Source organism: Anopheles moucheti, chromosome 2 (genome assembly GCF_943734755.1).
Source record: "Anopheles moucheti chromosome 2, idAnoMoucSN_F20_07, whole genome shotgun sequence".
Classification (NCBI taxonomy): Eukaryota; Metazoa; Arthropoda; class Insecta; order Diptera; family Culicidae; genus Anopheles; species Anopheles moucheti.
In genome coordinates, this window is record NC_069140.1 from 80,532,089 (window position 1) to 80,672,735 (window position 140,647).

Consider the following 140,647-nt stretch of genomic DNA (forward strand, 5'->3'; position numbering starts at 1 on the left):
ACAGCAATTTTGCTCGAAAACCACCGAAAAACTGCTTCAAAAACTACCAGTTTTCGAATGTTTAGTACCAGGAGCGCATACCACAGAAGACGTAGCACCTAGTACAGCAATTTTGCTTGAAAACAACCGAAACACTGCTTCAAAAACTACCAGTTTTCGAATGTTTAATACCAGGAGAGCATACCACGGAAGAGGTAGCACCTAGTACAGCAATTTTGCTTGAAAACAACCGAAACACTGCTTCAAAAACTACCAGTTTTCGAATGTTTAGTACCAGGAGAGCATACCACGGAAGAGGTAGCACCTAGTACAGCAATTTTGCTTGAAAACCACCGAAAAACTGCTTCAAAAACTACCAGTTTTCGAATGTTTAGTACCAGGAGAGCATACCACGGAAGAGGTAGCACCTAGTACAGCAATTTTGCTTGAAAACCACCGAAAAACTGCTTCAAAAACTACCAGTTTTCGAATGTTTAGTACCAGGAGCGCATACCACGGAAGAGGTAGCACCTAGTACAGCAATTTTGCTCGAAAACCACCGAAACACTGCTTCAAAAACTACCAGTTTTCGAATGTTTAGTACCAGGAGAGCATACCACAGAAGAGGTAGCACCTAGTACAGCAATTTTGCTTGAAAACCACCGAAAAACTGCTTCAAAAACTACCAGTTTTCGAATGTTTAGTACCCGGAGAGCATACCACGGAAGAGGTAGCACCTAGTACAGCAATTTTGCTTGAAAACAACCGAAAAACTGCTTCAAAAACTACCAGTTTTCGAATGTTTAATACCAGGAGAGCATACCACGGAAGAGGTAGCACCTAGTACAGCAATTTTGCTTGAAAACCACCGAAAAACTGCTTCAAAAACTACCAGTTTTCGAATGTTTAGTACCAGGAGAGCATACCACGGAAGAGGTAGCACCTAGTACAGCAATTTCGCTTGAAAACCACCGAAAAACTGCTTCAAAACTACCAGTTTTCGAATGTTTAGTACCAGGAGCGTAAAGCACGGAAGAGGTAGCACCTAGTACAGCAATTTTGCTTGAAAACCACCGAAAAACTGCTTCAAAAACTACCAGTTTTCGAATGTTTAGTACCAGGAGAGCATACCACGGAAGAGGTAGCACCTAGTACAGCAATTTTGCTTGAAAACAACCGAAACACTGCTTCAAAAACTACCAGTTTTCGAATGTTTAATACCAGGAGAGCATACCACGGAAGAGGTAGCACCTAGTACAGCAATTTTGCTTGAAAACAACCGAAACACTGCTTCAAAAACTACCAGTTTTCGAATGTTTAGTACCAGGAGAGCATACCACGGAAGAGGTAGCACCTAGTACAGCAATTTTGCTTGAAAACCACCGAAAAACTGCTTCAAAAACTACCAGTTTTCGAATGTTTAGTACCAGGAGAGCATACCACGGAAGAGGTAGCACCTAGTACAGCAATTTTGCTTGAAAACCACCGAAAAACTGCTTCAAAAACTACCAGTTTTCGAATGTTTAGTACCAGGAGCGCATACCACGGAAGAGGTAGCACCTAGTACAGCAATTTTGCTCGAAAACCACCGAAACACTGCTTCAAAAACTACCAGTTTTCGAATGTTTAGTACCAGGAGAGCATACCACAGAAGAGGTAGCACCTAGTACAGCAATTTTGCTTGAAAACCACCGAAAAACTGCTTCAAAAACTACCAGTTTTCGAATGTTTAGTACCCGGAGAGCATACCACGGAAGAGGTAGCACCTAGTACAGCAATTTTGCTTGAAAACAACCGAAAAACTGCTTCAAAAACTACCAGTTTTCGAATGTTTAATACCAGGAGAGCATACCACGGAAGAGGTAGCACCTAGTACAGCAATTTTGCTTGAAAACCACCGAAAAACTGCTTCAAAAACTACCAGTTTTCGAATGTTTAGTACCAGGAGAGCATACCACGGAAGAGGTAGCACCTAGTACAGCAATTTTGCTTGAAAACCACCGAAAAACTGCTTCAAAAACTACCAGTTTTCGAATGTTTAGTACCAGGAGAGCATACCACGGAAGAGGTAGCACCTAGTACAGCAATTTTGCTTGAAAACAACCGAAACACTGCTTCAAAAACTACCAGTTTTCGAATGTTTAGTACCAGGAGAGCATACCACGGAAGAGGTAGCACCTAGTACAGCAATTTTGCTCGAAAACCACCGAAAAACTGCTTCAAAAACTACCAGTTTTCGAATGTTTAGTACCAGGAGAGCATACCACAGAAGAGGTAGCACCTAGTACAGCAATTTTGCTCGAAAACCACCGAAAAACTGCTTCAAAAACTACCAGTTTTCGAATGTTTAGTACCAGGAGAGCATACCACAGAAGAGGTAGCACCTAGTACAGCAATTTTGCTTGAAAACCATCGAAAAACTGCTTCAAAAACTACCAGTTTTCGAATGTTTAGTACCAGGAGAGCATACCACGGAAGAGGTAGCACCTAGTACAGCAATTTTGCTTGAAAACAACCGAAACACTGCTTCAAAAACTACCAGTTTTCGAATGTTTAATACCAGGAGAGCATACCACGGAGGAGGTAGCACCTAGTACAGCAATTTTGCTTGAAAACCACCGAAAAACTGCTTCAAAAACTACCAGTTTTCGAATGTTTAGTACCAGGAGAGCATACCACGGAAGAGGTAGCACCTAGTACAGCAATTTTGCTTGAAAACCATCGAAAAACTGCTTCAAAAACTACCAGTTTTCGAATGTTTAGTACCAGGAGAGCATACCACGGAAGAGGTAGCACCTAGTACAGCAATTTTGCTCGAAAACCACCGAAAAACTGCTTCAAAAACTACCAGTTTTCGAATGTTTAATACCAGGAGAGCATACCACGGAAGAGGTAGCACCTAGTACAGCAATTTTGCTTGAAAACAACCGAAACACTGCTTCAAAAACTACCAGTTTTTGAATGTTTAGTACCAGGAGAGCATACCACGGAAGAGGTAGCACCTAGTACAGCAATTTTGCTTGAAAACCACCGAAAAACTGCTTCAAAAACTACCAGTTTTCGAATGTTTAGTACCAGGAGAGCATACCACGGAAGAGGTAGCACCTAGTACAGCAATTTTGCTTGAAAACCACCGAAAAACAGCTTCAAAAACTACCAGTTTTCGAATGTTTAGTACCAGGAGAGCATACCACGGAAGAGGTAGCACCTAGTACAGCAATTTCGCTTGAAAACCACCGAAAAACTGCTTCAAAAACTACCAGTTTTCGAATGTTTAGTACCAGGAGAGCATACCACGGAAGAGGTAGCACCTAGTACAGCAATTTTGCTTGAAAACAACCGAAACACTGCTTCAAAAACTACCAGTTTTCGAATGTTTAATACCAGGAGAGCATACCACGGAAGAGGTAGCACCTAGTACAGCAATTTTGCTCGAAAACCACCGAAAAACTGCTTCAAAAACTACCAGTTTTCGAATGTTTAGTACCAGGAGAGCATACCACGGAAGAGGTAGCACCTAGTACAGCAATTTTGCTCGAAAACCACCGAAAAACTGCTTCAAAAACTACCAGTTTTCGAATGTTTAGTACCAGGAGAGCATACCACGGAAGAGGTAGCACCTAGTACAGCAATTTTGCTTGAAAACAACCGAAACACTGCTTCAAAAACTACCAGTTTTCGAATGTTTAGTACCAGGAGCGCATACCACGGAAGAGGTAGCACCTAGTACAGCAATTTTGCTTGAAAACAACCGAAACACTGCTTCAAAAACTACCAGTTTTCGAATGTTTAGTACCAGGAGAGCATACCACGGAAGAGGTAGCACCTAGTACAGCAATTTCGCTTGAAAACCACCGAAAAACTGCTTCAAAAACTACCAGTTTTTGAATGTTTAGTACCAGGAGAGCATACCACGGAAGAGGTAGCACCTAGTACAGCAATTTTGCTTGAAAACCACCGAAAAACTGCTTCAAAAACTACCAGTTTTCGAATGTTTAGTACCAGGAGAGCATACCACGGAAGAGGTAGCACCTAGTACAGCAATTTTGCTCGAAAACCACCGAAAAACTGCTTCAAAAACTACCAGTTTTCGAATGTTTAGTACCAGGAGAGCATACCACGGAAGAGGTAGCACCTAGTACAGCAATTTTGCTTGAAAACCACCGAAAAACTGCTTCAAAAACTACCAGTTTTTGAATGTTTAGTACCAGGAGAGCATACCACGGAAGAGGTAGCACCTAGTACAGCAATTTCGCTCGAAAACCACCGAAAAACTGCTTCAAAAACTACCAGTTTTCGAATGTTTAGTACCAGGAGAGCATACCACGGAAGAGGTAGCACCTAGTACAGCAATTTTGCTCGAAAACCACCGAAAAACTGCTTCAAAAACTACCAGTTTTCGAATGTTTAGTACCAGGAGAGCATACCACGGAAGAGGTAGCACCTAGTACAGCAATTTTGCTCCAAAACCATCGAAAAACTGCTTAAAAAACTACCAGTTTTCGAATGTTTAGTACCAGGAGAGCATACCACGGAAGAGGTAGCACCTAGTACAGCAATTTCGCTTGAAAACCACCGAAAAACTGCTTCAAAACTACCAGTTTTCGAATGTTTAGTACCAGGAGCGTAAAGCACGGAAGAGGTAGCACCTAGTACAGCAATTTTGCTCGAAAACCACCGAAAAACTGCTTCAAAAACTACCAGTTTTCGAATGTTTAGTACCAGGAGCGCATACCACAGAAGAGGTAGCACCTAGTACAGCAATTTTGCTTGAAAACCATCGAAAAACTGCTTCAAAAACTACCAGTTTTCGAATGTTTAGTACCAGGAGAGCATACCACGGAAGAGGTAGCACCTAGTACAGCAATTTTGCTTGAAAACAACCGAAACACTGCTTCAAAAACTACCAGTTTTCGAATGTTTAATACCAGGAGAGCATACCACGGAAGAGGTAGCACCTAGTACAGCAATTTTGCTTGAAAACAACCGAAACACTGCTTCAAAAACTACCAGTTTTTGAATGTTTAGTACCAGGAGAGCATACCTCGGAAGAGGTAGCACCTAGTACAGCAATTTTGCTTGAAAACCACCGAAAAACTGCTTCAAAAACTACCAGTTTTCGAATGTTTAGTACCAGGAGAGCATACCACGGAAGAGGTAGCACCTAGTACAGCAATTTTGCTTGAAAACCACCGAAAAACTGCTTCAAAAACTACCAGTTTTCGAATTTTAGTACCAGGAGAGCATACCACGGAAGAGGTAGCACCTAGTACAGCAATTTTGCTCGAAAACCACCGAAACACTGCTTCAAAAACTACCAGTTTTCGAATGTTTAATACCAGGAGAGCATACCACAGAAGAGGTAGCACCTAGTACAGCAATTTTGCTTGAAAACCACCGAAAAACTGCTTCAAAAACTACCAGTTTTCGAATGTTTAGTACCCGGAGAGCATACCACGGAAGAGGTAGCACCTAGTACAGCAATTTTGCTTGAAAACAACCGAAAAACTGCTTCAAAAACTACCAGTTTTCGAATGTTTAATACCAGGAGAGCATACCACGGAAGAGGTAGCACCTAGTACAGCAATTTTGCTTGAAAACCACCGAAAAACTGCTTCAAAAACTACCAGTTTTCGAATGTTTAGTACCAGGAGAGCATACCACGGAAGAGGTAGCACCTAGTACAGCAATTTTGCTTGAAAACCACCGAAAAAACTGCTTCAAAAACTACCAGTTTTCGAATGTTTAGTACCAGGAGAGCATACCACGGAAGAGGTAGCACCTAGTACAGCAATTTTGCTTGAAAACAACCGAAACACTGCTTCAAAAACTACCAGTTTTCGAATGTTTAGTACCAGGAGAGCATACCACGGAAGAGGTAGCACCTAGTACAGCAATTTTGCTCGAAAACCACCGAAAAACTGCTTCAAAAACTACCAGTTTTCGAATGTTTAATACCAGGAGAGCATACCACGGAAGAGGTAGCACCTAGTACAGCAATTTTGCTTGAAAACAACCGAAACACTGCTTCAAAAACTACCAGTTTTTGAATGTTTAGTACCAGGAGAGCATACCACGGAAGAGGTAGCACCTAGTACAGCAATTTTGCTTGAAAACCACCGAAAAACTGCTTCAAAAACTACCAGTTTTCGAATGTTTAGTACCAGGAGAGCATACCACGGAAGAGGTAGCACCTAGTACAGCAATTTTGCTTGAAAACCACCGAAAAACAGCTTCAAAAACTACCAGTTTTCGAATGTTTAGTACCAGGAGAGCATACCACGGAAGAGGTAGCACCTAGTACAGCAATTTTGCTTGAAAACCACCGAAAAACTGCTTCAAAAACTACCAGTTTTCGAATGTTTAGTACCAGGAGAGCATACCACGGAAGAGGTAGCACCTAGTACAGCAATTTTGCTTGAAAACAACCGAAACACTGCTTCAAAAACTACCAGTTTTCGAATGTTTAATACCAGGAGAGCATACCACGGAAGAGGTAGCACCTAGTACAGCAATTTTGCTTGAAAACAACCGAAACACTGCTTCAAAAACTACCAGTTTTTGAATGTTTAGTACCAGGAGAGCATACCACGGAAGAGGTAGCACCTAGTACAGCAATTTTGCTTGAAAACCACCGAAAAACTGCTTCAAAAACTACCAGTTTTCGAATGTTTAGTACCAGGAGCGCATACCACGGAAGAGGTAGCACCTAGTACAGCAATTTCGCTCGAAAACCATCGAAAAACTGCTCCAAAAACTACCAGTTTTCGAATGTTTAGTACCAGGAGAGCATACCACGGAAGAGGTAGCACCTAGTACAGCAATTTTGCTCGAAAACCACCGAAAAACTGCTTCAAAAACTACCAGTTTTCGAATGTTTAGTACCAGGAGAGCATACCACGGAAGAGGTAGCACCTAGTACAGCAATTTTGCTCGAGAACCACCGAAAAAATGCTTCAAAAACTACCAGTTTTCGAATGTTTAGTACCAGGAGAGCATACCACGGAAGAGGTAACACCTAGTACAGCAATTTCGCTCGAAAACTACCGAAACACTGCTTCAAAAACTACCAGTTTTCGAATGTTTAGTACCAGGAGAGCATACCACGGAAGAGGTAGCACCTAGTACAGCAATTTCGCTCGAAAACCATCGAAAAACTGCTTCAAAAACTACCAGTTTTCGAATGTTTAGTACCAGGAGAGCATACCACGGAAGAGGTAGCACCTAGTACAGCAATTTCGCTCGAAAACCATCGAAAAACTGCTTCAAAAACTACCAGTTTTCGAATGCTTAGTACCAGGAGAGCATACCACGGAAGAGGTAGCACCTAGTACAGCAATTTTGCTTGAAAACAACCGAAACACTGCTTCAAAAACTACCAGTTTTTGAATGTTTAGTACCAGGAGAGCATACCACGGAAGAGGTAGCACCTAGTACAGCAATTTCGCTCGAAAACCATCGAAAAACTGCTTCAAAAACTACCAGTTTTCGAATGTTTAATACCAGGAGAGCATACCACGGAAGAGGTAGCACCTAGTACAGCAATTTTGCTTGAAAACAACCGAAACACTGCTTCAAAAACTACCAGTTTTCGAATGTTTAATACCAGGAGAGCATACCACGGAAGAGGTAGCACCTAGTACAGCAATTTTGCTTGAAAACAACCGAAACACTGCTTCAAAAACTACCAGTTTTTGAATGTTTAGTACCAGGAGAGCATACCTCGGAAGAGGTAGCACCTAGTACAGCAATTTCGCTCGAAAACCATCGAAAAACTGCTTCAAAAACTACCAGTTTTCGAATGTTTAATACCAGGAGAGCATACCACGGAAGAGGTAGCACCTAGTACAGCAATTTTGCTCGAAAACCACCGAAAAACTGCTTCAAAAACTACCAGTTTTCGAATGTTTAGTACCAGGAGAGCATACCACGGAAGAGGTAGCACCTAGTACAGCAATTTTGCTCCAAAACCATCGAAAAACTGCTTAAAAAACTACCAGTTTTCGAATGTTTAGTACCAGGAGAGCATACCACGGAAGAGGTAGCACCTAGTACAGCAATTTCGCTTGAAAACCACCGAAAAACTGCTTCAAAACTACCAGTTTTCGAATGTTTAGTACCAGGAGCGTAAAGCACGGAAGAGGTAGCACCTAGTACAGCAATTTTGCTCGAAAACCACCGAAAAACTGCTTCAAAAACTACCAGTTTTCGAATGTTTAGTACCAGGAGCGCATACCACAGAAGAGGTAGCACCTAGTACAGCAATTTTGCTTGAAAACCATCGAAAAACTGCTTCAAAAACTACCAGTTTTCGAATGTTTAGTACCAGGAGAGCATACCACGGAAGAGGTAGCACCTAGTACAGCAATTTTGCTTGAAAACAACCGAAACACTGCTTCAAAAACTACCAGTTTTCGAATGTTTAATACCAGGAGAGCATACCACGGAAGAGGTAGCACCTAGTACAGCAATTTTGCTTGAAAACAACCGAAACACTGCTTCAAAAACTACCAGTTTTTGAATGTTTAGTACCAGGAGAGCATACCTCGGAAGAGGTAGCACCTAGTACAGCAATTTTGCTTGAAAACCACCGAAAAACTGCTTCAAAAACTACCAGTTTTCGAATGTTTAGTACCAGGAGAGCATACCACGGAAGAGGTAGCACCTAGTACAGCAATTTTGCTTGAAAACCACCGAAAAACTGCTTCAAAAACTACCAGTTTTCGAATGCTTAGTACCAGGAGAGCATACCACGGAAGAGGTAGCACCTAGTACAGCAATTTCGCTCGAAAACTACCGAAACACTGCTTCAAAAACTACCAGTTTTCGAATGTTTAGTACCAGGAGAGCATACCACGGAAGAGGTAGCACCTAGTACAGCAATTTTGCTTGAAAACAACCGAAACACTGCTTCAAAAACTACCAGTTTTCGAATGTTTAATACCAGGAGAGCATACCACGGAAGAGGTAGCACCTAGTACAGCAATTTTGCTTGAAAACAACCGAAACACTGCTTCAAAAACTACCAGTTTTCGAATGTTTAATACCAGGAGAGCATACCACGGAAGAGGTAGCACCTAGTACAGCAATTTTGCTTGAAAACAACCGAAACACTGCTTCAAAAACTACCAGTTTTTGAATGTTTAGTACCAGGAGAGCATACCACGGAAGAGGTAGCACCTAGTACAGCAATTTCGCTCGAAAACCATCGAAAAACTGCTTCAAAAACTACCAGTTTTCGAATGTTTAGTACCAGGAGAGCATACCACGGAAGAGGTAGCACCTAGTACAGCAATTTCGCTCGAAAACCATCGAAAAACTGCTTCAAAAACTACCAGTTTTCGAATGTTTAGTACCAGGAGAGCATACCACGGAAGAGGTAGCACCTAGTACAGCAATTTCGCTCGAAAACCATCGAAAAACTGCTTCAAAAACTACCAGTTTTCGAATGTTTAGTACCAGGAGAGCATACCACGGAAGAGGTAGCACCTAGTACAGCAATTTTGCTCGAGAACCACCGAAAAAATGCTTCAAAAACTACCAGTTTTCGAATGTTTAGTACCAGGAGAGCATACCACGGAAGAGGTAACACCTAGTACAGCAATTTCGCTCGAAAACTACCGAAACACTGCTTCAAAAACTACCAGTTTTCGAATGTTTAGTACCAGGAGAGCATACCACGGAAGAGGTAGCACCTAGTACAGCAATTTTGCTTGAAAACCACCGAAAAACTGCTTCAAAAACTACCAGTTTTCGAATGTTTAGTACCAGGAGAGCATACCACGGAAGAGGTAGCACCTAGTACAGCAATTTTGCTCGAAAACCACCGAAAAACTGCTTCAAAAACTACCAGTTTTCGAATGTTTAGTACCAGGAGAGCATACCACGGAAGAGGTAGCACCTAGTACAGCAATTTTGCTTGAAAACCACCGAAAAACTGCTTCAAAAACTACCAGTTTTTGAATGTTTAGTACCAGGAGAGCATACCACGGAAGAGGTAGCACCTAGTACAGCAATTTCGCTCGAAAACCACCGAAAAACTGCTTCAAAAACTACCAGTTTTCGAATGTTTAGTACCAGGAGAGCATACCACGGAAGAGGTAGCACCTAGTACAGCAATTTTGCTCGAAAACCACCGAAAAACTGCTTCAAAAACTACCAGTTTTCGAATGTTTAGTACCAGGAGAGCATACCACGGAAGAGGTAGCACCTAGTACAGCAATTTTGCTCCAAAACCATCGAAAAACTGCTTCAAAAACTACCAGTTTTCGAATGTTTAGTACCAGGAGAGCATACCACGGAAGAGGTAGCACCTAGTACAGCAATTTCGCTTGAAAACCACCGAAAAACTGCTTCAAAACTACCAGTTTTCGAATGTTTAGTACCAGGAGCGTAAAGCACGGAAGAGGTAGCACCTAGTACAGCAATTTTGCTCGAAAACCACCGAAAAACTGCTTCAAAAACTACCAGTTTTCGAATGTTTAGTACCAGGAGCGCATACCACAGAAGAGGTAGCACCTAGTACAGCAATTTTGCTTGAAAACCATCGAAAAACTGCTTCAAAAACTACCAGTTTTCGAATGTTTAGTACCAGGAGAGCATACCACGGAAGAGGTAGCACCTAGTACAGCAATTTTGCTTGAAAACAACCGAAACACTGCTTCAAAAACTACCAGTTTTCGAATGTTTAATACCAGGAGAGCATACCACGGAAGAGGTAGCACCTAGTACAGCAATTTTGCTTGAAAACAACCGAAACACTGCTTCAAAAACTACCAGTTTTTGAATGTTTAGTACCAGGAGAGCATACCTCGGAAGAGGTAGCACCTAGTACAGCAATTTTGCTTGAAAACCACCGAAAAACTGCTTCAAAAACTACCAGTTTTCGAATGTTTAGTACCAGGAGAGCATACCACGGAAGAGGTAGCACCTAGTACAGCAATTTTGCTTGAAAACCACCGAAAAACTGCTTCAAAAACTACCAGTTTTCGAATTTTAGTACCAGGAGAGCATACCACGGAAGAGGTAGCACCTAGTACAGCAATTTTGCTCGAAAACCACCGAAACACTGCTTCAAAAACTACCAGTTTTCGAATGTTTAGTACCAGGAGAGCATACCACAGAAGAGGTAGCACCTAGTACAGCAATTTTGCTTGAAAACCACCGAAAAACTGCTTCAAAAACTACCAGTTTTCGATTGTTTAGTACCCGGAGAGCATACCACGGAAGAGGTAGCACCTAGTACAGCAATTTTGCTTGAAAACAACCGAAAAACTGCTTCAAAAACTACCAGTTTTCGAATGTTTAATACCAGGAGAGCATACCACGGAAGAGGTAGCACCTAGTACAGCAATTTTGCTTGAAAACCACCGAAAAACTGCTTCAAAAACTACCAGTTTTCGAATGTTTAGTACCAGGAGAGCATACCACGGAAGAGGTAGCACCTAGTACAGCAATTTTGCTTGAAAACCACCGAAAAACTGCTTCAAAAACTACCAGTTTTCGAATGTTTAGTACCAGGAGAGCATACCACGGAAGAGGTAGCACCTAGTACAGCAATTTTGCTTGAAAACAACCGAAACACTGCTTCAAAAACTACCAGTTTTCGAATGTTTAGTACCAGGAGAGCATACCACGGAAGAGGTAGCACCTAGTACAGCAATTTTGCTCGAAAACCACCGAAAAACTGCTTCAAAAACTACCAGTTTTCGAATGTTTAATACCAGGAGAGCATACCACGGAAGAGGTAGCACCTAGTACAGCAATTTTGCTTGAAAACAACCGAAACACTGCTTCAAAAACTACCAGTTTTTGAATGTTTAGTACCAGGAGAGCATACCACGGAAGAGGTAGCACCTAGTACAGCAATTTTGCTTGAAAACCACCGAAAAACTGCTTCAAAAACTACCAGTTTTCGAATGTTTAGTACCAGGAGAGCATACCACGGAAGAGGTAGCACCTAGTACAGCAATTTTGCTTGAAAACCACCGAAAAACAGCTTCAAAAACTACCAGTTTTCGAATGTTTAGTACCAGGAGAGCATACCACGGAAGAGGTAGCACCTAGTACAGCAATTTTGCTTGAAAACCACCGAAAAACTGCTTCAAAAACTACCAGTTTTCGAATGTTTAGTACCAGGAGAGCATACCACGGAAGAGGTAGCACCTAGTACAGCAATTTTGCTTGAAAACAACCGAAACACTGCTTCAAAAACTACCAGTTTTCGAATGTTTAATACCAGGAGAGCATACCACGGAAGAGGTAGCACCTAGTACAGCAATTTTGCTTGAAAACAACCGAAACACTGCTTCAAAAACTACCAGTTTTTGAATGTTTAGTACCAGGAGAGCATACCACGGAAGAGGTAGCACCTAGTACAGCAATTTTGCTTGAAAACCACCGAAAAACTGCTTCAAAAACTACCAGTTTTCGAATGTTTAGTACCAGGAGCGCATACCACGGAAGAGGTAGCACCTAGTACAGCAATTTCGCTCGAAAACCATCGAAAAACTGCTTCAAAAACTACCAGTTTTCGAATGTTTAGTACCAGGAGAGCATACCACGGAAGAGGTAGCACCTAGTACAGCAATTTTGCTCGAAAACCACCGAAAAACTGCTTCAAAAACTACCAGTTTTCGAATGTTTAGTACCAGGAGAGCATACCACGGAAGAGGTAGCACCTAGTACAGCAATTTTGCTCGAGAACCACCGAAAAAATGCTTCAAAAACTACCAGTTTTCGAATGTTTAGTACCAGGAGAGCATACCACGGAAGAGGTAACACCTAGTACAGCAATTTCGCTCGAAAACTACCGAAACACTGCTTCAAAAACTACCAGTTTTCGAATGTTTAGTACCAGGAGAGCATACCACGGAAGAGGTAGCACCTAGTACAGCAATTTCGCTCGAAAACCATCGAAAAACTGCTTCAAAAACTACCAGTTTTCGAATGTTTAGTACCAGGAGAGCATACCACGGAAGAGGTAGCACCTAGTACAGCAATTTCGCTCGAAAACCATCGAAAAACTGCTTCAAAAACTACCAGTTTTCGAATGCTTAGTACCAGGAGAGCATACCACGGAGAGCATACCACGGAGCAACTAGTACACCAATTTTGCTCGAAAACGACCGAGAAACTGCTTCAAAAACTGCCAGTTTCCGCACGTATAGTATCAGGAGAGCATCCACGGAATAGGTTGCACCTGTTGAGCACGTGTTGGATGTGTTGCGTAACGAGCTAGACCTGACGATGGCCCTTGCCGGTTGCAAACCCCTCGCAGACATCACCAAGGACTATGTGGTCCACGAGAATAACTACAGTAATCTTTAAATCGTAGGAGAGAATATACTGGAAGGAATATTACTTCAATAGAATGGTAGTATTGGAGGGTGTTTTAGTCAAAACTAGACTGTGAATGTTCGAATGCTAATCTGATGTAAGCGCGTACAATTTAACCAAAACCCAAACCTCTTCTTTTTTGTTTATTTTACTATTTTTATTTCGATTTTTGTGTGTGTTTTGTTTTGTCTGGTAATAATTTGAGTAGTTCTGAAAATCTGTATAGGTCTACATTATTTTGCGATTTTGAGTGGTTGTTTTGAGTTGTTTGTGATAGCAATGTTTTCGTATGCTTGTGTTAGTTAGTTGATTTTGGCTTTCCTTGTTTCTGATTCATTTTGTTTCATTAGTTAGCTTACTTAGGTGTCTAATATTATATTTAAATTTAAAGAGTATATGCTTATTAGTGAAGTATTACGTTTGCATCTTTGCGTTCTTGCGTTTTTGTTTTTCTTTTGTTTTCTTTTCCTTTCTTTTCCAATTTGCAATTACTAGTGCTACCAGAAGGGTTCGATTCGGTTCAGGTGTTTGTACGAATCGTTTCATTTCTTTTTCAACCCTCACTACCCTCATTTTTTCGTTCCTCCTTGACGTTGGAATTAGTACTTCACGTTCCGATCTAAGCATTTCCTGTTTGACAATATCAAGCAAGCAATTATCAATCACTACATATAAAGGGTAATTTTACTGAAATTTGTTACTTTCTTTATCGTTTTTTTTTCTCTCTCTGTATCTGTGTCTCGTTAGTGAACAGTGATTGTTCGCGTATGGGTTTTTTTTCATTTAATTTGCTCTTCGTTTTGTTTTCTTCATTCGATTTTGGGGTGTTGATCTTATGCAAATCGAATGCAACGCTTTGAATAATCAGCTTACCAATTTCTTAAACATAGTTTCACACACCTTTTCCATAAGTGATTACATTGATTACATGTTTTGCGAGCTTATCATAGGGATTATACTACAGAGCTTGTAATTTTGTTGTTGTTGTTGTGATGTTTTCAAAGAATTACTTGTGTGTTTGTGAGACGTTTCGTCTCATGGTTATTCGGTTACGTTTGCATGATGCTTGTTGAATAAAAGCGCAAAAGAATGATAGCAATTGGTGATTGATTTGTTTCGTGCACGAAACGCTCAATGCCAAAGCAAAACCAAAAAAACATAACCCGCACCCTAACTGTGATTCAATTGCCAAACAGTGTAAATAAATGCATTGGTTTTGTTCTCACCCTACTAGCTACTACATCCGATAAATATTATTATACGTTACGAAAGCAGTTATTTCGTACCGATGCCTCTATTATTTGGTTTGTACAACAATTGTTGCATAATTTTGATTAATTTTTCTTTTGTCTGCGTTTGAATTTGTTCTGCTTGCGTAAAGAGATTGGTATAATAGCTGTCGACGTACATTGATACAAAAAGGGGCATATTTATATTAATGTAGAACGTATTACAAAAAAGCTTCAAACACAAATTATGGCACTTGACTTAGAGGCTTAATACACACTGCATTACACACAGTAACAGCACAACAAAACAATACCGGAAACACAATGTTACGGCTAATTTTGAACAATGGTGGAAGAAAATGACTAGAAGCTGATTTCAATTTTCATTGTTCAGTAAACTGATGGTGAAATGGGTTTCGTAAAAAAAAACAATATACAACACATTTCGCTCAAACCAATGTATCAATCAATCTCATTCGTTTGCGTGTGTGTTTTTTCCCTCCTCCGTTTGCGAAAACATTTATGCACCTGTACCTTGTGTTGATTATAATTTACTCACTACCACTAATTTGGTTTAATTTTCCTTAATCGATTTATCATTTCGTTATGCTTGTTTTTTTTCTTGGGGGTGGTTTAGGGGTTTTGAGAGAGAGAGGGTGGAATAGTAATGACTAAGTGGCTATTTTTGTTTTCATTAACTGCATTATTTACGTTCACACTGATACTGGTTTAGTAGTTTTATAAGTTGAGGAAAACACGACATGTAAGTTGGTAAGTTACAACTTTTCTTGACCCTTCTGTTCTGTGTTTTTTGTTGTTGTTGCTTATTTTTGCCTTTAAAAAACTTCCCCCGCAAAAAAAAATGTCTGCCCGTTCCCGTTCACATTCACACCAAACCTCGCCACGCGATCTCTTTTTGTCGTACCATAGTGAAATGTGTCTGGCTGCCATCGCAGTTAGATTGCATTTGCGGGAAAATAATCGTTAAATGGCTATTTAGGTGGTTTCGTGTTACTTCTCGCTTCTTTACACAGACTGTTCATTAACGGCGTAAAAGCGTACCAACGAAAGTATATTAATTTTCTTTGAAAAACCATAGTTGCATTTTCATGCCGGGGTGACATTTTACATAAACACACCGATACACGCAGACGATAGGATGGCATAGGGCCAATACTTTACAGAATTCTACCGGGTGACTGTCAGGTAAACCGTCAGGTCATTAGCCATAAAACTGCTCAAAAAAGCGAGTTCGTCTCCAAACACTGCTAGATTACCTCTGGATATAAAAAAGTTTTTAATTACTTGAGACATTTAAAAAAACCCTACTCACTTCATTTGAAAGTTTGCAAACAGGCTTAGGAAAAAAAACCCAATAAGTCTTCCGCAATAGATTGAGCAAACATTGGCGCCGATTGGTGTGGGTTTCGTGAATGTTAACATAACAATCCCGAAAGCGACCGGTTTCGATGACCGGCAGAGGCGCGTCCAATTTGTTTAAAACCTAGCTACCAGTTGGATTTAGTTTTGGTGTGTGTGTGTTTTTGCTCATTATGCAAGCTTTACGAAGCTTTCACTAAAAACAAACAATAATCCAAAGCTTATCTCCGTTTCTATGCACGCAAAAAGTGGGCGAAAGCGGTACAGTGTGAACATATACACTAAACTAAAGTTTTAGAGGTTCTCCCCGGCAATTATTACTACAACACTCGCATGAAAACGCTCTTACCATCCCCCGGTAGATACACCGTTTTTAGTACGCTTGAAATGAACAAACAAATTCGTTGGCAGCCTTCACCGGACAATGGTTTCCTGTTAGTACAAACGTTATTTTTGCGGACAAATGTCGCGCGTCCTCATCATTTTGCGCTTACTCATTTCTTCCTATCAGATGCTATACGCACAGTGCTCAGACTCTTAATACATTACAAATTACTCTGTAGCCTAAACTCTATTTTCCCTGGACAGTACTGATGGAACAACATGTGTTGGCATGTATTGCTGCATCTCACGTATTGCGGTGAAGTATTAAAAACGGGCTATGAGTTTTAAACGTGCGTATCGAGTAAAGTCTTTTACCTTTACCTTTACGAAAGTGTTCATCAATTAAAGCTTCCCCGGATCTTCTGGTCAGCATTGTTTACCATAGATTATAGGTATGTTTTTTTTTTTCTATTAAAAAAGTGCACTAACTTATAGGAGCGCTTTGTATAAAAAAAAACATTCGGAAGAAATCTTTCCAAACATTCAAATAAAACGTTTAGTTCATATTGACTTGTATACTAAGAAATTACTGGTGGACAATTACTGGTACACAGTAAGGCTGAACGTATTACATACTCTGCTGTAACTGTAGTCAAATTGAACGATTTGGATAATAATCTATCGCATATAGTTGATTTTGCCATTACTTCACAATGTCACACACAGCTGACCAGGGTATAGTCTAGATAAGGGATTAAATACTAGTTTGCTATATTTATATATAGTCGTAAAAGTGTTAGACTCACACAGCTTCTCTGCTCTCGTTTGGTGACTAAAAAAGTGTGCGCAACTGTTGCATTACGTAACGCTAACTTATTGAAATGGTGCTTTCCATTATTTGGTTCGCTTGCCTAACTCAATACATATTAATATCAATGCGAAGTAAAATCGGTTTTTTTGTTTGTTATAAAATATTAGTCATATCACTAAAAAAAATATGCACAATAAACGTAAGAACCACTGCAGTCATGTTGCTTTCTGCAGCATCAGCAACGAACGGGTATAATGGTGATCATGCTGAAACCATCGACCTGAATGCATGGAACAAACGACACACAGCTGCTACTGCGAGACAAGAAATTATGTTCAAGAAGCGTTGTCAGCGCGTTGACATTTGTCTCAACCATGGTAAAATTGTTTTGCTGAAACACACTAACAAATAATGCGCTAAATTCGTGCATAGTGGCCATCGTCCTGCACGCAACCACACACCGTCGTTCATCCGGTGTGCTCGATGCAAAATCACCCGCTTACATATTGATGGCAGCATCATACTCTAGGTTTTGGGTTGGTTACAACACACATACACCATCAGCTACATCCATCGTATTTTCCTTTTGCTCAACAACTACCGGTTGATGAATGGGTTGCAGAGTGCTGCTGAGCACGGCGGAACTTAATGGCTTACAGATTACACTGCCATAGTATCGTAGGCTGTGAGTCCTGTGCTACCGGAGGCTGCTGTTTGTTTGGTGTACTTGGGTTTGACTTCGTTTCTGTTGTCGTTGCCGACGCGTGGCGGGAATGAAAAATGGGAAACAAATTTATATTAGTACATATTGAATGCCTGCAAAATAATTTACTGCAAAAGGGAAGTTAAGATTTTTTGTCACTTCATTCGTTTTCTTTGTGTACAAACTTACAATGTGCTCAGGGAACGATCCCATTTTACGTGATCGATATTTTTTCATAATGCTGTGTTTTTTATCGTATATAAAACAGCATTTTTGTATAAAATTAATCACCTTTCGCTAGTACTATTCACTTGTGTGCGTTATGTAAAAGGCTTCTTGTTCCTTTGCGCATATGTAATCTTTTAAATAATCACAACAAAACACTAATTAATACACAAACAATTATTTGAAAAAAAAAGGTTTTTGTAGACACTGTACACACAAGTGTGTCATTCATTAAAGTAAAACAGTTTATATTTACACAAAGACGAAAATAAAAAAGGAACACAAACACACACGTATAGACGAACACACGAAACACGATAATAATTGCTTCGAGGCAAACGATTTGAAAAAACAAATAATAAATAAAAAGATTGATGCAATAATTATCTGCCTTTTGCTCTAGTTTTTTCCGTCTAATACTTACGCAATTAGTGACAAATGAAGGACCTCTAAAAATGAATGCCTAATGCATAACCTGTTCATCAATCTGTACATTACTAATTACATTACTAATAGAACAGGCTAAAAAACGAAATTAATAACCGCATCGCCATGCACTGTAAAAGCACAAAACAAACCAAATATCCACATCCCATTATGAATATCATTACAACTAATATTCTAACTACACATAAACACACACACACGCACCTGTCCCATTTCCCAAAACATAAAACACATAATTACCTTTTCAATAATTTCTCTGTTTCGTCACCGTTAATAGCATCGTTGGATTTCGATGAAGCTGTTTTGATTCAATAACATTTCGTGTTTACAAAGAGACGAATACATTTGGACGTGGACAGAAAACAAAAAAAGAAAGGAAGAAAAATCATAAAATATGAAGAGATTTGAAAAAAAACCCATAAGTATAAGTATTTGTTAAAGTTTGACAGTATATAAATATATGACAATGAAAGGCACCAGCAGATGCTTGCTGCGATATGATGTGACTAAATGCCATATATAATGGTTAGGGTGTGACTGAGGATCATTATCAAATAAAACTTTTTTCAAAAAAAATCAGCATAGGAGTTATCACACAATAAAGCTTATCTTCTAAAAAAAAACACACACACACATTGTTATGCAGTATTGCTACACATGAAACGCAAATGCATGCAAGAAAAACGGGGGATGCAATTAAAACGATAATCACTAATCGGAGGAATGTTAACACTGATATTAGATAAACATGAAGAGATGATAAAATGACTGTTTAACGCCTGCAAATTATAACGTATGTTGCGTATTAAAATTCATCAGATAAATATTTGTTTGTAAATATAGCTTTTTTTAAAGCAATACGGCCTGGCCGTTTTTCTTAGATAAAAAAATGTAAGCCTTTTTCTTTAATTTTAATAACTATCGTGGCATATTTTCAGTACGATTAAATAATGATTTTGCTCGAACGTGCAGTGAGCCATAACACGTTAAAATAATTACTTTAAGCAACTTGGGCAGTTGCTGAATCTAGGAACTTCAGTAAAAACTCTAGCGAAATGAAAAAAACTCACTTCAGCTTCAGTACCTTTTTGATTTTGATTGATTTGAGCAATTGATTTTTCAGTACCTTTTTGATTTGATCAATTGATTTTTAAATGATTTTTTTTTTATTTCTAAAAGATTGATACGCAAAACAAAAAAATGTCAGAAGGTGAATATGATTGCGTAGCGACATGATGATGTTCGGTTGATTCGTAACAGGACGAACGATCATGAGTTACTATTAGATTGTTTGCTAGGTATGGTGGTGAGGTAAATGACGACAGATGCAAACCATGGGTGAGCACAACATGTTATGAGCGATCGATCGACATCATGAAGGGAATATGCATTATACTGAACTGGTGAAATAGTATTGCAGGCACACCAACTAACACGCCGGCAACTCACCCTCAGATGGTTCTGCCAATAGTGTCACCAATAATGAAGGATTGCATATCGATATCACATAGCGTTACAAATCGATTGGAATTGTGAGTTCAATGGTCATTTTTGTAGCGGAAAACCGGGCCAAAAAAGATATAGAAAAGTTAAAACAGAGCTAGCGTTAGACGGGAGCGATTATTGAGCGGATTGCTAACGGTAGGAGAAGATTTGTGTTGTGGCAGCTGGTACATTCTTTAACGCACACTCGTTTCGTCGTTGATATTTTAAAAACCATTCTTCTGGCTCCTAGACATTCACTGCTCCCTTCGCTACTTACCTCCATAGTTCCCACGCGGACCATTGTCGCGGTCACATTCGGCTTCGGATATTTCATTGCTCTCCTTGGAATCGTTAAAGGACGAGTTGCTCGTATCGTGGTTGCGCGGTGGCGGTGGTGGCGGTTCCGGCGAACCAACGCTGCGGCGGCCTACCGAGCCTCGCGAACCATAATGTTCGTACGGTGTGCCATAGTTGCCACCGTACTGCGAACCGTACTGATCATCTTCCGGTGCACAATTGGCCGGATCGTCGTACTCAGGTCCCGGGCCACAGTACAGCGAACCGCCCTGCGAGTTGATGCGTGTGTAACGTCGCTAAAACGAGGCAAAACAAATCAAGCATTAACATTTCTGCGTGAAGGGGAAAGAGTTTACACCGCACTTACATATTGATCTTCCTCAGCACAGTTGGCCGGATCGTCATATTCCGGAGCCGGTGTGTAGATGCTGCTCTGGCCTCCTTGGCTATTTTTGCGTGCATAGCGATTCTGTCGTGGCTAAAAACGTTAGGAACTGATTATTCTCGCACGGGGACCGGGGCGTATCGATTGGAACCCCCACAGGCTATACATTACCATTGATTGCGAACCGGATCGTGAGTGTACGTGGCTGGGAACCTGCATTGCCATGCTGGATCCCATTGTGCCCATATGTCCGGGACCGCCCATACCATTCTGATGCGGGAAGGTTTGGAAGTTCATTGCCTTCGTCGGGTCCATCTCCTCCCGGAAGCCAAGCAGATGGAACGTTGCGTACGGACAAATCTCATCCTCCATGCCTAGTGTAACGCAATAACGACAAACAAACGAACCGTTAATTCACATGTAACGCTCAGTAACGCGTTTCACTAAAAATATGGTGGTTAGTATCACAATGCATCCCAACTATACTGTCTTACAATATATCGTTAGTATCTGGTAAAATCACACAATAGACCAATAGTTTTGTACGCCTTACCCTTGTCTTTATTACGCCCGGTAGGAGGTTAGTGGATTGTTTACGAACGGTGAGAAATTTATGTGTTCAAATATTATTTGTTTTCCAATCGGTTAGACGTGTTTACACAGTGAACATTTAGGAAAGAGATAGAAAGATAGGTTTAAAACGTGTAATCTAATACGTATTTGTAAAGTCATAGTGTTTGCAAGCAAGCAATGTTAAAATACAGGAGGAAAACAATAGAAAAATGTAAACCAATCGAACTAAATGCCAATGTTACACCTACAAAAACCAATCATTCAAGTGTGTCAGGGTGATGGGTACATGAATAAAAACACCAGAAGGATCATAGAAAACTTTACCATAACACGCCGGTGGATGGTTGAAACGTCTTGGCAATGGTGGTGGAGCCTTCTTCAGTTCTTCGTACAACGGACGTCGCGGGTCCCAAGTGGTATGGTTCGATTTTATGGAAGGATTATGGCCTAATTTGACACAATACAAATTATATTCAAATTTATGAACGATGAAAACTTATAATTGCGAAATGTTAAATAATACGTTGATGGATGTCCGAAACAAAAAAAAGTACCAGTAGTAATAGATAACACTATAATGCAACCACAACTTAATCGTATAGGGTAACAACATATAAAAAGCAACTGGATCGAATGACACGGAGAAGTCATTTTTTCTAGAATTCGATAATAACCATTTAAATAAAACACATTCTCAGCACATGTATCATGAATCATGGTTTAAAGTATAATAAATACGAAGTATATCAATGCAGCAATTAAACAAAGTTGACGATTCACGATGAAAGCAATAACAAATAGAAAAACTTGCCAAGGTACTTATAAACCATCGACAGTGGGAATGGTGAAAAAGTCGCAACAAGCGTCACACCTAAACATATAATAAAATGGCAATAATCTACGCGAGACTGTTTAATTACATTTCGCACTTTACCATACTTACAATTACGATGATGATAACGTTTCGTTTGAGCAGGTTTAGAATGCAAGGCAGCAATGAAATTACCATAACCTAACCTCAACCAAACCGCGCCCCAAAGTACAAGTTTACCTACAGCGGTTATACTCACTTATTACTGTTCCACGCTTGACGCGATCACAGGTATTGTAGTTGGAGCCCGGTACCGGTGGTAGCTTACGGTTCGGCGGTGCAATGTAACCCAGCTCGTCGCGTATATCCGGTCGCCTCTTGTCCAGTGTAGCTGCTCCCGCCGGTCCCATCGACTGATTGTACACGACATCGTCTTGATGATGAAGTAAAATAATACACGTTATTCAACGATAATTGTACCCATCTAAACATCTACGCAAGGGTTAAATTCTGTCACTTTTGTGCGGTTGGGCAGGCAAAGGTGCATGTAACAGCGTCCCTTTAATCCCAACACTTTGCCAAACGGCAGAAACACATCCAACGACACAAACAATAATGGCTATGAAACCTACAGTATACATCCTTCGGTCCGCATCGGGGATCATCGTCTCGGCGTCGGGAGATTGCTACGCAAATGACTAGTACACCTACCGCCACCACGATCACGGTTGCGATCAGTGGTACCATAACGTTCAGGTCTATCCAGTGCGGTATCCACGGCGGGTACATGGTACCAGGCTGAACCGAGCCGAAGCTTGGCGCAACCGTGCCTGCGTCGATGCATTATTGTTTGTTTCGTTGGTGTTTACAATTGGGTGTATTGTTTGCGCAATAGAACAACGACATTCACAAATAACACAAGTGGCGCATCCAGCAATGGTTCCCGTTAAGGAAAATCCATTTCAAAGTATTAAACGTGATATAGTGACATTCCCAATTGCAAGTGCAGTGACAGAATCGCCCGAAATAGATAATTTAGATAACGAGGCAATGCAATGCAGAGAAAAAGGAGAAAGAGAAAAGAGAGAGAAAAAAAAGAGAGATGGTCTAAAATCAGTATACCTTTGCTAGTGTTGCCTTTGCTACGCAGTATACATATAACAATAATCGCAATTATAATAACAAGTAAAGCGGCTACGACTGGCACTACTAAGTTCAAATTGGAAAGGATGATACGGATCGTGTCCTCAGCCGTTAGCTCGGGTATATCGCGTGTGGGTGCGATTGTCCCTGAAACAACCAATCAGAAAGAGAAGAAGAAAGAGAGATTGAGGGGATACATTAATAGTTAGTTTTTCTTCTGATTTACAAAAAAAACACAACTTGGATTTGACGGGCAAAACTGAACACAATTGGCTTTTGCTTATGAAACGGTTTTACACATCATATCAATCACACTACACAGACGTTCGAAAAAAATGAAATGGAATAATTCGGGAAGAAAACAATGGTCATCTGGTCGTCATTCGACGATTGTGTGTACATCAATTTCCATCAATCTTTGCTGAGTCGAATCAAAGTTTCCAAATTTTTTAAACATATTAAGGACATTAAATGAGCGTGCCTCGGATCGGAAAGGCTACAGTTTACTTCGCCATTTTGGGGCACGTGTTGTGTTTCCGGGTTAAAGAAAACTAGTAACATGACATACATGTAACAACGGTAACAAATAATTATTAAGTTATAGTAACATTGTCTAACGTAATACTAGCAACAACTACAACGGGGCTAATAGAGATAAAAACATTCAAGGAAACATGGCAAGCTGTATGGAACGTGTGCATAGAACTGGAAATATAACGAGTAAATCGTGCCTATTCGTAACATACATAGCATCATCTATCGGAATAGTAATTGGATAAAAAAGTGTTAAAAACTACAACAAAAAACCATTGAAATGTGACTTATGCACACAATGTTTTCTAGGCTGCTATAAGATTAGATGAGGATGATGGTAGCAAATGGAATAAATAAAAACGAAAACTATCAAATAATATAGTTCGAAACATCCTCTCTTACTGTTCGTATTACTTTTTCCGTTTCAAATAGACATAATAAGAATGTCGTGAGGTAGGTACTCGCGTAATTTTGTTTATGGGTAAAGTTACTTCAGTTTTCTCAGCTAGCGTTGAGGAAATTATATTCAGAAATTAATAGGAATGTTACTTAAACGAAATTTGTGTAAAGTCCAATGCGGAAACGTGTGTTTGTGTGTGTCCTGATATTATGTATCCTGTTCTATATTATTTTCAAATTCTGAAATACTCACAATGATGTTAGTGTAAAGACTTCTTTCTGGGTATTTTTAAATATAAATTGATGCGCTTATCCGTGTAGTGTTTTCGAATGTTCAAATATGTTTCTTATACACCTCATATTGTGCAAAATTGATTCGCGCAATATGTTCTATTACCAAGAGTATCTATTTCAACTGTTGTTTCTAAGCTTTAGGTAATAATGCAATCATAAAACAACTAGTGTAATGGGTATGTTTGTAAAATGGATTATCTCTCTTGAGGACAAAACAGAAAACTATCTTGGCTTGCTCCAGTTGCTTTCTGATGGTTGTTTCAGAGATATTTCATATAAATGACGATTAAAATTAATTAAATCTAAAATACAATGGTTGAGAAAACAAAACTTAAACAATGGTTAATGTAAGTTGAAACAAAACAATTAAAATTTAATTTGCCTGCACTGTCCGGCCTTAAACGACCAGGTATGAATACGTTATACACTTAATATATTTCTAGCCATTTTAACAAAACAAAAGAGAATGAAAACCAAAATTATTTAAAAGCAATATTAACTTCTGCAAATTATAAAACGACACAATACCAAAAGAAAACAAAACAAAAATAAGAAAATAATCATTTTGATGTGTTCATCAAATTTATTACACAAACGGTTGAATCGAAGTGATACCGAATCGTGAAATGTGATGTATTTGATAGTCAAATACTGTATTTATGTTTGTTTAATGAAAATTGTATGACCGATCTGATAAGCATACCTCAAAATTATAAAATAATAATCCTATTACAAAGTTAATTACCGTCACATAACAAAGCATTATTTTTGTAACGAAAAAGTCTTACCTCCCGACATGGTAAGGGTAGCGAATTCATATTCGGCAACAGTAAATCCGGCATTGTTGTGCGCCGTGACGCGAAGATTGTACCAGGTGGCAGGTTCAAGATCCAACACTACGAAGTTTCCACCCGGCTTAACGTTGTTCGAAATCTGGTTCCAATCAATTTGATCCCTAAAACGAACATATGCGTTCATATATAAAGTGAAAATAAACTAAATATATCAATTCTGCGTACGTACTTCTTTTTGTGCTCAACTACAAAATGAGACATTCGACATCCACCATCCTTCCACGCGGGAAGATGCAACGTGATCGAGTTCGATGAAACTTCGATGAATCGTGACTTTTCCGGCAGGAGTGGTTTCGAACCTTTTGTACGCGTGTTCAAAATATCGGACGGTTCTCCTGCACCAATAGTGTTGTAAGCCGTTGCGTACACCTGATAACGTGATCCACAGTACAGTTTTTCAATTGTGTATTTCGGTGCCTCCAGCGCAACATCGATTGTTTCCCATTCGCCGAACTCGGGTTTGTAATGCAGCGTGTAACCCTGCAGAGGTGCGGTATCCGATTCATGTGGCTTCAACTTAACCGACAGCGAATCCGTGGTTGTTGCCGTAAGCGTAAGCTGTGGCGATTGCGGAGGGGCCAGTACAATCAGCCGATGTGTAATCGAATCTTTGGCGATCGAATTTTCCGCGGTACAGGTATAGTCACCTGCATCCTGACGAATAACGTCCTTGATGAACAATGATCCTTCGGGCAGCTGACGGATGCGTTCGTTCGGTACAAACTCTACACCCTTAATCTTCCAGGTAATGTCCGGCGTTGGAGAGCCCACAGCCAAACACGGTAGTTTAGCATCCTCCTTGAACGTGGCCGTAAACTTATCATCGAACGAAGCGATCTTGGCGGGCACCTTATCGCTCGGCATGGCGGACAGTGTTTTGGAGGATTGACCCTCGCCGATAGTAGTGGAAGCCGTCACCCAGAATTCGTACTTTTGATTTTTCTCCAATCCCGATGCTTCATAGTTTATTTGGAACGATGGCACCTTGTAGCTTTTCGGTTCTTGCTCTCCACTCTTGATGTACACGGTGTACTGCAAAATCAAACCGTTGGGTTGTGCCGGTGGTTGCCAAGAAACAAGAATTGATCCTTCGGACATTACCAGAGCCTTTACAGCGGTCGGTGCTTCCGGGACGTCCTGTTCCGTTTGACAGTGGATCGGCGCACTGCGCACGCCATCACCACCAGAGGTCGTTGCCAGCACTTGCATCGTGTAGTTGGTGTATTTTTTCAAACCATGCAAAACCGTATCACTGGAAGCCGTCTTCTTGTAATCCTTGTTCTTATCGTTATTCCACAGATCGCTGGGTGCGTACACCACCTTGTAACCCTTGATGACACCGTTCGCCGATTCCAAAGGTGGGCTTACCCAAGACACACGGATCGTCTGCGAGGTCAGCGTTGTGCACATCGTATCGCTTGGTGGCTGATCTGGTGTACCTTCCGCCGTGTATTGCTTCTCTTCGTCACTCATCGGACCAGCACCAACCTTGTTGAACGCTTGGATTACAATCGAATACTGCGTATAGGTCTTCAGGTTATTGATCTCCAGGCTGTGTTCCTTGCCTTCTCCACCCTCGGGCGAATAGTTCACGGTTTCGTATACGTACAGAGTGTTCAGGGAGGCCTGTTTGTATCCTACATAGTATCCCAAAATGTCCCCATTCCATTCGGCGCGAGCCGGAGCTTTCCAGCTGACGCGCAGTGTTGCCTGGTTAATGGCTTCCACTTTGATTGCCTGTGGTTTACCGGATGGAGCCTCTTCAGCCGTTATGATCGTTACCACATCCGAAGGATCCGACACGCCGATATCGTTCTCCGCTACGATGCGAATATTGTACGTTGTGGCGGGGCTTAGCTTCTGCACCTGAGCCTCATTCGTGTCTCCGGGCACAATCACTCGATCGATATCATTTTCCCACGATCCCCGCGATCGTTTGAACTCAATAATGTAACGCTTCAGCGGAGAGTTACCATCGTACGGTTTGGCCCAGCTCAACTGCACAGTTCGGCCCGATTTGTCCAACACCTTCAGCGCGTACGGCATCTCTGGTGGTTCCTGAATGATCATGTTGATGCTCGTATCATCGCTACCGAACGCATTCGTCGCCATGCAGGTGAACAGTGCCGAGTCGCTTCGTTCCGTGCGCTTGATGGAAAGGCTTGAGGTAACACCGTTGGGCAGAATTTCCTCACGAATCGTGTACCGATTGTCCGACTTCGGGTCCAGGCGAATGTTGTTCATGTTCCACAGGATGCCAATCGGTTTCTCACCCTTTGCTTCACACTGCAGCACGGACGGTTCACCACGGCGGGCTGTTTGATTGCGCAGCTTCTCTACGAATTCTGGTGGCGCTTGTACGGTGATCAGCGTGACCGCACTCAAACCGGATCCGATTCCGTTAATGGCTTCGCACAAATAATATCCTTCGTTCGATTTCTGGATGTTTTGAATGAACAGTGATCCTTCTTCCACACGAATGCTTGAATCATTCGACCGTAGATCCTTATATTCGCCGGGAGTGTCTCCTGCAATGAAATGGGATCTGTTAACACACTGTTTGTTTCGCTGGACACTACCGCCTGCATACATACCCACTGCCTTCTTCCAGGTGACCTGTGGCTTAGGGAAACCATCCGCTTTACATTCTACCTTGGCGTTCGAACCCTGTGCAAAGGCCTTATCAGTTGGTTCAAGAATCCATCTTGGAGGTACTGTTGTACAGTAAACAGATCAGCAAACGATACCGGTTTGAAGATAAACAAAACATAGTTAGAAGACATTCCATTTTTCATCCCACATTTATTAGTTTGGTCCACAGGGATCATTCATGATGTGAATTTTGTTTCACCACTTGTTTTTCCTTGCAAAAGCGCTTACACAAAGAGATTCAAATGCTGTTTAAAGGCTACTGAGCCATAAAGGCATTCAAAAACATGAAACAAAATTACTTCGGACGTGCGAATATATGTGCGTGCGACATATATCGACATCATAAATGAATCAACCAAACCAATAACATTGTGGGTCGCAATAACTGTAAGAAAGCAATAATTGGGACAACTTAAAATTGGGAGGGAAAATTAAGGATATGCATGCACTACGCGGTGCTATTGCGAATGAGTACTCCCTTATCTTACAGGCGTAATATAACGGAGACACATTCGAAATGCACTCTTTTCTACAACCAAAAAATGGGAACTGGGATGTGGAACAGATGGAGGGTAAAAGGATAGCCCCATGATCGCCCTAACAACAGACAGTAGACAGCGAAGAGAAGTGCTTTCTGTGAAGGATAGGAGTAGGAATTTGTTGGGATCTGTTGAAGGGATGTCGAAAGCACTTGTTGCAGCAAAGAAAGAAGAACAACGATGGGGTTTGAGTGAAATCTCTAACGTTGCGTTATAGTGTTGGGTGAATCAGATTTAGATTCATGAATCGAAAAGAATTTTTGAACTGAATGAAAGAATCTGAATTTCTGTTTCAAATATCCATTCATTCTCAAAAATCGTTGAATTCTTTAAGAATCATGAATCATCCAAGATTCATGACTCTTCTACGAGACATGAATCCCTTAAAGAATCATGAATTATCCAAGATTCATGACTCTTCAAACACGCACGAATCCTTTAAAAATCACTAATCAAGCAAGATTCAGGACTTGGAACGAAAGTGGAACGAATCCTTAAAGATTCATGATTCCTCAGGTTCAAATGTCAAAAATGGTCTTCAACTGCCATTTCATTTAAGGCTTTAAGGAACTTTAGCCGCCACTGCTCTGAGGATTAATTATTCTTTTGGGAGCCGATCTCTGATTTGAATAACTCCTCACTTCTCCTTCATATAAATGATTCGTCTCAAAAGATTCATTGAACATAACACTATTAAGTTATGTTTTCGTACAGCTGTTGCTGATAGTTAGAATACCTTCATACCGACGAAGATCATCAAAGTACCAGAATACTGTAATTTATTTTAGTACTGAAAAGTAGACACCAGGGAACGGACGAAACAGGACACCTAATACATGATACCGCCGCCATTAACGCCATCATCAGTAGAGTAAAACATCCCACTAACCCTTTACGATCAGTTCGACAGTAGCTATCGTCGCAGATGCCTCATTCATGGCCTGACAGGTGTAATTTCCCGCATGGGCACCACGTACCGCCTCGATGCTCAGCGTACTGCCACGTTTTCGCGTCTCAATCCGCACACCCGGGATGTGCTTCGAATGGAGATTCACTTCACCATTGTACAACCACACAAAATCGACGGGGAGATCACCATGCACCACGGTACAGATGAGCTGAAAGAACTCGTCGACAAACGTCGGATTGTCGCCCGTATTTATGAGCGATATTTTAGGTGGAACTAAAAACAGGGAGAGAGGACAACATACAACAACGAGAGGTTAGAGAGCCATCAACATCTGAATACCGTTCACGATCAGTTGCTCCGTATGTTCGGCAACACCGGCAGCATTGGTGGCACGGCAGGTGTAGTTGCCAGCGTGACTTCCCGTGATTCCTTCAATGCTTAGCGCTTTGGCACGCTTCCCGAACGCCATCGCTGTTATGCCGTGCAGACTGTCAATCGTGCTAATCGCATGCCCATCGTACAGCCAATCAATCATCATGGGAAAATCGCCCGATATTACACTGCACTGGATCGATGCCGATTCGCCATAGTTCATTGGATCAGCTCCAAAGCTGAATGGTAGTATTTTGGGTGGAACTTTTACCAAGCGAAGGAGTAATTTAAAAGGATGCAATGGAGGAAGAAACGAAAGGTTGGAAAACCTATGTCAGTAACCGAAAGTCTACAAACCATTAACAATAAGCTCTGCCGTGTGGTATGCCGAGCTGGCCCTATTGGTAGCTCTGCAAGTGTAGTTGCCAGCATATCGTTCATCGACACCGTCTATCGCAAGGGCCTTAGTACGCTTGCCAAAGTCGGCTATATTTACACTATCGCTAAAGGATGCTTTCGCGATGGAGGCATTGTTAAACAACCATTCTATCATTATTGGCATATCTCCAGAGATGACACTACACTGGACGGATGCGGAATCACCGTAGTTGAGTGCGTCTTCACCGAACACAAACGGAGCTATCTTTGGAGGGGCTTTTTGAAAGAAAAGAACACCGCATCATACAGCATTAACTACCAGCGAAAAAGCAAGGACTTGGACAGGAGGATCTTAAACCATAACATTACAAAAGCAGAATGAAGCACAACTCTTCCACCAAGGATTTCCTAACCGTTAACGTTCAGTATCGCTGAAAAGGTTGCCACCTCGGCCTGATTTGTTGCACGACACGTGTAGTTGCCGACATGCCGCTCGTTAACACCGTCAATTGAGAGCGCTTTAGCTTTCTTGCCGAAATCTGCCTGATTAATGTTGTAGAACGGATCCAACTGATCCACAGCGACCTCATTGAGATACCACTCGATTTTGATTGGAAAGTCGCCGGACGTTATGCTACAGTAGATCAATGCCGAATCGCCATAATTCAAGGGTTCATCACCGAACGTAAAAGGAGCTATTTTTGGAGGAACTGAAATGTGCCAAATGTTTGGGACCATATCAACATTTTTAATGAAAATTGAATGAAGATCAGTGCGCCTCTACAAGAGAACATTAATTGGAATTATTAGACAACTGTATTCGTTAGCTGTGGCGTATTGAAGACAATTCAAGACACTTGAGAATATTAAAAACGTTTGAATGGTACAGGAGTTGAAGCCTTGGAGAGGTTAATGAAAGCAACAAATAAAAAGTATAGTTACGAATAACTAAATTCTATGCAAACCATTAACTAGCAACTCCGTCGTAAAAGACACTGTATCCGCTCTGTTTTGTGCCTCACACGTATAGTTGCCCGCGTGTCGTCCATGCACGGAATCAATGTTCAGCACACTCAGTCGCTTGCCAATGCTCGTGATCGTGACGGTATGGTCGTCTATTAAATACCCATTGAAATACCACCTAATCGAGAGTGGAAAGTCACCCGACAGCACATTACACTGGACCGATCCCGAATCTCCAGAGTTCATCGTCTCGTCGCCGAAACTGAAGGGAACTATTTTGGGCGGAACTGAGGCGTGGATTGTGGATGGAAAATCAAAGACATAAGGATGAAATTGATGCGTTTACCATTAACCACCAGCGAGGCACTAAAATGGACTACGTCCGCAAGGTTTGACGCCTCGCAGGTATAGTTTCCCGCGTGCCGTGCCACCACAGAGTCTATCGTCAACACCTTCGCTCTTTTGCCAATATTCGTGATGGTAGTGGCAAGATCCTCAATTACAGCACCATTGAAATACCATTTAATACCGATCGGCAAATCACCCGAAGGTACGTTACACTGAACCGAACCAGAGTCGCCCTCGTTCATGGGATCATCACCGAAACTGAAGGGGAATATCTTGGGCGGAACTATCTCCAGAAGTTGCGGAGCCGAAGACACGAGACCCAAGCGATCAGGTGTGAAGGTGCAGAGAAAGAGAGTGGGAAAAATGCTTGATATGTAGTTGCATCATCATCTTCATCACAAACCATTTATTATCAGCTGAGTGCTTTGCTCGACCGTGCCAGCCTGATTCCGGGCACGGCAGGTGTAGTTGCCGGCATGATGATCCCGGATCGATTCGATCGTTAGTGTACTGACACGGCGACCAGAGTGCACTATCGACATGCCGTAATCGTTCGATCTCGACACGAGTTCACCATCGTGCAGCCATTCGATGACGATCGGCAAATCACCAACCGTCGCCGCACACTGCACCGTGACGAAGCTGTCGATGTAGGATGGGTCCTCGCCGAAGGAGAACGGAAATATTTTCGGAAGAACTAACACCGCAACATGACGGAGTAGGGAATGATATAAATGTGTTTAATATCAATGGAATAAATGCATGCATTAATAGGACACAGTAATTGGAAAGAGTAAAACCTCAGCAAGACACATGCATATCTTATGCGGTTAGCACTAATCCTTAAAAGCAAACCTTCACCGTACCCTTAACGAACAGCTCAGCAGACTGGTTGCGACTACCGGCAACATTCTTTGCAGTGCAAGTGTACACCCCCGAATGATCCGCTCCGACAGAGGGTATACTTAGCGAACTAGAGCGTTTACCGATCGAAGTGATCTCAATGTTGGAACTAATACGGATGGGTTTGCCGTTAAACAGCCAGGTGATCTCGATCGGTAGATCGCCCTTAGACGCATGACAGGTAACCTGAACGCTTTCTTCCGAATCGACATGATCCTCGAAGTGGAATGGATTAATTACCGGCAGAGCTTCACGAGGTAGCCCAAACATCGAGCAGGAATTGGTTTTTTGGAGAGGAAAAACAACGAACAATCTGTTAATTTCTAAGAATTCCATAAAGACAAACCGTTTATGATCAACTCCGCATTTGAGGACGATTCACCGGCTTTGTTCTTAACGCGACACTCGTAAAACCCGCGGTGCTGTGGCTCGATCGCATTAATGCTTAGAGAGCTCAGCTTTTCCGAAAGCTTCACCACCACAATGCCCTCGTTTTCCGACGATATTGGAACGTTATTTAAATACCAACGGATTTCGAGTGGCGAATCGCCCTTCACTACCATACAATTGACCGCAACGCTGTCGCCAGTGTTGAGGATCTCTTCACCGAAACTAAACTGCATGATCGTGGGAACCACTACAAAGGACAATAGTGTTTATAGGTGGGAAAATAGGGAAGATATAAGCAATATAGATAGATAACGACCCCAAAAGAAAGATATACCATTAATAACTAATTCGGCAGATTGAGATGCTTCTCCGGCACGATTTTTTACCCGACACTCGTAGGTGCCTCTGTTGAAGTACCCTATCGGATCGATACTAAGCGAGCTTAGTCGCTCCGAAACGCGTCCTATTATCACACCGTTCTCATTGGTAGGCAGCTGATTGCCGTTCATGTACCAGCGAATCTCCAATGGAGCATCACCCTTAAAAACCATACATTGGACGGCAGTGCTTTCCCCAGAATTCAGTGGTTCCTCTCCAAAGGAAAACGGTGTTATTGAAGGTGGAACTGAGTGACGATGGATGAAAAATAACAGGAAGGAAAACATTTAACAACAAACAATCCACTAAAGCCAACCTAATACTTTCAGCTGCGAGATGTGACGCACTTCGCCCGCCTTATTGCGCGCCAAACAGGTGTAGTTTCCGGCGTGCTGTGAACCGACAGACTCGATCGTCAGCATACTGACGCGATGGCCACTCTTCGTTATGATAACACCATTATCGTCGCCCGTGTACAACGGCTGCCCATTAAATGACCAAACAATTTCAATCGGCATATCACCCTTGGTCACCGCACAGCTAACAGTGGTCATCGCGGAGGTGTCAAATGGTTCATCACCAAACTCGAATGGCATGATGTATGGGACCACTTTTAAAGAAACCAGATGTTCGAATTGTGTAGAAGAATTTTAAAAGGATTCCAGGAGGGAGTGCGTGATGAGGTGAAAGTATATCAGTTAACTACGGTATCAACCTATTACGACCAGCTCGGAACTATGTTCGACCGTTCCGGCTGCATTGCGGGCGGCACACGTATAGTTCCCAGCGTGCCACGGATTGACGGATTCGATCGACAGTAGACTGCTGCGTTGACCACTTCTGGTAATGGAAATACTGTCACCAGACAACATCACCTGCTTGTTGAACGTCCAGCTAATGTTGATCGGTAGATCACCTTTGGTGACAGTGCAGCTGATCGTTACTGCGCTGTAGATATCGAACGGTTCCTCACCAAACTCGAACGGGTGTATGATGGGCAGAACTTGTAGGGAGTGGAGTACATCAAAAGCATATGTTTTGTGGAGTAGGAGTACAGTAACGAGTATTAAGAGCACTATTTATCAATAAGCAATATAAACTAACCCATCACATTTAGGATGGATGAGTACTCGGCAGTACCAGCCTTATTGCTAGCTACACAACTATAGTTTCCTGCATGTCGTGGCTGGACCGATTCGATGGACAGCATGCTGATTCTATGTCCACTGTTTGTGATCAACACGCCATCACCACTATGAATTTGACGATCGTTGAAGAGCCACGCAATCGTTATAGGAAGATCACCCTTCGTTACGGCGCAACTGACCGTAGTAGCGCTGTAGATGTCGAACGGTTCCTCACCAAATTCAAACGGCAATATAATTGGCAACACTGGTGAGAGATACATGGACATCTAGCTCTTACTCTTGACACTTATCCCTAAAGGTAGTGGAATGGTTTGGTTTGTGGTGTGGAAGGAATCTTGGGAAATATTCTAAAAGTACGTCGTCTTGCGTTTATACTCCCACGCTCATACCCATAACCATCAGCTCAGCTGAATGATGCGAAGATCCAGCAGGATTTTTAGCGATACAGGTGTAGTTACCGGCATGCCGTGGCTGTACCGATTCTATCGATAGCATGCTAACTCGCTGTCCACCCGGTGTGATCAGCACACCATCGTTGGTATGCAAACGGTACGAGTTGAAATACCAACTAATTTCTATCGGCGAATCACCCTTCGTTACCGCACAAGTTACGGTGGTGGTGGAGTAGATATCGAACGGATCCTCACCAAAGTCGAATGGCATGATGATGGGAATGACTAGGATATGTTTATACAAAGGAGCGACATTGAAATACAAGCGAAAATAAAACAACTTCAACAAAGCAAGGCAGGTTATAATAGCTCCCAAAAAACCCAACTAACCCATAACCTTCAGTTCTGACGAATGTTGCGCCTCACCGGCACGATTTTTCGCAATGCAGGTGTAGTTTCCGGCGTGACGTGGTTGTACGGATTCGATCGATAGGAAACTTATTTTCTGCCCATTACTTGTTATAAGCACCCCATCACTGGTACGCAACCGGTAGTCATTGAACAGCCAGATGATCTCAATCGGAGAGTCACCTTTGGTGACTGCACACGATACGGTGGTGGTACTGTAGATATCGAACGGTTCGTCCCCAAACTCGAACGGCATAATTATTGGCGTGACTTCACAAAAAGAGAACAGAAAACCAATCGAATGCAGAAGAAGAGGAGTAACATTGATGGGAGAGCTTTAACGGGAAAGGGTGAGGGCAAAGAATTGGGTTTAAAAACAATGTTCAAACGTTGAGCTGTCGTTCTCTCCTACCAATCACTTTCAGCTCCGACGTGTGCTCCACAAAACCAGCCTTATTTCGGGCAACGCAGGTATAGTTTCCAGAATGGCGTGCTTGTACCGATTCGATGTACAGCAAACTCATCTTCTGTCCACTTTTTGTGATCGTTATACCGTCGTTGGAGAATATTTTGCTACCGTTAAACATCCAGTTGATCTCGATCGGTGTGTCACCCTTCGCCACGGCACAGCTAACCGTCGTGGTGCTGTGTATGTCCGATGGTTCGTCACCGAACTCGAACGGCAGAAGAATCGGGGGCACTTTAAAATGTATAACAGCGTATAACACAGAATAGAAATGGGATATAAAGGGATCTTGTGGCAGTTCGAACGGAATAAAGAGGAAGATTTACAAATTGCAAACAAAAAACGATCCCATTACCGATCACTTTTAGTTCCGACGTGTGCTCCACCAATCCGGCCCTGTTTCTAGCGATGCACGTATAATTTCCCGCATGGCGCGGTTGAACGGACTCTATCGAGAGAATGCTAATCTTCTGGCCACTCTTTGATATTAATATACCGTCATTTGAGAATATCATGTCACCGTTGAACATCCAATTGATTTCGATTGGTGTGTCGCCTTTCGCAACGGCACAACTGACGGTGGTTGTACTAGCCATATCGGAAGGTTCGTCACCAAACTCGAACGGAAGCAGAATTGGAGATACTTTGGAGGAGAGGAATTGGAACAACAACAAACATATTACACTACACGAAAGCAGATCGATTACCAATCACTTTTAACTCTGAGGTATGTTCAGCGAACCCAGCACGATTTCTAGCCACGCAGGTGTAGTTACCAGCATGACGTGCCTGAACCGACTCTATGGACAGAAAACTGATCTTTTGGCCACTCTTCGTGATCAGAATACCGTCGGATGTGAACAGTTTGCTACCGTTAAACATCCAGTTGATTTCTATCGGTGGATCTCCCTTTGCCACGGCACAGCTAACCGTCGTAGTACTCTGAACATCCACAGGCTCTTCTCCAAAATCGAATGGAAGTAATATCGGTGGAACTTATATGAAAAAGGGAAGATTAGAGTAATACGTCATTGGCTGAACTAGTCACATAATTTATAAAAACGAACGAAGGTAGAATTGATGATACTTGGGATAAGGATATGAACAATAATAAACGTATGATATTGCAGGAGAGCACTTAATTTACCAATAACTTTAAGTTCTGAAGTATGCTCGGCGAACCCGGCACGATTCTTAGCGACACAGGTATAGTTTCCGGCGTGACGCGCCTGAACGGATTCTATCGAAAGAAAGCTAATCTTCTGGCCACTCTTCGTGATCAGAATACCGTCAGATGTGAACAGTTTGCTGCCGTTAAACATCCAGTTGATTTCTATCGGTGGATCTCCCTTTGCTACGGCGCAGTTAACAGACGTCGTACTCTGGACATCCGCAGGCTCTTCTCCAAAATCGAACGGCAACAGTATGGGCGGAACTTGTGAGAAGTAATACGAGGAATGTTAGGGAAGTTTCTGAGGGATCATAGACTTTGGGACAGGGTATAGACATAAATTCCACAACACTATGCACATCGCCCCATAATTACCAATGACTTTTAATTCAGACGTGTGCTCTACTGCACCAGCTCGATTCGTAGCGAGACACGTATAGTTCCCGGCGTGTCTCGGCTGTACGGTTTCTATCGATAGCATACTGATCTTTTGGCCACTCTTCGTAATAGATACCTCATTGCTCGCTGCAATCTTACGCCCCTCGAATAGCCACTCTATTTCTAGCGGTGTATCACCCTTCGCAACCGCGCAACTAACCATCGTAGTGCTCAATACATCTGCCGGCTCATCGCCGAATTCGAACGGAAGCAACACTGGGAGAACTTTGACGGGAATTGATGGAGAAACAGATTGAAGCGGGGGTTTCAAAATGGATTGCAATGGTAAAGGTATACTCAAAGAAATCCTAACCTATAACCTTGAGCTCCGAGCTGTGCTCAACGAATCCAGCCTTGTTGCGTGCGACACAGGTATACCTTCCTGCGTGTCTCGGTTGCACGGAATCGATATATAGAATGCTCATTTTGGGACCCGACTTTGTAACCGTTATACCATCGCCAGACTCAACAGTATCACCATTAAACATCCAATTGATTTCGATCGGTACATCACCCTTGATCACCGCGCAGCTCACAGTGGACGTGGTGAGCATATCGAACGGTTCGTCTCCAAACTCGAACGGCATTATGAGGGGTTTAACTGATGATAAGCAAGGAGTAAGGAAATAGGGGAAATACGACTAACAGAAGAAGCGTAATCGAAGATTCGAAACTCCCATCACTATTTACCTATCACCTTTAGCTCGGATGTGTGATTCGCGTGTCCAGCTATATTTTTCGCAACACACGTATAATTTCCCGCATGATACGATTGGACGGATTCGATCGTTAGCATGCTTATGCGCTGACCACTCTTCGACACGAGTATACCCGACTCGCCCAACAACACGTCCTGCCCGTCGAACAACCAGCTGAAGCTGAGCGGCGTGTCACCCTTCGTAACAGCGCACTGCACAGTGGCCATGCTCGACTCATCGAGAGCCTCCTCACCGAACTCAAACGGCAAAATTACCGGCAGAACTTGACGCACCCAATCAGCGACCCAATCGAAACAATTAGTTGAGATGGAAGGAAGCATTTTTAGGAAAGGGTTTTATGGCAAAGAAAACAGGCAAATTATCGAAAACAAAACGCTAACAAACCCATCACTTGCAACAGCGACGTATGCTGCACCTCTCCGGCTCTGTTGGCCGCGTGACACGTATAGTTACCGGCATGCCGCGAGTGAACCGATTCGATCGTTAACATGCTCGCCTTATGCCCACTTTTCATTATCAGCACACCATCGTTCGTTGCGATGCGACGTCCGTTGTACAACCAACTGATGTCGATCGGTGTGTCCCCTTTAGTGACGATGCAACTTACAGACGCCGTGCTTCCGGTATCGAAAGGTTCGTCGCCAAACTCAAACGGGAGTATGATGGGCAGTGCTGATCGTGTTCCACACACGGACAACAAAGAGGACAACGAGTGGGAATAGAAGGAAAGGGGGAAAAAATGCGTGTATCTACATGAGGCACATCTCTTTACTTATCACCCGAAGCTCCGACGTATGTTCGGCTGTCCCTGCCTGATTACGGGCACTGCACGTGTAGTTGCCGGCCTGCTTTGAAAGCACCGATTCAATGGAGAGTATTGAAATTTTGTTGCCACTACGATTGATCAACACAGCATCGCTGGAGGACAGTCGACGTCCGTTGAACATCCAGCTTATATCGATCGGTGCGTCACCTTTCGTTACGATGCAACTAACCGACACCGTACTGCCAGTGTCATACGCTTCGTCACCAAACTCGAACGGGAAAATGATCGGAACAACTTTTGCGCAGCGAAAACACCGAAAGGAGGGAGCGAAAACAAATCGGGGAAAAATCATTGACGGAGGGAAAATAACAACGGAGCTTACCCATCACCTGTAACTCTGCCGTGTGCCTAGTGCTACCGGCCCGGTTAGAGGCGTGACACGTGTAGTTGCCCGCGTGCCGGGAGTCTACTGTGTCGATCGAAAGAATCGATATCCTTGGACCACTGTTCGTAATCATCACAGCATCGTTCGCTGCCAAACGTCGACCATTAAACGACCAGCCGATATCGATCGGTACGTCTCCTTTCGTTATGATACAGCTCACGGACGCTGTGCTGCCCGTATCGAACGCTTCTTCGCCAAATTCAAATGGCAGTATCAAGGGTATCACTATTATTTTCTCGCAACAAAAAGGCAAAGACGACAGAGGATGGGGGGGGAACAAAAAGAAAACGAAGGAATTAAGTTTCGGACGACTGCGCCGACTCTTACCCATAACCTGTAACTCTGCCGTATGCTGAACACTGCCGGCAGTGTTCCTCGCCGAGCACGTGTAATTGCCAGCGTGCCGTGAATGTACCGACTCTATCGAAAGCATGCTAATTTTGCCACCGCCTTTAGTAATCAGAATTCCCTCGTCTAGCGTAATACGTCGACCATTGAACATCCAGCTAATGTCGATTGGTGTATCGCCTTTCGTTACGATGCAACTCACCGATGCGGTGCTACCACTATCAAACGCTTCTTCGCCGAACTCGAACGGCAGTATGATCGGAACCACTATTTGTGCAACCATTTTAACGGTGAACGATAAAAGCAAGGAGGGAAAACAGGGACAGGGAAAAACAATCAGCGAAATGAATCACTTCCTACCGATCACTTTCAACTCCGAACTATGCTCCACACTACCAGCTGCATTGCTCGCACGGCAGGTATAGTTACCCGCGTGCCGCGAACGAATAGACTCAATGTAGAGCGTGCTCATTTTTTGGCCCAATTTCGAGACGGTTATGCCATCGTTACTCGATATGCGTCTACCGTTAAACATCCACCCGATATCGATCGGGACATCGCCTTTCGTTACGACGCACTGGACCGAAACCGTGCTGGACGAATCGAACGGTTCATCGCCAAACTCAAAGGGCATAATTTGTGGTACAGCTGTGATGATGATTTTGTTAAGAGAAATTATATTTTTAGAACACTAACAACATGCTATCTATCTTCCAATAAATCCTACATTGTGACCCGAAGGATACCTGATGAAGGGGAGAGGAATTAATTGTGCAATGTTACATCCTACATTATTATTACCGATAACTTTCAATTCCGACGCATGTTGTGACTCTCCAGCCTTATTTCGCGCGACACACGTATAGTTTCCGGCGTGGCGTGATTGAACCGACTCGATTGAGAGCATACTAATCTTTTCACCACTCTTCATGATGGTAATACCATCGTTCGTCGTTACCCGTTCGCCGTTAAAGAGCCACTCGATCATGATCGGCGTATCACCCTTAGATACAACACAATTTATCGACACCGTATTCATCATGTCGACCGGTTCCTCGCCAAAATCGAACGGAAACACCGACGGTCCGACTTGCAAAATACAACACACAACGTTAGGCCCCGGGATATTAGGGTACGGGATGCAAGGAGGAACGCTAACAATTATGCTTTAGATAAATATAATCTCATTTGCTATTAACCATTTACTTCCAGCGCAGCCGTTTGATGCACCTGGCCGGCACGGTTTTGTGCAACGCAGGTGTAGTTACCACTGTGCTGATCGCGCACGGTCTCGATCGTGAGCACACTCATCCGTTGGTTTGTTCGGCTAACTGTGATACCATCTTCGGACGCGATGCGCCGGTCGTTAAACTTCCAGAAGATATCAATCGGAAAGTCGCCCTTATTTACCGTGCACGATGATGTTACCATATCGTTCAAAAAGATGATATCGCTCCCGAACTCGATCGGAAGCATGTGGGGAAGGACTGGTTTGTTTTTTTGTTTTGGAAAAAGGATCATAGAAACAGAATCAAAACGCGAGCATTATTATCAAACCGTTCACAAAAAGTGATGCCGAGTGGATGGCGTGGCCGGCCGGATTTTCCGCAATGCAGCTGTAATTTCCCGTGTGACGATCACGCACGGATTCGATCGTGAGGAAACTGGTGCGCTGCGTTTGCCGCGAGATCAGCACACCATTGTTCGTGGTCAGATGGTTGCCGTTGAACTGCCAACGTATATCAACCGGAGAATCGCCCTTGCTAACCGTGCACGACACCGACACCGTGTCGAGGGAGAAAATTTCTTCACCTCCAAAATCAAACGGTACTATCTGTGGAAGAACTACATCGCGTTGCTGCATTACTGCTTACGGAAGGCGACTGGTAGGAGGTTAAGGTATACGCGACAAGCGTGAAAGGAAAGCAAGAGTTCGCAAGGTTGCACACACCGTTCACCAACAGCTGCGTCACATGCTCCATGCTACCAGCATGATTCATCGCAATACAGCTGTAGTTGCCGCTGTGCCGATCCCGTACCGACTCGATGCTGAGCGTGCTCAGCCGCGGGCTCGGTCTGCTGATCAGTATTCCATCATTGGAGTAAATTTTATGCCCATTCAGCAGCCAAACAATATCGATCGGTAGATCGCCTTTGTTGACGGTGCATGTGGCCGATACCATATCCATGGCGAATACCGCATCCTCGCCGAAATCGAAGGGAACTATCTGAGGAGAGACTGGCAAAACCTTCGCTGTGCTTTTAAATCCGTCTCAGGAAATCCCTTACCGTTTTGAATAAAATACTAAGTTAACTATTTCTTCTAAAAAAGGCAGAAAAAATCAATCGTGATAAGGTGAATATTGGAAAAAAGCAAAAACAACTAGGAATCTAATGCTTCGTACTAAGCTCATTCACCATTTACAAAAAGTACAGCCGTATACTCCATCATTCCTGCTTGGTTCTTAGCGAGGCAAGTATAATTTCCACTGTGCCGGTCGCGAACTGAGTCAATACTCAATGTGCTAATACGCGTACTTGTTCGACTGATCAGTACCCCGTCGTTTGTGTACAGCTTTCTCGCTTTCCCTGCACTCGGAAACGTTGGTGTGAACTCCCATACGATCTCAATCGGCATATCACCCTTGTTTACGGTGCACATAGTGGATACCATATCAAACTGGTTTATCTGCTCCTCGCCAAAACCAAAGGGAACTATTTGCGGGAGAACTGTGTGTGCGAGCGTATCATAAAGGTAAAGGTAATTTCACCCTTCTATGCCTTTCATCTCCAACATATGACCAACGAATAATATTAGTTACTCGTAACAAATCGGACACATTCACAGACACCTCGCAGTGTTGCTTATTTAACGTACATTCAACATTTATAGTCTTGTTATTTACGCAAATCAAAGTTATGAAACATGGTAATGACTGTAACCGTCCACATTAGTTGCAATAAAGTTACAACCAACCATGAAACTTCACTGCCCTTACCATTTTCACACACTTCGTACAGTCGCAAGTAATAATGAATCGTTCAACTTACCCATAACTTGAACTTCCAGCGTACCACGCGCAGTATATCCTTCCGAATTCTTCGCCACACAGGTGTACGTCGCTTGGTCCGAGTTTCGTTCGACATTTTCGATGATTAACGTACCGTTCGGGAACACTTTCTGCTTGCGGTTGATCGGTAGTTGCCGGTTATCTACAATAATAAAACAGCGTTGATTAAAATGTATCTGATTAAATGCTAATAAAAGTTAAACTTGTTATAAAGTACCTCGTTCCCAAACAATCGATTCGATCGGATATCCCGCTACCGGGCAGGTAACAATCAACGTTTCGCCAGCCACTATCGCTTTCTTTTCCATCGTCCGGACGTACGGTAGCCCATACACATTTAGCTTCGCAGAGTGTTCAGCAACGCCGACCTTACTGCTCGCCATACACTTGTACAACCCACCATCGTTCGAATGGATCGACGTAATATTCAAGTGCGACACAACGTCACCATTCACCGTCACGTACTGTCCGACCTGATAGCGTTCGCTGTTCGTTATTTTCTTTCCATCCAATTCCCAGCTGATTTCGGGCGTTGGGTTACCACCGGCGACACACTTCAAAAACACCGACGGTCCTGGATGACGTGTTTCCTCGGGGAATGCTTCACGAATTATCGGTGGATCAACTGCAAAAAAGAAGAATTTTAGAAAAATGTTAGCGAAAATACGTTACTAAATACCTCTTCATTCGTTCTACTTACAACGTCCTCCAAGCTTTAGCTCTGCACTAGCCTGTGCACTTTCCTGGTCGTTGCGAATGAAACACTGGTACATGCCCTTGTCCTCCTTCTTCACGGACTCAATACGCAGCACCGCGTCGCTGTGCCCGAGTGATTTGCCATCCTTCATCCAGGAAACGGTTTTGATCGGATTGCCCGAAAACTTGCAGGTAAACACAGCCGGACGGCCAAAGTCCACCGTTTGCGTGCGTGGTTCAATCTTTGCCGCTAGCGGTGCCGTCACCGTCAGAACAGTTTCCACACTTTCGCCGCCAACCGAGTTGTTTACCACGCACAGGTACTTGCCCGAGTCGTCTACTACCGCATCCTTGATGATGAGCGTACCGGACACTTGCTTCACCCGATCGTCCAACACAACGGCCTTCTTCTGCTGTGTTCCTTCGATGTATTTGTACCATCTGAAAAATTAAGCAAATATTTGCACCACGTCAGCAAGTTGTGATTAACGCGTTGCTCAGCTTTTTTCCATAGTCCAGTTTAAAAACAAAAGTTTAACAAACTTAATTCAAAAATTTATTTTATACAAAACAGAACAAAGGGAAATTCGAAAGCGTGAACAAAACGAGTTGAAACGAGGTAAAAACTAAATAAAAATTTACATTCAATGAATAGCACACAAGAAAGTTTAACACAAAAGCTCAAATGACTATGGAATATAGCTTGTGATATGTGGGACTTTAGTCTATGTAACAAATTTTGGATTTGAGATTGAACGATCAAGGTTTTGCTCTCCTATATTGTATATTTTAAAAGCAAAATAATTACCTGTAAGAGAATGAAAGTAAGATCACAAGGGTGAGACGAAGTCTTAGAACCAATTTAGTCACATCACACGATCTCAATGTTGGAATTATTATTATTTTTTTTTTGTTTCGTTAGAACGGCCTGACCATATCGACTTATTTTACCAAGTAGCCGGATAGTCAGTCCTTGCTACGGGGGATTGGTCCGGATGGGATGTTGGTCCGGTCCGTTCGTGTGAAGACCGGCTCCGCTACCATCATGCCACCGGGCCGCTCCCGGAATTAATTTGTAATGAGTATCTTTTTTTTTAAATCACATTAAAATAAGCTTTCAATTCATAATAATTTCATAGTGATCTTACTTTCATTACTCCATACTTACCAATATTCTCCTAAAAAAATCATTTATTTTCAGTCAGTGCAATAATTCTTCGTTTTCAACCAGTGTCGTACAGCTGATCGACACCCACTGTCTCAAAGTGGTCTATAGCATTAGCTTACCTAAAGCTAGGCATTGGAAACGATTGACCCAAGCAGAGGATGGCAAAATCTTGTCCCATTTTCACCTTCATCTCTTGCAATAGTCCTCCGGATATTTTCGGAGGAACGCTCCCAATCGGTTCTGGACAGATGTGTCACATCGAGGAAATTAATAAACGGATATCTTTAGATCTATCGAACGTATAACCCTAAAACCTTATCGTTGGGATATTCAGTATACCTGCTAGACGGGTTTTTTTTTTATAAAATGACCATACCTAAAATTGGGCGTCGGGTAAGATTGTCCGAGGCAAAGTATAGCAAAATCATCTTCAGCTTTAACAACCAAATCTTGCAAGTGATGGCCAGCTATCTTCGGTGCAACACTTCCAACAGGCTCTAAGCGATGAGAATGCATGTTACCCCTTTTTGTCAGTGAGAGTTGCTAGCAAGTCCAGCGTAACAAAACAAATTGCCTTCCGCGCACTAACTGATAAGTCACGATCGTAAAGGTTCTTCATTACCTAAACACCGGTACTGGAAAGGATTGTGCTAAGCACAGCAGTGCAAAGTTCGTATTCTTTTCTACGATCATCTCCTGAAGCCGTCCACCGGATATTTTGGGTCCCACACTGCCTACCGGTTCTAAAAGATTAAAATACGAATAGCTCTCATGATCCATTGCTAACTGACCCGTGTTTGCTGTTCCTCCAACAAAAGACGCGATAACCGGGCTGAATGTGGAATAATGGTAGCGTAGTACGGTGTTAAAAGCATAAGTCGCTCCAGTTGCAAACCAAACAGTTAACAAACAGAAAAGAAACCACGGTGTTACTCAAACCAAACGATCGCCAACATCAAAAAATACGCAGTAACGGAGATGTTAAGAAAGCATACACCTGGTGCTCGGGGTTCTTCAAACTATCTCTCAAAACAAACGACATTTGATGCGCCTGCCCGGTTAACCACGTCAACGGAAAACGTAAACAACGCACAACGCAATCAAAATCAAAGCACTTGTCAGCAATCACCTGAAGGCCGGCGTTGGAAAGGCTTGCCCCAGACAGAGTATTGCAAAATCCTGCGCACTTGTTACACGCATTTCCTGAAGGCGGTCTCCGGAAATTTTCGGTGCAACACTGCCGACAGGTTCTGCGGGGAAAGAAAGAAGAGAGTGTAAGAAGATGGAGTCGAGTAGGTAACCCAAAAAACAAAAACAAGGAAGTAACGTATGCTGATAACAACAAAAACAAAAGATAACTTAGGAAAGCGATTGTTACAGCTATGCTTATCTACATAGAGGTGTTGCAAATCGACGAGCATGAGCACACGATTCGCAGCTATGATAAATTTCATTCGGGGAATTTGGATTCGGTTTTAACATAGAGGACCATATTCCAATGTCGCCATTCACGTTTACTCACTTCAATTCAAACCGTCTTGAAGTGCGCGTGTGCTACCGAAACGAACAGAGTGATCGCGATAAGCATTGCTGATTGTGTGATCCTGTGTGTTGTGTACCTCACGCACGCTTACCTCATTATCGGAACCGGAAACGCCTGGGCCTGACAGAGCAACGCAAAGCTGCTGTTGGCCGATTTGTCGAAAATGCTTCCCTTTGATTCCGACGAGAACGTTGGCGGTTTGGAACCGACGGGTTCTGCGGTCGATGGGAGCCGGTGGGAAAAATTTAATAAACAGTATATAAACGACAAGGTAAGCAATCGGCGCGTAAAATGCGTAGTTTTGATGTTGGCGATATGTGTTGCGTGATGTATGGTTATCAATTCGGTGCGGTTTTAATTTTGACTCGTATGAACGGATGATGGAGCAGGTGGAACGAATATCCTGTACCTCGACAACAACGTTACTACTAAACACTAACCTAGTAATCGGCACGGGGTAAGCTTGTGCTTGACACAACAGAGCAAAGCTTGTGTTTCTGAACCGCCGAAAGATGCTTCCCATCGAATCAGACGAAAATGTGGGAGCCTTTGAGCCGATCGGTTCTAAACAGATACGGTAAATAGACATAAATAAGTTAATCTGATGCTTCATTTAGAGTACGCATCTTAATTCTTCAACTGCCTAAATGTTGGAACATAAGGAAACAAAGAATAAATTATTATTCTACCTTGTCACCGGTACCGGGTATGCCTGTGCTTGGCAAAACAATGCCACAATTGAGTCGCTCGGTTTAACAAACATGCTAATCTTGGAGTCAGTTGAAAACGTTGGTGGTTTGGATCCGATGGGCTCTATACAAAACACCGGAAATTGGGAGAAATAAATGTAATTGATGCAACGCAGAATTTGGATAACTCTGACGCACATGTACAATATTGCCTGAACGTTGAGGAGACTAATTGCCCTAACCAGAGGCGGGTGAACCAGTACGTAAATCAAGCAGTACTCAAGGAGGGCGGTCCTGTAGCATGATGGTAACGGTGCCGGTCTTCACACGAACGGACCGGACCAAAATCCCATCAGGATCAAATCCCACGGAACAAGGACTGACTATCCGGCTACGTCTAGTAAGTTAAGTCTAGTAAGCCAGAAATAGCTGGTCGCCTATAATAAGGTCGTTACGCCAAGAAAAGAGATAATTTCAAGGTTACCCAACGATCTTGGACCAAGTGACGACAGGTAAAGTCCCCGGCGTAAAGTTCTAGAAGCTTGGGGAGCTTAAGGTCTTCAACGAGCTTCATCTATCCCTGGCCCTGATGTAGAACAGCGTAGTAGAACATACCTCGTAATGGGGACCGGATATGCTTGAGCTTGACAAAACAGAGCCAAAGTCCTATTGCTGGCTTCTACAAAGGAACTGCTTCGAGCGGTGGTGGAAAAGGACGGTGCCTTCAATCCGATAGGTTCTGAGGTTTCATGTTAAATAGAACTAAATTGTAATCTATCACATCTTAAATTTAAACTACTTTCTCCACAAATTGCCCGACATGCTGTACATTAGAGATACCTAAGTGATCGACCGCCTACCTCGTAATTGGAACTGGAAAAGCCTGAGCTTGACAGAATAAAGCAAAGGTAGTATTGCTAGGGTACTTGAACGATCCACTCAAGAGTGCTGTTGCAAAAGATGGCGCCTTCAGTCCGATAGGTTCTAACGAATGTTAATACAAACATTGGAATAGTAATGAAATAGCCACCTACAAATACGTTTTGCCCTGAATGTTGGTGAGGATGCCCGATTATGCGAGTTACCTTGTGATCGGCACGGGAAACGCCTGAGCCTGACAAAACAGAGCAATTGTGGAATTGCTCGGCAGCTTGAACGTACTACTTAGGGATGCGGAAGAAAATGTAGGAGCCTTCAATCCGATGGGCTCTGCAGAATCATATTGATGTACATAATTAATTTACCTCTTAAAAACCATTTCTTCAAATATTAAATAACTGCCTGAAAGCTATTCGGTACTTAGGGTTACCTTGTTACTGGGACAGGAAATGCTTGGGCCTGACAGAGTAGCGCCAAACTTGCACTGCTGGGTTCAACAAACGAACTCGTCCTTGATGCAGATGAGAAACTGGGAGCCTTCGAACCAATCGGTTCTGGGCAAAACGAAAACCAATCTTACTTTCGTGTGGACAGCAAGAAGACTCTTGTTAATTCTAAGCTAAAACAAATTGCCTGAGGAGGAAGACGGCGGTTTTACCTGGTGATCGGAACAGGAAACCCTTGGGCCTGACACAAAAGTGTGATCGTAGAATTGGCAGGCTTTTTAAACGAGCTTGTTCCGGAATCGGACGGGAATGTGGGCGCTTTTGACCCAATCGGTTCTTAAACGGAGAAAAACAATACGTGGTTAACCGTCAAAAACCTAAATCAATCCGTAACGAACTGCCTGACATGTGTTGGAATGAGCGATTACCTTGTGATCGGAACCGGATATGCTTGTGCCTGACAGAACAGCGCCACACTCGTATTGCTCGGTTTCATAAAAGTGAAGGTTTTCGAATCAAACGAAAACGTCGGTGCCTTCGAACCGATCGGTTCTAAAGAGGTAATAGAATATAGCATGATCTTGTTAACCCCACCTGATGCATGTGCAATCAAAACCAAAAGTGCCCGAATGAGAGGAATTCTGATGGGATTACTACCTGGTCACCGGTACTGGATACGCCTGTGCCTGACAGAACAGTGCCAGGTTTGAGTTGCTTGGCTTAACGAAATAAAGTTTCTTATAGTCAAAACTGAACGTTGGTGGCTTTGAGCCGATCGGTTCTGCAAGAAAAAAATGTGTAACCAAGCTAACGGTGAACTATCTTAATCTGACGTTGCCGCAATCACCATGTTGGGATAGGACCACAGAGTCGTAACAGACGACGTACCTGCTTATTGGTACTGGAAATGCTTGCGCTTGGCAAAATAATGCTAGGCTCGTGCTGCTCGGTTTGTTATACGTAATGCTGCGAGCGTCGGAAGGGAATGTTGGCGCTTTGGAACCAATTGGCTCTGCAAAACAACGAATATAAGAACTACTTAACGATCTTTATCAAACAATCCTGAACATTGACATTTAGGCTACCCTGAGATAGAATTCCGAATGGAATGTTATGCTTTTCTTTTTAACGACAAACTGCTTAGTAAAGGTTAGTCTTTAACAACATTTTAATGTCGCATAAATTAAGCAGCTCAGTACTTAATCACCAAGATTGGAAGATCTCCAGAAGACTTGCAGGACCTTCAATATCCCGCGGTAGAAAGAATAAAAATAATTGTTTGACATGCAATAAAATTACAGCATGAATGTACATTGCATACTTTTAGGCGCTATGTACCTCTTTCCCAAACTATGGAAGTATTTTACTGTTTAGGGAAGGTAATGGGAGTTAATCCGAGAAATCTTCCAAAAGCTGGAATACCATACCATAAAACTGCAATAATTACTTCAACACATACCTAGTAATGGGAACAGGAAATGCTTGTGCCTGACAAAAAAGGGCCAAACTATGATTGCTCATCTTCGTATACGATCTACTGTTCTCGTCGGAAGCAAATGTCGGTGCTTTCGATCCAATAGGCTCTAGAAATGGTGTGTGCAATGATGTTTGGAAATTGTTATACAACGAAATTTACCGATACACCGGGACGGGAAATGCCTGTGCGTTGCATAGTAGGGTGAGCCACTCTCCAGCCTCAACGCGAGATACGAACAAGGCCGCATCGTTACTAAAGGAAGGTGCCTTAAATCCGACGGGCTCTGGGGTTTTTTTTAGTGTTGCAAAAGAAATATAGCAAACCCGACACAATCATTCAACTGATCATCAACATGAAGTTTACTATGCCAGATAAGAAATGGGTACCCTTGTTTAGATACTACCCTGGTTAAGATAACTTTAAGAACTTGAAACAGAGGATTACCTATAGATCGGTACCGGAAAAGCTTGGGCATTGCATAGCAGCGTAACGAGCGTCCCAATTTCCCACGATAGTGCAAACTGCGATGCGTCGTTATTGAAGCTGGGAGGCTTAAATCCCACCGGTTCTACATTGTTCGAAGATTACAAATGCAATTGAACAAAACCAAATGAACTTCTTCAAACTGCCTAAATTATCAAGGTACCCTGCATAGTGCCTACCTAAACACTGGGACAGGATACGCCTGGGCTTGACACAGCAGCGCAACAGTCTGATTTAGTAAGCTGTCCACGTAGTTCATAGAATGAGTAGCAAACGACGGTCCCTTGCTGCCAATCGGTTCTACGTGGGCGAACATTGGAAACAGATGTATGTTGTAATCGAACCCGAATAGTCAACTTATTGCAACCAGAAACATTGGGATAGGATATACTGCACTTACTTGAAGATCGGTACCGGATATGCTTGAGCTTGACATAATAAACCCACACTCGAAGTCACGCTGACATCCAAGAATGTCATAATGTTCGATCCAAACGAAGGAGCCTTGCTACCAATTGGTTCTAGGGAAGAATTCAAACAATGCACCTCAACCATTACGATTCTTGATCAAATCACGCCTCTATTTTGCCTTTATGTTTTGCGGATAAGGAACCCAACCACGAAGTTGATGAGAGATCTATAACTTACTTGAAAATAGGGACGGGAAATGCTTGCGCCTGACAGAGCAAAGCCACCGTTCCATTTACAGAATTTCTTACAAATGCCATCGCATCGGTCGAAAAGGAAGGCGATTTACTTCCAATTGGCTCTAAGTTACAAAAAATGAAAGAATATTATTGGAGTGGCTCTCAAGCAGACGAATACCTCCAATCGTTTAGATTAAATTTATAGGCGCTTTTGTCTACCTGAATACGGGGGTCGGGTAACCCTGCGCCTGACATAGCAACGCGACGCTGCTGTTCATCCGTGCCATCATGATCGTGATCACGGTGGTAGCAAACGAAGGAGCTTTACTCCCGATGGGTTCTATAAAAACGAATCAACATGGATACACCTCTTTTTTAGGAACAAAAAAATACCTGAACACTGGAACTGGGAAGGCCTGTGCCTGACACAACAATGCCATCGTGGCGTTAGAAGCAGCTCTTACAACAGCGATCGCCTCCGACGAAAGCGACGGAGCTTTACTCCCGATTGGTTCTGTTAGAGATCGGATCGAGGGAAGATAAAAGGTCCCATCAATCACACTTGCCCTAGCCGTATGGCGCAAAAGTCCTAAATGTTGGAATACGATCATCTCACGTCACGTGTCTAACTACCTGAACACCGGAACTGGGAATGCTTGGGCTTGGCAGGTTAACGCGGTACTGCTATTCCGAGCCGTTTTGACCGCAACCGTAACAGCATCATTGGAGAACGAAGGCGATTTACTACCGATTGGTTCTAAACATTAGAAATGAAGATGTATCACTTTAGTTCAACTAATTCTAACTAACCGAGAGCACGGCGCAAAACAACAAATCGCACACTATTGTAATCCTAACCTGAATGAAGCTACCGGGTACGCCTGAGCAGGGCAGAAAAACACTACGCTCGTGTTCATTCGACGTTCCATCCAAATTTTCTTACTATCCACCGACAGTACCGGAGGTTTAGCACCGATTGGTTCTAATGAAACGAAAGGTTTAACCAACATTAACCAATCCGCTTGCAGATTGTTACTAATTGGACAACGAATCAAAACAAATTGTCGGAAGATCTCCAAGGTACAAGTGATCTCTATACGATTGCGCTTCAATATCTCTGTGTTTCTCACCTAAAATTAGGAGCTGGGAAGCCTTGGGCTAGACAAAGCAGTGCCAGATCACTGTTCGGATCGGCGAAAATTGGTTTCTGTGTCAGTGAGGGAGTTTTGGGTGCGGTACTAGAGACCGGTTCTGAAAGTGTCAGAAATAAACAAAAAACAAAAACGAGTAACTTTACTGCTTTCGAGATTCGAGAACTACCACAACATCGTCTAAACCTATTCACAAGCTGTTAGAATGTTGGCATAAGAATATCTTCCCATTCTTGGAGGGTTCTAAAATGATATCTTCTCTCATCACCTAAATACCGGAACCGGAAATGACTGGGCCGGACAGAGCATCGTCACATTTGCATCTCTTTGGACGAGCAGCTTCCGACTCTCATCGCCGGATGTTAGTCTGGGTGCGACGCTGCCCACCGGTTCTGTGGCGAACGCGAAAAGCCATAAGCACAATCAAGAATAACATTGAATTTGAATGTTATTTGTTTGTGGGGATTCTGGGCTAAATTTTGGGATATTGGTTTATCGGAACAAGTTCGGGCTTACCGAAAGGCAGGTACCGGATACGATTGTGCCGGACAGAGCAATGTGAGGTTGGCAGTGGAGCGTTCCATCTGTACACGCATCGCATCGCCGGATGTTAGCCGAGGTGCCACACTGCCAATAGGTTCTATAGGAGAAAGGCACAAAATATGTTACCACGAACCTCTTTCCCTAGTCAAAAGGACTGAATGTTATCAATATCTTGCCAATTCTTCCTGAGATGTACCCATTGTCTCACCTAATTTCCTAACATAATTTGACCTTTGGGGAGGGAACTTAACACCCCGATGTGCAATGCTACACCTGACAATGCTTCCAGCTCAGATGGAAAACGACACTTCATCAGCAGCTCACCTAAATGCAGGCACCGGAAAGGACTGTGCCGGACATAGCAGTGTTATGTTGTGCGCTACTCTGATGTCAACATTTCGGCTTTTGTCACCGGTGGTCAGTCGTGGCGCAACGCTCGCCAGTGGTTCTGGGGTGGCAAAGTGATACACAAGAAACCGGATTAATGTCATCCGTCGAGAAGTCGAGCTGACATTCGGACATTCGCTCCGACATCTGTTCTGTTACCGTGCGCTGAATGCTTTGGAGAAAAACGCACCCTGCGCAGACACCACGAAAGCTAGCTAAAACTAAAGGAAAACATTACCTAAAAACGGCTATCGGGTAGCCCTGAGCTGAGCAAAGTAAGGCGATCGTATTACCACGCCTTACCTCTGCCGTCACGATCTTGGAAGTGGAGTCTAGCTTGGGAGACACCCTACCAAGTGGTTCTAAAAGGAGGGAAGGAAAGAGAAGATTGAAATAATTGTGCCACGCACGTACTGAATTGAACGGAGCTGTTCTGTGACCCCGCTGTCTAGAAGCTATACGCACGATTATCTCACTCGTCCAGCATTCGTCGGCGCAGTTTGTCGGCGTGTCTAGTGTTAGTTAATATTAATTGTGCTAAACTCAAAGCACCTATTAGTGCAGAATACAAAAAAAAACGAAACATGAACCATGTGTGGCAGATGCAGCGAGCCAAGTGATCATCGTGTTGGTGAAAAACGCTCTACACTCTTGGACAGTAACGGAAATTAATTCTCCTCTTTTTACGTGACACCATGCACCCGAGGGGGGGAGACCATGACTAGAAGCGCGGTTAGTAGCACAAAATGTCATATAACCATTTCCACTTTTTCCAACGCGTACATTCTGGGCCCTACAGGGTGTCTTTTGACACAACACACAAACCTGTTAAAAACACGAGCGATCTGATTTGAGACACCTATCTCTCTTCCATTCATTTTTAGTTTGAGTACACATAATACATTCTATATCTCAATCAATCGTCAAACGGGCAAAAGTGCCCGGACCAGCGAAAACACTATTCTTTCTTCTACACGCAACACAGGGTACCCTATCCCAACATTCAGGCAATTTGTTTTGATTTATTAGTGTTATTACGATGGTAACAAAATAAGCTAGCCTTTTTCTCATTTTTATAGCGCTTATTTTGCTACCCAGTGTGATCATCGACGTCATAAAAGTAAACTAAAACACGCATCAAATTAACGATGGAGACACTTTTGCTCAGCTTTCAATTATTGTCAGTTCCGGGAGTGCTGTTTTTTTTTTTGCTATTTTTGCAATTAAAGTGTGTAATTGAAAGCATATCTGAGGAATCGATATAATCTTTTCGTGATAAAATCTATCCTTTCGTGTCATTAAGTGGAATTAATTACATAAATTATGGCAAACCCTGCGATGGGTGAATCTGATTCAGATTTTTAAATCTTAATGAATTATAGACATTCTATTCTTAATGAATCTGAATTTTTATTCCAAAGATTCATGAATCCTCTGAGATTCTGAGAACACTCAAAGTATTATGAGTACTCTTTGGTTCATTAATCATTAAGATTGATGAATCTTCTGAGATTAATAAATCCACATAGATTTCTGAGTTATCAAAGATTGATAAATATGTGAGGATTCATGAATCTTTTGAGAATCGACTCTTGATTTGACGCATTGACGACTATTGATTGACGCATTTGAATGACTATTCTCAAAAGGCTCATTAAGCTTAACACTACAAACATTAGCGATATTTTCAATATACTTTCTTGACTTTATTTTTACTTAGAATTGAAAAGATTATTCTGAGTATGAAGGAACGGGAGCAGATGGGAATTTGTAACAGTCCTGTCGTGTGACGATCGGAACTATTATCGGAACTATACCATTCGGCCTCCCCATTTTAGCTTGGATATGAGCCCTATACTAACACTGTAAATCTACAGATATATGTTTCAAAGGATTCTCTATCTCTACATTGACTCTAACTCCATTTACTTAGTGGAAATAAATCAAATAAATTTAAATGTTTTCAAGCATGAATGAATAAAAAAAAGTTACTCTTCTTAATGTATTTGGAACTGAATTCTCTGTTCTTGTAATGAATTAATATGTACACTTATTCATCTCTACTTGAGCTGAATCAAATAGCAAAGCTTAGGAGCGATCGTATCGGCTACTGATTTAATTGAAAGCTGAAACAACACTTCATCGTTAATGAGCGCAAAATTCCATAAACCATACGCGAAAGAGAGAAAACTGCTTGCGTTACTGATGTGTTGATCTCTTTTTTGTTTTAACAACGAATAAAAAAAACGAATAATTCACAGCATGAACAAACCGTGAGGAAACAAAATGTGACAAACACTCACATGAACATGAACGTTATTAGTTGTGGCACGGATTTAGTAACAAATGTTGGCGATCCCGAAAGCATTAACGCTATCCGGAACACTCCGATAAAAGGACACACCCCGCACGGTTCGATGGAATTTGGTTTTCATTACTTTTATGACGGATGAACTATTAGCAAGTGATTGGAAGCATGATGATATAGCGCGTGATCGAATGAGGTGTGAGAAACCAACGTCACCAAATTTCAAAGGCGAACGCGCAAAGTGACGGGTGAAACGGCTGGCGGTGGAAACGAACGCGATCACGTTTCCAAACACTTACGACATAATGCAGCATCACTTCGGGGATAATGTAAAGCATCACTCACCGCAGAATTAAAATGCTATTTGGGGAAAAATTAAATGCTATTTGGGGGAAAAATTTACTTTCATAATTTCACAGTAATTTAATTACAGCAGACAATCATTATGATTTGCTGATAAAAAAACGGTCTAAAGCACATCAACACTATTGACGATCTACAGAGATCGTAATACACAAAAGGGCACGTATCAATTAATGATCATACATTAGAAAACATTTTGATGCAAAAGATACTGGCTGAAGGTATCCGAATTCATCCTTCCACACAATTAAAAAGCACACAAAAAACCTTCATTAACAACTCCATTTCGTTGTCCCGGTACGTGAGTAAACTTTAAACCTCTTTCACACTGCTGCTGCCGCTGGTAATGAAGTTTGAAATTTGTGCCGTCAATACTGAAGCTGAGTCTGCTCCCATCTCCCGGAGGATCTTGCCCAAGTGCAAATGCTAGCGTATCGAGATATCGCATATCCCTCGTAGGATTAAATTACTGCAAGCGGTGTGGTGATGTGGTGAGTGATCAATTTGGCTTAAGAGGCCGATCAGATAGCCGATCAGCCATGCTGTGCGCGCGGGTGGGTGAGTGATAAAATGCATACCAATGATGGTGCCATCATACACTGGATGAAGCATATTGTGTTTAATGTATCCGCACCATTCCGGTCCGAACAGGAGCAACGAAACTAGCCGTCATATTTAGCAGTGCGATGGTGAGCGAGCGAGAATGCTTTATATTATTCCGGACATCCAAAACGAGGCACAACACAACCGGCAAAGGCCAACATTCAACTCGACATTTCAAATGATCGTGCGTTGCATTTTAACAAAAAACCTTTGTGTGGAAGATTTCCAGATATATGACAACGCTTAGCCAAACTCCTTTGCCGGTGCTGGAGCGCAATCGTTTGGTGGTGTGCGATGGCCGAAGTGATGCTGGACTGCATGTAACCGACGCTCCGTGAGGTTCTGCGTGGTCTGGCCTCAAATTACCTGTGATCACCAATCGCCCCTTGGTGGCCGACAGACGTGTCTCCCCGGTGAGACGATGCTTCGTACGGCACTGGTAGCTCTTGTAGCCATCCTCGGGTCCAACTTCACGGATGTGTAGCTCACCGGAGGGTAGCACCATGTATTTACCATCTGCCACGGAGGTTGAGGAGATGTGTTGAGGAGATGGGGAAGATAAAGAAGAAATTGGTTAGAAAATGTACATCAAGATACCGCATCTTCACTACGAGCATGCATATCAATTCCAAACCCCAAAACTATGCAACGGCGGCGCACTCGTTCCACGGACAAGCGAGTTGAGACATTCGGTTCGTTTTGTAGCGATATTTATCTTGCTCGTCCCCATTTTCACACCCATGCTACAGGTTTCGGGTTATGATTTTTCTAGGAAATTAACCTGCAGGGGACAACAACAACACCACATTCCTTCCATTCCATCGCACCACCACTCGTTAGTGTGAAAACTGCTTGTGTTCTAATAAAGATAAGATGTGTGGAGAAGATAATTTATGCTACAAAACGAACCATGCATGCTGTACACGCCACCATCCATTTCTTGCTCGTCAAAAGAGGAAGCAACATTAAACGCAACCCACATAAACGGGGTGTGACCCCCGGTGTTTAGTGCGGGTGGAACAAACCGTACGTTTGCTCCCTATTTTGGACGATCTTCCGCAAACCGCCACTCGACACTGACGGTGCGCCGCCAAAAACATGTTGGGCAATGGAATTTGTACGCCCCGACATCCCCTCCTGCTAAAGCCGGAGCACGAAAGGGCAATCGTGAAGAGTTTCTTTTTTTTCCCCCGTTCCGTCTAAAGCGTTTCCGCATCCGAACAACTGAACCGACGACACATTGCAACGCAACAGAAGCATTACGACATCACGCACGCACGACATCTCTATTTCAGTTGGCTGGTCGTCTTGGTGGGGTTGTGGCGAGACGATGGTCAAGCAACTCCACAACAACCAACAGCCATAGCTCTAACATCGCGTGAGTAAACATTAGCATCACATTATGGCTGGAATTTGTCGTTACCATCACCAGCAAAAGCAAGAACACCACACAAACCAGCATGCTTCTTCTTCCACCGGCTGGCACTGCTAGAACGTTTTGTTTCTGTTGCTGGTATGCAAATGAATCGTCGGCAGAGTTAGATCAAATCTTACACGCGCGGGTGTTCGCCGACGGTGGGAAACGGGAAATGAGTTGTTCTTTTCCACTTCGATGCAGCAGTTTATTTGTTTGTTTTTATTGAAAAAATAATTGAAAAGTACAATGCATTTCTTTATGAGGTGGGACTTAGCAAATATTCTTAAAACTTTAAGAAGTTTCACGAATTTTATTCAATTAATTATTATCGAACTTCAAAAACTGTATTGAAACCCTTTGGAACAAATATCTTTAGAGCATATAGACATTACTCAAGCAAGAACTGATTCTAATCTTAAGTTCACAGGCTGAATTCTTCAGATAATCCCAGTATCTCTGGAAAACTAGAAGCGTTTAAACCTTCAAATATAAAAAAAAAACATACAAAGAAACTCCAAATAAAGATCAGGACATAAAATTGATATTGCCCAAAAGAGGAGTTCCAAAGTTCCTAAAATGAGAGGTAATGCTAAATCGAAATTAACCCTGATCATGTTGAAGCTCCATTGGAAGTTAAAGAATGTAAATAAAATACAAAAAATGTATTGTAATTATTGTTGTACATACTGAATCTTTTGTAAATAGTCTTTTAATTCAATAGCTGATCTCCAAAAGAGTAATGGAACTGGAAATATTCAAAAATTTCTTGGAGATTGATGGATTCCCAGAGATCTTCAAGGTTTTATCAATTAACCAAGGATTTATGCATAATCACAAGATAATTTCACGTTTCTTCAACATCTAACCAAGTTTTTAAATCTTAGATATCTCTTTAAAGACAAACATTTCAACAGAATTGGCCTTCACAATCGAAAGCCAGCAGTACTTTAGTTATTCATTTTTTATACAACATCTTCAATTTCTGAAAACACACATACGTATGACAATCTGGAGATTCATGGATCTTCAACATATAGATTCTTAGCAACACTGGCGTTAGGTCAAAGATTTAAAGCGTAAAGTGTCCTTAAAACTGCATCCAAATGGAAAAGAATTGACTCATCACTGACTCATCCGGTGTACCGATACGAATCTTTCCTTTCTCGGAGTGTAAAGGTTATTGGGCGATACAAGAAAAAAAAAGTCTCACACGCATACACAATGCAAACCTATTCTTTCTCCCAATTTTGATTCGTATCGACACTATTGCCCCACTAACTCCGATGGAAACAAATAGGACTGTTTTCTTAATTTCCAAAAATAGACATGCCCAAACAACATGCCGTTTGCGCAGCGCATTATGCTACCAGCGGAGAATGGAACACGTGAAGTTAAAAATAATCGTAACATAATTGCACGGCAAACAGGCAGGTCGGTCGCGTGATCGTATTTTGGACGAACAGTTTTATTTGTTACACAGCTTTTGTAATTATGCTATATTGTATCCGGATCCATTGAAATTCATTTATATGCTTTATGGTTTTCGTTCCTTTAATGTTAGGAAAATAGAAATCAAACATGAAGTTTTATGTAACCTTTTTTAAAAGCATTATCAATTTTAAAATTCAAAACCGTTAATGATAAAACAATGAAAAATAAATTAAATAAAACACGCTTGCATGAAACAAGTAAATATATGAAAGCGCGAAACATTTCTGTAAACATCATCATCGTCATTTAATCTTCGCCCGTTAACAGCAGCTGTTGGGACTTATTTACCTTTTTTTGCTCACGTTTGTCCACACAATCCAAAGAAAAACCGACAAGCGGAACTACGTTCGGTTTTAGCAACAACCCGACCTGGTTCATTGAACCACCCAGTAGCACCCCCCCGACACGTGAAAAGGGGGGGCAGCACAGGAAAATCCGCGTGGCCAGCAGACCAAAAGCACGTGCTTTTACGAGCGTGCCGTAACCTTTCCGGTTGCGCGCCACAGACCAACCTCACCAGCCAGTCAGACAACAAATGGTTTCGCGCTTCCGATCCCATTTGGCTCCGGCTGTGAACGTAGAATCGAACCGGCAACCCGGTTCTGAGCATGTGCCGCACACGCGGTTGGAAAAGTGAACCGTCAGTAGTAAAAAGGCGGCCACGATTCACACCAACGTACAAAAGCTTGCAAGCTTCCACCCCGGTCCAGGACCACACGACCTGTTGCGTGCCGAAGGCGGCCCCGGTTAATCGGGTGACGGTGGATTTCGCAACGATGAGTGCAAAAACCCAGCACCATGGCAACCGAAAGCGTGGTGAGTGCCGTAGTGACAACACCCCGAACACCGTGCTGCCCCGAACCGTCCTTTGTCCCGGCCCCTGGACCGCGGGGTGAAGGACGGGCGCAGGGCAAGGGCACATTTTCCGAATCGATTACTTCTGTGCTACTATGGCAACACTCAGGGGGGTGGAGGTGGCGCATGCGCACCCCAGTTCGGCAATGTTTTGGGCGCGAAAACTGTCCCAAGGACCTCCCTCACTAGCAAATGGGTGAATCTCTTCACCCCATAAACGTAAACCGCCTGGGAAACTGGGACACGGTTGTCATGAATGAGATTGTATGTATACAATATTCGAGCTATATACGCGTGTGGGTGTGTTTGTGTTGGTTTGAATGGGTTATCAACAACAACAAAGATGGAAGTACTGAGATGTTCCCTCTAATACAAAATGAAGCCAACTATTGACAACTATTTTAACAATATTTAGGATTTTTGCTTTTATATAGTACCTGGTCCAGTTTTCGGTAATGTACCTATAGATCTGCAGCTAACGTCAAATTATATAAAAAAGTGTAATAAAATGGCACCTAACGACTACCTATGTCCTAAAATCGTCAAAATTGACTTATTTAACTACAGTGAAGCACTCGATTATCCTTGCTCGAGGGGGGACTCGACGATTACCTCTAATAATCGGATAACACACACAGTCCTGCGTTCGGAGATTGGTCCGGATGGGATTTTGGACCGGTCGTGTCGTGTCGAAAACCGGCGCCGCTACCAATACACCACCGCCTCAAATTAAATGGCACCCGGATAATCGGCGTACCATTACTCGTGACACGCTCTCAAAGCGGACCACTATAATATAGGAAAAATCCGCGTATCTCAAATTTCCGATTATGTCGAATACGGGTGCAATTTCGTTTATACTTCAAAGTCACAGAGTCGACTTCCTTCTCTGCACTTAATTTATTTCGCAAATTATGCGACTTTTTGGAAAAAAAAATCATAAGTTAAAAAGAACTATTTTATAAGACAAAAAAGGTTATTTCCACCAAATATTCACCTTTCTGCTTAGATTCTGTGCTATAAACCTGCTCAACTGTCAAATATCCAAAAACAGCTTATTTCCAAATCTGCGTATAAAAGGAACCGCGTAACCTGAGGACTGTCTGTACATTTAATCAACAAATTCAACAAAATAAGAGTTGAAAAGTGTTTAAACCTATTTTTTCCAATTATTTACTTTAATTGAAACGTTTTGCAATGATTATTTCTCATTGAAGGTAATAAAATCAAAAACAGTGTTTGAATTTTTAAAAATGTTTCTTAAAAAGCGCCGTTAAAGGACTTCAGTAAAATAATCAGTATGCCGAAAATTGCTACGATGGTTTATGAACCCAAATAACATCACTTGTGCTCAGAAAGATAAGTGTTTTTATTTTATTTTGTGTTTGCCCAAAACAACTAAGCACCAAACTGCCGAAAACTAGACTTATTTTTTAATTTCTAAATGTCTTGTAAAAAACATGAAACAATTAAAAAGACAACATGTTGACCACTTTTATGAGTAACCTAAACATTTACATTCATTGTCACCAAAACAAAAAACCGTATCCCCAATGGGATTTTGATCACAAAGAACTCAAATTTGAAATTCAAACACAACGTCCAATTTGCGCACAAAGGCAAACATTTTTCAAATCTCTCAAAGCGCTATTTGCCAATTGCAAACGGTAACGGTCGTTTTACGGTCAGAAATAAAACATAAAAAACATTATGCCACGCTTCATCATAACCCGACAATCACCCGGGACGGGGGGGAAGGGTCACAAACACTAGCGCCGGGAACACGGAACGTACATAAATTATAAGCGCTTTCGCTTCTGTTTCTGTTCTGTGCACACGAATTCGCATCCTCGCGTCATTCGGGCATGATGGACAAAAATAAAACAAAAACCCGCACACAAAAAAAACAACCTCACATTATCATTTCCATCTCGCGCTGTTACCCTCAGCCACTAAAGGGATGGGGTGACAGTGAGTCAGTTTTAATTCAACAAAAAGCAACACATGTCTGCCAAATGTTCACCAAACGCAAAGCTAACGCGACCAAACGGACAAAACCACACTGGAGTAGTTTCAACGTTGGCGTTCGATAAAATTTCAGGATTTTTTGTTTCTTGTTTTCTTACTCCCAACTCCCAACGGTCAATCGTGCCGAGCGTTGCCGCTGCTTGGTTTGCTTTTTTTCGCGGTGGGTAGCGACTTGTTTACATCAAGCATAACGCAGCTGCAACGATTGGATAGATTGAATAAACGGGGCCATCAGTGGGAAGATCGCCTTTCCGAATCGCACGCAGTCGAACGAACGAACGGACGAAGTATTCAAGATCACCTTCGATCTTACGAATTCGACTACGAAACAGGCACGAAACTTTCATCACAACATTATGCTCTGCGCGCGGCACGGTGACGCTGAAAGACGATGATGATGATGGGTGAAGGGAAAAAACCATTGCAAACACCTGCCATAATGCGAAACCGAAGATGCTTAAGTTTACTTCCTCGTAAAATGAGGTGCATAACCACCTGTTTACTTTTTAAACATAAACTCACACAGTAATGATTTCATTTTTACTCTCCAGAAATTCACCAGAACGAACTGGAAAATGTTTTGCTAGCTTAAATGAATTTCAAATGGATCGCGAACTTACGAGCTATCTTACAATCTAGCGGGAAGGAGGATCGCCAGGAAATGGTAGGCCGTGAGGCCCATGGAATCTTCGGAAAAGGAGCAGGAAGAAGGAAAACAAAAAAGTGCCAATTAAGAAAAAATAAAAAAAAACATTGTAAAAACTAATAAAATGAAAATAAAAGGATAAAAAACAAATTAAACGATAAAAAACATAGAAAAATTCAAATATATTTAAAAACTCTTTAAAAAAAACTTCCTAATCGGCTCTTTTGCATGAAATGTTTTACCCTCGAAGTACCAGAAAAATCTCAAACCGAGAGTAAAATGGAGAACCAAATTGTCAAAGCTGGTAGGATTGTTGGCACCGTTGCGCTATTACGCGGTGGAAGTGCAATAAACGTTCAATTACAAACAAAAAATTACCATATGATTCGTCCTTCTTGAAACTAGTGCCATCCGTTGCTGCCCATTCGACTATCTCTACATGGTCGGCCACAAATGACGGTATCTGGCACTTGAACAGCGCAGTATTACCGCGAATCACAAACTCATCGTACACCTGTGCCTCATAATACTGATTTACCACTGGAAGTAAGCAACAAATTGAGATATCAAGATCAATCGAACTGGAGCGGAAGATCAACTCCACCTTGAATAGCTCATCAAAGGGAGTTGCTCACTCACTAGTGAGTGAGTGAGTCGTCAAATCAAACGTCGCAGATGAGCCAGAAAGAGCTACCAGCTCATCACCTTGAAAGCATATGCTCACCTCAACTCACCGAAATAAGCTACCCATCATAATACACCTACGCAAATTAATTACTAAACCTCAAACACACTGAGAAACGCAAAAAAGGGGTCTAACTAAACTCAACACAACCTACAAGTACATCACTTCAAGAATTAGACGGATGGGATAAGGATTGAACCGCTACAAAGCAACTGATTCTAGACACACATTCATATTCTCTCATACCGGTAGATTCATTTAGCTCAATTTCGTCACCATCATCAGCCAACCAGCCGGTGACGCTAATAAAGTCCGACACAAATGATGGTATCAAACATTTTAAAATGCCCGCATTACCGTTCAGGACGTACTCGTCGATGACTCGGGTATTGTAGAATTGATGGATCACTGAACGAAAGACGAAATAAAATAAGGAAAAAGAAAACGATGATATTCCACAATAAAAATTTGACTCAGTCCTTCTTCAAGATTCTTGAATAACATCTTCAATAATAATATATCATTATCGTTATTCTTGAAGATATAGACTTGCTACGACCGTAAAAGCAGAGGACCACAGGGAGAATGTCGGGACATTCCGGGATCTTTGGAGGACAGACAAGATCTTACGAACCCTCAAAGGTTCTCCAAGATGGAGAAACCCTCAAACTTGAAAACATTAAATTACCAAAATCACCATCAGTGATGGGAAGATACTCTTCACCATCGTCCGTCAGCCAAGCGTCAACGAACACGAAATCGGAAATAAACGATGGAATCAAACACTTCAAGATGGCTGCATTACCGTTCAGCACAAACTCATCCGTTAGGCGCGTTTGATAGTACTGATGTACCACTACAGAACGAATGAGAATGAAAATATTTTAAGAAATGAACATTTCACCTCAAAAGAAACTAAAGAAAGCTTGACAAATAAAATGTTAATCTGTTGCTCAATAAGCTCAATAGCTGACTCATGGGCCCATAAAACATTGTACTGCAGTTTGAAGAATCCTCTCGATCGCCTATCTACTGTTAACATAGGACGCATGTCAAATGGGGGGAACTATGCGCGTGAAGGGAGGGGATTATCAGTGAATGGTTCACGGTCAATGTAGACACAAGTAACCACCAACCCATCGTCGATTCATCCGCATCGATCATGACAGTTTGATCGTCAATGTCCCACGATTCGATTGTGATGAAATCCTGCAGAAAGGACGGTACCAGACACTTCAGGATGGCCGCATTGCCGTTCAACACGAACTCATCGTTCACGCGGATCTGATAGTGCTGATGCACAACTGAACGAATAAAAGGGAAATAAAAATTAACTGCTAGTTTGTGAAACCAGATAAGAACGAAATCAGTACAAATTTCGGTTAGGAGATATTCAAACTTTACGAGCCATCAATTCCAGAACGGAACATAACAACCAAAACGAGCTTGGACAAAGAATCAAAACGGGGTAAGGAGCGTGCAAACTATGCCGTATAGAAGCCTTTTAGCTGTGTGTAATTCAACTACCATAATCTCCACTTTCGCCCGGATAGTATTCGTTCCCATCGGAATCCGACCACAGATCTACGGCGACAAAATCGGACACGAACGAAGGAATCTCGCACTTCATAATGGCCGAGTTACCCCGAATGACGTACTCGTTATCCGCTTCCGCTTCGTAGCTTTGAATTACAACTATCGAGTTTAGGGGAGGATGGAAAAAAAACAGAAAAGGATGCTAAGAGGTTAAACAAGACAGCAATATATCTTGGAAAGCAAGTGAAACTGGTAACAAAAAAAGCCATAACACATGTTCATGTCTGGGGAATTGTGGTACGGATAGGGAATATGCATGGATAAACCTTGAGCGGAAAGTTGCAAGAAACATGAAAGAGTTGCCAATTTGCTAACCCAATTGTTCGCTATTAGTTGCCCGGCTGTACTCTTCACCGGAATCGTCGATCCACGCATCGATCGCGACAAAGTCACCAATGAACGAAGGGATTTTACACTTCAGAATAGCAGAATTGCCCCGTATAATGTACTCATTCTCAGCCTCAGTCACGTAGTACTGGTTTACAACTATGCAACAGAAGAAACAGAGTGCAGGACGGATGGATATTATTCTTGTCTAACTTAATTGTTTGAAGATTAGCTCTGCAGACTGAGAAAATTGAAGAATTCCTGAGGATTTGGACAACTCAATAAATATGTCACGAGAACTAAAAGAACAACAAAAAAAGGATAAAAAGAGAAGGGTTAACGGATAGACTTGGATATTCTACTCAATTCCATAATAAATTTTATAAACAACCGTAGTCCTGCTCTCCCGTATGATACTCGTTGCCATCATTATCGATCCAAGCCTCAACGAACACGAAATCCCCAATAAACGAAGGTACTTTGCATTTCAGGATGGCGGAATTGCCCCGAATGGCGTAATCGGTTTCACCGTCTGTCTGATAGAATTGATTTACAACTAGCACACGAACGGAATAACTCATTAGAACATAGTTTTACAACATAAATTTTGAATTTTAATAAAAAATAAATAATGTCCGAGATGATCGAGAAGCTTAGATTTGTATTGGGAATGGAGAGGAACAGACGGCCAGGATCTTAATCCTATCAATAACAATCACCGGTGCTATCGTCATCTTCATAATAGTGGTACTCATTTCCATCACTATCGAGCCAAGTTTCGACGTACACGAAGTCCGCAATGAACGAAGGTATTTTACACTTCACAATGGCCGAATTGCCCCGAATGATGTACTCATCCTCGGACCCTGTTTGATAATACTGGTTGATCACTGGAACCGGATGCATGGGGAGGGCGATTCATGCAAGCAGACATAATAAACAATAAAATATAATCACCAAACATAAAAAAATGTTTGCAAAAGAAACATTTCATTTAATTGCAAACCGACAAAAGTGGTTAAAAAATGTGACACGGGATTGATAAGGATGAACGACTTTTGGGTTGGGGAAAGGGAGTTATGAGGTATACGAGGCAGTATCTCGGCTACTCCTAACCGTAGTTCTCCGATTGGACAAGTTCGTTGCCATCTTCATCGATCCACGACTCGACGCGGACAAAATCGGACACAAACGACGGTATGGAGCACTTGAGAATGGCGGAGTTCCCTCGTATGACGTACTCGGTAAGTATTTCCGGCTGGTAGTGTTGATTGATGACTAAACAGATGGGACATAACGATAAGGTTACAACACATGATTTACGCACAAAAACATAATAACAATTAATAAACAAATTCAAACATAAAATTTGATAAACCACAAACGACCGTGTAGTGCTTCTGTCAATAGTGATAGGTGATAGGAAGTGGAGCATTTGGGATGTTCGGGACGGTTTTTAGAGAGTCGTAAACAAAAGAACTCGTAACGCTACCATAGTCTTCGGATGGAACTAGCTCATTATTATCCTCATCTATCCACGCTTCGACACGGACGAAATCTGACACGAACGAAGGTATCGAACATTTCAGGATGGCACTATTGCCACGGATGACATACTCCATCAGTATATCCGCACCGTAGTGTTGGTTGATGACTGTGAAACAGATGCACCCGAGAGCAGCCCATGGAAGTCATTAACATATGATATACTGAGCACACAACCGAACAAAAATTCATTGAATTAAAAACCTATAAAGGGATAGGATTGAGAAGGTGGACGAAAACGACTCTTTGACGACCACGAACAGTACCGGTATCGAAGCTGGAAGCATTATACAGACTACCGTCGCCACCAATCCACGATTCCACCTTTACGAAATCCGTCACGAAGCTGGGAATGTTACACTTCAACACCGCCGTATTGCCCTTAATAACGTATTCTGACACGACCTCCGCCTCGTAGTACTGATTCACAACTACACAAAAGGAGTTAGAAAACAAAATTTAATCCACAACAATCAAACGAAACGCAAGAACTCAAAACGAATTCATCAAAACTGGGAACTGTTCCACAATGATCAAATCAAGAACTGGTTAGGGGCTTTAGGAAGGAAGATCTCAACATGTTCAGACATTGAAGACGCTACATGACACGAACCAACTTCAAGGTCCTGCAAATCGGAAGATTGTGATCGATTGTCAATGTGTTGATAGACGTTGCCGGCATCATCGTTCCACGAGACTACACCGACAAAATCCGCCACGAACGATGGTATGGAGCACTTCAGGATAGCCGAATTGCCGCGTATAACGTACGCATTATTCACCTCCGAGTCGTAGTACTGCTGGACCACTGGACATGGGAGTCATAACACCAAGTTCTTAGTCGCAAAACTCATAAACATTTAGTAAGGGAAACTATAACTTTCAAGATGATGAATGTGTTTTTCTGACGGGAAAGGAAGTTCCAGGATTGCTGACATAATTAGCATGTCGGGACGGGACCCACCCTCATCGGTGGCATTAGCATAGAAGCTATCGTTGGTGTCTGTGTGCCATGAAACGATCTTAACGAAATCGGCCACATACGACGGTATTTGACACTTCATCAGAACAGCGTTGCCGCGGATTGCATACTCCTTGTTTACATCCACATCGTAGTACTGAGCAATCACTGATAAGGGGAGCAAGATGGTTAAAGGGGTCAGATTGTACAGCGAGAGAGTGTTTAACTAGGAACTGATTTAACATGTTCATTTGATTAAGAACTATTTTCATTTAATGGAAATTCGAACATCAAACTGATTTTTGCAAGAAACTATTTGTGGAGATAAATCAATATGCATAATTTTTCAGTGCAGTTGGAGGGATAAGGTAACAGGGAAGGGACCAAAGCAACAGGATGTAATGTACAGGAGTTTGAAGGGTTAATCCTATCCAACTTGACACAATCTCGATCCCGTAAGAACCGAGAGCTTCCAATCCTAACCGTAGGAATCTGCTGAATAGACATGTGTTTCTTCCTGTTCGTCGCCACTGGTCCATGAAACGACATCCACAAAATCGGCCACAAACGAGGGTATCAGACACTTGAAGATGGCGGAATTGCCCAGAATCACATGCTCCTTGTTGACGTCGACTTCGTAGTACTGGGAGACGACTATTGAACCGGTCAGAGCAAACAACATCACACGGTGAACGAGGTGAAGATTTACCAAAGGAAGTAACGTTAACCGAGGGACAATCAAGACAACAACTCCTTCCCCACAAGAATCAACCGAGAGAAGACTCCTTTTCTACCACACAACGATGGAACATTGGAACATCCTTTCGAGCTGTAAATTGATGCTGAAAATTTTTAAATAAATATGGAAATGGGGCTTATGTACGAAACATCTGACAAGTTATCCATTTTTTCTTCTGCTCCATGTTTTCCGTTGATGGCCGGCATGCTGGAGGCAGGGGTGGCGACGCGGCAGTTTGCTGCTGTTAATCCGTTTGTTATTCTTATCATCACGTACAGAGCGCGCATCATCACATCACCCTTGCGTTGCGGAAGTGATCCCTTTCAACTAATATTTGCTTTACAAAGGATCCAAGTAGTCGTAGTAGTCACACTTCAAGGCAAATTTGCACCGATTTTCACTCGATTTTCTAATCGATCAATATGCACACATTTTTCGCACATTTTTGTTTTGCTTTTATCCAGACACAAGCCACACAAGAGGAATACTTGTATAATTTCCAAATAATTTCTTCTTTTTTTTGCTCTTACACTTCAAACGATTCGCTCTTTCATTCTCGCTTAATAGACACAATTCATATGATGCACTTGGGTGCACTTCAACTGCGGCATCCTTTCACATGCAATCATTAAAAAACTTTTCCACTTTTTTGTTTGCCACTCCTTCCGCAACATGCACAACACATTCTTATGCGTATTCTAGCGCTCTTTCTCCTTTCGTCGGTTTTCTTTCATTACCCCACCATCACTGCACGAATGGGATTTTTCGTCGTGCACTTTGCTTTACATTCTTTTGCCACTTCAACCTTTCGTCGGTTGTTTTCTCTTCACACACATTTCATGTGACGCCCGACGAACGGCATACACTGAAGCTCGAACGCATATAATGATTTGCTTCACACTCGTTCTAATATGGTATGGAAAAACACATGGCATTTCGACGATTCAGAGCATCTAGATTCCACGGGACGGAAAGCACCGCAGAAGAAGATCCGGATTATCCTTACTGCATCCTCACCCACACACACACGGTTCTTTGTGTGAGTATTTTGAACTCCTTTGCAAGGCAAACGGGAATAGGCCCGTATGCTGGTGCCTATGCTACCTGCAACATGCTGTACTATCCCAGCAGATGTTTCGTACTTTGCCCACATTTCCTACATTCGGTGAGGCTCCGTAACAGCAGCCTCTAAAACTTACCGGCACGAACGTTGACATCGCGTGAAATAACCGATCCGAACTGGTTCTTGGCCATGCATGCGTACACCTGGGCGTGCACCTCCTGCCGGTAATCTTCGGCCCGGAATGGTGGGAACACCAGATTTCCGTTCGGCAGTATCTGCCGCAGTCCGGGTACATCACCGACGGCCGTACCATCGCTGCGGATCCAGATCATTTCCGGTGGCGGATTGCCGGTTGCGCTGCACTCAACTACGGCGCCGGTCGAGTTGGAAAAATCGATGCGGTTGGTCGGTTCCTTCAGGAAGACGGGACCCTTCGAGTCGTCCACCTTGCCAGCGCCCAGCACTCCTGCACGCGAGAAAAGCGAAACATTTATTAGAGTAATACACATTCTTTGAAGCACCATCGGACATTTTCCCATCGTGCAATTGCTTCGGTAGCACCTTCTCAACAATCTACAAACCCTTGGCATTCTCTTAACCCGGGGTTCACAAATCCCAATCAAAGCAAGCAACACAACAGAACGCATCGTTGGTGCAAAACCGCACGTTACTCACCATTGAGACAATTGAAGCCACTTAATAAGCAGAGCAACGCGGTCGCGATTGCCACGGTACGCGATGTCTCGCGAACCAGCATCACCATCTTCGCTGGGTTTTTTATTTTTTTTCGCGACTGGAACGGCTTGCTTTCGGATAGAGGATATTAATCACACCGAGTGAAAAACGTAATCCTTTTCACACGCGCGCACGCACACAGTCACACACCCGCACGGAAAACAATGGCACACTATGATTTCACGGATATTCGCGACGGAAAAATTGCACTACACCAGTGATGCGATGGCTTGCTGGACCACCCTGGAGCTCCAGAGCCTTGGTGGGTGGAGGCTCCTTGCACGCCGCTCTCGACGAAGGATACGCCTGTACAAGGAAACGAGAGTTGACGCATGGAAAATAAAATCGATTAGTTGGAGTTTGCTGTACCACCACAGGGCACTACAGGATGTTGAATTTTTCACAATCGCAAAGCTTTCGGACATGACTTTTATCAACGAACGGATGAATTTTCCACCTTCCAGTACGTTTTACCGCTGGCACTGTGTAAAAGGGAGCGAAGGAAACGCAAAAATTTTCACGCACGCCACTTAAAGGACGGGCAAATGGAGACGGAAAAAAGGAAGCTCATTTCCCGTGTCGAAAAGGATGCGTCCCAGACGGATTTTGCGGCGCTGATTGTGAAATTCCTATCACGCTCACTGTTGCTTACCCTTGGCTATGCAAATCCGATGCTATTGTGCAGTGTTTCACAGTGAAAATTCGATTTCTTTCCACAAGACAATCCGCTCGGTTGATATTACAAACCACTTCCTCGCCCGAACCAAATGCTATGTTTTGTGTGTCTGCCTGTGTTAAGCCGCGGACAGACGTAGTGAGGAGAAGCAAAAAAACACAGACATTTGACAGTTCAAATGCATCACGGTAGCGCAATTCTGTCATTTTTGTACTGCGCGTGGCCATCTTGAAACGTGATTTTGACATTTTGGTTACGGGTATTTTGAACGCTATTTTAGAGGGACAACTTGCGATTGGTGGGAAACGAATAATTTTCGTACAATTAACTATTAAAGCTCTTCATTTTCCACCAAACTGCAAACATGTTGCTATTTTTTTTGATAAAATCTTGATCATTCGTTGGCTGCGTACGCTTGAACAAGGCTGAACCATCAACCCATTCTCCAATTGCCTGTTTGACAGTTTCAGTGTGTTTGAACATCCCGAAGAAAAATAAACATTTCTCAGCGCCATTCGCAACGCGTATCAATTTCTCTGATGCCCCATAAGGTAGTTTTATTGCGTTACACCCCTCGTTAACTCCCGATAATGTGTTTCGTTCCTTCTTTTACCTCGTAGTAAAGCATGAACATACCGCTCAAGGTTGTGGTGCGTCTGTGGTCTGACCAGTCGGCGGAGAATAAAACGTGCAACCGTGCCAGCGATGACCAGCAGGATGAGGATGAGAACCATCTCAAAAGTGCCGGAGGGCGTACGTTCCGCTTTTCGCACGTATACCGCGCACCGATCAGCAACCAGCTGCTGTACTTTGAGTCCGTCGCTGGTCTCATGGAATCCGTGCTGGAAGGGTACGACTTCTCCATCGTCACGTACGGTGCCAAGGGCACGGGCAAAACGTACACCCTGTACGGCGGTCCAAATGGCAACGCGGGAACACACGAAGACGACGGCATTGTGTTATGCTTTGTGCGGGATCTCTTTTGTCGCCTGAATGCACACCCGGAGCGTATGTTTTCGATCAGCATTGCGTGGAGTGAAATCACCGCCAGTGGTGATGTGATCGATGTGCTGGAGAATGCCGCCATGGTGCAGTGTTTCTCGGTGGAAGACACGTACGCACTGCTCGGGCTAGGACTGCACCGACGCAATGGAGAAAATCACAGTATTCTTAGCTTAGTTCTGGAGCAGCAATGGACGTCCGTTGGGGGGATGAACCAGCACCGCCAGTCCACCATCAGCTTTTGTGATTTGCGTGGTTCCGAGCGGGAAATGGTAGAAAAGGAACTACTTCCACTCGATACAGGTTTGCGCAAGCTTGAAGACATCGTTGTTAGACGCAGCGAACAGTACAATGAGTCAGTGTTGACTGCTTTTTTGAAGGATTCTTTCGGTGGCCGGGCCCAAACCCTGCTGCTACTGTGTGTGGCATCATCCGCACTGGAAGCGGACAGTATTGTGCATGATCTGGAGTTTGGCGAACGGGCGGAAGAAATTGTGAACCACGTTGTGATGAACACCTTTTCGGATAATAACGTTCCGATCGTGGCGTTAAACGAACACGATCCACTCGGCGGTCCGAACAACAACATCGACGGGCTGTACTTTGCCTCCCAGCAGTGGGCCAAACTGCTGAAGAATGCGGAATGTCTGTTTACGAAGCTTTTCAGCACGTGCGAGCTCAACCAAACGGAACGGAGTCAGATCGAAGAATGGTTGTATCTGAAGGCGGAATGTGATGATTGCTTTAGCTCGACCGACATTAGCCTTGCGACCGGTGCCCAGCCCGTCCGCGCGTGTCTCGGACCGATCGAGGAGATCGATGAAGCCGAAGACAATACGGTGCACGGTAGCAGTAAGGATCCGTACCACTCGGACAATGAGAGTGATTCCGACATCTGTACGCATCTAACGGACGTTAGTGATCGTATCCAGAGTTACATCAAAACGTTCCAAGCTAAAACGAACAATCTGATCATGGAAAAGTATCAAGACTTTTTTCAAACGCATCCCGCCGGAGTTGATGCACTGGAATCGGGTGATCACGAGCGAAAAGTGCAACCGTCCGATGGGGGAGGTAATTTTCACAATCCCGCTAGAAGGAAATCAATCTTTGACGGTGAAACGGTAAGCAGCACCGAGCTGGCACTAATGTTGCCGCTGAAAAGTGGATCCGTGCCCGTGGCACCGACCGTGCTGGACAAAAAGCTGGAAACGCTGAACAGTAATCTTCGCATTTGCCAAACCAGCATCGAATCGTTGCATGCACAGATCGAAGAAATACGCCGCACGATCGCGCTCAAGCAGAAGTACATAACGGATCTGATCGAGAACAGTGAGACGCGCTCGGTGGCCAAATCACGCTTTAGCAAGAAAAAGCATAAGCTTGAGGCGGAATACGAAAAGGCGAAAAAGCAACTCCGCAAGGCTGTCGTGAACGGTACGAACAAAGAGGAAATCAATCGACTGAAAATGCAAACATCACAGCTTGAGCAGCGGTTAAAAGATCTGGAATCGATCGGTTTCATTGCCGGTGAGTCGGGACACAAGAAGAAAAAGCTGCAACAATCCATCAAGGACTCGCAGAAGCAGCTCGACGTACTGCAGCGCATGCTGAAGAAAGAGCTCGACCGGAAAGAATCGCTCGAAAAGGAGCTCGAAACGACTCAGAAAGAGTCGCGTGCAGGGCGAACGAACAACAACAGCGGCTTGCAAGAGCTGACCGAGAGCAAGAGCAAAATTCGCAACATGAACGATCGCATCTCGCACATCGAGCACGTGCTGAAGGAAAAGTCGAGCAATTTGAAGAAGTACGTTAACAAAAAGAGCGCCGAAAAGGAATCACTTCGCTGCGAGATACGCAACCTGCGACGGACGCGTGACCATCTGGTCGAGCAACGGTGTCAGTTGGATCGGAAGATACGTGAAGACAAGATGCCATCGTTCGACGAGGAGCGCAAGCTGGTCGAGTGTGACGAAGCGATCGAGGCGATCGATGCTGCGATCGAGATGAAGAACGAGCTAATCTGTGGACGGAAGAGCATCGATACGGATGAAAGTTTGCAGCGCGAGAAGGGCGAACAGATGCTGATGGCGCGGTTGAACAAGCTGTCGCTTGACGAGATGCGCACACTGCTGTACAAATATTTCCAGAAGGTGGTCGATCTGAAGGAAGCGAGCCGGAAGCTGGAGCTGCAGTTCATTTCGCTCGAGCGCGAAAAAGACGCCTGGGAGTGGCAGGAAAAGATCCTCACCAACACCATCCGCCAGACGCGGTTGGAGAAGGAGCGATCGATCGTGGCACTGCAGAAGCAGCACGAAACGAAGCTGAATCTAATGCTGCGCCATTTCGCCGCCGATACGTCCGCATCGATCTCGAGCACCATACCGGACAGTGTGCTTCCGCCGTACCACACGCAGACGGAATTTGTGCTAGGGTCGGGCTCGGCACGGTACCATCACCATCACGTGCAGTACGAGTCGGACGGTGGTACAAGCAGCGAACCCCAACTGCTCGCCGGACACAGCGCTTCCAAACAGTTGGCACACTACAAGCCGAACGCACTTCCCGTTTCGGGCCCATCCGGCGTACTGGGCCACACCGCAAATTCCGCCCTTACGCAGCATCATCGTAGCAGTGGTGCAGGGACGGTACAAACACCACTGGTGGCGATCGCCGAGAAGGAGCATCGGCCGAAGAGTAAACTGTTCTCGAAGTTGCAGGTCCTGTCCCGCTACCACGGTAGCGATAAGCGGAAAATCTTCCAATCCGACATTCCGCAACAGAATCTCAAACAGCTCCAGGGCGCATCGAGACCCTCGCTTACGAAGGTGACGCGCGAAAAGAACAAAATCATCATCCAGAGTGATGGGGGCAACAAATAGAGCAGCTCACTAGTAGATCATAAAGTAGTAATATCGAATCTCAATCTCAGCTCTCTGCTGTTCGTGCATTGTAAGATGTGTAGAGGCAGCCAACGTGTGGTTCACGTTTTTCGTTTTTGGATGTTCTGTGTAGATGTGAATGTTGATGATAGTGCTAGCATTAGAATTGCAGTTACTGAGGTGTATTATAAGCTATTGCAATATATTCACACAAGATTTCTTCCTGCATGCCGTTCATCCACACATTGAGATGCATTTAATTGTATGTGGTTCTGTGGTTAATAAAGTCAGTGAAAACGTATACGGTTTTGGTGTGTGATGTGCCTACGCCTGGTCTGATCTAAACTAAAAATCCGAAGCGTCAAAGGTCAGCAACGACAACAACATTGCAACATTGATGTTGTCACGAGAATGACACCCAAAGTTCCAGCAGGTAAGTAATCGACTTGGACAGACCACTGTTTTAGGCCCAAATTGAGATGTACTGAAAGCGGTAATTCGTTCACCCGGATTTTGGTTTGGCCGACGCCGGTTGGTTCAACCGTAAACGATTTAGAGGACTTCTGTAGCATGCAAAGACCACGAAGCGGTTGTAGCGTCTGATAAGTAAGTAGTAATTATTCGATAAGTTCTTGTCACGGAGCTTTACTGAGTAAGTTCGTGATGTACATATTACTGGAGGACTTTAGAATCACGGTGGATCTGTGGACTGCGTAGCTTTCACGCTTCCACTGGTTGCTGCTCCGCCACATTTTCCCCTTTTCTGCTTATCGTGAGTTTTGATGTGTGTTTGGAATGCGTACGATTGAATGAACTGTTTCAAACACACGGAGCATTTATACGGCTTTTCCCCGGTATGCGTCATGACATGATTCTTCAAAGTTTCCGCCTTACCAAACGTTCGTTCGCAGTACGTACACTTGAATTCCTTAATGCCACGGTGTACAAGTTTAATGTGCCTCGCAAAATTGCCTACAACGAAACAAAAAAACATGATGAAAATGGATTCTCTAGTAGCGTTAGTATTTTACCAGTTTTGTAAGCACCTGAAGTTAAAAACTTTTGTCCGCAATAGTTGCAGGTATGGACTTTCTCCTTCGTGTGATAGTTCATATGCATTTTCAGTTCGTCGGAAGTGGTTTTTTTCAACCCACAGTAAGAACATTCGAAATTCTTGATACCCTGATGTCGCATCATGTGCACCTTCAGCTTGTACGAGGTAGGATAGCTTTTGTTGCATTTCTCACAGTGAAACGGCATACCGCCCGTGTGAATGTATGAATGTTTCTGCGGAAATAAGGAATCTTTCGTAAGCCACCGGCAAATCTTATCTTTGTCCACCTTTACACATTGCTACCTACCTTCAATGCTCCCTGAGAAGAAAATGTTTTACCACACATTTCGCAGATGCATTTCTTCGGCACGGGCCTAACATAGTCCGGATCGTGCTTCCTCTTGTGGCTCTTAAAACCCTTGCCAGTGGTAAACGATAGGTTGCAACCTTCATAATCACACCGAAAGTTACCATGATCAAGCTTCAAGTGTTTTTCCGCATTGTGCCTTTTTAGGTTCCTCCAGTCGGTAAAATCTTTTCCACAAATCTTACACAACGCGGGCTTCAAACCTTGGTGCACCCGTATGTGACCGTCCAATCGATTCTGGGACCGAAACCTTTGGTCGCACAAATGGCATTTTAAATCGATACGTTTAATAGGCGGTCGTTTATCTTTGCTATCTTCATTTTTGGTATCGTCTTCCGAGGAAATGGTTTGATCGACGGCCTCAAAGGTTTCACCTTTCACCACAATGCTATCATCTTCCGGCGTAATACTGTTTAAGGTGATTATTTCTACAACTCGGGTTTCCTCTAGCAGCGCGTTGTCAGCAGATGCATCGTATTTATTATCTTCTTCATAAACAGCTTGATCGTATATTTCGTCGCTGTTATTCGTGCATTCCTGTAGCGTTTCTTTACGATCCTACAAAGAGCAACACATTTGAAAGCTGCATCTTTTTGGAATTTAAACCCACCATTTCACGTTACCTGCGTAAGCTTCTCGTAACCTGCCAAACAGAGTGTTCGAAAATTATCAAAATCGAACAGCTTCTGATTGCATCCGTTACAAATATTTAGTGATTGAATATCGTTTAATTGGGAAACCTGTGGAGGATACGAAACTTTCATGAAGATTTGCGACGGTAAACACTACTTTCATAGCCATGACAGCATACCTCTAATGATGTTAGCTTATAGAATATTGTCGAAACATCCAACAGCTTTTTAATTTGCGTTACGCTATGCACTTCTTCACAAATAACGCAAGTAAATTGCATTTTCGCTAGTTAATAAAACTTTCCATATGAATTCACCTATATTTGTTTACACTTTGCTGCTGGTTGGAACAGTTTTGACATTTATGATATGAAAACATTGATACAGTGCGTAACATGACATTAAGCGAAGCAAGCATTTTAATTTTGAACTGGTCTAAAACCAAAATCGCACAGTGGGTAAAATTAAGAACCAATAAGACATAAAAGTTTCCATTTGAAAAAAATCCTTCAAACCAGACAATGATACTTTTATCTTCAAAAACTGGTTTAGTGTTCGATTAATATAATTAGTTTTACCAACGAACTCTAAATCAAATTTAAGTTAGAAAAACACATAAATCATTCATGTTCACGTGAAGTGTAAACTTTTTGACTTCGTTTATTCCTTTATTGTTCTTCTTTTTTGTGTTGTTTTTTTTTTGTTTTGGTTCAGATTGCTTATGAACTAGAATTAATATGCATTACTCCGTGTACGCTAATTACGATTATAGCTGCAGATCGTCACCGGATAGTTCAGTCCCGTAAATCCATTCCGGGATTTACAATATTCCAATACCGTCCGTTTGGTGACCCGCCTCGTCTTCCGCCGTCCCACCTTATGCCGTCGGGCCCAGTTGGAGCCGTTTGTCCTTCAGTGCGATCGAATCGCGCAGTATAATGGCAATCAACGGTACGCTGCCCATCACCATACAAACCCCCATGCAGTAGAAGCAGATTTCATACCCACCGGATAGGTCGCGCAGTAAACCTGTATAGCAGTGTGATTGAGTTGTTATATATGATGTGTGAAGATATTGAAGGTGAAATGGGTTATAAACATTTGGGTGGCGGACATTTGGTACCGTGGACGACAAGCGAACGAGCAAACGACCGAACGAAGCGGAGCGAAGACGAAAAGATCGAGAAAGAAAGAGAAAGAGAGAGAGAAGAAAGCAAGAAAAAAAGAAAGAAAGACAGTGCAAGAAATATGTTAGTAACGGTGAGAAGTTTGGCTCACACCAAGCCCGGGTTGATGGCTGGTTTTTTGGAAGGCGACGGAATCGATAATTCTGGTTTCCGTCGGTTAAAAACCTGCTAGTGGTGGCACCGAGATTGCACCAATACTTTGGAACATCCGAACCAAGCCATAGCTGGAGCTAATACGTTCCGTCCCGAACAGGTCGGCCAGTAGTACCGGAACCAGTAGGTACCAGCTGCCCAAACACAGTCCGTAGCATCCAGAGCTGATCACAATCACAAACCAAGCGTTACTGCTCGTCGGAATGGTAAGTACAGCCGTTCCAGCACCTAGAATGCTGTTGGTCGAAGAGAAAATATCCAGAGTTATATTGCTGCCGATCAGGGATACGACCGCTACCAACACTCACCAGACAATGTAAGCCTTCTTCCGATCGAACAGATCCAAATCCGACAGCCAGCCCAAGGCAAGGCGTCCGATCAAGTCTAAGGCCGCACTGACAGCAACCAAATATCCTGCCTCCGATTTGGTGTAACCTGTTAAACGAGTGAAGGTGATCTTAGACCAGGCCTCTGATACCTTTTGCAGTAGAGAAGTCCAATACTTACCAGCAGAAATTACGTACGCTGGCAGATAGTAAAGCATGTACGGACATCCAACCGACATTAAAGCTACCGAGAGGCACATTAGTATGAACGTGATGTCCTGGAGGAGCGTAATGTCCAGATATCTGCGAATAATACCATGAAGAATCAGACTGAAGCCACTACTCCATCACAAGTACACCAAAACTGTACTTACTGACTAATCTTTTCCAGACACGTTGCGTTGTATGCCGTGTATGGATCCTCGTCAAAGATCTCGTCCAGATCGCCGACCGGTGTGGGAATGATCATGCTCTTGCTCAATCCCCGATTGTTGTTCTGGGCCAGTCCCTTCGTCGGTACCATCGCGCACATGTTGTTCGAGCTCATTACCGTTGGTATAGCGCCGGTAGCAATCGTTTTCGCTGGAACAACAACTCCTACCGCTTCCTGCGTGGTATTCACCGACTTGTCCAGGTCGTTCGGTGCCAGCAGCAGTGGTCCCAACAGTGGTGCATCACCGCACGCGCCACCTTCGGCCATACCCAGCGTGGTCTGCGATCCGATCGGTTCGGGCAGCTGCGGTGGGCGTGGTTGCGTGTCCTGTCGATGGTGAAGGTGCTGCTGCTTGTAGCGCATACTGTTCCGCTTCGAGTCATAGCCACTGGCGCGGTTCTTATAGACGCAGGTCGAATCGGTGCTCAGATCCTCGACCGAGTGCAGAATACTGCAGCTACGGATCGACGAAATGGGCTTAAGAAAGATTGCACTCGTGAGGATATCTTTCAGTTCGTCTTCACTTTCTTGGAGCGTTTTTTCCGTTATGTTGACTAGAAAATGGTAGGGGGTGCATACATAGTAGGCAAAAAATGTAAGGTTATCCGCTCTTGCAAGGCACACACAAACACACAGAGAGAGAGAAACACACAGAAACAAAGGGGGCTAAACGGTAGGTAGGGTGGTAACTGGTAACGAGTTCGAAACACCGGACTACTACTTGTGGCCATTCGCCGCACCTTATGTGACGAATCGTCTGGTTTAGGTTCTTGCTATATGAAGGTATTTGACGATTTACACACAACTCACACACTCACACACACTAATCAGCTAGAGGCCACAAGACGTGTTCGTGTTTCTAGTGTTATTCGGGCCGTTACCCATTCGTCCTGGTTCTCATTCACACTATCCTTAATTAGGGGCCAGAATATGACGATATGAGATTGAAAAAAAAGACAAATCCAGCAGGCAGAAGGCTCTCTTCTTCCTACAGCATTCCTGTACCGGTTCCTATCAACTTAAGGCGCAATAATCATACACACTTAATAATTACCGAAAAGTTAAGCTGGATCACCAAAAAACACCACACCACGTGCTAATATATAATACTTGCTGATAGAGAACCTTCCTAGTCTGTTAATTTAAGGAGTACAGTAGAGGTCGTAAGATATTCTTGGTATAGAATTATCGTCCATGGTCCATTTGCCCCCTCTTTACGACAGTCTGTTTCCACCCCATGACAGTCACCATGACACACTCGCTAGTGTTAGTACTCACTGTCCATGAATGTTCCACCAAAAAATCACTCCAAACACCACTCGTTCTGCTCGCAAATAATACGCTTGTGAGGAGTTTAGCTATTGCCAAAATCATTCATAAGTAAACTATAATGTTGAAACATATTACAATTTGAAAAAATAAACTGCACGCTTGTTGGCTTGAAACATCTCATACATTTAAGACCGGTAGTGTAAGACCATGCTAGGATGATGTTTTGCAAATTTTAGTACCGAATTTAATGCTTCCGAAACAAAACCCAAACCGAGCGCAACAAATTGCGTCATTAGTGGGAAAAGGTGTAACGTTTTCTTCACGCAAACAACGCTGATACTGTTTCAAGCCTTGGGAGAGTGTTTTCTTTTTTGTATAAATCCTGCAATCAATAAACTTATACTGAGAGAACAACTGAGAAGTAAAAGTACATAACAATGGCAAAACAAGATGATACAACACAAGTGATAGTTTAAGAATAATCTATTACAACAATGAGAAAAATACACAGTAGTAACAAAATGTGATAACGCAAGAGTGAAAGTAAAACGATCGTAATGTTCGGTACGGTTTTAGTATGTGTGTTATTGCATACTAGGCCACCGAAAAGGAGAAGAAGAAAAAGAAACAAAGTTATTCATTCATTGGTTTGAATATTGGTCGGTTACCGACGATCTAGACGGCGTGCTTTTGCAGTGCAGGGCTTTCTGCTTCAACTGCACGTGCATCAGTGTGCTAGTAGCACGGCCAAAATGTATTTTTGAAATAGCACATTGTAGATTGAACGGTTTTAAATGTTAACTAAACTCGACTTCTATGTAATAACTAATTTATACAAGAGTTTCTCCTACCCACGTTGGACATTAATTGCATTCCATTATAGAATTTGATCAATATTGTAGTTTAAGCATCGAAATAAATTATGACCATTATCCATTACGAACCATTCCCATTGTGCAACAACTGTTAAAACAAAAATTCGAGCGTGAAAAAAAAAAGCGCCTGCAAGCACATCGTGAAGATCGTCGGTAATGATGCTGAAGCGGGCCCAGTTTTGTGCATGATCGGACCGGATCCCGACACATGCACACACACGCCCACACCTCCGTCCCCCATACCTTGCTGTAACCGTGAGGTTTTTTTTTTTGCTTGTTTTGCTACGCCATTTTTGTTTTTGCTCACTATGTAACGGCACAGTTACGGAATCATAACAGCACCCGTGGCCATTGCAAATTGGCCACGCACGTTGAACACGTTGACACGTTACATCACCCCCGAAAAAGCACCAGGACGATGCTAAGCCATGCCGTTACTATATTACCCGTTACTATCTGTTCTGATTTTTTGTTTTTATTTGAACATTTGTGTATTTTTTTTCCTCTGGTTTTGGTACTGAACATCTCAACGTATCGGATTGCGGTTTTCTTTTTTTGTTTTGCACGGATTTCTTTGTTTTCTTTTTGTTTTAGGGTATTCTTGAGGGATTTATGGAGCTACGCTTAACAAAGTACAGATGAGAGATACTTTATCTGCAAAAAATCTAGAAAAAATTAGAAGCGATTTTATGTGCTGTTCATCAATATAACCCATGTATAGCAGGTGAGGTGAATTGGTTTCTGTTGGCTAGGTTCTATTTCAGATTGGCAACAAGAAAGTTTTTTTTTTACTTTGAAGATCGTGTGGGTGTGGTGATTGTGTGTGATTGTAAGGGTTTGTGTGTAAGTGTTTGTTTCTATAATCGCAACCAAAAGAACAAAACAAAAGTAATACAGATGTGCAGATTGCTGCCCGCATAGCTTGATTTTTAAACCCCCACAGAATGGTTTTTGATGTTGAAACAACAAAAGAAGATGTTAAGTAAGTGTAATGCCAGTGCTTATCGGCACTACTCAGACGAAAGATCATGGGTTTAAGCTAAAATTATAAGAAAACAGTATGCATTATTTTGATTCAACAAAAGAAAAAACGATAACACGCCAGTGGATTGTGGGTGAACATCTCTGCTTGAAACTTCCCGGTGAATAGCCCTAGAAATAGCCCATGCATGTTTGTCGGACCTTCAGTAACCACCGGAACAAACAGAAAAAAAAAACTTGGCCGAAACAGTGGACAGTGAATTTTAAAAAAGCGCTCCTCAGTGAAGATAAACCTTAACCTGCTCAACTCTATTGCCGCACAACACTGTTACGCGTTGGTAAACTGATCATGCTGGATGAGATTTCGTCGGCGACAATGGAAAGTGTTCAGTAGCTATATAGAAGCAATGCGTTTGATTTGAGCACATGCTACCCTACTGGTGAGTATCGCGATCCTATCGGTCAAGATCCTTGAAAGACCTTTCCTACTCTGTGTCTTCCGTTGGTTGGTCCTAAGGTCTCTCTGTCTCTCTTTTTTTTCTACAGAGTCTCCAGAGCAAGGTGAAATAGGCTAAGCCAGTCCATTCTATACAGCCCCCGAGTCACAGCTCACAACTAGACAGAAACTTTACGAAGCGACAGAGAAGAAAACAAACGATGATTGGTAGAAGAAGTTTTGCGAACAGAAGGCTACAAAGATCTACGGTCCATCTAAACATCTGCTCTATAGGCTCTGAACAGGCTGTAGAACATCTTACGAAAACTATAAAACAGAAACAGAAGAAACAGATGTCTGCAGTATGATGTTAGCATAACGAATGTACCTTCTGCATATCGGAACTGATCGTCATACAACGCGCACAGTCTATAACCCTGTACAAGAGCACACACGTTACAGGCAGGCGTTAGCGCTGTCACTCTACCGTACATTGCAACTTTTGGAACTCTCCCCATGCAATGGATGGCAATGGAAGGTAGACAAACAGCCACCAAACACCCTAAACTTGCTGCACGTCTCGTGTCGGACGGTGTCTCGCAAATGAGAGTTTTCTCTTGTTTTAAACTTATTTTGAGTGTGGCAGGAAGGAAAGAATTTTAATTCAAGAAAACAAACTGATAACATTTTTTCTTTTGCAGTAAAGCATGAAACTGCACGCGAGAATCCAGGTTGTATGCGGCGAACTTACCGAACTTGTTGCTCTCGCTCGTAACGCTGTTGTTGCGGTTTTGATCGTCCAGAAACAGATCCTCCAAGCAGCGTTTGCTCAGGTGATCTTCCGACGAGCTAAGATGGCCAAGGTTTTCGCGGAAATCGCTACGGGACGAGAATTGGGTACCCTCCTTCGATGGTTCAAGATCTGGCTTCTTCTCGAGCGGTCTGTAGAGTGCGCCCGATACACATACGTGCAGCATACAGCCTCCTATCATGGGAAGAATGCAAGATCTGGTTAGAGCTGAAGAATGTCAGAATAGCGCAAGGGGAACTCTTACCCAGTATGAGCAAGGTACCGTGAAATCCGAACAGATGTATCAAACGTTCGATAAGCATCGGGAACACGAAACTTCCAGCCGCCGTACCGGAGATGGTGATCCCATTTGCCAAGGCGCGATGCTTCTCAAAGTACTGGGACACTATAACAATTCCCGGTGTCGTCGAGAGACCTCCGCCAATTCCTTTCAGGAAAAGAGATCACTTGAATGTGGACACTTGAACTTCAGAGATCTTCATACCTTCCAATACCTACCGGTGAGAATGCCGAAGGTGAAAAGCAAATGATACATGCTGGTCGCAAAGTAGCTCAGTGTCAACCCGAGTCCACAGAACACACCACCGATGATGACCACGATACGGCAGGAAAAGCGCTGACACAGTGCACTGGATAGTGGCGCCAGTACCAGACACAATGCGGACAGGATAGCCGGTATCCACGATGCGGTCGTGGCCGATGCGTTCGGGAAGTTTTCCATGATCTCCACGTACAGCACACCGTACGATTTGACCAGTCCGGCCACCCAGAACTGGACCGAGAATGCACCGAACACGATGATCCAACCGTAACCACCGTCGGGCGGACCATCATCATCATCTTCGCTCGTATCCGATGCAACCTGCTTTCGTTGCCTCTGGATATGAAGCTTTTGTCTGGAAATTGACGTGTACGTGTGAGTTCCAACCTTTATCTCTTCATGTGCCAACAGATGGGACTTACTTTTTATTTCTTATTTCACGAGATTTCGCTATCAGCGGCCGTGCGGTTAAACTCGAGACAGTCAACAGGTTCTCGTTGTCATCCTCGTCCAGTTCGGTCGAAGGCTGGGGCTCAACACCTGCAGAGAGGAACAATGTGCGTTATGGATATTCCTTAACCATTTCTATCTTATCACCTACCGCTGAGTGGCTTGACCAGGTTGTAGTGCGTATCGAGCGCCAGTGAGGATGGTCGAAGTAAGGTATCGTTACGCCCTGCGGTGCCCGTTCCGGACATCGGTTGCGGTGGTGGCCCGAAGTCATCCAGCAGGGTTGCACCGCCGTCACCGGTAAACTTGGTGCAGGCCAGCGCAGGTGGTACGGCCGCGGTATCGTCCGGGTTGATGGCGGGTTCCTTGCATGCCGTAACGACCGGTGCGGACTGGATCGAGAACATGGATCCACTGTTCTCGAACTCGGCCAGCAGGGCGGCATTGAGAGGCGCCCGGCATCGCTGTTCCGGTATGGATGGATGGTAGACGCCATCGAAGAGTCGGTTATCATCCGCGTGGGGTTGTATTTCGATATCCTCCGAAAAGAGGCTTTGTGGGCGCAGGTACTGATTAAGACACTCCTGCGATGTCTGCAAATTGTGTGGCAAGTTCATTTTCATTAGCATCACGAGTTACTTGTAACGTCAGTTTTCCTAAATTATCCAATGAACATTCCTCATGCTGTCCAATAATAATTACTCATACGCTGGAACTCAGCGGCGAAGCAATAAAAGCAAAAATCCTTGGAATAACCCAACCCAACATTCCATTCCGGTGACGCCTTTTGCGCGTTTCCAGCAGCATGATTCATTTTATAATCGAATTGTTTGAAATATTTAATCAATAACCCACCACAATGCATGACATGTTAAAACATCCGTCTAATGGAAATGGGTCCCTTTCTTTTTTCTCTCTCTCTCTCTCTAGCTCCACAACCAAAATGTTGCTAACACGCGACGGTTTTGTGTTTTTTGTTTCGTACGTACCAAGCATGCCAAGACAAATCATTTGATTTGTTTGCTTGCCAACGTGGCTTTGACAGTTTTTGGGCTGGAGTGTTGGTGGAACACGTGATTGCATAACATGTTTTGTTGGGGGAGTTGACGTAGGGCCCGGTTGTTTTTATTAATCATTACAACTTTACTTAGCTCGAATGGGCTCCTTTTTTATGGAGCAGCCAACAATACGCTTTTGATATTTAGCGCTGTCTGTTGCTTTTTCTTTTGCTCTACAAAGTCTGCCAAAGTTCCTCAACGCGAAAGGGCTCATTCAATTATTACGTAACGCAAAAAGTTTACAGTTTTTTGTGAGTCAACTCTACTAGTCACGCCAGACTGCTTTGTTACATCGATGCTAATAGTTTGAAACGGTTTTAGAACCTTGTTTAACATATATAGCCACGATACTGCCCTTCATGAACAATGTTTGTTTATCTTTCGTTAATATAATTCTCATAATAGGCAGGCTAACTAAACTTAGGCCTGGGTCTTGATGAGGAATTCTTTTTCCGGAAACTTCGCATCTATGTCTCCTGTTACTACATATCTCAAAAGTAGGATAATTTTCCTAGGAGCTTACGCTGCGTAGTAGCCATTTAAATTGAGGTCATTTATCAAGAAAACAGACTTCTTGCACTTTCTAGTTCGAGAAATTTGGAATGTTCATAAACCATTGTTTTTTGATGGGGAAAAATACGGTTACTTGTGAAACGTTATTAGATTCAACTGTTTTATCAGGTATTATGACCATTACGACCATACAAGCACCGATCATGATGCCGATTGTTCTAGTTGTCGAAACCGATAATTTTAGCCTTTAAAAATCACCAAGAAGATAGATAACAAGGAATCTGTATACAAATCCCCAAAACAAATTAATTTCCCATAAATACACTATAAGGTAGAAACCTAAGTTTTACGTTATTGTACGTTACAAAACAAAAAAATGGAAACACCCCCTTCCCACCTATGTAACAAATTGGCGTTTCGTAATAAATGGTTGTTCCCCTAATGTCAAATGCCAATAAATAATTTGCACCACGTGAAGTACCAGGCTGCTCCATCGGCTCTGGAATGTTGTTTATCCTCACTGCAATTTTCTTACCAGTCATGCACAGCACAGCAGAAGAAATTCTCGGTTAACAAAATCCCAATAAAAAAGGAAAGCTGCCGATCGATAGCTTGCAGACGGTACGATGGTGGTATCGAAAAATGCGCAGCTCGGCACCATCCCACGGCATGTAATTTCTTGACCGGTGACAAGAAATTATCGATAAAACTTTAAACTGTACCGCCCTGCACGCTGCTGAACATACGAAGATGCCCACAAACTGTGCGCATAAAAGAAGAGTTTGTTTATCGTCCATCGGGAGGTTGGCAAGGTCGCGCTGATTTAATTTACCAGTTAAACTCATTAAACTTTGGCAAACTTTTTTTTATTTTCATTGTAAACTTTGTCTTTTCATCGTTCCACGGTGTGTCTTCCTACTGACGTGCAATCATAATCGAACTGCACGGAAACAAAACGACTCTGATTGGTTGATTTATTATTCCACTAAACAAATGCGCTAAACATGTTGAAGACTCGTTTGCGTCATCTGTAACGCAGTGGTCCATCCTTCCTGAACTAAACTAAATTTAGCACTTGCATTAAAAAGAACACACCAAATCGTGCCACATTTCTCCAGGCTCCGGAGTAAAAAGCCTCTGATTGGCAAAACAACCACCGCTCATGGCATAATTTCTTCCCTAACCAATCATCATCCCAAGGGCAAACGGCTGCCTTTCCCATGAGCGCCTGCCACTCATCGCGCCCGCCTTGTGTCTGACGTCTTTCGACCTGTCACTGCAAAACAACAGCGCAGCGACTGTATGCACCGGGAAGCAATGGGACGGCATATGACACGATCACGGCCACGGCCACATTCCTAGCTGCATGGTGCCGTCGTCTAACGGACCGCCTCGCTTCCTCCTTCAACCGCCAGCAAACTGATAAATTGATTGATTTCCCCGTGCCGGAACACAGCGCACAAATGGTACGGTCTCGTTCCGGAGGCAGAACACCCAGCGCCCGGACAATGCCGGAATCATTCCTGTAACGAAACCATTAAAGTGTAGTTGTTTGTGCATGCTGGTTTCATCGTGCCGGTGCAGAAGTTTCTGCCATGCTACAGCTCGCAGCCCACACGTGTCGATGTGGGGTTCGGGCTCGACAAGTTGCATTGTTAATGGGCGCTCTTTATCGCGAACGGACAGAATGAGCGCCATGATTATAACAGTCAATCAATGACAGTATTTCATTGTCCTGCGACTAATAATGATGTCATCGTTTCCATTGCAATTATTTTCCCATAAAATGTATAACATGTAACGATGGTATTGATTCGGTAATCGATTGATTTTGTTTTTCTTATCAAAGGTAAAGACAATTTTCAAAGTTAAACCTCCTACATTTAAAAATATACATTATTTATCATTCATATGGATTTTTAGTGAGAATTCATTTAAACCAGGACACGACTCTCAAAAGGATTCATGAGCGCTCAGGATTAATGAATGATTCAAGATTCAGGAATTTTGCTGGCATCATGAATTTAAGTTTTTCTTGCTTAGGTTTCTTTTGGTTATGTTACGGAGTGTATTAAAATTCTTATTTCTCAAGCAAATAGATTAAAATAAACCTAGAACTACGCCTCCCTTAAAAGAATCTTTGAATCGCTGAGGATTCATGAGTCTTTTATGATGCATAAGTCTTAGAAGATTCCTATAGAATATCTGAGGATTAATGAATCTCTGATGATTCATGAGTCTCAAAACATTCCTATAGTATCTCTGAGGATTCACTAATGGTGATTCATGAGTCTAAGGAGATTCTCTAAGGATTCGTTAATGTTCGAGGATTCATGGATCTTTGAGGATTCCAGCATTTATCCAATACATTCATTTTGTTCAAAGATTCATTTAGATTCATGTAACTGAATCAAATTAACCCAAAATTTATTATAGCTCTTCCAGTCATGTATACGTATATATTTTTATTTACTTTTGTACTTGTTTTCCTGATATTATTTAATTTTTACAGAGGGATTTCTTGCCATTTGAAGTATTTGTTTCTTATTTCATAATTTCGACTAAATCCAATAGTTTTACAAATTTGTAATGTCTATTAAATCCGAAGCAAATGAATTCTTTCACTCTCGCTGAAGGATGTAGTACGATATCCCTGATCTAATTTAACCTTTTCCGTTCGGTTTTTGGTCTTTGGGGACATCGAGCAGTGAACAAACAATCCTGGTTGGACCTCGGAAAAACAACTCGGAGGGACTCAAGTGCTTATTCAGTTTTAAACAAAAATGAATATTTACTGAAGTACTTCTTAGAAATAAAACCCCATTCACCAGGGACAGGTCCCATTCGCTCATACAAAATAGCTGTAACAGTTTGGATCGACTCTGTGCACTCAGTTCTAAAAAGAGGAAACTTTCCGAGATCTTGTGTTTTCAGTTTTCGCCACGGTGAAATGGAGGCGCCTAGTCACCTGTGTTCCTCGTGACCGAAAAGTCAAAGCAGTTCTTACTGGACATTACAACAGATTCATTAAGGCTTATAAAGGCAGATTATTGACAAATTTAGACGGCATGGAAGGCTCAATCGTCTAAAGACAGTATTGATGTTGGAAAAGCCTGGTTTGAAGGTTACCAAGCCATCGTACTAATTCGATCAATAAAACTATCTTTTCAAAAGTGCTCTTTACTTTTGGGACGGGTTTTGGAACTTCATGACATACTCCGCACAGGCTCAAAAGTGTGTCAGTAGTGTCAAAGGAATCTCAAACAAGCTTATCTGCTTAAACTTTATTTGGAATGTTAACAGAACTTTAAATCGATTTGTTCATTTCACATGGAGATTAATAGTTTTTGACCCAATTTTCCATGTTATCGCAAGTAAATGCATGTGTTGATGTAAAAGGAGCGCCGGTTTTCACACGACAGGTCCAGTCCGAAATCCCATCCGGAAAATCCCCCGGAACAAAGACTGACTATCCAGCTACGTGGTAAAGTTAAGTTTAGTAAGCCAGAAAAGGCAGGCATGACCTATAAAGTCGTTACGCCAAGAAGAGAGAGAGAGAGAAGTCCAATTTAACGCACAAAGATCTGTTTATTTGTCGTTTCACATGAAATTTTTATCGTTTAACAAAAAATTCAAGAAAACTAAAAATTCATTGTGAAAAAGTTTTAATGGTGCAGTCTCCATATTGTTCCCCAATTAGCAGATTGCTATGTGAGATATCATGCTGCGCCTGGTGTTTTAACCTCAAAGTAGTGCCCCAATTTAGTCCAAATAGTAATATATGCAGTCGAAAAACTATAAGTACTTCATTTAATGAAAAAAAAACATTATAAACAAACCTAACAAAAAAACTCTTTTGAAGTTCGTCAGATGTGTACTATCCTCTCAATAACGACAATTTGTTAGCCTTTCTTTTCAGCTACCGTGACTAATGAACTCAATTTGCTATCAATTTCGTGCAACGCTACCTCAAGCATAGGGTTGTTTCGTCGTGCCTGTGTAAAAATAAACATTCAAATGAAGATGAATATCATCACATGAAGTGGTATCAGGCCGAGTATCATTTAATTATGTTCCACGTTTGCCTACCAACCAGTTCCAGTTTGTATGGTTGGAAGGCCTTCGGGCACCGCGCAAAACGAAATACCTCGAAACGATACCACAAAATAATGAACGTTTGTTATGGAATGGCCCATTAACAAAGACACTGCGGCAGAACACAACGGCAAACAACTGCAGCAGGAAGCGGCAGTGAAAAATAAAATAACCCCTGATAACTGCAGCCTCCCAAGCTTGCCCATGCAATGTGACGACGAGGGAACGATTCCCAGCGACTCCTTTGCTAACAAACAAACACAAGCAAACGGGCACACACACCGACCAGCGCGTTGGCGATTCGTTTCGATTCGTTGTTGTCTGTGACCCACATTTTATGCAGCATCCCACCGTCCGTACGTACGTGTTGGGGTGGCCCGCTCGTCACCGTCGGCGCATTATCGTGGCAAGCAAATGTGCAAGGCCACACGCCATATCGAACCGAACGCTCTACGGCAGCGTAAGGTTTTAATTAATAAGTCTTGCAACTTTTTCACTGTAAATTCAGCTGTTTGCCATCCGTTTACGCGAGTTTGAATCGAGGGGGCATCTGGGTCGAATGGTCGTTGAGAGTGAAAATAAACCCGGCGCTACTCTACCTGTGTTTCATAATCAACATCTCCTTCACCGTATGTCCCGCGGCAAATATGCAGCATGACACAACACATCCTGCCCAACTTCTGGTGGTGTCTAGCTGTGGTCCACCTCTCCACGTTCAGGAGCACGTTCCTGCGCACTACACCGGGTCTGGTTTCATCATCGCCATCATCCGTATCATCATCATGGTCATTGTCAGGCGTACGCAAATGATACCTTCACCAAACGGAATCGAATGTCAGCGTAGTGGCGTAGAGGTTCGGTGTAGTATGGTGTAGGCAGATAAGCAGCAAACAACAGATATACAGGAGCCCGAGAACCCGAGAACCCGAGTCCTGGAGGTAGTAGAGAAGGATATCGATTTTCCACGAACTTGTGCAGCTGCAACAATGCCAGCACATTCCCACTCGAACAAGACATCCCCCCTTTCCCCCCCGCTTTATGGGTGGCCAACCCACCCTCCTACCCTGTCCCTGGACACTCCTTCCCTCTCCCCACAGAACCTCACTTACCTGGAGATTCCATTCTTTTGGCAGAGACATTTTTCGTAGATGGATGTGGCGAACTTTCCGTTCTTGAAACTTGGTTTCATTGGACTAACGGTGTTTTTGGTCGTGGTCTGGTCGTGTGGCCGGCAGTAAAGATACGGTTACGGGTTGTGCTTGACTCCCTGTTGTGGGAATTTCGGGAGCGAAGGGCTTGCGATGGGCTCCGTATCGAGTGCTCCCACCGTCTGTTCCGCGTGTGGTCAAACTTCTGAAGGAAGCTCAGGAAGTTGCGTTCCCAACGTGTTCTACGTCTCCGCCACTGTGCTATGTCCGGTTGCGGAAATGGAAACGGATGCTGCTCAAACTGTCTAATCACGCATTTTGTTCGCCGCAGGAAATTGGATCGCTCGGAACGGAGGTGTCTTTGTTATCGGGGTACTTCAGTGCTCTTCGGAGTGTCTATGACGTCTAGATGCCTTATCGGTATAAGTGCAGCTCTCGCTACCAATGTATTGTCACGGTTGTCTTTTTTTTTTGGGGGAGTCGTTGCATAGAATTTGCTAATTTGCTCGCTAATACTGCCTACTGTCCGTACTAGTAATTGCGCTACTGGTGGAGTCACACTGTGCTACCGATACAAACTAGGTCCCTAATAGGGGTTTCTTGGGGGCTAAGGTTGCTGTGACGCTACTCCGTGCTACAAGTTTATGTAATACTATCACCGTATTGTCTTACAGACCAAAAACTGCCAGTAGGTAAAGCTGCGCTTCTGTCGACCTGCTCTGGTTCCTTCTATTTTTTTTTTTTTTGGCAAACACTATTCCTTCCCGTACGTCTTGTTGGTTCTCTCCCGGAGTTGTTGACTACGTTACACGTAACAATTGGAAAACATTCGTCCCGTGGACGGGAAACGAATCAACGGGGCGCAGTCCCTTTTCTTTTGCGAACGATCCTTAATCCGCTTCGCCCGTCTCGCACACTACGGGGAAAGGTACCTAATTTCGAGGCTTGCCGAACGTTTAAAAAGAACGCGACAAGAACAATTATCTAACTACCTCGCTACCCTGCACCGTTGCACCGAAAAAAGGAAACAAATATACTGAGGAAGGTGCCCGAAAAAGCCCTACTTCCCGAATCGGTGGTTTTTTCCTTTAGTTATGTGACGCTCTTTTTCTGACACACACACGCACACACACACACACAAAGGGGCTTCTCTTTTTTCAACTTGTAGCAGCCAAACAGTGCCGTACCCGCGGGACCGTTGCGGACAAATTGTGGTGCGTGATAACGATAACTTGAACCTGAGCGTTGAAGTAACTTTTTGCACGAAAACACAAACCTTCCGTGCGGGTTCACCGTGAGTGGTGTGTGGTGTGGTCTAAGAACTGAAAAAAGGGAACTCCGACGAGCGACAGACCACCCCGTTTCAAGTACCGTTTGCTTCTGAGGCAGATTTTTCCACCCGAGACTTTGAAACACCCGTTCCGTTTTTTGGGGGCCAGAACGAGACACCTTCAACACGGGCCGCTTATCCTTTCGGCGATAGTTCCCTTGCACTCCTGCGCACATTTGTTATCAGACGACAGTTGTTGGGTGTGGACATGCGCAATGGCAATGTTTTCCGGACCATCTTTTATGGTTCGCAGGTTGACAGGTACCAGGATGTGTCCTGGTTCTCGTGGTACCATAAAATCTGTAACCACAGGGTTGAACTCCACGGTGGAATTCTTTGGAAATTGCAGGGCAAATATGCAAATACAAATACAAATTTTACACAATCGTTATTCTAGAGACGCTAAAATGTTTATAAAGTCTACTCTGGAGTGCCTGATCGGAGAGATCGTGTGGATAGTTCATGTGTTATCACTCCATTTTTATCACTTCCCAATGTCATTGACCTTACCTTGACCTTGACATAGTAGATAATTATTGTTTACATTATTAAATTGAATTCCGTAACGATATTCTATAACATTGAGAAGGTTTCAATTTCGGCCAGACAGTAATGTTATCAAACTAGAATTTTATGTGCTGCTGTAGAGAAACCCGGACCGTAAGAGCCGTAACTCAGTTTTACTTTCATCTACGGATGTTGGTATATTAAACCATGAATAGAAGATCATTAAACCTTTATTGCAATTATGATAACTGATAACTTCACCAAGGGTTTAACGTGATTTAAAAGAAATGGACGATGGAAGACAGATCTTCATTCAATTTTTTAATATAAGTAGATTAAACAGTAAAAAGTTAAGAACTTATTATTTTACAAGTAATTTAAATGCTTAATTTCAATATCCTAACATCTTTGTAAAGTATTGAGTAACAAAATTGAGTGATCAAGGTTTCGAACATGTAATGGCCAAGTGTCACAAATACCACCGTACGTCACTGTTAAAGAGTCAACGTGAACGATAATAGTACGTCGATCTGCACAGTCCAAGATCATCACACGCTTAAGTACATTTTAAGTGTACTATGAAGGGAAACTTCATAAAGTACCTACTTTTCTTCATAAAGTTCCAGTGTATTGAATATAGGTAAAGAGTTTTTCCACATCTTTGTCATGTAAATTCACCGCTTCTAGAAAAGGAGGAAAGGAGAAAAGGAAAAACCATTTTCTATTAGTCAATCCGGATCCAGGCATACGCTGATGACATAGACATCATTGGTTTTCGGCTCTGCTACGTAGCAGATGCTTACCAAAGGATTGAGCTGGCGGAAGAAAACCTCGGATTGAAGATTAACGAGGCAAAACCAAGTTGATGGTGGCAACATCAGCGGCCCTGCTAACAAATCATAACTTTCGCATGGGTGATGTACAAATAGGTGACAAATAGGTCGTCCAAAACTTCACATATCTTGGGTCAAAAGTCAGAGCTGGGTCAAAACGAAGCTGGAGCTATGTAGAACTTATATCCAGTACTCACTTTCGCCACTGAGACATGGACTTTGTCCAATACTGACGGAACCCTCTTAGCCGCGTTCGAGAGGAAGATACTCAGAGGGACTTTTGGCTTCATAGGTCTGGAAAGACAATGGAGGAGCCGCTACAATGACGAGCTCTATGAACTTTTGGGACCTTTCTATCATACAGCGGGTTAGACTCGCCGGGTTCCGGTGGGCTGGTCACGTCATGGGAATGACACCGAAAGACCCAGCCCGTTAAATTCTTTTAGGTCGTCCAAATAGACAGAAGAGGCGAGGCGATGGCGATGGGGGAGTGATGGTGTTGATGCGGCAGACGAAGGCACTCGACCGTAAGTGGTTTAGAGGACTCCTGCAACATGCCAAGATTGCGAAGCGGTTGTAGCGTCGGATAAGTAAGAGGCAACAAAAGTCTATCCATATTGAAGATTTATCTTGGGTAAAGTTGAGAATTATTAGTGTTGAGTGTTATTGGACGTCTTATTAAGTCATAATTGGCTGAAAGATTATTGTTACAGGCATCACAATGATCATAATCTATCTTAAGGATTATAACTTGATCGTTGAGTGTGAAGAGAAACAGACAAAAACACAATTGTTTCCCCCCAAATTATTAAAGATATCACTAGGCTGATTACCTGATGCTTCAATACTGCACTACTACTCCAACCGATATACTTCATAATCTGAGATTACTAGATTTCCAGTACATTTTATTTATTCGGGCTTTGCTATTGCTTTCACCAATAGCCCTATTGCCCCCCCCCCCCAACCCCCCCCCCCCCCCCCCAAATTCGAGAAGCAATATAGCGTTAGGTAAGCCTCTGAATATGGACGGATGAAAAGAGCCCAGCCAGTCACATTTTGAACTCAATACTTTTATACTTACTCAATGTTACTCAATAGATAACAGGAATTAGAAGGCTTGCTTTTGAGAGTCTTTAGGCTTGTCTAACTTTCTTTTTACCAGTAACTGAACATCTGTAGCACGATGCCAAGTCTTTAAGAACTTTTAAGGCTTATGTTATAGTTCATGTCTAGGATTTTATACGCTTTGGAATTAACTATTTTCCATTAAGTTGTTTAAGTGACTCACTACTTTGTTAAACGTTGTCAATTCAAAGGCATTAATAGTGGAAGGCGCCTCGCATCTATTCACATTCTCCGGTGTTTTATTGCCCTTCGTTGTACAATACACTGTTAACACGGTGTCGTTGAGAGTTACGACGTATTAGTACTCACCAACGCATACTGACCTTCCAAAACTTGTACCATTCAACTTGAACTCCCAAAACTCCTGCCCCAACATGACCTTTCTTGAACTTTGACAAAATTTTTGGTCACAAGAATATGCGCTTTTCCGGGTTTTCTTGTAGAACGCAAAAATGAACGAAGAGTCCCAGTAAAACAGTCACTTGTAATACCCTCAATAGGTCAGCTCTACGGGAGGTTATCGTGCCTAACCTTCCAAAAACTCCCAGGGAGCCCGCCGTTGGTTGACGTTTTTTTCGCAAACAGCAAAAAAAAGCACACAAACGCTTACCGACCGATTGCAGTTCCGTACTGATAGCTAGAATGACTGTTTTCCTGGTGGAAACGGTAGGGTGTCATCATTGGCTGCACAACAATCGCAACTATGCGAACGCTTGGAATGACAATACCTTCCACAGCTCCATGTATATATACACGCGCGACTCCACCATTGCTTTGTGTCTTTTGTACGGTGTTACTTTGTGTACATCCACGCTATTACATCTCCAACCATGAAGCTGTTTGCCATTTCTTTGGTTTGTATGGTTTCGATCGGTGTGCAAACTGTTTGTACGAAGTTGCTGTACAAAAATGTGGAAACGTTTGACTTTGATAACGAGCTGGATAGCCGCAACGATGAGCAGGGAAAGTCAAGATCCAATCGAACTCAGGAACGCATCAATCTTACCGTACCAGGTGAGGGTTGCTGAAGTTGTAAAGAGCTATTCCAGATGTATTTATTCCATTTTTGGGTTTGCACTAAGGCACTAAGTGGTGTGGACCGGGTAATACAGCAAGCGATTACGATGATCTTGGTTCAAACTCAGAAGTGGACAAGTGCTGTCGCGATCATGATCATTGTGATAATATTCCAGCCGGTGAGACTAAATATGGACTGAAAAATAACGATTACTTCACGAGGTACGAGGACGATCATGTTGGTGATCGTTTAGCGCAGAATACTAATAGCCTCTTCTTCCCATTGCCGCACAGGTTGCACTGCAAATGTGATCGTGACTTTCAGAACTGTCTGCGCAGCGTTAACACGACCTTCTCCAACAAGCTCGGCAACTTCTACTTCACCGTCAGAGATCAGTGCTATAAGAAACAGCACCCAATAGTGGACTGTGCAGAGCACACCAACAAGTAAGTTGGGTCACTGTTGTTGTGGCGAACTTCTTGCTCTAAAACACACTGTTTGATTGCTTTTCGTGTTTAGGGTGTTTCTTCGCCGTTGCGTACGGTACGTACTGGACGCATCCCGCAGTGACATGTGGCAGTGGTTTGATCTCCCGTTCTACGATGGCAACGTACTGGATGGATTTTAGACCATACGGGATAACGTAATGGGAAGCATATTTATTTTGTCCGGTATAATTAAACTTCCGACTCGTTACTGTATCACATCGTAAAGCTGTTCGATTCTTCTGACTGGGACGGAAATGCATCCACAACACAATATAGATAGATCTCGCTTTAGTGGGTAGGAAAGGGCACGTAACCGGTTAGGAATAAAGCAATCCACCTTCAAACCACCTGTGCCAGAGTGCCTTCTTCATTCGTTGACTAGATCCTTTAGAGCTAACATCTAGAGTTTCGTGTTTTTTTTGTTTTGTTTCGGAGATATTCTTGAAGAGTTGTCTGAGCTCGTCTACTCGCTCTTGGTCTTCGTGTCCGCCAGGAACATATTGCGGAAGGTGGCCGTTTTGAACAGTGGCACCGAAAGGACGGCACCAACGCACGACCCAATCCAGTACACGATGATGTGCTCGAGCGCCGAATTACCGGCACAGCCCCACTTCAGTGCGGTGGCCAGCACGGGGTTGAAGTATCCGCCCGAGTAGTTGAACGCTGCAAATATAAAGATAGCTGTGCGTTACTTTCGTGACGGTAGCTTGACGATTCTTGTAGGATTTCCCTTTACCGGCAACCACTAGGCTGGTGCCGATGAACGAATCGACAAACGCGCCAAACCGGGCATCCTTTTCCGAGATCACCTTCGACGCCAGCCGGCAGCAGAGCGTGGCGAATCCTTCAATGAACGCACCAAGGTACAGGTTCACCTGGAAGAATGGTAGCGAAGTGGTCTTGCTAGAATTTGAGCTCTTTTAGCCCCAAACACACTTGAACCCACCTGAAGATCAGCTTTGCAGTCTTCAAAGGCACGGCCTTCGTGTGTTTCTGCAAGCTCTAGCCACCAGTACAGCTGCACGTAGCGGAATATGCAGCATCCGCCCATCAGCTGAGCCCATATCTTGAGAGCAGCCTCCTTGAAGCTGACTTCGCCTGGTAAGCAAATCATACAGAAGGATTTTAATATTTTAAAATGAAGTGAGCGATTTTAGCCTAAAAATCAAATGTTTCGATAATTTTGATGTATACGAAAATAAAAAAAAGTAAGTAAAGTAATTTTAAAATACATAAATACAAAAATTAGATTAAAATAAAGTGTTATTATTGGGCTGCGGCCCACCGGTTCAGTCCAAGTGCATCGTTTGTCTTTGATTTTTTACTAACATAAAAGCATTCTAGTATGGCACCATCTCTATTTATTCGTTATTTTATGTTCTTTTTGTTGTAAATTTTATTTTTTTAGAAGTTGAAGGAACTTTTATATTCTTCCGTTCCGTTTTTAAAGTTATTCTTACGTCTTTATGCTTTTTATCTACTCTTTTTCAGCATGATTTTTGTTGTTTCTTTTGATTTTTTGTTGCTTATTTTCATCAATATTAACTTTGTTACATTGCATTAAACATTCTTTTGTGCTTTTTACTAAATTTTCCTGTTTAGTTTGTTCCTTTAATTATGGAATTTTCTTTTCCACTTTCTATATTTCTTGTTATTTGCTTTTTTTTGTTTATTTTTTTGTTTTTTTGATCTCGTCACTTTCTGTTTGCAAACATTGCGGAATTTTGTTTTTGGTTTTGCTCATAGAAAATAGCATTTATTTCCGCTTGGCAATGCTTTGGCGGCACGGTTTAGCAATACGCTTGCAAGCAGCTGATGGTGAAAGCAGTTAAAAATAAATTCCCCAAGTGTATGTTAGTGGTTGGAGTTGTTGTTTTTTTGGTTCTTCTAAGATCAACCGCAGCAATTAAGAAATGTAAAGGATAGGACACCTTTTTTTTGCTTGTCCCCGTACATTCCACGGACGCTTCTAGAGCACGCGAACAACATTAATGCGCCACAAATTTCCACTTCAATCGAAGCGATCGCGATTCGCTCACGTTTTGCTTATGTAACGGATCACACTAACCTTCGACTATCTGTTCCATATAGGTGTAGGGACAGGCCGTTGCCGAGCCCCAGTTGCGGCCCCACCAAATGGTGAGTGTGAACAGGAAGATGGCATACGTTGCGACGCCAAAGTTGTCCGCCACTGTAAAGAGCATGGGGACAAATTTGAGCAATCAGCGGGTTAGAAGAGGAAACACGTCTAGAAAACACGGTCCATTCCCATCCTCGTACCAATGATCAACTCGAAGCAACAGCCGCACAGTTCCGCTGCTGCAATCGCTTCAAATATTAAATCCTTCACCAGCCCATCTTTCGACAGCCGTTCGTTTAGCCTACGCGCGACGATCGCAAAAATGCAGGTCAATGCGATAAAAAATGCACTATATCCTAGCTGTTCGATGGTCGCCATCGTTCGATTGTATTACAGCACGTGTGTATTTTATCACCAGCACCACAATGGAGTAAGATGTTTAATAAGTTGTCGAAAATACTGCCACTATATTGCCACCAGCGACGGCGGCAGAGCGATGTTGCTCGCGATCTAGATCGGTCACCGTGCTTGACTGTCGCGTACGGATGTAAAAATAAACTGCCAGACCAGACAACAAGACACACTTCGGCAAAGGTCTCTCCCCAATTTTTTGGCTATGCTGCTCCACCGGGAGGATCTTCTCCCAAGCATCGCGTGTAAACAGCCGGACCGAGAAGAAGACGCGAGTGTGCGTTGAGCGCATTACGAAGCTTCTAGCCGCGAAGGTGTTTATGTATTATGTTTAATGCACCACTATGATGATGCGTTTTTATGTTTCACGATCATATGTGATCGTAGTTCGTTCGTTTGAGTTGTAGTGAACGTGAGCGAGCACACACCAATCGTTTCTTCGTGCATGTGTTGGTTTGGAATTAGTTTCATGGTCAAACAAAATTATTGCGCTATAGCTCAATTTGCGAAAGCATTGAAGGACGTTCACGTTGCGTACAGCCCAATTTCTCACTATGATTGTAATTTTTACTGTTTTGTTTTATTTTTAATCGTTTATTTATTCAGAGCACACAAAGTTTTGGGAACAAGCACTGAATTAGCCACAACACATTCTGAAATTTCAAATGCAAAACAATCAAACTTTTATATATTTACGAAAGATGCTGTTAAATTACTTATATTGTTGGAAAAATTATGCAAGTGATTATGATTCTTAAAAAAACGCCAATATTTCGTTAGTAATTTTTATAGCTTCATACAGCCTAATATCTTTTATCAAAAACTACAATTTACAACGAACAAAAAATAAGGAAACCACACCACTGGCGGTAAAATTGCGCCAATTGAACTGCTAGACCAAAATATTACGCAAATCGTGCAGTTTCCACACAGCGCGAATGTGCGGCACCGCAGCCCAACCACGGCAGAAAGAGATGGCTATATACAGTTGTTTTGATACACAAACAACGTCGGTTGAGAGCGCTGTCACTTGCGGTGTTGTTTTCGTGCCGATCGCTATCAGTCTGTTCTTCCCAACATTAGGCACAAAAGAGGGACTATTTTATGGCCTATAAGATTAAAGTTTATTAGAATAAGGAGCGAGTTTTTGTGTGGAATTACATATTGGATCGAGAGGAGTTTCGATACCGCAATATGATCATCACTTCATCAAGCGGATTAATGTGTTAATGCGCAAATTTCGACCACCTGGTCCCGTGGCGGCAGTGTGTAGTGTCTGGAAGATTGTACAAGACCACTTTATCTCTTATCAGCCGTGTGCTTCATCGTGCAAGGTGAAAACATAAACGATATTGCTTGGTTGATTTTGTAGTGCGTACTTGACCAAACACCGCAGTACTTACGTACACGCGTACCCCGGAGGACCGGTTCTATTTACGCTTACAATACACAGGTGCCCAAATTGGATGATACAGCAGCTTCGCATAAACCGGTTTTTGACCCAGCAACCGAACCGAATAGTGCAGAATGTTTGCCAGACGAATTCTTTCCCCAACAAACTGGTTAGTGGAAATCTGTTTAACATAAAAAGAACCCCCGAACACGTTCATTACTTTTCTGTTCTTTTTTTAGGAGACATTTACTGCAATTTTACTCTTGTAGAGTGATCTCTGTTGTTGATGGCAATGCAACGAATGACCCAAAAGGGCAAACATGGATGCAGAAAGCATTACTACACCACCGGCAGCATCAATCAGGCGGTAACCGGTCAACCGATAGCATTTCATCGTTATCAGCGACAGCCGTCATCTTGGGTGGATCATTGTTGACATATTTGATAAGCGAAAAGATAAGTACGTCATGCCTGCCAATCTTTACTGTGAGCGTGCTACCACCGCTTTCCCTTTCTTTACGCCTGTTCATTGGGGGTCGCGTGGCACTCAGTTTGGATAATTAAACTTAACAAACTATGTCCTCCTCTAGAGAAGGATACGCCACATGTCTACGCAAAGGAAGATTCCCTCGACGCGATACGCAAAGCACACGATACGGTGCGGAAGGATCTCCCAGAGTACACGATGGATGAGATCGTGAAGCACAACGCACCATCCGCCGGTATTTGGGTTACGTACGGTGTCGGTGTGTACGATATAACGTCCTTCGTCCCGAAACACCCGGGCAGCGATAAGGTGATGCTTGCGGCCGGTGGAGCGATCGATCCGTTTTGGCACATCTTCCAGCAGCACAACACGAAAGAGGTGCTCACGCTATTGGAAACATTCCGCATAGGCAATTTGCGACCGGATGATGTGGTGGGCACGAAAGATCTGCACGATCCATGGTCAGCGGAACCGAAGCGTCATCCCATTTTGAAACCGGCCACACTGAAACCCTTCAATGCGGAACCACCGGCATCGGTTCTAGTGGATAGTTTCGTGACGCCGAAGTAAGTGGCTTTACCACCGGGGTCACCTAATTATCACTCTAGCTAACAATCGCTTTCTTTTTAGTGAATTTTTCTACGTACGAAATCACCTGCCCGTGCCGGAAGTGGACATAAAGGCGTACGAGCTCGAGCTGGAGAATGAAAAGACGGGCAAGAGCAAAACGTTCCGGTTTGCCGATCTGGTCAAATACCCGAAGCACACCGTTACGGCCACGATCATGTGCGGTGGCAATCGGCGCAGTGAAATGATGGATGTTAAACCCATCAAGGGGCTGCCGTGGGGAGCATCGGCTGTGGGGAATGCCGAGTGGACCGGTGCCCGACTGTGTGACGTTTTGCGCGACATGGGTGTGCGGCCGGGCGATGAAGCAGGGCACGTACAGTTCGAAGGGCTCGATACCGATCCAACCAGCACACCGTACGGTGCGTCCATCCCGTTGGCAAAAGCAATGGACCCACGGGGTGATGTGATTTTGGCGTACGAAATGAACGGGCAACCGTTAAACCGCGACCACGGCTATCCGGTGCGCGTCATCGTACCGGGCGTAGTGGGATCGAGGAATGTGAAATGGTTGGGAAAGATCGTTGTGTCCCGTAACGAAAGTGCCTCGCATTGGCAGCAAAACGATTACAAATCGTTCAGTCCCAGCACGGATTGGGATACGGTGGATTTTAAGAGTGCACCGGCTATTCAGAACATGCCCGTTACGTCCGCGATTTGTACGCCAGCAAGTGGAGAAACGGTGACGGTTGAGGATGGGTACGTGACGGTGAAAGGGTACGCATGGTCTGGCGGTGGTTCCGAGATCGTGCGTGTCGATGTTACCGCGGACGGCGGTAAAACGTGGATCGTGGCAAAGCTGGACGAAAGTGAACAGGGTACGAGCCCGGGCCGTCACTGGTCGTGGTCGCTATGGTCGGCAAAGGTACCGATCCGGGCGGGCCAAACAGGACCGATCGAGATCGTGTCGAAAGCGGTCGATAGCAATTACAACACGCAGCCGGAATCGTTTGCCAACATCTGGAACTTGCGGGGTGTGGTTGGCAATGCGTACAGCCGGGTGAAAGTTAGCGCTAAATAACACTGCCAAGCGTTGCTAAAGGGATCTGCTGATAAGAACTGAAAGGGAATGGGAAACCGAAGCAACTGATTGCAGAACAGCCTTGTAAAGGGAGTTTAAAACAAGCAAGGAATCAATTCTCAAACTACGATGACTAAACTATGTGGCCATTATAATAAACTAAGACTAAACTAAGAGGTCATTATATGGCACGAATGGTTTTCTAGAGATTGTAAAAAAAACAATCAAACTCATACATTTATTATGTGGTTTTTTAAATGTATAAACCACTTACCTAGTAAGTGTTGTTAACAGAATGCAGCTCAGCTGCATGGGAAACGCAATGTGTAATGCATGTGAGATTTTGTTTCGTTTACGGTGATAATAAACAATCGAAAAAAATGTATGATTTTGCATTTCTTAATGGGAAATCAGATTTCTTAACTTTTTTTTTCAATTTCATTTCTTTGAAAACATACTTTTAGGACGCAAAAACAGTTATAAAATAGCTAGCGCTGTAGGAGCCATTTTTAATATAAAGAAAATAGGCTACGTAAAATGACAAAACATTTAAAACATTTTTAATTCGAACGAACAGGTTTTGAGTTATGATGTCCTCCAACTTTGATGTGCTGCAGAACAGTAAGCAATAAATTTGTCGAATTGGGCTCAACAGGGCTAGAGACCTGCTATTGTTTAGCAATGGCGATCCAGTTGGTCACTGGAATGACACCGGAAGACCACGCAGACAGACAGAGGCTTGGTAGACCGAAATTGAAAAAAGTGTTGGAGTTGATGCCTCAGTCAGATGGACCGATACAATCGATTAGATTAATCGTGAGCGGTTCAAGGAACTGCATCTCGTTAAGCAGTTGTACTCCATTCTGACGGTTCCAAAGAGCCAAGAGACGGAGGGAAATAATAAAAAGAGTTCCTTTGAACTCTAACAGCAGATAATGTTCGCCTTAAAGATGTTATATTCTCAAACAACAACACTAAGAAAGCATGCGGCAGGGCAACCTTGTGTATCGTTCGTTATCGTTTTATTTTGCAACGAAGAATGAATAAAAAAAAAACACTGGCTAAATTTCCACTTCATTCGTTTCCCTATATTTACCCTACACATTCTGCACTCTGCGATCGAAGAACGGAGAACAGAAAATAGTCGAAAATGTAATACATACTTCCGCAAACATTTCTGTTTCCTGCACTACTCTAAAACGGCACCATTGAACGTGCCCATATCGATTGCAACAGAAAAAAAAAATGTTGTAATGCATTAGCCTGCCGAACGGGGTGGATGATTCTGTTTATATTAGTAATAATAGGAGAAGTTATTCACCATCAACCCTTTTAACGCTTCCAAATAAAATGCTCTACACCCTCCTTCTCTCTATTGCAAAACTATCCCCGTTTGTTTGTTTTGTGCAACTTGCATTAAATGTAAGCCAAATCTATTGACATTGGCGGGATGCAGAGAGGAGCGCTGCTCCAGGATGTGAAAAGGAAGGTGTACGATTAAGACTACAGATAACAACTACGCATTTTACATGCTACACACACCCATCACTCTTGTTGCGAATTGATAGTGTGTGTATAGTAAACGACGACGACCGTTGCCAACCAAACCAAAACGTTGATAAGCTGCTGCAAACAGTTCACTGGGTCTTGAGGAAGATCATGGAACAACGTTCTTCCACCGGGAGACAGCATCGACGAAGCCACGCTTCACAAACGCCAGCTAATGGATGTAAACTAATAGCCTTCCACAGACGGTTTATTCTGTTCAGGTTTATTAGTTGCTGTAACGAATTCTCCCGCTTGTTGTGATGACCACTGCACTACTTATGCGATTTTTTGTGTCTAAAGAATATGGTTGTTGCAAATGTGAGTCTTTCCCTTTGTTACGGTAGGTAGAGTTTTGCTAATTTAGTTTTTGTTCTCCTTCTTTTCGGCTTCCTCTGAACCGCTGCCGCTGCTTCCACTACTGCTACTGCTGCCGCTGCTCTCACGTTCCGACGCCATCTGTTTTATGGATAAAATTTGGCAAAATATTCACAGTTAGATAATGCACATACATTCACCGGATTCAGTACTGTGCGCTATTTACCTTTTTGTATGCCATTTCGAACAGCTTCAACGATGACTGCTGCAGGGCACTGGTCGTTTTGCGAACTTCTTCCGGATCTGCTTCTTCCTTGTTTGCCAAGATTTCCCGCACCTTTGCAATTTCTTCCCGGAGCTTATCGCACTGTGTACAGATAAAACCGAAGTAATCAATTAGTAACGAGCAACGAATTGTGGCACACATAAGAGTAGGAGATATATTGGTAAAATTGGTTTTTGATAAATAAAAACCATATGTCAATATAAAAAAGGGAACCCTTTCCATTGCCTATCATTGGATGTTAAGCTATTTGTACAAAAACACATCCATGTGATACACACTGTAGCGCACTGAGAGCGTCAGCTTACCTCTTCCTTTGGCAGCTGGTCTTTGAATTCTTCCATCTTCGTTTCCGTATCGTGCACGATTCCTTCCGCCTGATTGACAGCTTCGATACGGTCCTTCTTCTGTTTGTCGGCCTGTGCGTACTGTTCCGCGTTCTTGATCATGTTTTCGATTTCGTCCTTGCTCAAGCCACCGGAAGATTGAATGACGACTGCAAGCAAACAAATTCATTCGAATTAGTCAAAACAAATCGATCGATAAAAGATCAACAGAAGGAGAGAGAGAGAGAGTAAAGCGACGCAAACTTACTTTGTTGTTCCTTGCCCGTTCCCTTATCACGTGCCGACACATGCACTATACCGTTCGCATCGATATCGAACACGACCTCAATCTGTGGGACGCCACGCGGTGCCGGAGGGATGCCAACGAGCGTAAACGAACCCAGCATCTTGTTGTCCGAAGCCATCTCACGCTCGCCCTGGTGCACCTTGATCTCGACCTGCGTCTGACCGTCGGCGGCGGTAGAGAAGACCTGCGATTTCTTCGTCGGAATGGTTGTGTTGCGGGTGATAAGACGCGTAAATACTCCACCGAGCGTTTCGATACCGAGTGACAGAGGCGTAACGTCGAGCAGCAGCACATCGGTCACATCACCGGCCAGTACGCCACCCTGTACAGCGGCACCAACGGCAACGGCTTCGTCCGGATTTACTGCGCGCGATGGCTGGCGACCAAACACTTCCTGTACCAATGATTGCACCTTCGGCATACGGGTCATACCACCGACCAGAAGCACCTCGCCAATGTCCGACTTTTTCACTTCCGCATCCGACATCGCCTTCTGGCAGGGAGCAATCGTGCGCTTAATAAGATCACCAACCAACGTTTCCAGCTTCGCACGCGTTAGCTTCAGATTCAAATGTTTCGGTCCGGATGCATCCATCGTCAGGTAGGGTAGATTAATGTCCGTCTGCACCGCGGACGACAGTTCACATTTGGCTTTTTCGGCCGCTTCCTTTAACCGCTGCATTGCCATCGCGTCCTTCTTGATGTCGATGCCCTGATCCTTCTTAAACTCTTGCGCCAGGTAGTTCAGGATGTGATTGTCGAAATCCTCACCACCGAGCAGTGTGTCACCGTTGGTGGACTTTACCTCGAATACACCCTTCTGAATCTCGAGGATGGAAATATCGAACGTACCACCACCGAGATCGTACACGGCAATGATCTTATCCTCACTCTTGTCCATACCGTACGCCAGGGCCGCTGCCGTCGGTTCGTTAATCACGCGCAACACATTCAGCCCGGCAATTTGGCCCGCATCCTTCGTCGCCTGACGCTGGGAATCGTTAAAGTACGCCGGAACGGTAACGACCGCATTCTTGACCGGTGTGTTTAGGTACGCTTCGGCCGTTTCTCTCATCTTCATCAGCACAAACGCACCGATCTGACTGGGTGAGTAAACTTTACCGTCACTTCCCTGCACCCAGGCATCACCGTTCGAAGCTTTCACCACCTTGTACGACAGGTTTGCCAAATCTTTCTTGATTTCCGCATCGTCAAACCGGCGCCCGATCAGACGCTTTGTGGCGTAGAATGTGTTGGCGGAGTTGGTCACTGCCTGACGCTTTGCCGGCATGCCCACCAATCGTTCACCCTCCTTCGTGAATGCAACATGTGACGGTGTGGTACGGGCTCCCTCGGCATTTTCGATGACCTTGGCATTTTTGCCCTCCATCACCGCGACGCAGGAGTTTGTGGTGCCCAGATCGATACCAATGACGGCACCCTTAACCTGGTCGGATCTGGAAACATATCGAAGAAAACAGGAAACACAATTAGGAACTTGATTGCAAACGTTAAGCAGCAGAGTTAAATTATGACAGCAACGGTGTAAACCCAGTTTTCATAACATAAAAAATCCATCATAGTTGCCAGGATGCTACACTCTGGAATATTCTACGCAGTGCATAGCACAATCATAGCAACACGACTCAGAACTACCTCGTTAAGGCCACAGTAATGACGCACTTGCAAACTACCGCATTCCGATAACAACTCACGTGTGTTAACTTTCAATTTCACTCGCTATTCTAAATTTCCATCAATCCCTGCATTGCCATTGGTATGTTATTTCTTTATTCCACTATCGTTATTATTTCACAACCGGTCGTCATGTACACTACATTACAGCCCTATCATGCCGCATATTTCATCATACTTACTTAAAACGGGCCAGCACATTATTAGACAGAGCTTCTCTCTGAAACGAATGGAATGCGTAAAGATTGGGTTAATTACATAAAGTTGAGAAATTATGCTTCACAGAAACAACGCGGTGGTTCAAATTCGTGTAATTCAAGGCTTTTATTAGTCATGTCAAAATGCACACCCATCATTTGCATGCCTATCATTACCATGTTCAGCTGTTACACAAGCCACCCATGCTTCTAACCTCACAATTCGATATCAGCGAAGATTGTTCCGGATCGTAACCGGGGGCACCGGGACAGACAAAACCAAACCGGTGCGGAACCATTCTTCAACGCCGCAAAACGATAAATCCACACAATCCTACTTACATTCGACAGCAGTCCGCGGTTTTCCACCAGCGTACGGGAGAGATATCTGGCTGCCTTCAACATTTTCGAGCGAGCTAGCACACAATGGACACAATGGACCACGCACGGTTCGACTGGAAAAAGTTATGATGCAATTGTTTGGAAAATTTTTCTTCAATCCTCCTCGTGCGCTTGACAGCTGCGGTGTGCTGTCTGTCTGTCAGTTGCTAGAAATGTTTTCTAGAATTTACCTCGAACCCTGTGTGCACTAGGTGGTATTTTGCTTATATCGTGCTTGCGTAAAAATTCATCAAATGCTTGTAAAGTTGAATTTTGTTCATACATATTGCGTTTCCTCTGACTTGCCTTAAACAAATCGTTGTTTGTAAAGAACCAGAAAATTAAAAATACCTCCTTGCACAGTGTATATTAATTTCCCACCTTGCCAGATGAGCACGGGACGCCCCACAGTGCGTAAATACGTTGTCAAATCAAACAAAAATCAACCAAAGTGAAAATTGCGTGAATCAGTTTCGTTCTTAAGTTAGAAGACAAAACACGCAAATATTTTATTCCGCATTCCCCAAAGTTAAGTGGTTTAGAGAATATTGAAACTAGTTAACGACACGTTATAACCTCAACAATGGGCCAGCAGCATCCACGGACAATGAGGATAATGGTAGTAGGCGAAAGTGAAGTAGGAAAAACAAGGTAAGGAAGTAAAAAAAAAACGGATCGCGGACCGCATGGGAAAAGAAAAGGAATTCCGAAGTCAAATCCAGCGCTCCAGAACATTCCGGGCTGTACTTCGGTGCTCCAGAATATTCCGGGCTGCTTGAGAGTGTTCCAATGATCTCGGAAGTTCGTGCCGTGGTTTCTCAGTTGATCATGAGTTATGACGATTAAAAATAACCTAACGTATGTTTCGTTTTCCCTTCATCTTGATTGCAGTCTGATGATGCGTTTCATAGGGGAGGAATTCCGCAACTATAGGGAAACAGTCGATTTTGAGTATGAAAAGAAACCCCTGTACATGAAGGGTGAGCAGATAAATCTTGGGATATTGGATACGGCTTGTATCGAAAAGTTTCGTTCGGTTAGCTCAATGTATTATACGGGCGTACGGGGAGCCATTCTGGTGTATGACGTCACCGACAGGGAGACATTCTACCAGCTAGAATCGTGGATAAGACAGCTGGATTTGCACGGTACGTACAAAAACATGGTCAAAATTATTGTGGCCAATAAGATTGATCAACCGTTACGGGAGGTTAGCAAAGATGACGGGATGCAATTTGCCAATGAGCGCGGTATGATGTACATGGAAACCTCGGCAAAAACGAACGAAGGTGTAAAGGACGCTTTTGAGGCTCTTGTTCGTAAGGTAAGTTCGTTCGCCTATCATGCTATATACATTTTCTGATGCAATACAACTTACGCTTGCCAACAGATTATGGAAACCAACGGATTGTGGACACCAAATGATGAACCGGTTAATATAAACTATAATTATAATTTGGTGAATCAGCCACAGGCGCAACTATTAACAAACAACCAGCCTTCAATGTTCGCCTCCATAATTGGGACTATAGCCTCCTTATTCGAAATTAACCAACGAAATGTAAACTATAATTAAAACTTTTTACTTCACCAATTAAAACATATTCTGCGACACGTCTGCAACAATTTGCTGTGCCTCTTTCCTTTCCGGATTCAATACTAGAGAAAATGCGCAACATCTCTCATCAACGAATAAGAGCACAAATGGTGATTCAGAGATAGAAATTTATAAAAAGCTTCGAGCTTCGATTGAGAGCTAGAAATAAAAGACTCTTTCTTATCTTCCCAACCACTGAGCGTGTCAGTTATTCACATCGCTATTGTATCCGAATGATTCTTTAAAGTTCCAAAACGATTTCCTTACACAAAACAATTAACGATATAAGCTGAATGCCACGTGATCAGTATCGCGCCAATTTATTTGAATTCAACCACACAAATTGGCTGAATTCGCGGGATTGAGCTGCGCCCGCTTCATTATCAGTTTTACAAACCAACAAAACCCTGCTTGAAAGCCTAGAATGGGAAGCTAAAAAAATAGAAGCTTTAGCAATAAAACAGAGCGCAAAATCTAAAACTAATTAAAATAACTTAAACCAACATTGAAGAATATTAAGAATTTTACCCAATACCTGATAACCGTGGGATAACCCACAGTGCGTAAATATGCTGTCAAAAGCATCCGTGAATCATTTGTTATTTTTGTGTGTGTCAGATTCAATCTTAAAAAAGGTAGAAGAAAAAACACGGAACTAATAAAGAGAATTTCTCTATCGCATTTCTCTATTGTTTCGTGAAAACATTCGATTTCACAATCCTATCGAATAGTGTTTGAGATAGCGGAAGGAAGCTGCAAAGCTGGGGTGCTTCGGATAGTATAGAAATCAAGCATATCAGCACGCAAAAACATCAACAATGGATCAGGACCGTATTCTAGCGACGTTCAAGATATTAATAATAGGCGAAAGTGGAGTAGGAAAATCTAGGTAAGAATGTACTGTAGGGTTCCCAAAAGGGGTCGATCTGTAAAATCAGAAGCTTCCAACGCGGTGCAATTGTTTGTGCTACATTTCATCATGACGTCATGTTCATGCGAGCAAAAACATAAAAAAGGGAATGGCGCATTTACGTATGTTTTGTTTACCCTTGATCTTTCCACAGTCTGATGCTTCGATTCACAGAGAACGACTTTGACAGCGATCAAGCGCTTACGATCGGTGTGGACTTTAAAACGAAAATGCTCGATATCGACGGTGTGAAGGTGAAGCTCGCTATATGGGACACGGCCGGGCAGGAACGGTTTCGTACGCTTACGCCAAGCTACTATAGGGATGCCCAGGGAGCGATCCTGGTGTATGACGTCACAAAGAAAGACACATTCCAGAAGCTAGAATCGTGGTTAAACGAGCTGGAAATTTACGGTACGCGCAACAACATGGCCAAAATGATTGTGGGCAACAAGATCGATCAGCCGAACCGGGCGATAAGCAGGGACGAAGGGTTTCGGTTTGCCAAAAAGCACCGCATGATGTTCATCGAAACGTCGGCCAAAACGAGCGAAGGTGTAAAGGATGCATTTGAGGAAGTAGTGCGTAAGGTAAGTCCGTCGCTAATCAAGCTATGTAACCGGGCTGATGTAATACATGTTACGCTTGTCAACAGATTATGGAAACTGACGGGTTGTGGGAACGAAACGATTACGGTGACGGCGGCGTTGATCTACATGGCAATCGAATACCGGCGGCGGGTTCCTGTTCCTGTTAGCTTCCAGCTGAATCGTACGAGCTTACATGCACCAGGCACAAAACGGGATCACCTGCGGACAGAGAGATTTATCGCATGCTTTGCTGCTCATTATCGTGCTCGTCCATCCCGTTGTACCGTTCATCATGATATTCAATCCAACGGTATGGTAAATAAGTTTTTGTTTTAATTTTTTTTTTAAATTCAGTTTTGTGTTTAGTTAAAATTTTTTAACACTATTTTATGCACTGTGTATGTGTGTGTGGTTACATTAAGGTATTCTAGGCGAAAATAAAATAATAGGAAAGTTTAAATGTTGCCTCGGCGCGAAGATTTTGCACTAATGAGAACACAAATATAATACATTATTGATGAAGCCACGTTGCTTCACAAGCGGCGCGTACCATAAACACAATCTCCCCGGGAGCAAAATTTGCCAAAAAAGCTCTCTCGCGACAGCGGTGATGGAAGCGGTCTCGCACAACGGGCTGCGCTTCCACCACAGCTGTTTTCGGAAGTGAATAGAAATGTACATTTTATGCACATTTTCTAGTGCAATTGAAAATTTATTTTCTTTATCATAAGAACACAATTAAAATTGATTACACACTCTTTACTGCACTTTGTAACTCCTCTTCTAAGCGGTTGCTAGAACGCGTAGGAATTCTACCTTCTTGCTCTGGGAGAACATTTAGACGTCCTGGCAGTAACAACATTTTGCTTCACTGTCCTATTTTATGCGCTTTTGATATAGCACAACACTATGCAAATTCTTGCAACACTTCACTTTCAGCTCCGTTGTCATCAAAGAGCAGCACCCATGCCAATAGAATGCTGTTGCGATGAGTTTCTTGTGAACTTTTTGATAAAACAGTATAAATAATCGTTGCTTGTTCCATTATGTTTGGTTTACTTCCCATTTTAAATGAATATCGCAAGTTCGCCTTAGAATAATCCTCACGCGCACTCCTCTTCAACGCCACCTTTGATAACTCCACGTGTGTTTACTTACAGCCTAAGTCCTAGAAGAACGAGAAAGCACACGAAGCGGTGCAATGTACGAAAGGGATGGAATGAACGTTGCTCCCTAGGATGTTCATGCAAAGCGAGAAGGCAACAAAAGCAGTGGAATGCACGACAGAGATGGGAGTGAAATCTCAGAGAGAGAGAGAGAGAGAGAGAGAGAGAGAGAGAGAGAGAGAGAGAGAGAGAGCGACGCAGTTTGTCGGTTCTGCCGGTGTGAAACGCAATGAAACTGGTAGTTGCCGGGTAAAAATTGCTCCCTAAGCTGACTGCATAACATCAGGTCCTTGCCTGGCTGCAGTAAAAAAAAAGAGAAACAAATGGTTAAAAAGGGACTTTTCCCGTCCAGTGTGTGGGGCCATAACGCCGGGTTGGGAAAAATTCCATCAGTCACTCGGTTCGGTTTCGCACAGCAAGGACACGGTGACACCTTTTTCCACCCGTACGTTTGGTTGATGCGAAATGTCGCATTGGGCAAAGCTTTTACCCACCGGCACTAGTAGCTAGAACGAGCAAATAGGGAAAATTTAACTGCGCACGTGTGCCCGTGTATGTGTGTGTGTGCGTGTGTGTCTGTGACGAAAAGAGGGTGTTAAGGGAAATGTCGACCCCGTATGTTTAGCAGGTGGGAGGAGAAAGTAACGAAAGTTCAGCTAAGGGGATAAACATTAGCAAAAGGCGTAGCATCGCCATCGGACCATTGCCAGGAGCGCGAACCCCCTCCCGAAGGGCGTCAACGTGGTGTTGGGCCCAACATCAAAGGTGCTGCCCGTGTGTGAACATTTCATCCCGATGGATAATCTGTGATAGAAAGCGTGACCTGCCGCTGCTGCTGATGTTACTAACCCCATCTCGCTGCGGACTGCGACATCTGATTCAGTTGATGTATGGTGTCACGGTTCCGCGCAAGTGAAACGCGTAAAATGTGTGCTGTGTTTCTCTGAGGAAAATTCTTCAAAAAAAAAAAAACCTCTGGTGAAAATATCAGTGCTTAGGACTTTTTTCCTCCCAAGCTCGTGCTTCAAACATCCACCGGATGCGTGTCTGGCGTTCTTCCCTATTGGCAAATCTACTCTTTTGGCACCGTGCCATATGAGCCCCGTCCTGGGTCTTTCATTTTCTTGCTGGTGTGATTCTTGCTACATTAACCCCCGTCAAGTGGCAGAGCTAATCGATATTCAAGCGCTGGTTCCCCGGCGGCGTGAGAGCAAGACAGGATAACGCAACCGAGTGTAAGACGCAAACCGGCGGAGGAAGGATTGTCTGACCAAAAATTTTGGACAGGATACACACCGAAGCGTCGGTGCAACACACCGGGCCGTGCCGATCCGTGTGTGGTTGTGTGTGAAAGTGGTGCGGTGCAAAGTTTACGGCTTCCGGTTATTTCCAGTACGTGACGCTGTAAATGTCGCAACCAACAGATAGGTCTAGAAGTATATTGATGCATCATTAGGGCGGACAAACGAAACAAAACAAAAACCAAACCTCACAACAACAACATCATTATTATTTATTGGAGCTTCCACAACAAGTGAGTTTTTGTGTCAACCAGCGGCCAGTTCTGCGTGTGGTATCGATTCAACGGGGGACATCATACAAGATCCGCTGTAAGAGATAGAGTACACTGAAACGGTTTATCGACGGTACAGGGGCAGTGCCGGTTGTCAAGTGTCTGCCAGTTCGAGGGTTGTCCGATAACAAATCGCAAAGGTAAATAATACCTCCGATACACTGATATCCTGATACAACAGCACGAGCACTAAACTATATGTTATTTATTTATGTAAGATTTAGCTTTTTGTTGCATAGAAAGTTAGTGTTTCTATTCTACTAATTGCCCCATTGCGACCAGATGCGTTAGGATGAACCATCGATCCGCGTGAAAGCTTCCTCGCTACGTCGTACTAATTCGTACTCCTACGCAATGGAAGTAATTCCGGCGAACGGCCCAACCTGACCGGAATTAATGGTGACAAACGTGTCCTAGCAACGGCTGGTTGGATTATAGACAGTTTCGCTTGGTTACGATTCATCCTTTTTACCGTGTAGACTGGGAGCTTTACTGCTCGACCCAAAATGATGTGGCCGATTTTTCCATATCCGATCCTGGAGGTGGACAGTTAAATTGCTAATTCGATAATACGCTGCAGAAGTTGGAAGTTCAAACCTCAACCGAGAGGCTCTCGTATGCACAGCACCGAAATGTGCGGGTTCTGTTCCGTCACGTTTAAATCAAGGCTTTAATTAAGTGGAAAGAAGATTTTCGATATCTAGACTTAATAAGCAGAGAGAGAGAGAGAAAGAGATTATTCAGCGCCCTTTAACGAAATATCTTATGTTAATTTTTGCATTTAAATTGCTTAATTGATTCGCTTTTTTGTAACAATGTTCTGCGCTGTTGATCATCAACGATAATAATAATCGTAGCGTAGGAAAATAATAGTGTCAAATACATTGGATTTTAACCGAGTATGCCCGGGAGAAGGCAAATCGCAAGGAGGAAATGCCTTGTGACACTTGTTAATATCGCTCAACTCAAGCGGTGTTGAAAATACGGCATTGCCGTCATAATATAAATTAAATAAATAACTAAATACATTGGATTGCTGACGTAAATGTCCTAACGGACCATCCGGCATAGGTTGTGAGGCTTGAGGAGTTTTTAGTCTGTAGGCGCCTAGCTGAAACGGGCAGTGCTCTGACTGTGGTGGTTCCTGAGCGGGCTTCCCTGGCAAGAAGTGGGTTCTCTACAAAGATTCTCTCCTCTGACAATGCAAAAGAATATCCCATTGGGCACGAACTTGTCACAACTTGCAGCCGACACGACAACCATTATCTGTCGTACATTCTTTTACATCCAGAACCGCTGTACGGATCTCTCTTCTACTTGTCTATAAATGGACACAACGTGGCCGTACGCACACGATCACATAGCGGGATAATTAATTAAATAAAAAGTCAGTAGTTGAGTTTGGATTTCAATACCGAGACAATGAGGATATGAGTATGAGGACGCTTGAACGCCGGTAGGCCAATACAAAAATCCCATCCGGACCGTTCTTCCGCACTAAATACGAACTAATAACCTATCTATTGCACAGATATGCGCTGGGCTACAAGAGCTAAACCTGTTCAGTTCGATCAGTTCTTTGAAGTGAACGAACGAAGTTCCTTCGTCAATTTATGCTGCAGATCGCGAATAGTCCCCAGCTTTAACTGTCTACAAAGACGATCTGGTTGAATAATACATTAAATGTAAAAGTATGTAAACCAACTGGGAAGCACGTTGAGGAGCTATCTGGAGCGGTATATTAAGCGAACTATACGAACGAGATAAAGTATGATAAACACACTTTTTATGGGAATCCGTATCCGTGAGAAGATCCATACCGTTCGTTAAGTTCTTCAAAAAGAACGACCCGGATCGCTCGTTTATACAAAGTTAATGATTTACGCATTGGTGGTCGTTACACCACGAAGAACAAATATTTCCAATTCGAATTACTCGCATTCATAGTTCCAAATTTTCGGAACTGTTGATCAGAAACTTGAAGTAATGATTGATGATAGCTTAGAGCTATAGAGACTTATAGTGCTGGGCGGCTACAATTGGATCATCTAATACCTTTTTTCGTTTACCTCCTTCTAGCAACTCGGACCGACCGATGGCGTCACAGAAAAGTTCCACCACACCGGCCCTGGCGGTAACGAACCGTATCCTGCGCTCACCGTCCCACGAAAGCTTCTCCACCGATCTGTCGCTAATATCGATTTCCGTGTCGTCAATGAATTCGGAAGCGACCAGCGTACTGAACCGGTCCAGCTGCAGTTTGCTGAATCGCACGATGGAGGAAAAACTTGGCAGTCTGCTGAACCCTAAGGATAGCAAAAGAAATCGGTATGGGTAGTACATTTGTAAGCCGTTTGCCCCTTCGACACTAATCTTGTTTCGAAATTATCTCCTTTTTTCCGGTGTCACGTGCGTTTCGTGGCAGCTCCTCGACGCTGACCGAGCGTTGGAACGAGAGCAACGATCTCATACGGAACTGTGCCACACTGTCGGCCGCGCTGGGCATCCACAAAAGCTTCAGCACTACCGACATCTACCAGCTGCCCTCCGATCAGCACAATCTCGGCCGGCTGTCCACATCCGAGCTGGCACTAACACCGTTCCAGAAGGTCGGCTATCTGTTCGACCATTCCCGGCTGGAGCACGCGTCCCGCTCCTACTCGACCTGGGTGGCGGTGGGTGAGTTGGCATCCACCTCCCAGCTACCGTCACCGCACGGTGGCCAAACGTCACAAGTGCCGACACTGACCAGCACCAGCAACCCGGCACCGAGCTTCACCGTCACGGATCTGATCAGCTCGGTAAACAAGAAGATACGCCAGAACTACATCCGGCGGCGTCTGTTCACGACGTACCGTGCGCTGGAACGGCTATCGCAGAGCGAGTTCAATCTCGATCGGCTGGAGGCGGCCGCATTCGCCGCGACCAATCCCGGCCCGACGGAGCTGATCGTACCGTCCACGAGCATGTCCAATGCGTCCGCGTCACCGGTGGGCGGAAAGTCCACCAGCTCACCGGCGCCGATCGGTGAGGGAAGCGCGACGGCGGTGCCCGAGCACGGTGCAGCGTCGCTGGCGTTGAAAAAGTCCAGCAGCGGAACAGCAGCGGGCGGCAGCAGCAATCCACGGGCACACCACGGCCCGAAGAAGCATCTCACCTTTCACGACATTGAGAACGAGCGTGGCAAACCACTGTCCAAGTACGAGCGTCACATGCTTATCTTTAACTGGTTGCACACCATCGACGACACGGCGCTTGAGATCGAAAACTGATCTCCACAGGACGATCTGCGCACTGAACTCCGCACCATGCGGGGCGATCGCACCGGTGGAATGAATTGAGAGATCGCTTCTTTGCTTTCCAAACCAAAGAAAGGATGTGTGGAGGATATTAACTCCCCCCCTCCACACACACACACGCACCGAAGTGAGAAACAAACAAGTGCACAAAGAAATTTATTTACACCACACCGTTATGCGCACTCGAGCGAAAGCTATACACATACACCCATACAAATTGTCGTCCTGCTTTTATACCCCAGTCACGAAGTGCATTGTTCTTGTAGGTTATTGAAGCGTACGCGTGTCTCGTTCTGTTAAGTGTCGTAAGCTATACGTTCTATCGCACGTCGCATCAAAAATATGCCACCAACGTGTGCAGCAATCAGTGGAATACCTCTCCCCCGGTAATGGATAGATATTTTTGATAAAAATAAGTGTCACCACCTGTCCGCATTATTTTCAAACACGCTATCTTAACAATTTTAATTCATTTTGCAGTAACGTACTTTATCTGCCTTGGTTGGAAAAGGATATGAGTTCTGTATTCGATAACTATCAATCATCACTGAGCCATTACATACATGTAGAGCGAAATGCGATAGAGACTGCTTCAATTAAGGGAATTCATTTCTCGTGCTGTTGTGTACGATCGGTTTTGCGATCGATCATATAGCATCATGCCAGCAAAAAAAACAGGTCTAGAAACGATAACGGTTGTAATGCCAAATAAGATGGTACACGAGCAGCAAGCAGGTGGAACTATAGGATAGCGCATATGCCAATTATCTAATCGAACAGTTCAAACCCCATTCCCTCGGTGACTGTGACCACCAACGGTCCACCAACCCTGACTCCAGATGGATTTGTGCAAGCTAAGGCTTTGTTCAGATGAGAGGTTCCTCGTTTTGAGTGCATCAAATCAAAGCATCGACCACTTCCAACGCTTTACTATTACATTCCCATTACTCTGGTTTAATTTTGATCTTTTACTGTACAGTTACTTCAGAGCTATTGTTTCGGGGTCATTACGTTATCGTTAGGCAGGCTCTCTCTTCAATTCTGGAAGGCTTTGTGAGGTCACCGGTTTCAGCATGTTACACCGTGATCAATAAGTTCATATTCTGTTCTGATATTGTTGTCAGTTTTAGCTACACATCTTCTTTCTTTTATTCGTACAACAACCAATTGAAGAGGTCTAAAAAAGCCTGCGATTTCTCACTTTCTGTGATTTTATTTACCCGTAGTGGAATAGTCAAGCCCTGCGTACGGAGGATTGGTCCGGTTGGGACTTTGGATCGGTCCTTTCGTGTGAAGGCGCCGCTACCAATACACCACCGAGAAAAGGCTCTTAAACTTCAGTTGTTCTTTCCTCTTTTGTGAAGATGGTCAAGAATTCATTCTTTTCGGTCGAGGAACTCTTCCGCTGTTGTAGCAACTACATGATGTGTGTCAAGACTAGGTTGTTGTTGTCAAATATTAGAGAAGCTTTGGACCTCCTGGGTCTCTTTCGCCTCTGGTCAAGACTAGGTGTACCTTCCAACATTGGAAAGCAATCTTGATTGCAATACGAACGTTCCGCGCTCCACATTTAAATCGTCCGTGATGATTGCTAGGGTAGAATTGGCAGAATTCAACTTGCCGCTAGAAACAACAAGCATGATCTACTGTTAAAAGTGTATTCAAATTTATTGATCATGGTGTACATTATTGTTTTAGCAGTGTTAGCAGAATTGCAATAGTCCGTACTCTTGAAAACATTTGATATGATTGTAGTAGAGCAATATCTTCACCGGAAACTCGATAGACACCTCTCGGCTGTGGGAAGCCTTAACTTCCAAATTTCAATACATCCCAATTCCAAATAACAATTAAGAGACTAGCCATCTAGAACCAGAACCAGCCAAACGCAACTGAAACAACGTTGAGTGATCAACCGGACGATAGCGACGAACAATGCAACCTTGCGGGCTGCACCGTAACATGAATAACCAAGCCACATATTTTTAATCTTCCTTCATACGTACGAATAAGCTGCATTTAGCTGAGGGTAGAGAACGCCCACTCCACCACTGTTGAGCGTAAAAAAAAATATATGACGATCGAGATCGTGGTTATAGTTTCCTGTGTCCCCGTTGTTACAATGTCAATGTTTCTACTTGTTGTAAAGAAAAAATCCCGGTACTTACTAAAACGGTACCGGAGGAGAAAAGCACATGCGGCCATACGTACCCCGACGGGCTTTGCGCAAAACCCCTTGTTCAGCCACACGCCGAAACCCGAGAAATGTATATTAGTTTTGTGCGCTATCATTTTTCTCAAACACACACACAATTTTTGATACACTTCTTTATATAGACATAAAAGAAAATCGTTTTAGATAGTGCGGATTGATCACATTTGCTAGAATTATGGTATTGTCTACAACTCCTTAACAGGCTTGCATGCATGCGGGCCCCCGCTGTGAAGTTTGCGTGTGTACTAGGTGCGAACGAAATGATGGTTAAGTGCTTTTTGCTTCATATGTATGGCATATATTTTTAAGTGTAACGCGAACCGCGAACGATTATTGTGAAACGGTTGAAGGAAGATTTGAGTTATGCTAGTGAAATGTGCGATTAGCAGAATTAACCGAATGAAGAGGATGTATGAGTATGTAAAAGGACGGAGAGGCTCGTGCCACGTGTGCTCTGTTGTTGCGTGGATATCATTCACCCAAACAGAGATCCAATCTAAATGTCGTATTATGCTGAAACAATTTTACAGGCTACACATAACATATAACAAGTATCCTTATGCCGAAATTCCATCGTACATGTACATAGGATAAACTTTAAATAGTGGGAAAAAAACATCTAACAATAAATTCTTAAAACATTACCGTGTGTGTGTGTGTGTGTGTGTGTTCTTGCTTTTATAATTTAATCGCGCACGCCGTGTTCAAGATTTTCAATCAATTTATTTCCAAAAATCGTACGTTGTATAAAATAACGAAGCTGCTGCTACTGTAGTAGCACAACCACTGTCTGATGGCGCCACTTCGTATGTCTGTAAGTTCTGAGTACACGTATTGTCTTATCCCTTTTTCCTCACTATAATACTTTGTATTGTTGTAATCCACTACATCAACTGTTTTAATCGTGTAAAACAACGATCCTATGTCGGAGGGGGCACATTTTGTCTGTATTATATGCATGTGGACGGAACTACGTTCCCGCTATCATACTCGCGTTTCGATGCAATTCGATGCAAGGAATGTTACCATTAGGTGGAGATTCTAATGCGTTAGGCCGGCAGCTGGGGCTTGAGGGCTCTCGGAGAGTAACTGAAACATTCAACAACATGGGCATAAACTTTTCATTAAAGCCCTGGATTCGTCTAAGTAGAGTATAATTTGTTGTATTCTAAATAAAATTTTGTATCTTTTTTCCGAAATGATCATTCATTCGGCAATAGCTAAATGCACTTTAAAGGGTGAGTCTCATGCGTTTCGTTAATTCCTATTACTCTCCAAAGTTTGCCGACCACTAGGTCCTAGGCCAACCTACCAGTCTCTTATGTAAGTAAGCAGTACGGAACCTGTTTGAGTATTTAATGTGTTGTTTTGTTTTTCTCTTTTGCAGCCAAGCGCTTCGTCGACATATAAATGCTACTTAACTGTTGACACGATACAATCATTAAAAAGAAACATTATTTCTTCCTATCCGATCCTACATTTTCTTAGAAGAGATTCAACTGTTTACATTAAGTGACCTTTTTTTTCGAGTGAGGTAAAAGCAGTCAACTTGAGAATACTTGCAAGTAGCTAACTTTACACAGCTTAATGTTTACGGGTTTTAAAAATACAAAAAGTTCCCGTGTTGAATAACAAATACTTTCCTTTTTTCGTTAACATAACCGTTCTGGGTGTGTGTGAGTGAACTTTTCTTCTTGTTTATAATAAAACTTGTCAGCCCATAAGTAGGCTGGGATGATTGCAAATTTTTAAAACCACATTTACAACAAACACTTAACAATGGCTCATTTAATATTACAGAAGTTGGATAATTTTTTTTTTGCACGAAAAAGAAAGAGTTAAAATTAAACCGTTTTATCATTCAAGCTTTCTTCAGCTAAATACTGGAATGTATAGTCTACCGCGTAAACGTGTACACAGATCGTTGTTTTAAAAGGTTCCGTGTGTGTATTATCAAATTACATGAAAAGCTTCATCATTAAAAAATATTTACAGCTCCTGCTTTCTTGCGTCCGTAATGGTCGTTACGATAGAGTGGCCTGATCTTGTCTGATGAGAACAGTTTATAGCTGCAAAATAATATATAAAACTTTAACTCGTTCCTACACGTTTTACTTCAAACCATATAACGAAAACAAACGGAATTGTTTTCCTAATAACACTGTTAACTTCTAAGTTATGTTTGTTGTACAAATAGCAACAGATTGGACTGCAAATGATTATGAAACTTGCGGTTTTCGCTTTTCCTGTTTTCACGTTAGATAAATGCAACAATAGATTACTCACGGCTTTGCAGAGTGCATGAAAGTTAATTATATGATGCTGACCGGAAACGAACGAACTGATCGCATAACCGTTCATTTGGTGCATCCATCTCAGCGCGCTGTAGATTCCTTTTGGTTGTGAATGGCTGAATCTTGTTTTCTCTGAACCGGTTGCTGGCCTGTTCCTGGCTCGTCGTCTTAGCAATTACTGTGCCGTGCACCACGCATCAATGGAACCAGTAACGATGGTGGTCCCGCTTGCCTTAGGAACGGATGCGCCAGCAGCTCCGACGCAGTTGCACGCTGCACCGGATCACGCACGAGCATACGATCGAGGAAGTTTTGCAGCCGGCTGGACACTTTGTGTGAGTTCTTCAGCTTTGGCGGTGGCATATCGCGGATGCGTCGCATCGCTTGCAGCGGTGGCTCATTGAAGAACGGTGGCTCACCGTCGATCATCTCAATCACCATGATACCGAGCGACCAGATGTCTACCTCCGGACCGTACGGCAACCGGGAGATGACTTCTGGCGACATCCAGTACGGTGTGCCAACGAGCGATTTGCGTTTCGGCAGTTCTTGCGATACCTGCGCACAGAAACCAAAGTCGGACAGCTTCACCCGCCCGTCCGACGCTAGCAGAATTGAATCGGATTTGATATCCCGATGGATAACACCCTGCGGAAAGGAGCGGAAAAGAATAACACCATTTAGCGGTTTACTGCTTCTGTTTTAAGAACAAATATATCTAACCTGTGAATGAAGATAGGATAAAGCCTTAAGGCACTGTTTGCAAACGGTGGCGATTTGCTCCTCGTCCATGCGGGAATGTGTCACGATATCGGTGAGCGCACCGCCCTCTAAGAATTCCATCACCACCCACAGTTCATCGTTCACCAGGAAGCTGCTGTACGTTTCCACAATGTTCGGATGGTGATAATCACGCATAATGACGACCTCGTTAAACAGCAATTCACGGCGCTGCTGTTTCCGTAGATCCATCTGCTTGACTGCCACTTGCCGACCTGCAAAACCAGTAAGACAGTTGTAGAAAGCGCTTTCATAAAGGAATTCCTTATGCAAATGGTGGATGCCATGGCTGGCGCACATGGCAGTGTAACGTACCGGTGGATTTATCTGTCGCAATGCAGACGGTACCGGTTGAACCTTCGCCGATTTTTGTGTAATTTTCCAGATTTTCACGCGGATCACCCGCGGACACCACCATCTGTAGTGCGGCACGGAACTGTAAAATCGATATTCAATTAATGCGTTAAATCCAATAACTAAAAACGAACATTACAGGGGTTTCAAGTTCAACCTAACTCAATTTTTTTCGAATTTTAACCATTTCTTGACATTTTTCAAGTGGAATCTCTCCTGTATTGCATGAAATTCAGACCAAATAAATCATTTACCGAAGGGGTATGCTGTAGTTCTACTTGAAAAGAATTGCGAAATGATAACAACTTTCTCGATTACGCTAAAAAAACCCCTGTATATTCGAAAACCATTCTCCTACCTGTTCGTGTGTAAGCCTTTGTTCCGTTTTTACCGGTGGCTGTTGCTGACTCTGACCACTCTGTGTGGTGGAAGAGGTACTTTGAGCAACGGATATGTTACCACCACTCGAGCTCGATGCACGCGAGTTGCTCTTGGCGTTGCTGATGGAATTGTTGTTAAACATGTGGTTCGGATCCGGTGCGCCAAGTCCTGCTGCTGCTGCTGCACCTTGTATTCCACCCGTGTTGGTGTTCGATACCGATGACGGTGATGGCATTTTCTGGTGGTGTGGTGGCGCATTTGCATTGTGATTATGGTGATGGTGGTGATTTGGCATCTGATTATTGCCCATCTGCAATGGAACCTGCATTTGTTGTTGTTGTTGTTGCTGCTGCTGTGTCGCCTGATGGTGATGGGCATGATGATGGTGATGAACGTTTGTTGGGGACAGCTGTGAACCGGACAGTTGGGGTGTTCCGGCCGAACCACCGGGACCCATCATACCGTGCGGATGATGGTGGTGATGGTGATGACCCGGATGACCGGGCGGAATATGGTTACCGTTGTTTGCATCTCCCATGTGACCATGCTGGTTGAGTGCGCCATGATTGTTCGCCATGGAACCCTCCTGTCCCGGATGATTCGGACCGGCCTGTGGTTTACTGTGCAGTGGAGGTGGTCCACCACCTGCTGCCATCATACTCGAGCCTTGGAAATTGTTGTTGCCCGGTAGCTGGCCAGCATAGCCTGCATTAGGATACTGCCGGTGCATACCATCCGAACCAGTTGGTGAGGATTTTTGTGATCTAAAAGTATACGAATTGGAAGCGTTTAGCATAGATTCTTCTGCTGGAATTAGATGAGCTATGTAACTAAAACACACAAAGATGTGGTGAGCGGCACCTAATTTCCTATAAATCCTCCTATAAAGCCCCCTGTTCGCCATGGATAAACCAACATTGGTTGTGGTGCGTGTATGACAAAAGGAACGACGTCCGTCCTCTGCACATACACACAGTACTTTCTTTTATGTGGGAACGCGCACAATTAAGTCCCCCCTAGGGCAGCCACATCAAAAGCACTAAAACAAAGCAAACCACCAAATTGAAAAAACAGCGAGACAGTGCATCCATTTAAAGCTATTGTGTGTCCATGGTTCTGGTGTCCGATGGGACGGATGGTTAGTGTGGGTATTTGGAAAATTGAAATCGAACACCGGCCGGTTCCGGTTGATTGCTGCAACTGGAAATGCAACGTTTGTTATCCATCGGTACAGCTGCCAAACTGCCTTTAAGTGGGGGTACATCTTGTCATGGATGGATGCACACTCTCAACCCACAAAAGAAAGGGTTTAAAAGTGCATATTCTCCGCCGATTTTGTCACAAATTATGCACAATCTTGTGCATTTTTTAAACGATTTCAACATCGATGTTAGAACATTGTTACGGGGTTTTACATTACATAGAATATGGCGAGCCCGACTGACTGAATTGAGCATTCGTATGAAATAGAAGAAATACATTGATAGTGAAATTCAAAACACTTAACGATTTTTTGACGAATTTGTTACCAAATTATGTGCAGAAAAGAATATTAATAAGATAGTTTTTATACTAAATAAATACTGATGAACTTTCAAAAATCCTTATCTCTTATCCTCCTATACGTAAACAGCCTGTTCGATTTGGCATTCACTAATGCGTTTCCATATCCAGATTTTGAGAATCAGTTAAGTGTTTTATTTTTGTGTTTTACTAACAATATTCCCGTTTATATTATGCGTTTGTACAATTCGGTGCGTTGCGCTCACTATATCCTGTCCGTTTTAAAATCCAATGTGTCTATCCTGCTTTTATCCTACATAAAATACATTATTTAGTAAAGATGTAAACAAAAGATGTTCAAAAATAAGAATTGAAAATTATAACAAGTACTTGCACTTAGTTTTTAAATAATTGAATCGTCAAATAATTCATTTTATATCTCAACATACCATTGGCAAAAAACCCTTTAAAAACTTTCTAAAATGATAAATTAATTTGTATTACATCAATACCGATTGTTGGTAATTAAAACAGTGATGAATTTTATCACATTTTAACATCAATAGGTCGCACGATAAGCACGTACATCTTGAACGCCGATAGCGGATCGATCCCTTCCTTCTCTGTTCTCCCTCTGGTTCACTTCAAAACTGTTCATCTGTTCAGGTTCGACCAAGGAGTGCCATTCGATGATGTTGAACTCCAAATCATCCGGGTTAGGAAGGGCCCGCCGGCAGACCGTTGTGCTATTTTGAGCCGAAAACGTGCCTGGTAAACAAAACATCACGGTGGCACGAATTCAAATGACCAAATCTTACATGGTCCTGAGGGCACACAGAGAGAAGATACACGTGACCAGAAAACGATAATTACATATTCAACTTACAATGTTCTGGCGCTTACATATGATGGTTTCCATTGAAAGTGCATTGACAGTAGCATAGTTTTGCATTATTTAGACCTAAGAAATGATAACATTTTAACAGGTTAAACTATTTTTTGATAAAAAACACCGTATTCCTTCCGGACGCCACGGTCCAGTTCCATTTCAAAGAATGTCAAACCAAACTGTACTGGAGCTTCTTCACGGTGTTCTTCACTAATTAGATTACACAACGGTTGAAGGTGGAGCAACCGGTTCACTGGCATCCGGAAAATCCTAAACATTAGTGTTACAGTCTCTTGATTGACAGGACTGATTGGTGCGATTGCTCAATTACATATCAATTACTTGCGCTTCTATTGGACAGTTTTTGTCAAATGCTTCCGGTGTTTTTGGTTCAGGTTCATTGAGTTTAAACTCTCTTTTTGCGATGAACGCAATACAAATTTGCCGATGTTATTGATCTTCTACTAGATCTGTACCGATAAATTATCTAAAACCTAATTTTGTTGTAAGTAAGATTGTTCAAAAGCATAATATTATTGAATTTACATACTTCCCCAACCCCCATGATGCTCAATTAATTTTTAAACTAAATTAATCTCCAATGTGAACAATATCTGTAGAGAATATAAAACTTTCAACAACAAACAATAAAGAAATTTTATACATAATGTATCTTTAAAGACCGAAACGTATCTCTAGAGAGTTTAAATGAATCTTAAGATAATTGATATGTCGAAATTCGTTTACGGTAAGTAAAACCCCGCAAAGGTCGCATATTAATCATGCCTTAAATATTGATTCAAACCTTTTACCAAAGTCAAAAACCAATATCGAAATGATTCAACTATGCGTTATGATAAAAAATATGCAAGCAAACAGTTTACAAACAAACTCGATAACAAAACAACATCTTTACACCCTTGTCAATCGTTGTGCAGATGTGTCTTTTGAGCATAGAAAGAAAGTGTCGCGATGGGTTTTGCTTCAGGCATTAGGTTGGTTAGGTAGCACATACTACAGTATGTGTGCCTGTCACGGCTGGCTAAGCACTGATAGGCGTCTTTGCGTTCTATTTCCGCGATTGTTACTTATGCAGCGCACGAGAGATCTGGGACAAGTCCGGATGCACCGCACCATCACAACCCGCGAACCTCGAGCGCGCGGGTCCTAACGTTAAACTACCAACCCATTCATTGAACGGGGAAAAGTGATGCACCGTCGCAGTTCAGGGAGGAAAAAAAACAACACAAAACAAATCATGATGATCATAGGAGCATCTGCAGCGCTGCAATGCAATGCAAGAGGTTTTTTAATGTACAAGTTCTGCCGGAAGGCGAAGCTGAAGAAAAAAAGAAAACGAATGATAAAATCAACCGTACTACGCTAAACGCAAACAAACGGTGCATTCTTGTAAACACGCACTAAATAGCTGCTCGAGATAGGTTTTTGGTTGTTTTGGAATGCATACATTGCTTCCATCTGAACCGTCGAAAGTACACATTTAGGAGGTGGAGGTTAATGTTTTGTCTGGCCCCTCAATTCTCACGTCTGTTGCTACAAATAAAAACGTGCTACAAAAATTATTGGTGGACCAACCTGAAGCGTGCACAATTCGAGAGAGCCTTGATGATTGCAGTGAAATCGAAATTGATACCATCACAGCAAACAACGATCGGTGACCACGCTCCAGGCGATGCATATGAGGTAACTAAACGCTGGCTAATCCGCTTTTTCTTCGCTCTTTGCTACGTGAACCCATACACACACTCACCTGTTATGATACAGCGAAGACGTTTCCGTTAGCACACTGACCGGATTGGAGAGGTTTCCGTTCGAGCCCGTACCATTGGTCGAAGCAGCCGTAGACATGTTGCTGCTGTTCGTGTTGTTGCCCGCTATCAGATTGCCACCGTTCATATGCGGGGCGATTGCATGGCCTGCTGTTGCTGTTGCCTGTACGCTGCTCCCGCCAACAGCGCCTGCTTGAGCTTGATGGGAATGCATGTGATGGTGCTGCTGCTGCTGCTGCATGTGGTGCATATGCAATTGGTGCTGCGCCATTCCTGATGCCAACTGGTGCTGCTGTTGCTGATGTAGTTGTTGATGGTGTGCATCGAAATTGTTGTTAAAGTTCGTCTCCAACGTCGGGCCCGCGGGCGAAATTGGTGGATAATTTCCACCCGTCGGTCCCTTGGCGGGTGGCTGCATCGACGGGAAGCTATTATTGTTCATTCCGGGGAACGGAGATTGGCCACCGCCAAGCTGTTGCGGCGGTTGCATCGGTTCCTCCGGCACGGATGGTGGCACATTGGTATTGGCACGCAAATCTCCACGGCGTACCCGCGGTGGACTGGAGCTTCGAAGCGAATTCGAACGTGCTACGTTGGATGTTTTCGGCAGTATGAGTTTCCCCGGTTCGGATGCTACCGTACCCGGTGCGGCCACATTTCCTCCCGGGCCAGGTGGACCGTGGGGCCGTACGATGGTCTTTAGGTCCAGTATTTCGGTCGGTGTGATCTCGGACGGGTCGACCAACGGCAACGGACGGTTGGATGATTTCAGTATCTGATTATTGCCAACGATCGACGCCCATTGCAATGGCAAACCGACGTACCGACCTTCCCGCTTATCAAAGCCCGTATGTACACGGTGCTCGAAATTGCTCGGGAAGGAAATTTGTGGCTTTTTCTTTTTCTTCGAAAACATTTTGCTTGCTGCGGGGCCTAGAACTGGATTGGATTTTATATGCACAACAATAACACAACACAAATTATGGCCGTGGAAACGGGTTTATGTCACTTTTACACCCCAAATTCGATGATACGTTCAACTGGAATGTGTGTTTGCGTCGCGTTTCAGTCTAACTCGCACACGATCGTCAGGAACGTAGGAAGATCGCGCACTAACACACCACCTTGCCTCCCCCTTTTTGGCACTTCTTCACAACATAGCAAAGAGACACGACTACGGCGACGACGACAAACACCTTTTGCCCGAATGCTCCAGGGCAACCTGAAGTGGGACAGATGGAGTCACCCAAAAACGGGAGCAAACTAACCGAACGGCAAATAAAATGACAAAATGCGACGAAGATGCCACTCTTTGTTATTCAGTACAGCTACGCGCTTCGGGGTCGGGCTAGCAAGTTCCAGGGCTTCTCACCCGTACAAGCTCTGGCCGCGCAGTTAAGGAAAGCGGGAAGTGGAGGGCCAGAGTGTGTAAAATTTATTTACACATCGTTCCAGGCGTGTTCCGAGCACTTTACATATTCACTACAGCCAGAAGGCGCGCACGCACGCAGCAATGTTCTACGCAGCAACAAAACAAATAATTCAAGCGCGAAAGCAAATTCCCGTGAAAACGATTGAAATACGGACGAGCAGAAATCGTAAACTCTGCCTTTTTCTCTTGGATGAAAGCGTTTATAGTCCTTTCCCAATGCACCAAATCGTGGAATGTCAAACAAGCCTTTTGGACGGGATTTATATCGCCTGGTTGAGCGTTGGGAATTGCTATCGTGTGAGTTCCCATGGAACATTCGAGGCAATTCTATACAAAGCTAGTTGCATGTAGAGAGCAAAAAAAATTCTACAACCAAAAAATTTGAATACATCAAACTAATGTAAAAGATCAAAAGACCAATGACGAATCGGTTAAACTCTAAAATTGGTAAAATAAAGATGCAGGCAAACGGTTCATATGTAGAGCACTCGATTACGAAAGAAACGCCGCACGAATGAATAGAAGCTACTCATTTATACTAACGAAATTTCTTTTAGATTATACTTAAGTAATTAAAACTATCGAAACTGTATGTACCTTGACCGGCTTAAAGCTTCCTATGCTCCTGGACCAGACGGGATTTCGCCATCTATTTAGAAACACTGTGCCACCGCTGTCGCATCATTTTGGTTGCGATTTTTTTGAATCGTTGCTACTAGGTGTTTATCCTGCCTGCTGGAAAAGCTCATGGTTGGTCTCTGTTTCCAAAAAGGGTGATAAATCCAACGACGGGCGCTGCACGGTACTTGTCCTGAAGTCGCTGAAACAGCGAAACTGTAACGCGCAGAGATTATATGTCGCTGGGCTACTTGACCATCGGATCGACTCGCCAGCACTGCTGTCCGGCCTCAACATCTACGTTCCGGCGAGATCTTACTTGACGTAGAGGAACGTCGTAGTCGTTTCCGTAGTGGTTCCTCTGATCTGTTATTGTCCATGTGTCGAGAGTTCAACGTTGTTTGTGATCGTTTTGAACCTGACTTGTCGCGTTTCTTATTCTTAAATTGTATTCGTTCTGAGCGGCCAACTACGTGTTAACTGTCTATGTATATCTAAGCTTCAAAGGGGCATATGAAGCTCATTGAATAAACTAACCTTACATTACATGAGTTTTTATTAACATTCAATACAAACAAGAAAAGGTAAAAAAAACAAGCAAAAATTCAGATACTGATCATTTAACTCTTTTAATCTGACGCTTAAATGACGTCATTCAATGTGTCAGATGGCTTTGGTTCAATGGCCAATGTTGTTAAGTGGGTAAGGCCCAATTGGAAAATGAAAACAAAATTTCATTCAAAACAAACAATTGCAACAAGAATAGAAACTGTGAATCGCTCTTTGCATTAATTTCTGAAATTTAATTTTCTACAGGTAGTATAACTTGTGTTATCCGTTATTAAACATATCTCCACATTGATTTTCGAAGAAATCAAAATCAACGGGTGATTGATTGTGTTACTAAAATCTCAACGTTGAATGTATTCTTTTTTTAGCATCCAGCATCCCATTCAGATATGGGATCTTCTACCTCTGATAGTGAACTAGAACGCAAGCCACGGAAGCATAGGAAAAAGGAGAAAAAGTCTAAAAAATTGAAGAAGGAGAAAAAACACAAAAAAGAAAAGAAGCATAAACGCCACCGACGAACGCGATCATCGTCATCCAGCACGGGAAGCGAAAGCGATGAATGGGTGGAAGCTTTACCAGCTGCGGAGTTGAAAAGGGGTGCCGAAGAGTTGCCACAGCAGCTGCTCGAGCCAAAGCTTGAGCGTGAAGATTGGATGAACAGTATGCTGATTCCGACTTACAGCAAAGAACCGAAAAAAGAGGACAAGAAAAATCCCACAACCGATCAGTACGATCCCAAAACTAGCGTCCGTGAGCTGAATCCGCATTGGAGAAATGGAGGCACAGGATTGCCAAGCTTTCGTAAACCAGCAAACGAAGATGAGGACAACGAGGGTGGTTATCGGTATCACCGTACGGCGGAAATACATCAGCAACATCACCGGACCAGCAGTTCGGGATGGAAAAAGTCGGCTAAAGAAAAGCAAGAATCCTCCCAACAAGAATATAAAGTGGAAATTGAAAAATCAACCGCAAGCGCGGCTAAAGAAGAGCCTCTTAAAGAAGTGTTCTTAACAGACGAGCAGTTAAATGAGCTTGGGGCTAAAATAATTAAAGCAGAGTTGCTGGGTAATACAACACAAGCGGAAACCCTGAAGCTAAAGCTAGAGAAAGCCAAAGCTTATCGTAACGAAATGCAAGCCAAGAAAAAGCAACAATTGACCCACGGCGAGGCGGGTCACAAACGAAGGAAAAGCACGGAAGACACAATTACATACGTTACGGGAAAGCAGAGCAGTGATTCACAGAGGGCCAATGCTAAACAACAGAAACGCTACCAGCAAAATCTACCACCCGGGCCCGCGCTGTCTGATAAATTCCGTTCCGAGCGACACGAGAACGATAATATGGATGCACAGTTCTTTAAAGTTTCCTCCAAGCTGGGTGACGGCAAGCGGTTGGAAAATATATTCGACCATCAGAAGGCTTCCTCTTCAACGGGAGATGTAGATGCGATCGAGGAACGTACAGTGCGTGATATGAATCGAATGAACAAGGCACAGGCGGATTGTGAACGTTGTTTGAACTCTGGTAAGTTTGGACACGAGCAGCTAATTTCGATGGGTAAAAATGTGTACCTATCGATACCAACATGGCGTGCCTTACAACCGAAGCACTGCTTCATTGTGCCCGTTGGTCACTACCCGTGCTTAACGCAGGTGGATGAAGATGTGCATCAAGAAATAGTCGATGTGTGCAAGACGTTAGTTCGAATGTTCCGCAAACACCAAATGGAGGTGGTTTTCTTCGAAACCGTCCGTTATCTGAACCGTAATCCACACATGTATATCCAGTGCGTCCCGGCAAGGGATTACGAGATGGCTCCGTTTTACTTCAAAAAAGCCATTCTGGAATCGGAAACAGAATGGGCAATGAACAAGAAGCTACACAACGTGGATGGCTTCAATGTGAGACGTACGATTCCGAAGGGATTGCCATACTTTTGGGTAAACTTTAATATGGAGAGCGGGTTTGCGCACGTGATTGAAGATCAGGAGATTTTCCCAGTTACATTTGCTACGGTAAATATACTCGATACATTTGTAGACTATTCGATTGATGTAATTGTGCTGTTTTTTTTTCGCAGGAAACAATTGCCGGTATTCTTGGTTTAGATACGAGAGATTGGCGCAAACCACGCAAAGAAATGAACCCGACACAAAAGGTGGAAGAATTTAAACACTGGTGGCGTGACTATGATGCAGTTCTACATACGAAATAATCCAGACCTGCAAAAAAGACCAAGACCTGTAAAAGATCATAAAAAGATTCTTTTTAATGGAAAATAAAATAAATTGTAGGAAAATATTCGAACGAAATTGAGCCTATGAAGGGTTAACGCTGTGCAGCACTTTGTTTTCCGGATGTTGACGAAACGTCAAATGCCGCGTTTCATTTGACACATGTCAAACGTGTCGCCATATTAGCTTCTTTCCATCTCTTTTTCCGGTTGCGCTTGCAAGTGAAAGGTACGTTGGTGGACGATTTGCCGAAAAAAGTGCTGTAAATGTTCGAAAAAAGATAAATTCCATTATTGTGTCGTATGCAATAGTTGCCGTACTCGCTAAAGAAAACGTTTGTAGTATAGCGAACGTGCCTAGTTGGATAGAAACGCTGCTAATTGCCGTATAACGAGTACCAGTAGAAGGTTATGTGGCCTCGCTGGTGTTGTGTTGTGATGGAACCGAGAAGGATGCGAATTTCCTGTCCTAATGCAAAACATGTGGTTTTCCTTCTTTTTAGATGCCTGGAATCACTGTGAAGGACGTCGATCAAGACAAAGTGGTTGAGGGTGTTGCCCTTTTCCTCAAGAAGTAAGTACGGTAGCGGTTTCCTTCAATCTGGCAAACGATGACGTATGGTGTATTTGTGCGTCTCGTTCTACAAACAGGTCTGGAAAGCTGAAGGTTCCGGAGTATGTGGATCTGATCAAGACCGCCAAATTCAAGGAACTGGCCCCAACGGATCCGGATTGGTTCTACGTTCGTTGTGCTTCGATCCTGCGCCGCCTGTACCACCACAGCCCGGCCGGCATTGGTTCGATCTGCCGCATTTATGGTGGACGCCAGCGCAATGGTGTGCGACCGTCGCATTTTTGCCGTGCCGATGGTAGTGCCACCCGCAAGGCTGTCCAAGCCCTGGAAGCCATCAAACTGATCGAAAGGCACGCCGACGGTGGCCGCAAGCTCTCCAGCCAGGGCCAGCGGGATCTGGATCGTATCGCGGCACAAATTTCGAGCAAGAAACGCGAAGCCCAGAAGAAGGAAGCCGCTCAGGTGCTGAAGCTGCAGGATTAAGCGGTGGCTGTACAATTCCTGTGCAAACACACAAGCGTGCGAGTTATGTGGTCAGAATATAAGTTTACTGCTACTGTGGCCAACAGCGACCCAACATCGCGCTGTTGAGTGAATGTAAGAAGCGTGTTGTGTGTTTTACAGTGAGAAATTACGCCAGATTGCGAACCGTTAGTTTTAAAATCGTAGGTGGGTTCGCTGTGCTGTTGAAATTCCGTGTTGAGTTACGGTGTTTCGGAAGGATCTTTTGCTTGTGAAGTGTCTTCTCGGTGGGCCAGTGTACTTGACACCATGTGTAAGCGCTCGGTTCGTTCCAGTGTGGCCATTTCGTTGCTGTAAAGCTTCTGTGCAATTGTGTGTAAACCATATTGCATGTAGCAGAATTCGTATCGGTGGATCTATTTTGATAACGAATATCTCTATTTTTTGTTTTTCTCATTCATTTTCTTCTTTATTATAACACAAAGAAGAATTCTAATTCGATTTCAGTATTTGCTGCAAAATTAGTAACCTTTATGTATTATAAAACTTGCTGATTCTGTGTACAACTTGTCGATCAATACGTCACAAGCAGATGAAATGCGGTTCAGATCATGTTGTTTTCTTAGAGGATTTTGAAGCTAATTAGACAGGGCGGCGGCCCATTGATAATGTCGCAGGTTCCAAACGACAGGACCGGGAATACAAAATCTCACTTGGATCGTTTTCCCGTAGCAAGAACTACGACTATGTGGTAGAATTAAATCTAGAAAGCCAGAAATGGCAGGCGCTTAAAAGAATCAAAAACAGGATCGTTAACGATCTGTAACTGAGGTTGCTAGTATCATCAATTCTTGCAAAAATTTTTCCGATTCAGTGAAACGTTGCATGTGTACTACACGAGCTATCGGTACTTCTGGCAGTCTGGGAACTGACCCCTCGATAATGGATTTGATTCTGGGTAGATCTCGCTCGTCGACCTCCCCCAATGTGTGTCCCAACTCGTACTCGAGCAACATTTTCGATAAATTGTAATCGTCGCTAAACAATGATAGTACGACCAGATCGTCCTCGCCTTGTGTGATACCCTGGATGTTGTTTTCGATCGCATAGTTAAGCAAACACTTGGCACACTCGATGTGCCTCATCAGGATGGCCATACCAAGCGCCGTCATGCCTTCGTGGGATAAGTTCAAATTAGGTTTGTACTGCACTAAGAGGTGCATCAATTCGAACGAGTTGGTCCGTGCCGCCAAGTGTAACAGGGTATGATCCATGTTATCGCGCGTATCGATCGAGCTGGCGTCGTAATCAAGAATCATTTTTACAAAATGACAATTGTTATGGATGTTAATGCCAGCAGCAAGATGCGCTGGTGTTACACCGATACTGTTCTCCACCGACACATCAACGCGAAGCTCGAGCAACCGTTGTACGATGTCTCGTCGGCCGCCCATTATGGTGGTATGTATTAATCTGTTACCACCATTGCCATCATCGAGTTCCAGGACGGTACAACCCTTTTCATTGCGTAAATCCTTTCGAACACACTCGTCGAACAGATACCGCCCTACGGCATAGTCCTGTGAGTTCAGCAGTGCAAGATGGATAGCGGCCAAGCCGCTGTTATCTGCCAACAATGGATTTGCACCGCTCTCAACCAAAAGCTGTACTATTTCGAGTTTATCTCTCGGAAAGCAATGGTGCAATGGAGTTTCACCTCCCCAATCTCTATAATTAACCGTATTAGTTAAATCAATGCTCCTCTCTGATGGAAGAAGTATGTCGTACATGCAACTACTTTGCTCAATTTGCCAGAAGTATCTCGTAGCTCCGCTGTCTGTGGTAAATTCGGCAAAAATTATGGTGAAGTTACTTAGCGAGGCGTTGACAAACGTTAGGAAATCCTTCAAATTTTCGACCAACGACGCTGAATCCCGCAGAACAAATGTCTGATCTTCTAAAGGCTCTATGACTTCATCCTCAGTGGTTAACACATGGAACGCGACTGTGGTGGAGGACTGAGCGTTAATCGTAAACCGTTGCCATATCATCTCACCCAACAAGGCACAAGTTTCCATCCGGGTTATCATATCTTCGCAGCTGTCACGTGTATTCCAAAATGCTAACCCATCCGGTCTTTGACCGTAACAAGTGAAGACTGCATCACGTTCAAAAACGATACCCCCAAGAATGCCTAGCTCCTCGATCGTCCGCATTTGACGAGCCCAATTGAGCAACTCTTTTACCATTGCATGATCATCTGCTTGTAAAGCAGAAAATAACGAAGATGATCCGTATGACTTTGACTCCTCTACGAACGAGATCATTTTCCACCGCTGCAGCACAATTAACGCATGTCGGAAGTTATCAAGATGGGTCGAAGGATTCACCACACAATTCTCATTCACAAGCTCCTGGATCTGTTCAAACGCCTTCCTATGCTTGCTTCGTATCACTGCGTGTAGCGTTGTGGAGCTATCAAGCCAATCGAACCCTAATGCGCGCAGCGAACGAATCATTCTGTCTGATGTCTTGCCGTTTTGAACCGCCACAGTAAAAGGATGTTTTGCAACCGTCCCAAACATCTCGTGGTTAATGGATGTGATTTTCTGAAGCAGTCGACATTGACCGTACTTTACGAGGATGAGAAACGTGCACTGTTTCTCCTGCATGTTATCCGTAAACACCCGATCCACTGGAATGTCACGTTCCAATAGTAGCTGCACACAATTCCACCGTTGCTTTAATGCGGCTTGATGAAGTATATCAGCTAAACTAGCATTCTCAATCGATGTGGTAGGACACCGCTCTAGCAAATGCTGCAAGACGGATTGTTCACCCATACGCGCCGCTGAGGCACAGCAAGCCACAAATGCGTCAGGAATAAAACGTCTAAAAGATTCATGTTCCAGCAGATATACCGCGGCTGTATAGTTTCTAGCCTGGACGGTGGTTTTCAGCAGAAATTCGAATGTGTTTCCTTCAATATCGGCTTTTGCCATCATGTTTGTAAAGACATCATTCCAGTGCAAAATGATGGCAAGCAGCAGTATCGCTGGATGAGGTACCGACGATCGTGGTAGCAACAGATCCGCAATCGATCGCACACAATAAAGTAACGCATCGCCTAACGGGCCACGATCGTTCGGCGAGTGGAAGCTTTCAAAGAACGGCAGCATCTCCCGAACACCTGCCGTGTTACCGTGCTCGATAAGCGTTCTCAAAATGGCGCCCCTATTAACGACCGCTACCAGATGGACGAACAGGTCTGTTTTGCGAACGTGAGTCATAAGCTCCTCCCAGTCAAACATCTCGTCGCGTATCAAACGATCACCACGAGCAATTGTACGATCGTAAACTGCCTGAAAATCTCGAAATGTTAATGCCATCGAAGTCTGGTATTCTGGATCGTTACATCGATCCAAAAACGCGGCAAAGTACTGATCCAGATACTCTACCACGGACATATTAGCGTTACAAGGATTTACCAACTCTGGAAGCTGGAAGAATGCCGAAGCGAGGTATGAATTGTTCGGCGTAAAGCAAAAACGACCCTTCATCTCTGCCCCTTCTTCCCGTCCTATCTTCTGCATCGTCTGGATGTCTTTGGATCGGAATGCTTCCAGCAATCGATGCTGAAGCTCAACCCAGTGGTTCATTTGAGACAACGTTGGTACGGCAATCTTAATCTTGTTTACACCAGCGTTACCGAACAGGCGAACCTCGGTGTTGGAGAACACAAACGCATTGATCACGATCTTCTCCATCGAGCTATCCGTTAGCAGATTGTAGGACAGCGTATCATGGGCCAAGAAGTTACGATAGTTTTTCCCCTGTATCATAGGAATGCGACTCTTCATGTAATGGAAACTATTACCAAAGTATCCCACTGCGTACAGCATCTCACAAAGCTCCAGCTGGATGTGTTCGATGGCGCTGAGCATCCGAGTTGGAAGCCGGAATAACCGCGAAACCAATCCATCAACCGTGCTCAGACCATACTTTTCCAGAATTGCTCCCAACTGCTTGCGACTGTTGTCGTACAGCTGCTGTAAATGATCTCGATCGCGTTTGATCAACTCACGGACAAGTTCCTTGTTCCAGGGGAGTTTGCGGTCTTTGCAGAACGTTTCCAGCACCTTCCATTTGTTGTCGACGAAGAAGATATCATTGTAGTAAGACTTCAAACGTCTATTGAGATGCTGCAACGCTTCCTCGTCGATCTTGTCCGCGATCCGGAGATCCTCCGTCAACTGACGCGTATGTACAATGTATTCGAATTCTTCGACGCACTCCATCGCTGCAGAACCATTCTTGAGAATCCCGGCAATTACGGAAGGATTGTACTTTAGCAAACGTGGATCTTTCCATTCTACCGTTATCGACTGCACGTGATTTGTTTCCCAGGACAAGCGCACCTTCTGGAAGAATTCGCCCACCCATCTCATCGTTAGCTTCCAATCGAACAACCTTCGAACGGAAGCCAAATCGTCGCTGGAGAAACATGCTCTCCGTATACTACTATAGTTAAAACAATCGTTTTCAATGAAACATTCACGCAACTTGTTCACAATATTACGCTTCACTTGTAGATGCTTCTGTAAGTATTTGAATATAGGTATCTCGCCGATAGGTTCACTTTCTAACTCTTGGAACGTGGCTTTCGCTTCATCGAAATACTGCGTCACCTCTGTGAAGCAAGCTAGCTGGCGGTGCTCCAGCGCCTCCATATCACCGGCGTAGAGTACGAGCGATCGTAGTTCTCTAAAAGTATCACACTGGCGCATAGTACCGTAGAACGATTGCCGCACAATCGCGACAGCGACTACATAAAGTAGCTGAAATACCATCCGCATCATGCCCAAATACGAACGAAACGCATCACAGAGCCTTCTATCGAACGTTTCGCCCAAAAGCTGCTTCTTCAAAGAGATACTGTGCGATAGTACCTCCCGGTATGATTTGTTCATAATGGGGTAGAGTTCTGTCAGCATTGAACCCATAGCATCGGCAGCCTTTCCCGGCATATTGGCAGAGTTGGTGGTGTTCTTGATGGCTTCACCAAACACCTGAACCGTCCGTTTCATACTCGCAATCTCAGCGTAGGTGGATTTCGACTTAAGCTCATCTGGATTCCGTACGATGTTCTCGCAATAGAACACGGTTTTATGCAGTGAGTAATATTGTTTGGTTTTGGAGTAACACTTCAACAGTTTGCGTTTGATGCGACGATCTTTACCACGCATCAGATGCGACAGATGAAAAGATTCGCCCGACACGATGTCCGCGACGATGATTTCGGTCGCTTTTCCCTTCTTCCAATCGCCCATCAAACGATGCACTACATTTTGTGGATGAGATACGTGACGCAAACGTTTCCCGATCTGCTCTATCAATTGCTCTCTGTTCGTCTTTTCCAACCCTTTTATCTTCTCGGCCATTTCTCCGGTCCACAGTTTATCGATTCTTTTTGTCTTGTCCAGCATATCTTTGATTAAGTTATCCTTGTTTGCGGCAGTAGTACTCTCCACTCGTTCCTTTAGTTGCTTCAACACGTGTGCTTTGTTCGGCAGGTCCGACGAGTCTATTTTGGACAACAGATCCTGGATCAGTTTGTCTTTCTCTGCTGCACCTGACGACTCACTTTGTCTCACTATCGTCAACAGTTCCGTTTCGGTTCCTTCCAGATACTTTTTCACTATTGCCAACTGTTCGCTCACCATGCGCACAAACTCTATCACCAGACATTTGTTGACCATCAGACGATACTCCTGAAATTGTTCCGGGTGGCGAAAGATGGATAGAAAGATGGCCACACAAAATATGGCTTCCTGCATTGGAAGATGCGCCAGGAATTGTTTGTGCTTCAGGAAGTACAGATGGTTGTGCACGGTTTGCAATCGATGCAGGAACCGATCGTCAGCATCCGCGTACAGTCGAGTGTTGTGCCGCACGTTTATATCACGCCAACAGTCGCCTATAACGTCAATATGATTCTTCCATTCGTTTGGATCCTTCGTACCGGGCCAGTCGCCGGACAGCTTCCGAAAGCCATAGTCGGACAGCTTCCACAGCGTGAACAGGCGCAGCTCTTCCGAGAGCAGCACATTCTTCACATTCAGTTGAACTAACGCACTCGCTAGGTGTTGAAATTCGTCCTCCTCCTTAAACTGCTTCATAAGAAGAAACTTTTTGAATATCTGCAGCGAGTTATGTCTCAACATCTTGTAGCATGCGGTTGCATCATCCAGTCCATCAATTTCTACGTTTATCAGAGCTTCAACCAACTCGCTGTCTCCATTCGCAACTGCACACTTGAGCGCGGTTTGTCCTTCGCTATCGACGGTAGTACTATCAACCAATCCGCTCGCCAATAAACAACGCACCACACCGAGATGACTCACGCCGCCTATTTTCACGCACAAATGCAGCGGAGACTCGCCGTACGAATGCCGAAACTCCAACACGGTATCGATGGTCACCTGTTGAAGGCATTGTTCCAGGATCGTTGCATCTCCGATCGTGATCGCTTCAAAGAGGGTTTCAACCAAATCATTCGCCATTGCTAAAAAGAGGGCACATATTTTATTGACCTTAAACAAAACAACACTTTGCGTGTGCGCTGTCACGCAACTTACGTCTAGATTGGTGCGCAGCAAACAAACGACTCGCGGAGATCGTGAGACGATCAAGTGGAATTCTCAGCACCGCTATTATCCTCTCACCGATTGATAAACATTCTCTCACAGTAACACGCGTTTGTTTCGGAGAGAAACACACGTGGTTGTGGCGCACACTATCAAAATGCGTGAATTGTATACGCTTTTTTGTACATTCAAGCTTCTAGCAGTAACATACCTGAAAGACACAATGATAGTGAAATTTGATGATGTATTACTCGTGCATTTGATAAACGATAACCTCCTCTGTTACGTACATTATGCCGATAGATTCCTTTTCAGACCAATTATTCTCTTACAAACGGAGATGATGTAAATCGAATGCTCTGCGGGAACCTTAATATAGAAATTGTTCTGATACTAGCTGGTAATCATCATATCAAACTATACATTACCTGGAGGAAGTACAGTAGGCACCCCGGATCTTCTTCTTGTTGCTTCTCAATATTACTTGTAGTTGGGCATTACCTGGAGCATTTCGTCATCTACAACACACATTGATATCGCTTTCATGTGTTGAGAACATTGATGATAACAATCAAACATACCGGCGAAGTAATCGATCTCCAAGTGTTGGGGCTGATTTGGTCGCATCACGTCAAGTGACCTATAAAAGTCGGCCGCAGACTTGACCGAGGTACGACGGCACCGAACTTCCCCTACGTCGTGAAAGTGCCAGAATGTGTACACTGGGGAAATTTCTACCAAACAACTTTGCATTACCTTACCCCGTAGCAAACACGTGCCTAACAAATTATGAGATTCAATACGTAAATATTTAGTTGATAAGAAATATTATTTATGGTGTAAAATAGTGAAGCATTCTTCGCGCATCTTTGGTTGAGTTTTTTTACATTACAACGAACCTTTGACCGGGCCTTGTTATTACTTCGTAAACAAGCTTTCGGTGACAAGGACCAAATCGGACAAAAAACATAATTAAGCATAACAATAATGGTACAGTGATACGAATATGTGTCTGTTATGAGTACGAATCAATATAATCCCGGAAGAGTAATATAAAATCCAACAGATATAGTTTGATTTGATTTTTTGGATGAATTTTGAAGAAGCTCTTATCGTATTATCGTGATCGTGATATCTGGAGGAATGATCACAGGTGATAAGCAGGCGAAGCGCTTTTCACAAACATATATGAGTATGTGGCACTTGCTCTATAGCGATTCCCGATGCCTGACGGAGAAATTCGCTCAAAAAGGCTTGGCAGTCAACGTGTTGACGGACGCCGCTTTATGCTTATCGGGCTGGATTTACAAGGGCTGCTTCCTAGGATGTAGACGCAACAATAGCACACCATAAACAATGCTCGATGATCAACAACGGTAACGACTGAGCACATGGGATCGCCACTTCCATGCAAAGGTGATCCCGGAACGGTAGGGATTACGCACGATCGCATATTGCTCTCTTCGCTCACCACCAGCGTTATGGATCACATACGCATAATCCGGTCAATGAAGAACCATATACCGATAAACGAATAAGATCGGATCAATCGATCGAGAGAGAGAGAACCTAGTACTATGGAATGTCGGGTAGTTGGACCTCTTTCA

The 140,647-nt window shown here is 43.4% G+C and overlaps 15 protein-coding genes across 18 annotated transcripts; 8 read left to right on the forward strand and 7 right to left on the reverse strand.

Moving 5' to 3' along the window:
- Positions 1-15,043: 15,043 nt before the first annotated feature.
- Positions 15,044-69,915, reverse strand: LOC128309485 (cell adhesion molecule Dscam2). Its single transcript, XM_053045886.1, has 22 exons — positions 69,828-69,915; positions 69,289-69,618; positions 64,058-64,225; positions 56,166-56,315; positions 52,764-52,887; positions 43,117-43,553; positions 42,634-43,041; positions 42,397-42,558; positions 32,240-32,524; positions 31,372-31,656; positions 27,806-27,925; positions 25,381-27,739; positions 25,146-25,312; positions 22,620-22,817; positions 22,247-22,420; positions 21,501-21,623; positions 20,775-20,977; positions 20,586-20,687; positions 20,199-20,514; positions 19,886-19,897; positions 18,677-18,734; positions 15,044-17,806 (listed from the first exon to the last, which is right to left on the reverse strand). Exons 1-22 carry the CDS (start codon positions 69,913-69,915, stop codon positions 17,722-17,724), a joined length of 6,354 nt encoding a protein of 2,117 aa, XP_052901846.1. The 3' UTR covers positions 15,044-17,721.
- A 1,274-nt stretch (positions 69,916-71,189) lies between these two features.
- LOC128309816 (kinesin-like protein costa) lies at positions 71,190-74,742 on the forward strand. The gene has a single exon (XM_053046293.1). It carries the CDS (start codon positions 71,190-71,192, stop codon positions 74,445-74,447), a length of 3,258 nt encoding a protein of 1,085 aa, XP_052902253.1. The 3' UTR covers positions 74,448-74,742.
- A 201-nt stretch (positions 74,743-74,943) lies between these two features.
- On the reverse strand, positions 74,944-76,832 carry LOC128297653 (zinc finger protein 681-like). Its single transcript, XM_053033333.1, has 5 exons — positions 76,680-76,832; positions 76,492-76,608; positions 75,809-76,426; positions 75,494-75,734; positions 74,944-75,419 (listed from the first exon to the last, which is right to left on the reverse strand). The coding sequence occupies exons 1-5, from the start codon at positions 76,779-76,781 to the stop codon at positions 75,139-75,141; spliced, it is 1,359 nt and encodes a 452-aa protein (XP_052889293.1). The 5' UTR covers positions 76,782-76,832; the 3' UTR covers positions 74,944-75,138.
- Positions 76,833-77,128: 296 nt separating this feature from the next.
- On the reverse strand, positions 77,129-92,134 carry LOC128307877 (uncharacterized). Its single transcript, XM_053045440.1, has 11 exons — positions 90,741-92,134; positions 84,117-84,558; positions 83,938-84,055; positions 83,473-83,870; positions 83,219-83,401; positions 82,915-83,148; positions 78,541-79,153; positions 78,348-78,469; positions 78,149-78,275; positions 77,853-78,076; positions 77,129-77,529 (listed from the first exon to the last, which is right to left on the reverse strand). The coding sequence occupies exons 1-11, from the start codon at positions 90,768-90,770 to the stop codon at positions 77,378-77,380; spliced, it is 2,643 nt and encodes an 880-aa protein (XP_052901400.1). The 5' UTR covers positions 90,771-92,134; the 3' UTR covers positions 77,129-77,377.
- Positions 92,135-95,392: 3,258 nt separating this feature from the next.
- LOC128309400 (phospholipase A2-like) lies at positions 95,393-96,239 on the forward strand. Its single transcript, XM_053045774.1, has 4 exons — positions 95,393-95,591; positions 95,660-95,816; positions 95,889-96,041; positions 96,115-96,239. The coding sequence occupies exons 1-4, from the start codon at positions 95,408-95,410 to the stop codon at positions 96,221-96,223; spliced, it is 603 nt and encodes a 200-aa protein (XP_052901734.1). The 5' UTR covers positions 95,393-95,407; the 3' UTR covers positions 96,224-96,239.
- A 10-nt stretch (positions 96,240-96,249) lies between these two features.
- LOC128309401 (aquaporin-11) lies at positions 96,250-98,687 on the reverse strand. Of its 2 annotated transcripts, none has more exons than XM_053045776.1 (5): positions 98,364-98,687; positions 98,152-98,274; positions 97,030-97,181; positions 96,820-96,958; positions 96,250-96,746 (listed from the first exon to the last, which is right to left on the reverse strand). In XM_053045776.1, the coding sequence occupies exons 1-5, from the start codon at positions 98,539-98,541 to the stop codon at positions 96,547-96,549; spliced, it is 792 nt and encodes a 263-aa protein (XP_052901736.1). In that variant the 5' UTR covers positions 98,542-98,687; the 3' UTR covers positions 96,250-96,546. The 2 variants fall into 2 exon arrangements, with proteins under 2 accessions (XP_052901736.1, XP_052901735.1); XM_053045775.1 differs by having other exon boundaries at positions 96,250-96,764; positions 96,796-96,958.
- A 1,084-nt stretch (positions 98,688-99,771) lies between these two features.
- LOC128296942 (sulfite oxidase) lies at positions 99,772-102,479 on the forward strand. Of its 2 annotated transcripts, XM_053032477.1 has the most exons (5): positions 99,772-99,908; positions 100,028-100,136; positions 100,207-100,427; positions 100,558-101,020; positions 101,085-102,479. In XM_053032477.1, exons 2-5 carry the CDS (start codon positions 100,102-100,104, stop codon positions 102,100-102,102), a joined length of 1,737 nt encoding a protein of 578 aa, XP_052888437.1. In that variant the 5' UTR covers positions 99,772-99,908; positions 100,028-100,101; the 3' UTR covers positions 102,103-102,479. The 2 variants fall into 2 exon arrangements, with proteins under 2 accessions (XP_052888437.1, XP_052888436.1); XM_053032476.1 differs by having other exon boundaries at positions 99,779-100,136.
- A 619-nt stretch (positions 102,480-103,098) lies between these two features.
- On the reverse strand, positions 103,099-107,282 carry LOC128299405 (heat shock 70 kDa protein cognate 5). Its single transcript, XM_053035366.1, has 6 exons — positions 107,116-107,282; positions 106,759-106,796; positions 104,843-106,338; positions 104,557-104,744; positions 104,192-104,332; positions 103,099-104,106 (listed from the first exon to the last, which is right to left on the reverse strand). Exons 1-6 carry the CDS (start codon positions 107,176-107,178, stop codon positions 104,011-104,013), a joined length of 2,022 nt encoding a protein of 673 aa, XP_052891326.1. The 5' UTR covers positions 107,179-107,282; the 3' UTR covers positions 103,099-104,010.
- A 371-nt stretch (positions 107,283-107,653) lies between these two features.
- Positions 107,654-108,757, forward strand: LOC128310491 (ras-related protein Rab-18A-like). Its single transcript, XM_053047141.1, has 3 exons — positions 107,654-107,805; positions 108,046-108,478; positions 108,545-108,757. Exons 1-3 carry the CDS (start codon positions 107,738-107,740, stop codon positions 108,728-108,730), a joined length of 687 nt encoding a protein of 228 aa, XP_052903101.1. The 5' UTR covers positions 107,654-107,737; the 3' UTR covers positions 108,731-108,757.
- Positions 108,758-109,420: 663 nt separating this feature from the next.
- Positions 109,421-110,705, forward strand: LOC128310492 (ras-related protein Rab-18-B-like). The gene is made up of 3 exons (XM_053047142.1): positions 109,421-109,640; positions 109,816-110,251; positions 110,317-110,705. Exons 1-3 carry the CDS (start codon positions 109,570-109,572, stop codon positions 110,416-110,418), a joined length of 609 nt encoding a protein of 202 aa, XP_052903102.1. The 5' UTR covers positions 109,421-109,569; the 3' UTR covers positions 110,419-110,705.
- Positions 110,706-112,457: 1,752 nt separating this feature from the next.
- Positions 112,458-117,475, forward strand: LOC128310490 (uncharacterized). Its single transcript, XM_053047140.1, has 3 exons — positions 112,458-113,130; positions 115,070-115,318; positions 115,416-117,475. Exons 2-3 carry the CDS (start codon positions 115,086-115,088, stop codon positions 116,260-116,262), a joined length of 1,080 nt encoding a protein of 359 aa, XP_052903100.1. The 5' UTR covers positions 112,458-113,130; positions 115,070-115,085; the 3' UTR covers positions 116,263-117,475.
- Positions 117,476-119,633: 2,158 nt separating this feature from the next.
- Positions 119,634-127,641, reverse strand: LOC128306550 (serine/threonine-protein kinase PAK mbt). Its single transcript, XM_053044091.1, has 5 exons — positions 126,477-127,641; positions 122,291-123,077; positions 121,894-122,014; positions 121,522-121,793; positions 119,634-121,446 (listed from the first exon to the last, which is right to left on the reverse strand). Exons 1-5 carry the CDS (start codon positions 127,409-127,411, stop codon positions 120,967-120,969), a joined length of 2,595 nt encoding a protein of 864 aa, XP_052900051.1. The 5' UTR covers positions 127,412-127,641; the 3' UTR covers positions 119,634-120,966.
- A 1,641-nt stretch (positions 127,642-129,282) lies between these two features.
- LOC128296948 (CWF19-like protein 2 homolog) lies at positions 129,283-131,407 on the forward strand. The gene is made up of 3 exons (XM_053032483.1): positions 129,283-129,361; positions 129,484-131,139; positions 131,205-131,407. The coding sequence occupies exons 2-3, from the start codon at positions 129,505-129,507 to the stop codon at positions 131,337-131,339; spliced, it is 1,770 nt and encodes a 589-aa protein (XP_052888443.1). The 5' UTR covers positions 129,283-129,361; positions 129,484-129,504; the 3' UTR covers positions 131,340-131,407.
- A 107-nt stretch (positions 131,408-131,514) lies between these two features.
- On the forward strand, positions 131,515-132,528 carry LOC128309867 (40S ribosomal protein S19a). Of its 2 annotated transcripts, none has more exons than XM_053046350.1 (3): positions 131,515-131,586; positions 131,861-131,931; positions 132,009-132,528. In XM_053046350.1, exons 2-3 carry the CDS (start codon positions 131,861-131,863, stop codon positions 132,412-132,414), a joined length of 477 nt encoding a protein of 158 aa, XP_052902310.1. In that variant the 5' UTR covers positions 131,515-131,586; the 3' UTR covers positions 132,415-132,528. The 2 variants fall into 2 exon arrangements, with proteins under 2 accessions (XP_052902310.1, XP_052902311.1); XM_053046351.1 differs by lacking the exon at positions 131,515-131,586 and adding an exon at positions 131,606-131,626.
- Positions 132,529-132,912: 384 nt separating this feature from the next.
- Positions 132,913-138,956, reverse strand: LOC128309866 (uncharacterized). Its single transcript, XM_053046349.1, has one exon. The coding sequence runs from the start codon at positions 138,954-138,956 to the stop codon at positions 133,206-133,208; it is 5,751 nt and encodes a 1,916-aa protein (XP_052902309.1). The 3' UTR covers positions 132,913-133,205.
- Positions 138,957-140,647: the final 1,691 nt, after the last annotated feature.

What these genes read in the sequence shown, in the direction of transcription:
- LOC128309485 (XM_053045886.1), bottom strand. Translation starts at nt 69,915, where the DNA reads ATGGTGATGCTGGTTCGCGAGACATCGCGTACCGTGGCAATCGCGACC. An exon ending in TGGCTTCAATTGTCTCAATG is followed by an intron (nt 69,619 to 69,827) that starts GTGAGTAACGTG and finishes TCTCGCGTGCAG; the next exon opens with GAGTGCTGGGCGCTGGCAAG. An exon ending in GCTGGAAGTTCAAGTTATGG is followed by an intron (nt 32,525 to 42,396) that starts GTAAGTTGAACG and finishes TACCTCGTGAAG; the next exon opens with CTCTGCCGGTAATTAATCCA.
- LOC128309816 (XM_053046293.1), top strand. Translation starts at nt 71,190, where the DNA reads ATGAACATACCGCTCAAGGTTGTGGTGCGTCTGTGGTCTGACCAGTCG.
- LOC128297653 (XM_053033333.1), bottom strand. Translation starts at nt 76,781, where the DNA reads ATGCAATTTACTTGCGTTATTTGTGAAGAAGTGCATAGCGTAACGCAA. An exon ending in ATAAGCTAACATCATTAGAG is followed by an intron (nt 76,609 to 76,679) that starts GTATGCTGTCAT and finishes TATCCTCCACAG; the next exon opens with GTTTCCCAATTAAACGATAT. An exon ending in ACAAAAGTTTTTAACTTCAG is followed by an intron (nt 75,420 to 75,493) that starts GTGCTTACAAAA and finishes GTTTCGTTGTAG; the next exon opens with GCAATTTTGCGAGGCACATT.
- LOC128307877 (XM_053045440.1), bottom strand. Translation starts at nt 90,770, where the DNA reads ATGTCTCTGCCAAAAGAATGGAATCTCCAG. An exon ending in CAAAAGAATGGAATCTCCAG is followed by an intron (nt 84,559 to 90,740) that starts GTAAGTGAGGTT and finishes CACAATTTGCAG; the next exon opens with ACATCGCAGGAGTGTCTTAA. An exon ending in GAGCGAGAGCAACAAGTTCG is followed by an intron (nt 79,154 to 82,914) that starts GTAAGTTCGCCG and finishes ACCATTTTCTAG; the next exon opens with TCAACATAACGGAAAAAACG.
- LOC128309400 (XM_053045774.1), top strand. Translation starts at nt 95,408, where the DNA reads ATGAAGCTGTTTGCCATTTCTTTGGTTTGTATGGTTTCGATCGGTGTG. An exon ending in CATCAATCTTACCGTACCAG is followed by an intron (nt 95,592 to 95,659) that starts GTGAGGGTTGCT and finishes GTTTGCACTAAG; the next exon opens with GCACTAAGTGGTGTGGACCG. An exon ending in TGTGCAGAGCACACCAACAA is followed by an intron (nt 96,042 to 96,114) that starts GTAAGTTGGGTC and finishes TTTCGTGTTTAG; the next exon opens with GGTGTTTCTTCGCCGTTGCG.
- LOC128309401 (XM_053045775.1), bottom strand. Translation starts at nt 98,541, where the DNA reads ATGGCGACCATCGAACAGCTAGGATATAGTGCATTTTTTATCGCATTG. An exon ending in TATGGAACAGATAGTCGAAG is followed by an intron (nt 97,182 to 98,151) that starts GTTAGTGTGATC and finishes TTTGCTTACCAG; the next exon opens with GCGAAGTCAGCTTCAAGGAG. An exon ending in AGGGAAATCCTACAAGAATC is followed by an intron (nt 96,765 to 96,795) that starts GTCAAGCTACCG and finishes AGTAACGCACAG; the next exon opens with CTATCTTTATATTTGCAGCG.
- LOC128296942 (XM_053032477.1), top strand. Translation starts at nt 100,102, where the DNA reads ATGTTTGCCAGACGAATTCTTTCCCCAACAAACTG. An exon ending in ATTCTTTCCCCAACAAACTG is followed by an intron (nt 100,137 to 100,206) that starts GTTAGTGGAAAT and finishes TTCTTTTTTTAG; the next exon opens with GAGACATTTACTGCAATTTT. An exon ending in GATAGTTTCGTGACGCCGAA is followed by an intron (nt 101,021 to 101,084) that starts GTAAGTGGCTTT and finishes CTTTCTTTTTAG; the next exon opens with TGAATTTTTCTACGTACGAA.
- LOC128299405 (XM_053035366.1), bottom strand. Translation starts at nt 107,178, where the DNA reads ATGTTGAAGGCAGCCAGATATCTCTCCCGTACGCTGGTGGAAAACCGC. An exon ending in AATGTGCTGGCCCGTTTTAA is followed by an intron (nt 106,339 to 106,758) that starts GTAAGTATGATG and finishes ATATGTTTCCAG; the next exon opens with ATCCGACCAGGTTAAGGGTG. An exon ending in ACCAGCTGCCAAAGGAAGAG is followed by an intron (nt 104,333 to 104,556) that starts GTAAGCTGACGC and finishes ATCTGTACACAG; the next exon opens with TGCGATAAGCTCCGGGAAGA.
- LOC128310491 (XM_053047141.1), top strand. Translation starts at nt 107,738, where the DNA reads ATGGGCCAGCAGCATCCACGGACAATGAGGATAATGGTAGTAGGCGAA. An exon ending in AGTGAAGTAGGAAAAACAAG is followed by an intron (nt 107,806 to 108,045) that starts GTAAGGAAGTAA and finishes TCTTGATTGCAG; the next exon opens with TCTGATGATGCGTTTCATAG. An exon ending in TTGAGGCTCTTGTTCGTAAG is followed by an intron (nt 108,479 to 108,544) that starts GTAAGTTCGTTC and finishes GCTTGCCAACAG; the next exon opens with ATTATGGAAACCAACGGATT.
- LOC128310492 (XM_053047142.1), top strand. Translation starts at nt 109,570, where the DNA reads ATGGATCAGGACCGTATTCTAGCGACGTTCAAGATATTAATAATAGGC. An exon ending in AGTGGAGTAGGAAAATCTAG is followed by an intron (nt 109,641 to 109,815) that starts GTAAGAATGTAC and finishes ATCTTTCCACAG; the next exon opens with TCTGATGCTTCGATTCACAG. An exon ending in TTGAGGAAGTAGTGCGTAAG is followed by an intron (nt 110,252 to 110,316) that starts GTAAGTCCGTCG and finishes GCTTGTCAACAG; the next exon opens with ATTATGGAAACTGACGGGTT.
- LOC128310490 (XM_053047140.1), top strand. Translation starts at nt 115,086, where the DNA reads ATGGCGTCACAGAAAAGTTCCACCACACCGGCCCTGGCGGTAACGAAC. An exon ending in AAGGATAGCAAAAGAAATCG is followed by an intron (nt 115,319 to 115,415) that starts GTATGGGTAGTA and finishes GTTTCGTGGCAG; the next exon opens with CTCCTCGACGCTGACCGAGC.
- LOC128306550 (XM_053044091.1), bottom strand. Translation starts at nt 127,411, where the DNA reads ATGTTTTCGAAGAAAAAGAAAAAGCCACAAATTTCCTTCCCGAGCAAT. An exon ending in TGCGACAGATAAATCCACCG is followed by an intron (nt 121,794 to 121,893) that starts GTACGTTACACT and finishes CTGGTTTTGCAG; the next exon opens with GTCGGCAAGTGGCAGTCAAG. An exon ending in TATCCTATCTTCATTCACAG is followed by an intron (nt 121,447 to 121,521) that starts GTTAGATATATT and finishes TCCTTTCCGCAG; the next exon opens with GGTGTTATCCATCGGGATAT.
- LOC128296948 (XM_053032483.1), top strand. Translation starts at nt 129,505, where the DNA reads ATGGGATCTTCTACCTCTGATAGTGAACTAGAACGCAAGCCACGGAAG. An exon ending in TCCCAGTTACATTTGCTACG is followed by an intron (nt 131,140 to 131,204) that starts GTAAATATACTC and finishes TTTTTTTCGCAG; the next exon opens with GAAACAATTGCCGGTATTCT.
- LOC128309867 (XM_053046350.1), top strand. Translation starts at nt 131,861, where the DNA reads ATGCCTGGAATCACTGTGAAGGACGTCGATCAAGACAAAGTGGTTGAG. An exon ending in GTTGCCCTTTTCCTCAAGAA is followed by an intron (nt 131,932 to 132,008) that starts GTAAGTACGGTA and finishes TTCTACAAACAG; the next exon opens with GTCTGGAAAGCTGAAGGTTC.
- LOC128309866 (XM_053046349.1), bottom strand. Translation starts at nt 138,956, where the DNA reads ATGGCGAATGATTTGGTTGAAACCCTCTTTGAAGCGATCACGATCGGA.